The sequence below is a fragment of the Zootoca vivipara genome, chromosome Z2 (genome assembly GCF_965207765.1).
Source record: "Zootoca vivipara chromosome Z2, rZooViv2.hap1.1, whole genome shotgun sequence".
Taxonomy (NCBI): domain Eukaryota; kingdom Metazoa; phylum Chordata; class Lepidosauria; order Squamata; family Lacertidae; genus Zootoca; species Zootoca vivipara.
In genome coordinates, this window is record NC_142585.1 from 31,664,541 (window position 1) to 31,786,436 (window position 121,896).

The following is a 121,896-nucleotide window of genomic DNA, read 5'->3' on the forward strand; positions in this document are numbered from 1 at the left end:
GCACACACACAATGCAGGGCTCCTCTGAAAGCCTACAGGTAAAGCACCTTGTCCAAATCATCTAACAAAATTGCTTCAGGTTTTCTCCTTCCATTGAGAGGAAACAAGACAGAGTCCCAGGCCAGTAGATGATGCAAGTTGTGCTCCTAGTTCCCCTTGGCCCAGGAATGTGCCAGTGACTTTCCTACTCTTTGCACCCTATTGGATTGTGGGCCATGGCTGGGTTGTGGGCAATGGACACTTCTTCTGGGTAGAACAGATCCTCGGAACTCCACAGCTGGCTGGCTGGCTGGCTGGCTGGCTGCTACTACGGAGTCAAGGACAATGTTCTACATACATGAAGGCGGCAAATGTTAGATTTGTAAACCATGTGAGAGCCACCCATGAAATAATGTCAGAACTCCAGATAGTGCTATGGGGCCCTTCCCAGTGAAATCCATGGGCTTGCTTGTGACTGCATCATCTGGGACATGGCCCTCCCCATAGTGGCTCTGTCTGCCATCACACAATCATAGCAGGGGCTGGGCTGGCCCTGGGACCTCTACAGAAAAGAGCAAACTCACATGTGACACAGCAGGTGCCTTTTGCCTTTCTGTCACTGACACCTTTTTTTAGATAAGCAGGTCTCAATATGACACACAGTCTGGACTTGTTTTCACTACTTTTTCTTAAGCAGCATTCAGCAAGTAATTAGCAGATTGTTTTAAAAATAACCTCTCAGAACATTCACACCCAAGTACTGGAAATTTGGGTCAGTTCAGAGACTTGTACTTTGGTTAGAACACAGGAGAACATGTTTGGCTTTTCCCCGGCATGGAGGCCACAAAGGTGGCTCCTCACTCATGGGGCATCCTGTAAACCTCATTCACCAGCTTGCCCTTGGCTTGGGGCACTCATAAGAAGAGCCTGCTGGATCAGGCCAATTGCCTATCTAGTCCAGCATTCTGTTCTCACCGTGGCCAGCCAGATACCTGTGGGAAACCAGCAATCAGGACCTGGGCACAAGAGCACTCACCTGTCCTGTGGTTTAAGGCAACTGCTATTCAGAACCATTGCTGCCTGCTGCTTCCAACTGTGGAGAGCAGAGCATAGTCATCATGTCTAGCAGCCATAGACAGATCTCTCCTCTGTTTTCTGTTCTGCATGTAGTTTGATCTTGGTGGATAAGCAGAATTGCTGGGCAAGCTCTCCTTGGGGGTCCTTCCTTCCATCTCTGATTCTAGCACCAGCTGAAGTTCAGAGAAACCACTGAGTCTCTTGGGCTTGCCAAACAGAAGGTTGGTGGTTCGAATCCCTGTGACAGGGTGAGCTCCCATTGCTCTGTCCCAGCTTCTGTCAACCTAGCAGTTTGAAAGCACACCAGTGGAAGATAAATAGGTACCGCTGCGGCTGGAAGAGAAACAGTGTTTCCGTGCATTCTGACTTCTGTCACAGTGTTCCATTGCACCAGAAGCAGTTTTGTCATGCTGGCCACATGACCCGGAAAGCTGTCTGTGGACAAATTCTCTCAGCCTGAAGCGAGATGAGTGCCACACCCCAAAGTCACCTTTGACTGGACTTGACTATCCTTTTATCACCAATGTCCACACTCCCACTTTTCCCTCTTCTTCTTCCATCTTCTCCCTGCCTCTCTGCCTTGCACCTTGTTGGATGGATTTGGTTGAGTAGAGAAGATACAGTGGTACCTCGCTAGATGAATGCCTCACAAGACAAAAAAAACTCGCAAAACGAAAGTGTTTTGCGATTTCAATGGAGACTCGCAAGACGAAGTTTTCTATGGTGTGCTTCGCAAGATGAATTTTTTTCGTCCCATAGGGTGCCTCGCAAGTTTCGTCTTGCGAGGCACCCTATGGGAAACCACACTTCAATGTGTTCTTATGGGAGCCGCTTCGCAAAACGAATTTTTCGCTATACGAAGCGACTCGCAGGATGAATTAAATTCGTCTAGCAAGGCACCACTGTACTTTATTTATTAATTATCATTCCTCTTCTCACTTGTGTGAGAATGCAAATACCTATTTAAGCAGAGTAAAAATTGTAGGAATGGGTTTAGACACTAGGAGAGGTTATATTCCTTAGTTATTATCCTTCCTTGCTCATGTTTGTGAGATCAGCAGAATACCATCCTTTGCTGCTTAAACTTGGAAGCTAAAACAAGGTTGATTTAACCTTCTGCAAACAATAATCCAGGATGCTTTAAGACAGACTGGATTTTCCTGGTATTACCCCTTAAAAAAAATCTCACACACATTGTTTTGGGAATAAAAGTACAGTGGTGCCTCTGGTTAAGAACTCAATTCGTTCCGGAGGTCCGTTCTTAACCTGAAACTGTTCTTAACCTGAGGTACCACTTTAGCTAACGGGGCCTCCTGCTGCCGCCGGGCCACCGGAGCACGATTACTGTTCTCATCCTGAAGCAAATTTCTTAACCCAAGGTACTATTTCTGGGTTAGCGGATTCTGTAACCTGAAGCGTCTGTAACCTGAAACATCTGTAACCCAAGATACCACTGAAGTGTTAATTTACCTAATCTAGGTCTTGAAGCAATAATTACAGTAGTAGAATGAAGGAAAGTTTAAATCTACGATCTAAGTTACAAAAGTACAAGACAGAACCTTACAAAAGGACAATTTGAGTGGACACTTTGTGCTCTTACCACAGCAAAAAGACTGATCCTGATGAATTGGAAAAAGAAAAATGCGGCTCACTTCTACAATTGGATTGAAAACTTGTACAAACTTGCAACATACGAACAACTTGTGCATAAACGCAGACTTGCCATGGACAAATTCAATGATATTTGGAATCCATTCTCACAAATACTGTAATAGGTTAAGATCTGGTAAAGTACAATAAAAACTTTGTGAAATAAAAGAAAAAATGAAAAAACAAGATGAACGTTCAAAGATGATGTCAGAGCTGCAGAGCTTATACATCCATGTGTGGTCAGTTTGGAAGCATGATGAAGAAAGAGAGAGAGGGCAAGGAAGGAAGGAAGGCTGTAGTGTTACAACTTCTTGTCAAGGCAGACAAAGGAAGTGATCTCACAGAGTTCTCTCCAGCAGCTGTTTTTTTCTTCTTCAGGAAAGCTCTATGAGACTCTGCCCCTTCATGTGTGCATCTAGCAAAACATGAATTGCTGGTTTGACTGCAATAATGTCCCACAAAAGTCACCACCCATGCTCAGCTTATCTCTAGAAGCTATTAGGGCAAATTTGCATAGCCTTCTAGAACAATGAGGATATCCCATGTTGAATTAGGCAGACTTGGATTATCTTCTCCCTTTTTGTTTCCCTCTTGACCAAGCAATCACTCTCAGCCTCTTTAAGTAAAACAAGAAAACAAAAAGGTTCATCATATCAGTAAAGTCTTGCCAGAATTCAACATGAAAATCAGGCAAGCAATAATTCTTAAATTTTATAAAAGTCTGTAGTCCAGTTCAAAATGGCATGTGCAATCTGGAGGAGAGTTTACAGATATAATACTCCATTGCAGGTAAGGAAAAGAGTGAGTAATGACAGGTAGGAAGAGGTAGGGACTAGTCCATTGTCTGTTCCCACCACTAGGTTTGGGGGTATGACTATGATATAAAGGTCCTCTCTATACAGGTTCTGAAGCTCCATGGTGCCATTGCCCCTGTTTGTGACTAACAATCATGCATTCGTGATTTTGGCTGAACATCCTCCCACACACAAGGCGGCCTTTGCCCTTTCATCAAGGCTGCATCACTTGGGATACATTCTTCAGTGCAGTTCTCTGCTACACAAAGGCTCCTGGCTGGTCTGACATCTGATTTCGGCCACCCACGTGGCATTTCCTTCGCTTGCCTTCTTATTTGTATGGATTCCTTTTGAAAACAGCTTGAACTGCTTGCTCTCTCAGAGCCAGGTCACCCTGACAAATTTCTTCACATGTTCGTACATGTGGCCAAACAAGTAACTGTGTATAGAGGGGCTGTCGGAAAGAAGGGAGTCCAGAGACATTTCCATGACTGCTCCATTTCCCCACCAGCAGCCACAGTGATAAAGGTGCCTGGCATCATAGGCATGATTGTGTTGCTTAAACACCTGCCAGGAGTCTATGGAGGAATCTGGCACAATCTTAATCAGTTTTAGAGTTTTATACGTCAACTTGGTAGAAGTGCATAAAACAGTGATGGGCACCCTTTTGAGCTTGGTGTGTTGAAGTTCTCAAAAAAACCGAGCATAACTCGGGTGGTGTGTCACTTTGAGGGAAAAAACCATAATTTTGCGATATTTATAGTTTAAATAACAAAAATGTATAATTGTAATATATAACTGTATTTAATAAACCAAAAACTAATTATTTAACCAAACCAAAAAACCCTTATTTATCACAAAGTGCCCAGAGTTGTTGAGCTTTTGGGGGGGGAGCTGCTGACCATAGTTTTGGAGGGTTTTTTGGGGGGGTGCAAAAGTTGCTTTGGGGGGATGCCCCAAAGCTGCTGCGCTTTTGGGGGGGGGAAGAGAACAGAAATAAATGATGAATAATACATTCGCTGGAACTAACACGCAGCACCGACATAGTCTGCCAAAGCGCCAAAAACACAGCACAGAAAGGGTTAAAAAAACAAATCTCTGGCTACCAGCAGCAACAACAAAAGATCTGGGTTTTAACAGCGGAGTCAAGCTGTAGCCTGAGGAGGAGCGGGAGAACCAATGGGGGGGGAAACAACAACAGCGTGAATGGGCCAATGGGGCGCGTGCCAGTAGTGAGGGCTCTGCGTGTCACGTCTGACACGCATGCCATAGGTTCGCCATCACTGGCATAAAATTAAGCGTGGTAGGGAGAAAAGGTTTTAAATCTGTTTTCAGTCTATTGTTATTTTAACTTTTCAATAGTATGAAATTATTGTTCCTTTTTCTGTGATGATTTTATTGCTTTTGGAAACTGCTTTGGAGTGTGTATGTGTGTTATTTACGATCAAGTGGTGCATAGATTTTGTGAAATCAAATAAATAAACAATAAAGGAAAAGTCTTACTTCTAGAGGCAGTAATGTTTCTGAATACCAGTTCATAGAAACCACGGGGGAGGGGGAGTTCTCTTGTGCTTCATTCCTGCTTGTGTTTTTCCCTTTGGGGCATCCAGTTGGCCACTGTGAGACCAGGATGCTGGGCTAGATGCGTTATTGGCCTGATCCAGCAGGGCTCTTCTTAGGTACGTTACTCTTTTGCTTACCACTGTCTTTTCTGGTAAAATGAATGAAATGAAACTGCTGAAGGGGCAATTGTGCAAAAGTCAAAGCTTTAGATCAAGCAGTGACATATAATGGGAAGGGACCACAGGGGCACTTGCCCCAGGTGCAAAATTGTTAGGGGCACAAAATTTCAACACCTGGTGCTGCGTCAATACAGCTGCATGATTTCCATTGCTGGTCTCCGCTGAAAATGTCTTCTCCATGCAAATCAAGAAGTGATCTCTTCAGACCACGGAATGACTTCGTATCTCTGCAGCTACAACCTCCTGGGTAACATGGATGCCATTAGCAGTGCCGTCTTAAGCGCCCCTGGCGCCGTGGTGCGCCGGATCCTTCCGGCGCCCTCCCGCCCCGTTTCCCAGCGCGGTGGGTGGGTGGGCAGGCACAGTGCGGGTGCGTGGGCGCAGCTGCGCGGCTGACCGGCCGGCCAGCGGGTGGGCGCAGCTCGCGGCGCCCTCCTGGCGGGCCGGCGCCGTGGTGCCCTGCGCCACCCAGCCTGCACGTTGAATGTGTGTGCGTACTCCACCTGTTTCCCTCCCTCCCACCTACCCCATCCCTCCATGCAGCCCTGGACACTGGCAACCCACACTACACCACTGGAATCAAGTCTGATGGTTACCTACAGCTGACTGTGGCCCTTGCTTGCTGGCCAGCCCCACAGATCCCCTAGGAAGAGTATGGTTGTAAGGGAACAAGACAAAAGGCCAGTGGTTCTGAGGGGTCATTTTTCTTCCCAGCCAGTAAAGGAAATCATCCAAGCATTGAAGAAGCCAAAGACCTTTGGCACCTGGGTGTTTTATGGTGACCCATTTAATAAAGACACAAAAGCACAGCTCTGAAAGAGTGGTGAGGAGGCTGCCAACGTGTGCAATAACAGCAGCTTTGCACTGGCAGGAGTGCCGGGAGAGGGTTAGAATTTATATTGCAGGGGGGATTCAGGAAGCCATGTTCATAGCGAAGTGTGGTTCCACTGTTGTAATCTCTTTACAGCCAACTCCGGCTCTCTCACAGAGATGCAAAATCCTGCATTTTCTTTTGCCTGTGGTGGGGCCTGGCAAGGCCTCTGACATGCTGAGGGAGACCTCTGACTCACTGAGCATTGCCCCCTCCCACCACAAAAGAGCTGCATCAGCGCGGAGCTCATCTTCCTCCTGCCCATACGTGCATGCGCACGCGCGTGCAAACACACACAGCTGTAATTGCTTTTTGCTTCTGAATCGGGGGATGCGCTCATCGTCAAAGGCAGCTGCTGCCAAGGGCTTCATTAGCCAGTCTCCATAGTAACCAATCTACAGCTCAACTCAAGGAGACCCCCAGCTCTCCTTGCCTGGCTAGAAGTCAGATACCCAGCTCAATGTCCCCATTCAGAGGAGCAGATATTCCACAACTCGCAAGCACTGTGCTTAGTCAAAAGATCACACACTCTCCAGCTCCAGATTAACAGGACTGCAGGGACAGGAGCAGCACACCCTGATTTCACGATCTCCTCCTCATCAGCATGCTGTGGAAAGGTGGGGGTTTCCCCCTCCCTGCAGCTTTACACTTATGGGGTTTGACCAATTCCATCTCTCCACTACTATTTTCCCAAACGAAGTTCAACATTTCACTGGTTTGTGATTAGCAATGCCATGGGGGTAGGGATCGGTGATTAAAGCAGCATGGTTCATGGTATTTTATTTCCAGCCATTGAGACATTCTGGTGGGAAAGGGAACTGGCTCTGGACTAGAATACCCCTCCTAGCTAAGCTTTCCTTTCTGCCAGAGGGTCCCACCCAGGGCCTCACCCCAGCCCAATGTAAGGATCCAGTGACATCAATGGTAATGGACTGGTTGAAATCCATGGGTGTACCCAGTGCGGGGCAGGGGGGCAGCTGCCCCCCCGAAGCAGGGCCGGCGAAGCAGTCGTTGAGAGCCTGCAGCACCTCCAACTCCTTCTCGTTGCGCCTGCTCAGGTCATCGTTCAGCGACGACTCCAGGCTCTCAGTTGACGAGCCAAGCTGGCCCCATGACCAGACTGTGGGTGGAAGCCACTCGATACCAGTGAGCCGCTGCCACCTGTGGAGCGCGCAGCTGCCGTCGAGTAGCGCCCGCCGGCGAAGCCGGGCTCCTTGCAGTACGAGGGGCCGCTATAAAGTGTGCCCATGCCATAGCTCATCATGGTGGTGAAGGGGAGGACGCCGCTGCCGTCGGAGCAACACACCAGAGAGGCCGCTGTGGCAGAAGGGAGCGCCGTGGTTTTTATATACCGCACGCGGGCGGCCGCCGAGTATCCCAGGGCCGCCCCTTCTGCAAGCAGGGAAGGAGGGATGGAGAGAGGGAGGGAGGAAAAAAGAGATGGGGTGGTAGAGAAGGAGATGAAATGGCTTCTTCCCCCCTCCCCCCTTTCACACAAAAACCTATGCCCACATCCCACCCCCTCCTGCCAAAGGGAAACTCTGCAGAGCTTTTCAGTACGTACCGGGGCTCAAAGTCGTGCCCCACCTTACTAACCTGAGACACTTATAGAGAAGGGTTCCTCGTTTGAAAAGAGGTTCCGGGGCTCAAATTATGTGTCTTACACCTAACGTGAGATATATTGTTTTGGGGGGTGGGGCGGTATTGTTTAAGAGGTTCCGGAGCTTACGTCTTTCCTCACCTCGGCTCCATAGCCCCCCCCCCACGTTCCCACTTTATGGCCCCTCCCCTCCCATCTTGGCCCCGCCCTTGCCCCCCCCCAGTTTTGATCCTGGGTACGCCCCTGTTGAAATCCATTTTAAATCTGTCAAATAGGAGACAGAGCAAGCTTGTTTTCGCCTGATCTGGAGGGTAGGACCAAACCAATGGCTTCGCATTTCAAGAAAGGAGATTCTGAATAAACATCAGGATGAACTTTGTAATGGTAAGAACTGTTCAACAGTGGTATGGACTCCCTTGGAACGTTGTGGATTCTTGCTCCTTATAAGTTTTCAAGTAGAGTTTTTAAGCTGTTGATTATCATCTGAGGCCCTTTATCATGTGCCTCCTCTGTTATGGTACATATTTTTGTGTTTTTATATTGTAAGCCATCCTGTGGTCCTCAGATAGAATCATAGAGTTGGAAGAGACCACAAGGGCCATCCAGTCCAACTCCCTGCCAAGCAGGAAACTTAGGTAAAGGTAAACATAAAGGCCCCCTGACCATCAGGTCCAGTCATGTCCAACTCTGGGGTTGCGGCGCTCATCTCGCTCTATAGGCCGAGGGAGCCGGCGTTTGTCCGCAGACAGCTTCCGGGTCATGTGGCCAGCATGACAAAGCTGCTTCTGGCGAACCAGAGCAGCGCACGGAAACGCCGTTTACCTTCCCGCCGGAGCGGTCCCTATTTATCTACTTGCACTTTGATGTGCTTTCGAACTGCTAGGTTGGCAGGAGCTGGGACCGAGCAACGGGAGCTCACCCCGTTGCAGGGATTCGAACCGCCGACCTTCTGATCAGCAAGCCCTAGACTCTGTGGTTTAACCCACAGTGCCACCTGGGTCCTGCAGGAAACTTAGATCAACTTAAAGGATCACATGATTATCAGGCTTGAGGGCCAATGCTCAGCAGTGGTGGTAGCAGTGACCACAGCAGAATTCCCAGGCACACCTCCTGACTTGGCCTATCCTGGAGCAATGTTCCACTTTTGTATGTTTAGAGCTCATCCAGGCAATGTCAAAGAAAGCCCAAAGCATTATAACCCCTGCATTCGGTCCAGGGGAAGGAAGCAGTTGGCAGACATGAGCACCTTCATGATCACTAGCAATTCCCAAAAGCACACTAAGCAAAGCCTGTTACCCCATCAGCACTTTCAAGGAAGAGCTGCACACATGCACCAGGTGCAGTTTAGTTGGGGAAAGGCTCCTTTCAAGAAGGGATGGAGGGGGGAAATGAAAAAATGTTAATTTCACTTGAGTGGGCAGAAATTATTCCCCCCCCCCACAGTAGAGGTGCAGCTGCAGACTCTTGTAACTCTTGTCTTTACTGTGTTGCTGTGCAGATAAGCACATAGAGCTGGGTATGTAAAGGGCTCAAGTTATAGCATTTCCCTATAGGAGAATTTGTTGGAAACATTTAGAAAACTTTGCGGAGAGAAGCGTTCACCTGAAAGAAGTTGGACAACTTAAAAGATGTCTGGACTCAGAGAACTCTGAAAGTTGCAGGACTTTGAAAGCAGCTAGACTTAGCACATACCTTGTGGACTTTGGCACAACAAGGACTTTGAAAGCAAAGAACTCTCTCTGGGCTCAGAGAGTGGACAACTTTTAACTAATGTAATTACTGTGAGTGCATAGTGTGTTGTAGCATTTACTTGACAATCTCTGCTACACAGTTGTTTCTTGCCACCGCCAGAAGAGAAGCAAGGAGAAGTGGATGCTGCAGCTCCAGAATCCAGCGAGATCATGCAAGAGCCCCTCAAGATTGTAGTGATGCATCTTGACAATCTCCCACAGTTCTCACAATCTCATAGGGCTCTTGCAAGTTCTCTCCAGAACCTGGACGCCGCAGCTGTATGACCCCAGTAAGTGAGGATTTTGCAAAGGGGTAGGGATGCAGTGTGTGCATAGGGCAGGGCAGCACATTCTCATTTCACCTCAGGGGGTGAAATGGTAAGGGCAACCCCTGGAGAAACCCCTTCCACAGCATCCAGGGTCCTGCTGTGCCTAGAGGCAGTTGTGAGTAGTGATGTGAGGTGAGAATATTCTCTGCTAGAAAATTCTCCGGAGAATATTATCCACAAATTGTAAATTCTGTGTCGGCTACACTGCTGCTTTAAATGTACACACCTCATTAATCAAAAATATTCTAGAGAATATTCTCAATTAATGAGGTGTGTACATTGATATAAAGGAAAGTGAGTTAAGAGGAAAGGGTGGAGGAAGCAATATTAAAACAATCGGAAGTATTTTTAAAATTTCTTTTTAATATCTAAAGTTCTCTTTTTACTTTTGGATGTATGTTTTTCCCCCATATATATATGTTATGTATTAATTTGAGTATAAATTTGGAGATAATTATTTTTTCTTTATTGTTTCTTTGGAATGAATGCTGGTTTTGTCTTTTTCTTTTTCTTTTTTGCCCTCTTCTTTTGTTTCCTTTTCTCATTTATATTCTGTTACTTTATTTGTATTCGTTCTATTTTAAAGAATTGAAATAAAAAAATATTTTAAAATAATGAGGTGTGTACATTTAAAGACTATTCTCAAGAACTAAACATCACTAGTTGTGGGTCTCAATCTGGGCTCTCTCTGTCTTGGCACTTAAGAGACTGTTCCCCACGGAGGGATAAACTAAAGAAGGAACTACCTAATGCACAGTTGTGCCCAGCCTGGCTCCACAGTGGTTTCAGTAGGCACTGCTCTTCCTTTGCTGTCTCTGCTGTCTCCACACACTCTCCACCTTCCCTGGACTTGCACCTGAGCAAATGGCTGTGTTTGGTAAGACTCGAATCACACCAGTTTCCTTACCCCAGCAGTCAGAATCCCACCTTACTCCACAGCTGGAAGCAAAGGGAACTAGATTTTGTTCTCAAGGCTCTGGTACCCCCTCGTGGCCAAAGTGGAATATGAAATATCCCCATTTTAAAAAAAGCAAGAGAGTTGCGACGTTTTAACATTGATATTGCAGTGCTTCAAGAATGAGTTTCAAGAGCAGAAGAGTGACAACTGAAGGAACAAAAAGGAGGCTACACATTTTTCTGGAAAGGTCTACCTGAACAAGAATGTTAAATACATGGAGTAGGCCATCAGATATATGAAAAATTTATATCTGATAAACAAAAAGGTTTTGCAATAGAAACCTCTCGATTTGAATCAGAGTTAGTAAACTCTAAAAGAAAAACCCTTACAAATGTATACCAACTCCTCCTTGACTGGAGATCACTGCGGCCATGGTCAAGTGGTCACAAGACTTTGGGCATTCAATAACTATGTCCCAATGGGAAAATTTATGGGGAAATAATTGGAAATTTACATATTGTTCTGCCTTAAGAGAGAATTTTCTGAAAATGCAGCACCAATAGTACTTAACACCTTGGAAACTCTCGAAGATGTACAAAGGTGTCCCAAGCAATTGTTGGAGATGCAGAGACAAATCAGGTACTCTCTATCACATGTGGTGGCTAAGTAAGAAAATCCAGGTATTTTGGGAGAGCATCCATTCAAAATTACAAAAAAGAAGAAGATCTCTTATAACAGAAAACCAGAAGCTTATCTGCTGGGAATTACAGATTTGGATATCCCGCAAAAAACAAAGGTTATATTCTACAGTTCTTATTGCTGCAAAATGGAAGAGTGATGATATCCCCTCTATTCATGAATGGATTCAAAAATTGACAGAATATGCAGAGACCAACTAAGTTTGTCCTTGGTATGAGCTTTCATGTGCATGCACACTTCTTCTTCACACTTAGTTCGTCTCTAAGGTGCTACTGGAAGGAATTTTTTTAAAATTTTGTTTAAACTACGGCAGACCAACATAGCTACCTACCTGTAACTAGAATATGCAGTTAGATAGTTTATCAGAAAAAATAAAGAATAAACCAAAACAGGAATTTTTCTCAAAATGGGAGTTCTTCAAAGTATATTTGAAAAATACAGTAGTTTAAATTCTGTTGCAGCATTCAAGTAATTTCAGTAATAGCTTTAAGAAAGACATTAGATTTAAGATAAGGATTAGTCAAATTAGGATAAAAGTGTGTGTTGGCAACAAGCAATATATAATTAAAGTAAGGAACAGATGGAAGGTCGGGTCTATAGTTCAAAGACCAATTTTTGCTTTATTGTTTTGTAAATAATATTGTGTTCATTTTCATTTGTATTTCTGTTTTTCTTCTTCTTTTCTTTCTTCTTGGTGTATCAACAACAAAAAAATCAAATAATAATAAAAAATACATGGAGTAGGCTTTGCTATCAAAAACGATATTGTGAAGCTCTTGTCAGAAGTCCCTACCAGCATTAATGAGTGACTTTCAACCCTTTGAATAAAACTCGCCAAAAACCAACAGGCTACTATTCGAAGTGCTTATGCACTAAGAAAGAATGCCAATGAAGACATTAAAGAATTTTTTTTTTACTCTCAGCTGGATACCATCCTATCAGAGATGCCTGAGGATAAAATTATCCACCTGGGTGATTTTAATGCGAGAGTTGGGCGATATTTCAATCTGTGGCCTCGGACCATTGGGAAAGAAGGAACTGGCAACAGCAACCAGAACGGAATCTTACCTTTGACTAAATATGCAGCACACAATGTTGTTATTACCAACACACTCTTTCAGCAACAAAAATAAATGTAAATAAATGTAAAGTATCATGGAGGCACTCTCGGTCGAACCACTAGCACCTCTTAGACTATGTAATTGTCCAAACTGAAGATCACTGTGATGTGCTCCTTACCAGAGCTATGACGAGTGCCAACGACTTCTGGACAGATCACCAATTAATATGCTCCATGATGGCTATCAAGATTATACCTCAACGCAGGCTTCAAGGAATGAAACTAAGGGGCAAAATGAACACTCAAGCCCTTCAAGATCCTACTAAGTGGGATTGCTTCCAAATGACTCTTAAGGACCATCTGCTTTTGGAGTTCCCTGATAACATCAAGAAATACTAGACCAAGCTTAAAACATCCATTATTGCAGCCTGTGAACAAACTATTGGATACCAAACCAAGAAACACCAGGACTGGTTTGATAAGAATGACAATGAGATTGAACACATTATTGACAAGAAAAGGGAGGCCTTTCATATCTGGCAAAGAGATAGAAACCGTGCCACTGAGAAAAAAATCCTATGGCAATGCTAAGGCTGAGGTTCAAAGAAGAAGCAGAGAACTAAAGAACAGCTGGTGGATAAGAAAAGCTCAAGAGATCCAGCACTTAGCCAACACTCATGATCACAGAGTTTCTTTAAAGCCACAAATACCATCTATGAGCCAATAAATCATGGCATATGCCCCTATGCTCAGCAGACAGCACCACACTTCTAAAAGATAAAGAACCTATTGCATTGCACTGGAAAAGAACATTACCAGAATCTCCTTAACTGCAGCTCCCCCGTAGTTGCTGAGGTGCACTTACAAATTCCACAAAAACAAATTAGAGATCAGCTTGGCATCTCCAAATCTGGGAGAGTTGTGTACAGCTATTAACCAAATGAGAAAACAACAAAGCCAGAGGACCTGATGGGATACCTGCTGAAGTCTTCAAAGTGGGAAGAACTGAACTTACACAACTTCGCACTTCGCAAGCTCATCGAAAAAATGTGGGAGAGAGGAGATCCCAGCAGATTTTAGGGAAACGAAAATTAGCAATCTCTTTTTAAAAAGGTGATAGAACGGATTGCGGAAACTACTGAGGCATCTCTTTATTAGCTGCGGCCAGCAAAATTATTGCAAGGATCTTAGCAAACCGTCGCCTAACAATATCTGAGGCTACCCTTCCTGAATCCCAAAATGGTTTTCGGCCTTCTAGGGGGACAGTGGACATTATTTTCACTGCTCAACAACTTCAAGAAAAATGCAGAGAGCAAAACCAACCCCTATATATGGTGTTTGTTGACCAAAGGCCTTCGACACTGTAAATCGTAATGCTTTGTGGACTGTCCTTCTGAAAATTGGCTGTCCAGATAAATGTGTAAACATCATTTGGCTCCTCCATGATAATATGGCAGCAACAACCACAGATAACAATGGCTCTCAAAGTGAATCATTCACAGTGGAATCAGGTGTTAAACAAGAGTTGTGCTATTGCCCCAACTCTATTATTTTCATTGCCATGATCCTACACTTTGACGAAGGGAAACTGCCCACCGGAGTAGAAATCATACGGTATATTGAACAGATGGAAAGCTCTTTAATCTGATTGGCTGAAAGCAAAGAGTAAAGTTACTGTAACATCTGTTATAGAGCTTCAGTATGCTTGTGGCAACGTAGTGTGTGCACACTCAGAGGATGACCTCCAAACCATCTTAAATATCTTCACAGCTTATGAAAAGCTTGGCTCATCACTTAACATTCAAAAAACCAAAGTGCTACACCAACAAGCACAACACGACCCCTCTGCAGTGCCACAAATCCAACTCAATGATGTAATGTTGGAAAGTGTCGATCACTTCTCCTACCTGGGCACTTATCTTTCCACAAGGGCCAACATTGATGCCCAAATCCAGCACTGTCAGAGCTCTACAAGTGCAGCTTTCTCCCTATTGAAGTGCAGTGTTTAAGGACCAGGACATTCACAGGGAAAACAAAACGCTTGTTTACAAAGCTATTGTACTACCAACCTTACTGTATCCTTGTGAAATTTGGACCATTTATAAACGCCATCTCAAACTCCTTGAAAGATTCCATCAATGGTGTCTGTGAAAATTTTTACACATTAGTGGTACCTCGAGTTACAAACGCCTCAGGTTACAAATGCTTCAGGTTACAAACTCCACTAACCTGGAAGAGTTGAGAATGGAAATCGTGTGCTGGTGGCGCGGCAGCAGCAAGAGGTCCCATTAACAAAAGCATGCCACTTGTTAAAAAGTTTCAGGTTAAGAACGGACATCTGGAACGAATTAAGTTCATAACTAGAGGCACCACGGTAGTTGGGAAGACATGTGAACTAATGACAGTGTACTGGAAGAAGCAGAGATTACCAGTGTTGAAGCAATGATTCTTCAGTATCAACTTCATTGGACTTGTTAGGTTGTTTGGATGCCTGATGACCGTCTTCCAAAGCAACTACTCTATTCTTAAATATGAAAAGTGTAATGCTGGTGGTCAACAAAGACTCCCAAGGCAAATCTTTAAAAAATGTAGTATAAAGACCAGGGGTCCCCAAACTAAGGCCCAGGGGCTGGATGCGGCCCAATCACCTTCTAAATCCGGCCCATGGGTGGTCCTGAAATCCGAATTTTTTACATGAGTAGAATGTGTCCTTTTATTTAAAATGCATCTCTGGGTTATTTGTGGGGCATAGGAATTTGTTCATATTTTTCTTCAAAATATAGTCCGGCCCCCCACAAGGTCTGAGGGACAGTGGACCGGCCCCCTGCTGAAAAAGTTTGCTGACCCCTGATAAAGACCCTCAAGGCAAATCTAAAAAAAATGTAGTATAAACAGACAACTGGGAAACACTGGCCTGCGAGCGCTCCAATTGGAGAACAGCCTTTACCAAAGGTATCATGGACTGTGAAGATGCTCAAACTCAGGATGAAAGGGAGAAACTTGCTAAGAGGAAGGCACATTTGGCAAACCCTCACTATGATCAACTCCCACCCAGAAACCGATGTCCCCAATGTGGAAGGACGCGTCAATCCAGAAGTGGCCTAGTCACTTACGGACTCACTCTTAAGACAGTGTTCATGGAATCTTACTTGGTTATGAGTGATCACCAAAGAAGATGGCAACTAGCAACAAAATTTACACATGCTAACCTTTATGCAAGGTCAGGATGTTTCCTGGACCTTCGAGACACATTTGGAGATCAGACTTGTACCAAGATCAGTAGAGTTCATTGTGGAAGGTATCCGGTTGTACCTATGCAATAGTCTACACAGCAAGGACGTCCAACTCCCAATAGACTGTGATCTACTCACGGTATAGGTAAACTGGCAGTGATCAACCCAGTGTCGTTGGATGGTCCAAAGTTGTTCAGCTTTTTTTAGAGTTGTTGAGCTTTTTTGGGAAATGTGAAGTTGTTGAGCCTATTTTTCAGGAAGCCACAGTGGGTTTTTCTTTCCCCTTTTGGGGAGGGGGGGGGAGGAGATCACTGAGGGGCCAAATCTACCAGGATCTACCAGGAACACCCCGTCATCTATCAGTATATCACAATATACCAGTTGGACATGCTTGGTCTACAGCAATGAGCCACAGGACAAGTAGAGATTAAAACACACATCTATTAATACCTGCAGATAGCCAATTTCATCCCACCTCTCCACTTTCTTCCTGGGGCACCAGCGAGGCTAGGGTTGGGAGTTCTCCAGGGAAATGCTTAGAACTCCCCCTTATTCTCCCCCGAGCCTACATATCGGTAGTCAAACCTCTTTTTCACTTTAGGTTGAATGTCATAGTCCAACCTGCCCTCTTTCCTGTGTATGCAAGTTTTAATCTGTAGTATTATTTCTGGTCAACTGTTCCAACTCCCTGTTCTGTTATTTGGGACCTATCTATTTACAAAAAAGCCCATGATGCAGCCTTCATGGAATTATATGACTTCAGGACACAAGGGCAGGATGGCCAGGATGAATCATTTGCCTAGTCAGGAACCTCATACTAAGAAAGCTAGTGTGTAAGGAGAAGGGTTCGAGCCTCCTCCCTAAAAATGACTGCTACTTTTCAGTGTGCAAGGATTCTTCCTTCCTCTATGCTATTTTCTGAGTGTATAAAGTTCCTTTCAAGCAATTGACAAAAGAAAAGCTTCCACCTCTAAACAAGGGTAGTACTGTGTATAAGACACCCCAATGTATAAGATGGCCTCTATTTTTTTGAACCCCAAATTAAGAAATCACTATTTTAAACATCCATGCCAAAACCCAACCCGAGCCTGGACTTCCCGCACCAGAACTAGAACCTGAGCCGCCCGCGCCAGAGCCCGGACCCCTGTACATTCACCATCCATGTATAAGGACGACCCCCAATTTCTGACAAACATTTTTTAGGAAGAAACATTGTCTTATACTCTGAAAAATACAGTAATCTTGTTTTGCTGAGCTTAATTTTTCCAACATTGTCCAAGTCTGCTTGGAAAGGCTCCTGTGAAATCCAAGCTCAGAGATTTCACAGAACACATGCAGCAACTGCCTTATACTGAATCATGTTGGTCACATCCATCTCAGTATTGCCTACACTGACTGGCAGCAGCTCTCCAGAGTTTCAAGCAGGGAGTCTTTTCTAGCTGTATCTGGGCATTGAACCAGGATTCCTCTGCATGCATAGGTGCATTCACACTGGTTTTGTTTTGCTTCCTCCATATCCAATCCGTAGGTTTATTTGGCCTAGGGTGTTCAGTTGCATCTTAGGGAGAGTGCAAAGCTAAGTATTTCTCTGCTAGTTGAAAATGAGGCAACATTAACACAAAGACACACTTCTCCCTTCTCCCACAGGGCCAAAGGTACGTGATATCAGCCACTTAATGCCAGGATTTATCCTTCTTCACTACCCTTCCTGAACACTTGCGTTTACATGCTCCTGAAGATATATGTAATGGCCTTGATTCAGTTACCCTTAGCCACTTTTTTCATTCTGTTCCTAACCACCAAATCAGCTTCTATTGGTTACACCAAATCTGCCCTTAGGGCAGGCACAAACCAACCCTGTCCGCAGAGGTGTAACAGCACTTGGGTCTCACCCCCCACCCGGTCATGCTGCCCTCAAGAAACAACTAGCACAGACAGCCACATGCAAGATGTGTTTTATTCTCTGCGAAGGAACCCTGACCAAAACCAGACCCAGCCTCAGAAGGGCTTCAGACAGAAAGAAAAAGCTGGGGGTGACCAATTCTTATGTTCTTAATGCCAGGTGATAAGCTCCTTCAGATGGGACGAGGAAGGTTACTTTCAGGGTCTCTCTATTCCACAACGACAAAAAACAGAATGCCAGAATGGCCAGCTCATTCGTTATCTCAGTGTAGAGGTAACTGTATGAGGAGAAACAAACGTTCTGGGGCTGACACTGTGGGGCCAGTCAGGAAGAGGCCTCTGCACTCAATCCGAACATCAAAAACACGAATTATCTTTTCATTTCTTCAATAAACACATTCTGATATAACTGTGAACACCTTTTCATGTATTTAGATGTATAATTTCCTGTTTCTATAGAAACACTTGAAAGAACACAAACACCTAAGTCTTCAAACCCTCTTCCACTAACATGGGGTGTGTGCGTGTGTGTGTGGAATAATAATAATAATAATAATCACACAGTATGTAAGCCAGAACTGCAAACAAAAAAGTGGGTGACACAAACACCCCAAAATGCAAAGAGTGAACACCCAACACACTACTTCTGCTCTCTCCTGGTAAACAATTTGCCCTTTTTGTTCTTCTGGAGACTCAGGGCCAAAAAGAGTCCAAAATGACCATACAAGCAAGGAGGTTTACTCCCTCCCCCTTCTTCTTCTTCTTCCTCCTCCTCATCCTATGTGCGATTCAGCGTCTGGAAGATTCGGGAAATTTGTAACATGACTGGCCCAGTTTCTGGATCATTCATCCACTGAGTGCTGTTTAAAGGGTTTTCAAGCATGTCTTCAAAGGCTGCCAGAGAAAGGTAGAGATGTTCAATTTATAAGATACATTATAAACTTCATTTTATGCATTTCCCCATCTCAGTTACCAACCTGGACTGAGTCCAGTTAAGCAGCCCAAAACAAGCATCAACTGGAGAGACTGAAAATTCCTTTACAAAAAGTAACTGGCCCAGTAGGCCGAACTACTTCTGCAGTTTAATTGCTGCAGATTCCATTTTATTGCCGTCTTTAGATCCTTATCTGAAACGCAATACCATTTTTTGTAAGCCTCCTGAGATACTGCAGGATTTGGGGTTGCTTAACACAAAGATTCATACTAATCCAGCCCACACAGATTTCCCATGGCACAAGAGCACTCACCAAGTAGCGTTTTAGGATTTGTGAGTCCCAACTGTACCACTGGGTTTTCTAGGATGGCTTGGAAGAGGGGGCTGGCAGGATCTATCCCCTTGTCTAAGTCTTCTGGGGTAGGCTTCCGGTCTCCCAACAGCCACTCACACTACAGAGGAAGTCAGAAGGAAATACGTTAAGGCAGCAAATCCTTTTACTTCCCTTTCCCTGTAAACATGATTCACGCATGGCTCTGCTTTTTAATGCTTAGTTTGGAAATCTTAGTACAGTTTCTGTACAAAAACAAGGGTTACAATTCAGACACAGACAACATTTCTTAAGAGATTAACTGAAAGCAGCAGGAGAAGTTCACCCAGGAAGGAGACAATTTCTCCTGCTACACAGACCTGCATTTCAAGCATTTTCTAGAGAATCTGGTGCCAGATGAAGCAGAAGACCCACCCAGCCCAGCTTTCTGTCCTCACAGTGGCCAACCAGATGTCCTAAGGAAAAGCCCCCAGTGCAACAGCCTCACTCCTCGCTTGTAATACCTAGCAACTGCCGTTATTCAGAGGCTGAATGCCTCCACCAGTAGAGGCAGAACACTCTCCACCATTAACTTGTCTAATCCTCTTTTAAAATCAACCAAGTTCCAGGACAGCCACCCCTCCCACTCTGGATCTCACCTGCACTTTTATAGAGCATCCATCTTCTAACAACAGCCCTCCCCCTCCCAAGTGACCATTCATATATGATCAAGTTACATTTGTTTTCTGATGAAGGAAACAAGAGCACAGCAGACAAACACAAGCTCCAAGGAAGCCAATGGAGACTTCACACAGAAGCAGGCTACCTGCTCTAGCCCCTCTCCTCCACTCCCACTCCAGCCCAGCCCAGTATAAAGCTTGGCATTTGCCACCCACTGCAAAGTACAACTTCCAGGTGCTATCCCGCTTAACACTAGCTCCTCACATATGGCTTCCAACTCTCAAGCCCAAAGGAGTCCTAACAGGATGAGCTGAAATAAGCTGCAGCTTTATAAAAATCTCCACTAAGCAGGAATTACTGTATCTGATGGCAAGGATCAAGCCTTCAGGCATTGTGCCAATTCAATTGCACTGGGGTGGCCCAGGGTTTTTAAAGAGGGAGATTTACATGCATCTCCACCACATTCTCAAATGCAAGGATCCATTCTTGGTGCATGTAGGAAAAAGCTATGCCATCCGCTAAACGTTTCCCTCCAGAAGGGACCTTGAAAGAATTCACCCACATCATGAGGCTCATCACCCAAAGGCATCCACAAGGTGCATGTGATAGTTTGGGAGGCAAAAGAGAATAGGCAGAGCCCCCAGGCATGATGGGAGAGGTACTCACTGCTGCATTCTGCTGGTTGTTGTTCACTCGGAGGGCATCCACCACCTCTCTCTCATCAAAGCCCATCTCCATCAAGGCAATGACAGCCTGAAAGCAGAACCACATTGCTTATGTCAGGGACAAGGGCAAAGCCTCTCCAAACATACAAGGGCCAGGAGGTGATGGCCAGGTGATGGCAGAACAGGAGGAGAGAGGCCAAGTTTCTAGGAGCAAGGAGATTGTAAAACACAAGCCTGTCTGTAAAAGGGTATGCATTGATTTTGCTGAGCCCCACCTGTCACCACTTTCTGTGAAAGCAAAGAGATGCAAAAAATATATCACGGGCCAGATTGGGCCCTTTTGGTGTCAGTGCTGGAAAATTTGAAGTGGGTGTTTTGACAGCAGCAGCAGCAGTAGAGATGCCTGCAACAGCCCAGGGGACAAGGTGGGAAGCTGAACTATTTCTAAATGGTTACCATCCTACCCGAAGCATTTTTATCATATTTGCTTTTGGGGGAAAACAGATGGCAACAGTTTTTAGATTAAAAAAGCAGTTACCACAAAAATCCAATTCCCCCATTGTATAGAATCAAACGTCCCTTTTGGGAATTTGACACAATGTGGACTGAGAATTTATGGACCATTTCCAGTGGCATCAGCAGACTCTCAGGCCCAAATGCAAAAGAACACATGTGCACATACAGAAAGCATACCCGCGGATCAGGCCGGAACTCTCTTTTCCTGCGGATCTTCTTGAATATTTCTGTCAGCTCATCTTTTGGCTCTTCTCTCCCCACTTCTTGGTTGGGCCCCTCGAGCATCTGGGCAGGGGGGGCTGCCACTCCTTCCACTGAGGCATTTTCCAGAGAGAACTGACCTGGCAGGGGGGCATCAACGGTGGGGTCATCCGAGTGTTCAATCAGCCACTCCATGGCCTGAGTCACAGACATGCTGGGTGAAAAAGTTGACATGTAAGGAAGCAGCACCAACATTGAGGCAGAAACAAACTGGGGTGGGGGGTGGGGTTTGCCCTTTGCCGCTTCTCAGTGTACTTTGGCTCCTGCCACTTTTGCCAGCGGCCCTGCAAACCACAGTGACTACCAGCCACACTTTTGTACTTCAGTGGAACGGACTCCCTTGCAAAGTGGCGAGCTCTCCTTCACTGGAGGTTTTTAATCAGAGGTTGGGTGGCCACCTGTCAGGGATGCTTTTAGCTGAGCTTCCTGCGCTACAGGGGGTTGGGCTGAATGACCCACAGGGTCCCTTCCAACTCTACAGTTCTATTATTCTATGAGACAAGAAAGCCTGGGAGAGAAAGAGCATTATGCGTGTGCACCAGAAGCAAGCTGGAGGAAATGAAGGATAGCTGAAAGTCTGTGGAACTGCCTGGAACCTGGGTGTTTGCTGGGGACCTTTAGCAAGCCGTAGAGGGGCAGGAACTATGGCAAGTGCTCACAGAACTCAACGCCAACGCCAACTGGATAATTCAACCTGGAAACTCCAGCATTCACTATTCACCACCAGTTCCCTCAAGACCAGGAGAAAGCTACAACTTCTGTATATTCTGTGTATTCACAAAACTGAAGAGACTTGCTCCTGTCACTTGAAAACAGGCAGCCAACCATCTCTTCACGCTCACTTGCAGTTCTGTCTTCCAGCAGCAACCCTCCGCCATTCCCCTGGCTCATGAAAATGCCAATGAAACTGTTCTCTGGAGCAGCAACCTATAATATGCTTGGGGAATATGTTGGAAAGGGAACAGGGAGAGAAATCACATAGTGGCTCTCCCTGGAATTTTTTTTTTAAAATAAGCATACCTATACATAGCATTCCCAACTAGCAATGCAATCATGGGAGAAGGAGCCTCTCTAATTCAGATTCATTTATTGGTATCAAGTCATCAGACCACCACAAAGCAAACGCTTAATAAAGTGAACAGGTCATCCTCAGAAGCGAAGCACAAGTTCAATATAAAGGGTTATAGCTCCTGTTGTCATGTTGATTAATTTCAATGAGTCTGCTGTGGATATGGACAAGCTGGAAGGTGTGCAGAGGAGGGCAACCAAAATAATCAAAGGTCTGGAAACCAAGTCTTGAGGGAATTGAGTATGTTTAGCCTGGAGAAGAGGACAATGAGAGGAGATATGATAGCTATCTTCAAATATCTCAAAGGCTGTCCCATGGAAGATGGGGCAAGCTTGCTTTCTCCTGCTTTGGAGAGTAGGTTCCGAACAAATGGATTCAAGTTACAGGTAGGTAGCAGTGTTGGTCTGTCCTAGTCAAAACAAAATAAAAAATATCCTTCCAGTAGCACATTAGAGACCAACTAAGTTTGTTCTTGGTATGAGCTTTCGTGTGCATGCACACTTCTTCAGATACCTGAAGTGTATCTTAGTTGGTCTCTAAGGTGCTACTGGAAGGATTTTTTAAATAATGGATTCAAGTTACAAGAAAGGGTATTCCAACTAAACACCGGGATGAACTTTTCTGATAGTAAGAACTGTTCAACAGTGGAATTGACTCCTTTGGAAGGTGGTGGACTCTCCTTCCTTGGAGGTTTTTAAGCAGAGGTTGGATGGTCATCTACCATCAGTGCTTTAGTTGAGATTCCTGCATTGCAGGGGGTTGGACTAGATGGCCCTCAGGGTTGCTTCCAGCTCTACGATTCTATGAGTCTACAGTCTTCTGGGGGGGGGGAGAACCCCATCCCAAGGGGAGGCTCAATTGCCAGGGACACCTACTGGTTCAAGCGAAGGGCTTTGACCGCTCTGCTTTCTGGGAAGCCCATTTCTGTCAGTTGGCGCAAGGCAATCTCATCCACTCGGTCGTCCTCATCTTCATCCAACATGGCTAGGGACAAGAATGACAAGGTCAGTTCACACCTCAGGTCTACCAGTGCTGGGGAAAAGCAGATCTATGTGTCCTTGGGGCATCTTTCTCTATGAACGAAAGCAGGGGGGCACCTGCTCCCCACCACGCTTAAACATCCCCAGACCTTCCCAATCTCCAAAATAGTGCTTGCAGTCCATGGCAGGAGCCATGTCAGCCCCGCTGTATGACCAGTGAACCAAACACACCTCAGGATATAAATCCTAGGAAGAAGGTCAGAAAACTCCCCCTCGTACCATTTGCTTTCTTAAAGAGCTCAACTGCATCTGGGTTCAAAGCTAGCAGCTTCTGGGCAACTTCTATGAGAGAGACCAAGATCTTCCGAAGCTCCGTCTGGAACTGAAAGAGGGAAGGCAGTCAAGGCATTTTGTAGGTCACTTGTCAGGCATGCACCTTCTGCCCTTGTTCCTGTGCCAGGAGCGAGGGAGGGCTAAGAGCACTGAGGAGAACGAAGGGGGTGGGGAAGGTTTGGGGGATTTCTTAAACACCATTTTTCACCATAAGGTTTATAGGTGGGTTGCAATAAAATAACAATACAATGTTCAAATCAGAGGAACACTGTAGGGCTCAAGTGTCAAAGGCCCGGGGAAAGAGATGCATCTTAAGAACAGAATCATATTACGCTAATACTAGAAAAGCACCATCCATTAAATCCTGCAAAAAGTCAATCAGATCACAACATCTTATTAACCTGATTGCTTTCCAACACACACAAGTTATTAGCTCCATCAAGAAAAGAAGATTGACAAATCACTGGCCTGGTTTGCTAGTGACATTCAACCATAGTTAAAAATAAATGATGGCTTAACATAGGGGTAGAGAATACCTTTTGGTCTGAGATTCAAAAGCAGCCAACCTTCCACGCATGACACTGACAGACATAGCTAGAATCCAGTGCTGTCTGGACTGAGTACCTTTTCTGCTGCCCTGACTCCGGCAAGATGGGAACCAGACTCAGCTTTGTTTATGCCCTGATGTGTCAATAGCAGGAGCAGTATAGGGGCCCAGTGAGGATTCATTAGTACAGAAGCATGCAACTAATTTGCAGTGAACCATCACTTATTTTTAATTATGGCTAAACATAACCATAATTTGTAAACTGGGCCCCTGAAGGGCAGGAGGGAACCGCTGTCCCTAGGTGTTCATAGTCAACAGAGTAAAGGTAAAGGACCCCTGGACAGTTAAGTACAGTCTAAATCGACTATGGTGTGTGGTGCTCATCTCTTTTTTAAAATAAATTTTTAAATTAGTTTTTCCATAACAAACATCATATAAAATAAACATAGATACAATATCACAATGTGGGATTTTTCCCATCCTGTGACTTCCCTCTACCCTCTCCATGGTTTCATTATTTGTGGTTATTTCAAGCATGTCCAAGTCATATTTTCCATCTTTATATATCTAATTCTTATCTATCATCATAATACTGCAAATGTTTTTCGAATTCTGATATATCAACTTGTACACAATGCATATATGCAATAAAAATTTCCCATTCATTGTTAAATTTGGTATTATCCTGATTTCTGAGTCTTCCTGTTAATTTTGCCATCTCTGTATATTCCATCAACTTAATTTGCAAATCTTTTTTCGTGAGAATTTTTTTCTCTTTCCAGCATTTGGCTATCAATATTCGGGCAGCCTTTATTGCATACATAAATAGAATTTTATACTTTTTGGGTATTTCCCTTGCTGTTATTCTTAATAAAAAGGCTTCTGGCTTTTTAACAAAAGTTATTTTAAGCATTTTTTCAATTCATTATATACCATTTCCCAAAAATTCTTCATAACTTTGCATTGCTACCACACATGATAAAATGTACCATCTACCTCTTTACATTTCCAACATTTCTTTTCTTCTGATTTGTACATTTGCGATAATTTTACTGGCATTAAATACAACCTATACATCATTTTCATATAATTTTCTTTTAACAATGTACAAGCCGTAAATTTCAAATAATTTCCCCACAATTTTTCCCAATCTGACATTTGGATATTATGTCTCATGTCTTTGGCCCACTTTATCATTACACATTTGACGTCTTTATCCTTAGTTTCCCATTCCAACAAGCAATATATTATTGACAATTCTCTATTATCACATTCATTTTTATCACTGATATTCTTCCTATCAATGACATATTTATTCTTCTCCAAATATCTAAATTCCTCTTTATCTCCTTCCATGTTTTTTCATAGTTATCTTTATTTATATTTATATTTATAGTTGTTAGCCAAATTCCTAAATAATTCACTCTTTTATGAATATTTATACCTGTCTTCCCTTCTATCTTCATTTTATCTTGTCCTGAGAGACATTTTTAACTATAAGTTTCGTTTTTGCTTTATTTAATTTAAAACCTCATACCAGGCCTCCCCCCCTCCAATACAGTAGTACCTCTGGTTACAAACTTAATTCGTTCCGGAGGTCCGCTCTTAACCTGAGGTACCACTTTAGCTAAAGCGGCCTCCCGCTGCCACGCAATTTCTGTTCTCATCCTGAGGTATACCTTTCATTCTATTAGCTAAAATATTTGCAAACAATTTAGTCAGAATTTAATAATGAAATTGGTCTATAATTTTTCATTTCTTGAAGATCTGTCCCTTGCTTTGGAATTAAGGTAATAAGGGCCTCTTTCAGTGTCTTTGATTTTCCCCCGTCCCTTAAAATTCCATTCATTACTTTTTGTAATGGTTAAATTAAATAATTTCGTAGCTTTTTATAATATTTTGCCGTTAGCCCATCTGGGCCCGGTGATTTACCTATCTTTGCTTGTTTAATAACATCCAAAATCTCTGTTGTGGTAATTGGTGCATTTAATATATTTAATTTTACATTTGGAATTATTGGCAATTTCTTTTGCCTAATATATTTCTCAAGTTCCACTTTCTTTTCCAGTCCAGTTTGGTATAGATCTGTAAAATATTTAACAAAAGCTTTCCTAATCTCTTTCAGGTTACTGTTTTCCCTTCTATTTTAATTTTATTAATTAAATTGTTGGCTTTCCTTTTATTTATTTGCCATGCTAGAAGCTTTCCTGGTTCATTTGCATATTCAAAAAAATTCTGCCTCATTGTTTTGATCTTCCACTCTATTTCTTGGTTAATCGCCATTGAATACTGAATTTGTAATATTTTAATTGCTTGTTTTCTAATTTATTTCCCTGGTTTTTCAGTAGCATTTTTCTTCTGTTCTCTAATTTTCTTTAGATATGCATTTTGACTTTAAAAAACCCTCTAACGACTGCTTTAGTGGCTTCCCAAACTATTGTTGTTTTTGTACCTTCATCAGAATTTAACTCAAAATAATCTTTTACAACTTTTTCAGCCTTTACAATTATTTCTGGGTTATCTAGGCGATCTTCATTTAATCTCCATCTAAATGATGTATTTTATGCCCCTTTATCTCTATGATTATAGAGGGAGCCGGTGTTCATCCACAGACAGCTTTCCGGGTCATGTGACAAGACTAAACCTCTCCCGGCATACGAAACACTGTGACGAGTGCCAGAGTGCACGGAAATGGCGTATACCTTCCCACCACAGTGGTACCTACTGATCTAATTGTGCTGGTATGCCTTCAAACTGCTAAGTTGGCAGGAGCTGGGACAGAGCAACAGGATCTCACCCCATCATGCTGCCAACCTTACGATCAGCAAGCCCAAGTGGCTCAGTGGTATAGACCAGGGACGGCCAACAGGTTGATCGTGATCGACTGGGCGCTCCTGGGGAGGCTGCAGTCGATCACTGGCTCCTTTTCCATTGCTTTGGAATGCTGCTCCGTGGAACGAAGAGCAGAGTTTCTGCCTTGAGATGTTTCTTTTTTTAAAAATGCTTTAAAAGTTAGACCCTAACCCCTTTAAAATGTGGCATTTTCCCTCCCTAAAAAAAGCTCAACAACTTTGACCTGAACCCCTAAAAAACGGCAGATTTTAAACTTAAAAGTAGATCACAGTGTCTCGGGAGTTGGCCACCCCTGGTATAGACCACAGCACCACCTGCATCCCTAGCCAGCAGAATAGTGACTACTAGAGATCGCTGAGCAGAGCTGATGGGCCCCAGACTGTAGCAGCCCAGAAGAGAAGCAGAGTACTCACATCCCTCATACTGTGGTGAGCCACACTGCGGTCCACACTGTGGGACGGGAGGCTGGTGGTTGCCTTCAGAATTGCCTCCTTGTCAGGTGCCTTCTGTTCCTGTTTCCGCTAAAAGAAAAGTGAAATATGCTGTCTGCATAGTGCAACAATCTCCTTCAAAGAAGCAGGCATCAATGAAACAAGAACCAGCTCCTCCAGAAAGAAAATGCCCATTCCTCTTATAATGAGGGTTTCATTTCTTGAGGAGCCTTTCTAGTTCCTTTAGGGAACCACCCTCCCACTCTCTGCCAATGGTGTCCACCAGGTTGGGGGGGGGGGACGCAACAGCCTCCCTTTTCCAACCACTCTACATTCTGCGCATTTTCTTGGCCAGCTAGTCATGCCTCTTGCCTTGCAGTTCTTTCCATCTCCTCTACAAAAATGTTGGAGAAAAAATATCCCCTGGCCCTTTAAAAAAAATGCCTTATGAGATGTGTGCAGTGATAACTGCTCTCTTGGGGACATGCAGACACCCTGCTTATCAATTGAGGATAGGAAGGCTGCCAGCAAGCAGCTAAAAATAGAACCTAGGAGATCTTGAATGATCAGCACACACCGCCCAAAATAGGCTACAGGGACACAGAGCTCAAAGGCAGCTGGGGTGGGCGGGGGGGGGGAGAGCAGCTGCTTCCCACCTGCTGCCCAGATCTGCCTTTGCCTCCCAACATGCACACACTCAGACAGACACACAGCCCTAATACCTAAACCTCACCCTGGGAGATCTGCTCCACACTGGCTTTGGATAGCTCCCATGCTGGCTGTTTTTTCACAGAGAGACTCACAGGGTAAACACAGGCAGACTGTGCCTTAAAGGATGTAAAGAAAGAAGCAGAAATACTCCTCCTCCGAGTTATACTAAAGCTAACAAGATGCACTCTCTCCTGAAATCCAAGCCAGATGAGCCACAGGTATCTTTCTACAACTTGTCAAGCCAAAGACCAGAAGCAGCTACCCCACAAGGCCCCTGGACTCACTTTTTCCTCTGCAGAAATGTCCACCATTTTTGGAGGGGCAGGTGGAGCTCTTTTCTTGACCAGCACTAAAACATCTGGAGAGAGAGAGAAGAATTGTCTGGAGTCAGAGGACAAGCCTTCCTTGCACATTTCCTGCAAAGGGGGTATGGGAAGATAAAGTCTTCTGTGTTATGTCCTCACCAGTAGAAGATGAGTCCACAGGGAGAAATAAAATACAGGCAGCCCCTATTTACATGGGTGTTTTGAGGCATAGCACACGTCAGTGAAATCATGTATAATTGAAACCCATTGAAAAAGCCTGAAAACACCCTGTTCCCCCTTTTAGTGATGTTTCAGTGATTTCTTCATGATGTTTCCAGGTCACTTCTGGCTTCGGCATGATATGACTTTAATACTATTTCTAAGGACAGCACATGGCAGTACATAATATAGTCACATTCCCCTCAGCGTCCTGAGTGCTTAAGAAGCTGAAAGTTGTCCTCCAGACAGCAATTCAGGTGGGCACAACCAGTTAAATACTTCTGCCCATTGCTTAAGACTAATTGCAGTCTGGGTATCTGGATACTTCCTGGGGTGTTATCACTTACCTTGGTCTTGAATATTTTCCTCCAGGACCGTTTTTGTGTCGGTCAGCACCTTTTCTGAAGCTGCATGTATCAATTTATGGTGTGTTATACATTTTGGATCCTCCAGGCTGCCGGGTGCACACTGAGGCGGGAAAGTAAAAAGAAGCAGAAGCTGAATCAAACTACTAAACTGGCGGTGGGGGTGGGGTGTATGCCCACGCAAGCCTTTTCCACCCAGGCCAAACGCTTCCAAGGTACATCGCAGCAGCAAAAAAACAAAATGAAACAAAACCCAGACCCTATGTTCTGCAAACTGCAAAATCACAAACTGTCAGAAAAACCCTGGGAGAGAAGGAAGTGAACGCAAGGTATGGAAGGCTGGAACTCCGCAGCTGAGCACCAGCTTCGCCTGCAGAAGGCCTTGCGGAGGCGGGGACACAGCAGCACCCCTAACTCCCAGCCCCAGAGGGCCAAGGGTCGGATCCGGCAGCTTCTCGAGGAAACAACTACGACTGCAAGCGGGGAGGAAGGCTTTTCTACCAGCCGCCACTTCAACGCTGGCCCTGCAAGGCCTCACCCAACCCCACGCTCCCCGCTGATGAACCCAGCAGGCTCCGGGCAGCTCCGAGCACATGAGGGCCCCTGGCCAGGCCCATCATTCAGCGCCCCCTCCTCTCCCATGTCTGCTCCCCTCCGCTCACGCGCTTGAGGCAGCGCTCTTTGAGTCGCTCCACGGCCGCGTCCTCGGGCACCTCCTCCAGCCACTCGGTGCCATCCAGGGCGCAGACGCGGACCCGCAGCACCTTCGCCGCGAAGATCTTGTCCTCCTGCACGAACATCGCCGCATCGCCGCCGGGAAGCCGCCCAGGGAGAACGCAAGGATGCGAGCGAACGGCCGGCCAGGAAAGGAGACCGGAAGTGGGCGGGGAGAAGGGAGAGGAGGGGGCAGGAAGCCCGTCGCCTGTGGGATACCGGGAGCTGCAGTCGCAGCAGCCGCTGCCGCGGAACTTCTAGACGCTCTTCCATAGAGATAGGAACGTGGTAGAGTGGATCATTGCCTGGTTGACAGGGGCAACCTCAGGGGCCGTTTCCAACCCGCCCACCCCGGTAGCTTCGCCCCGAGTGGACTCCCGCGGAACTCCATGGGGAAAGAGCAAACTTTCCGGCTCTTGGCTCCTTTCAGGCGCAGTTTTCAAACATGAGATAACAGCTCTCATATTATGCAGATGACCAAAAAATAGCTTTAGCATATGTAATGAGACAGGAATCCAATATCTCTATTCAGTTACTAAACTGAAAACTATGGAGAGACCTGGTCTGAATAGAGATATTGGATTCTTGTCTCATTACATATGCTAAAGCTATTTTTTGGTCATCTGCATGCTATCCCTTGCTTTTTCCTGTAGGACTAATTGCAGTCGTTAACAGTCACCAACAGGTTTATCATACCCATTGAGTCAATCACCTATAACCTACCTATAGCCATTCATGTACACATGTATGAACAATTACATATATGTGTGTGTGTGTGTGTGTAAAACCTTAAAATTTACAACACACCCTTCTGAGTAACACCCCTCCCCACCCTCTGACTATACATAAGGGTCTGGTGACTTCTGTTTCAGTGTATCTGAAGAAGTGTGCATGCACACGAAAGCTTACCCAGAACAAACTTGTTGTTGTTGTTTAGTCGTTTAGTCGTGTCCGACTCTTCGTGACCCCATGGACCATAGCACGCCAGGCACTCCTGTCTTGCACTGCCTCTCGCAGTTTGGTCAAACTCATGTTCGTAGCTTCGAGAACACTGTCCAACCATCTTGTCCTCTGACGTCCCCTTCTCCTAGTGCCCTCAATCTTTCCCAACATCAAGGTCTTTTCCAAGGATTCTTCTCTTCTCATGAGGTGGCCAAAGTATTGGAGCCTCAGCTTCACGATCTGTCCTTCCAGGGAGCACTCAGGGCTGATTTCCTTAAGAATGGATAGGTTTGAACAAACTTAGTTGGTCTCTAAGGTGCTACTGGACGATTTTTTAATTTTACATGGTGGGACTCAGAGGTTGAAAAGTTGCTTGCAGCTTAAAGTGGAGGGAAGAGACCTACAACCTCGCAGTGTAGGCCAAGGTTTCTGTTCCCACATTGCAGGTGTGGGATCGGACGGTGAAAACAGCTTACACAGCATTGCAGTGTAGTTCAGAGAGAAAGAAGGGGGCTGTACCTAGACAAACCCATACAGTTCCCTGAGAAAGGCTTTGCTGGTTTTACATTACAGCAGATAATTCAAGTCTTAGTAGTTTGTTAAGGGTTTCCGCTGCCTGCAATAGCATCCCTGCATCAGAGACATCTGAGAAAGTGGCATGGAATGGGTGCTGTCTCCCCCACTTTTACTATTACATTATATTCAGTGGTATTTTTCTAGAAAAAGAGGTGCCAGAAGTCACTATGTATGCTTCCCTTGTTTTCTTATAATGGCAATAGCATCCAACTGAGAGGTGGCAGAACTGAGTTCCAGGGAGTTCTGGTTGAAAAAAAGCCCCGATTATATTATGTATTTTATGTTTTATATGTAAAATGCCCAGTGGTCTCTTGATTTTATTATTAGTAGTAGCAGCAGTAGTAATAAATTGTACAGGGTAGAGATGGGGGCATAGCTGTCAAGTTCTCCCTTTTTTAAAGGGAAATTCCCTTATGCTGAATATGCTTCCTCGCGAGAAAAGGGAAAACTTGACAGCTATGGGTGGGAGCTGGGTGAAGTTGGTTTTGCAACCACATCCCCTAAAGCTCAAGGTATTTTTCTGCCTCTGGTGTGTGTGTGTGTGTATGACACAGAACACCAGCCACTCCCCAAAATACAGAATTCCCATTTTCTGCTCCAGAGTTTTGCATGTGCCCTGCACATATCTACCCAGCTTCATTCCAGAGTAAGCCCAGTGAGGTTGACTCCCAGGCAGTGTTCGAAATTAGCCAGGCTCCAGTCGCATTTTGCACCTGTATTTTGACCACTTGCGACCAAGTGAAGATGCCTGGGTGCCAGGATGACTCTCAATATCTCCACCATCAGGGATCATTGGACCTGGATTATTTTCACACACTAATATCCCATCCTGTAGAATTCTTTCAGTTATATTTCATCTGTGTAATTGGAATGATTTTCTGGAACCAAATTGCTTTTTCTTTGCTGCCTGAGCAGAAGCAGTCACCATTAAGAAAAAGAGGTTGGAATAGGCCAATATATAAAGGAACTGTCCCTGAATGAAGTGAATTTTCATCTTTAAGTTCTCAAAGCTTTTAACCTAGCTCAAGGTTGTCATTGAAACTAGCCAGATGTTTAACTGAGAATCAATCAAAGTCAGTCCACCATTTGAAAAATAAGACTTTAGTCTGAGCCATCTTGCCCAAAAATGGCAACTAGACATTCCGTTTTGGTGACTACAACCTTGGTTTAAGCAGTCATTTGACACCTAGCTGTGAGTTTCTAATACTGCTCCCTGGTGTGTCCAAGGTTGGGTCCCACTTGTGTCATAGTCTCAATTCTTGCCCAGAAACAGAAAACATTTCAAAGACGTTTTTTCACAATAGGTTTTGACAATTTGATTTAAAAGGCACAGCAAGGCAAAGGCAAATCCATCCTTTGTGATGGATTAGTGATGCTCTAGAAATGACAAAGCCCCACAAGAGGGCAGAGGAGGGCTGGAAGCACCTGGCAGAGAAGATTGAATCATCTCCACCACATAGAATCACAGAACTTTATAGTGTTGGAAGGGACCCCAAGGGTCATGTAGTCCAACTCCTTGCAATGAGGGGGTCTTGGGGGTAGCAGCTGCTTAGAACATCTGCTGTGATTGATGGATTCCCATTAGCAACGATACTTAACTAAAAAGTGCAACACACACGTATTTTATTGCATTTTACCTATTTACTTCAAATTTAAAAAAATGAATTTCATTCAAACTTTACTTCCCTTGCAATGCAAGGTACAGGGTGGGCACAAACAAAGAGACACACAACTCCAAGGCAGAAAGAAAATAAGAAGCCAGGTGAATACACTTTGGACTCCCCTGACATCAATTCTGACTACCAGCCCCTGACCAGGACCTCCCCTCTTCCCCAGCCAAATAAAACTCCTTTCCCAGACTGATGAAAGCAAAGGGAAATTAGCAGCCGTGGGAGAAACCCAGACACTTCTACTTTGATTCCTGGCACCCTGCTTTGGAGGTCTGAATTGAAATCTTTGTTTCCAGATTGAGAAGCGCCAGCTCAAGGCAGCACCTGGGGCCTGACTCCCAAGGGGGCCTCATCTTGGGATTCTTACGGCCTCCCCTTTCCCCACAGGAAGTTTCCGGGCAGCAGGAGGGGGTAACAAATTATGCTGCAGATGGTTTGAAAAGGGGCTCCAGTTCTACCACTTTCCTTCATTGGAAACTGTTGGATGGGTCATGCATGTGGTGTTGCTGTTTTCACCTGAGCTGCAATGTGGCTGCTAAACAGTGTTGTGTGACCTCAACATTGCAACACTTCTTTCCCCATACTGTTTCTAGGGTGAGGTTTTTTTTCCTCAATTCTTGCCCAGAAACAGTCTAGCCACCCTTGCACTGAGCTCTGAATGATCTTGAGGATTGTGATAATTGACTCTTTTTTGTCCTTTCCAAAGATTCATTATATCCTATTGCTATGCCGCTTATTCCCTGATGGTTTCCTTAATAGGGTGGCTAGCGTCACTTGATTTCCAGTCTTTTACAGACCTGCTCACTTTGCTTAACTGTGTGCCCTAACTGGGTAAAGTTGGGTTTAAATGCTTACAGTCTATGTATGCAAAATACCTGAAGAAAGCATTACTGTCCTAGTACAGAAGTTGTATAAACAGATGGTTTGCCTCTGGAAGGAACATAGAATAATAGAATCACAGACCTGTAGGGCTAGAAGAGATCCTGATGGCTATTTAGTCCAGTGTTCCCCAATCTTTTTCTGACCGTGGGCCCCTTCTGACCTGGTTTCCTTCCTGTGGCTTGGCTAAAGGGGGCAGGGGGGAGCGGCTGCCCCCCCAATAAATAAAAAATCAATACAAATCTGAGGTTCTGCCCCCCCCTAACAAAAACCTGTCCCCCTAACAAAAATCCTGGCTACGCCCATGCCTCCTTCCATCGTACTGGTGGAATGTTAGCTATTTAAATGTTTTGTTTGTAAATAGAACATGTTATATTTATATTTTTTATAATTTATACAAAATACAATTACATAAAATGATAGAAACAAAATGAAACATTGTTGAAGGAGAAAAACGTAGAATCATCTTTCTAGTGCAACCCCTTGCAATGTAGGAAACTCTGCTATAGTATCCATGACAGATGGCCATCCAAGCTCTGCTTAGAAACCACCAAGGAAGTTGAGTCCAGAACCTCCTGAGGGAGATCCATCTTCCATGTATTAAAATAGTAAACAACACTTACAGTAAATGACCCTAGTAATTTGACACAGTGGAAACTACAGATACAGTCCAAAAGGCACACAGGCAGTTCTTTATATATGTGAGAATTTTAAAAAGAAAGTGGTCCTCACTGACCTGGTCACCCAGAGAAGCCCTGACTGCCTAGATAAAACACTGTAGCCCCACACACCCTTACCTGGGAGTAAGGCCTATTGAACTCAGTCCGGCTTTCTTTTGAGTAGACTTATTTACTAGATGTAAGTCAGAAGCACCAGACAACCCCACTCAGCTAGGCACTGGGGTGGATTTCACCGGGTGCCTTGCAGAGCCAGGCCATAGCTGCCAAGTTTTCCCTTTTCTCGCGAGGAAGCCTATTCAGCATAAGGGAAAATCCCTTTTAAAAAGGGATAACTTGGCAGCTATGTGCCAGGCCGATGGGCCCTGCATCCCATGGCAACATCTGAAGGCCCTGATCCACTAGGTGCTGGGGTGGATTGCACCCTGCACCTTGCAGAGTCAGGCCCAAGCTGTCACCAGGTCCAGCACTGGAGGCACCAACAAGCAGCTCCGGCTTGCCCAGCCCTATCAATTGCTATCAAAAGCACAACTTCAGGCAATACCAATGAGACGGAAACATGGAAGGTGCCTAAAGAAGCCAGGGTGGCTATCTAAAGAACTTTTAACTGAGTTAAGATTTAAAAGGGATATGTGCAAAAAATGGAAAAGGGGGGAAATCACCAGAGAGGAATTCAAACATATAGCCAGCACGTATAGAGACAAAGTCAGAAAAGCTAAAGCACAGAATGAACTCAGGCTCGCCAGAGAGGTTAAAAGCAACAAAAAGAGCTTTTATGGGTATGTCCGTAGCAAAAGGAAGAACAAGGAAACAGTGGGGTCACTTAGAGGAGAAGATGGTGAAATGCGAACAGGGGACATAGAAAGGGCAGAACTCCTCAATGCCTTCTTTGCCTCAGTCTTCTCCAAAAAAGAAAACAATGCCCGACCTGAAGAATATGGAGCAGATGATTCAGCAGGGGAAACACAGCCCAGAATAAGTAAGGAGGTAGTACAAGAATACTTGGCTAGTTTAGATGTATTCAAGTCTCCAGGGCCAGATGAACTACATCCAAGAGTATTAAAAGAACTGGCAGAGGTGATTTCAGAACCACTGGCAATAATCTTTGAAAATTCCTGGAGAACAGGCAAAGTTCCAGCAGACTGGAGGAGGGCAAATGTTGTCCCTATTTTCAAAAAGAGGAAAAGAGAGGACCCAAACAATTACCGCCCAGTCAGCCTGACATCAATACCAGGAAAGATTCTAGAGCAGATCATTAAGCAAATGGTCTGTCAGCATGGGTTTCTGAAAAATAATTCATGTCAGACTAATCTGATCTCATTTTTTGACAGAATTACAAGCCTGGTAAGGGAACGCTGTGGATGTAGGCTATCTTGATTTCAGCAAGGCCTTTGACATGGTGCCCCATGATATTCTTGTAAAGAAGCTGGTAAAATGCGGGCTAGACAATGCTACCATTCAGTGGGTTTGTAACTGGCTGACTGACCGAACCCAAAGGGTGCTCATCAATGGTTCCTCCTCATCCTGGAGAGTACTGACTAGTGGGGTGCCACAGGGTTCTGTCTTGGGCCCAGTCTTATTCAACATCTTTATCAATGACTTGGATGATGGGCTTGAGGGCATCCTGAGCAAGTTTGCAAATGACAACAAATTGGCAGGGGTGGCTAATACCCCAGAGGACAGGATCACTCTTCAAAATGACCTTAACAGATTAGACAACTGGGCCAAACCAAACAAGATGAATTTTAACAAGGAGAAATGTAAAGTACTTGTTGTTGTTTAGTCGTGTCTGACTCTTTGTGACCCTCCTAGATCCTTTTCACATGTACTGCTCTCAAGCCAGGTGTCTCCCATCCTGTATTTGTGCCTTTCATTTTTTTGCCCAAGTGTAAAGTACTACACTTGGGCAAAAAAATGAAAGGCACAAATACAGGATGGGAGACACCTGGCTTGAGAGCAGTACATGTGAAAAGAATCTAGGAGTCTTGGTAGACCACAAACTTGACATGAGTCAGCAGTGTGATGCAGCAGCTCAAAAAGCCAATGCAAATCTGGGCTGCATCCATAGGAGTATAGCATCTAGATCAAGGGAAGTAATAGTACCACTGTATTCTGCTCTGGTCAGACCTCACCTGGAGTACTGTGTCCAGTTCTGGGCACCACAGTTCAAGAAGGATACTGACAAGCTGGAACGTGTCCAGAAGAGGGCAACCAAAATGGTCAAAGGCCTGGAAACGATGCCTTATGAAGAACGGCTTAGGGAGCTGGGTATGTTTAGCCTGGAGAAGAGAAGGTTAAGGGGTGATATGATAGCCATGTTCAAATATATAAAAGGATGTCATATAGAGGAGGATGAAAGATTGTTTTCTGCTGCTCCAGAGAAGCGGACACGGAGCAATGGGTTCAAACTACAAGAAACAAGATTCCACCTAAACATTAGGAAGAACTTCCTGACAGTAAGAGCTGTTCGGCAGTGGAATTTGATACCAAGGAGTGTGGTGGAGTCTCCTTCTTTGGAGGTCTTTAAGCAGAGGCTTGACAGGCATATGTCAAGAATGCTTTGATGGCGTTTCCTGCTTGGCAGGGGGTTGGACTGGATGGCCCTTGTGGTCTCTTCCAACTCTATGATTCTATGATTGCTGCCTCACCACCGCACTCACCTGACCTGGGGACTCTGGTTCGCAGGCTCTACTGGTCAAAATGGGAGGCTCAGCCAGAAACAAACCAGGACTGCTCCAAGAAAACCATGTGGCAAAAAGGAGCATTAGGACCTGGTTGGCCACCCCCTTACCCACTTGTGATTAGCCAAGCAGATAGCCAGTCAATCAGGATTGTTTTAAAAAATGATTTCCCTTTACTTCTCACTTCCCTCTGTGGCCCCCTAGCCTCATGCTGTGCCCCACCCCCCATATTCGCGATTTTCACCTATAGCCCCCTTGGAATATCCTGGGGGCTCCAAGTATGGTCCCAAGTTGGGAAACACTGATTTAGTCTAACCCCCTGCAATGCAGGAATCGTGGCTAAAGCATCCTTGACAGGTAGCCACCCAATCTCTGATTAAAAACTTCCAGTGAACGAGAGACCACCACCTTCCTAGAGAGTCTGTTTCCACTGGGATAACTTAGTTTGTAGAGCAGGCATCCCCAAACTGCGGCCCTCCAGATGTTTTGGCCTACAACTCCCATGATCCCTAGCTAACAGGACCAGTGGTCAGGGATGATGGGGATTGTAGTCCAAAACATCTGGAGGGCCGAAGTTTGGGGATGCCTGTTGTAGAGCATGAGACTCTTAGAATCTGAGGGTGATGGGTTTGAGCCCCACATCGGGCAAAAGATCCTTGCATTGCAGGGTGTTGTACTAGACGACCCTCGTGGTTCCCACCCCTGAACAGAATTCCATACCCAGTCTGCATTTGTAAGAATCATTCATTTAGTATGGAAGCACCTGTACTTTGGAACTCCCTGTCTCTTAATTTCAAACAGGTGCCTTCACAGTATTCCTTTTGGTGACTGCTAAAAGCATTCCTATTTTGATAAGCCTGTCCAAATGCTTAGAAAGCTGATGTGAATTTTAATCTGCTTTTCTATTTTAACTTTTGTATATTTTAAAGTATTGTTGTATTTTTTCCTGGATTTTAATGTTTTATCTTTTTGGTAACTGCTTTTTGTTTTGTTTAAAGCAATCAAGTGGCATAAAATTAAATAAATAGATAAATGCTGTGGGCTCAGTCCCTCTGAGCTGGACTGGGAAGGGACCTGCAACAAAAAGGGTGCAGTGTATCCTCATCCCCTGAGAAGCGCTCAGCTCTTGCACAGCACCCCAGGCTCTTATGGCCTTCCCCCATGTTGCTAGCACATTGTGTAAGGATCTCAAACAGGAATTTCAGCCCATCCTCAATGCCTCCTTTTTTCCATTGCATGTCTTGCGGCTCACTTCGGCATGTGGATACTTTCCTCTTCAACCTGGTGCTCTATTCCTCTTGGCCTTCAACCACCTGAGCTGGCTATTAGAGGGGAATGTATTTTGCACTGCCTCTTCTCCCTCTTTATGGAACAGAATCTCAGAGTCCCTGCATGGATGGACTAACTCTCAAAGTATTTTAAAACAGCTTAATAGACTGTGCTGATCCTGCCCAGATCCCATTTTCAGCAACCGAACCCCACAAAGGACAGATCTTGCTTTCCCCAATGCCACGAGGAGGCAGGGAGCTTTCTGAGGTGGCTTGCATTTCACTTAAGAACCTAGAAAGAGACTGTGCATTATGGCATGTTTTATTGGGGGGGGGGGCTCTTCCCCATTTTGCTGTAGCACAAAGCCATAAAGATGAAGGCCGACAGAACCCGTCTGAACTGGCATCGCAGGCTCGTAAATGAGTCTCATATTTATAGCGCTACGGCAGAGAGGAAATGACTATTGAGCAACTGATTTAGCCATTCAAATTCTTTGTAGTGCTTTAGATTAATAAAATGAATTTAATAACGAATCAAGATGCTTTATATGACATGGGAATCACAGCTCCTGTACTTCCATTGCTGAAAAATGGGAAGTGGGAAGAGAAAGAGGTGATATAAGCTATGGTCAAAATGACAAAAAAAAAAAAAGCCCTACCAGTTCCAGTTATATATAGTGCTCTATGGGCTTTCTTTCTTTTTTTTAACCCAATAAACATAATTAAGTCTTCTGCCCATTTGAGATGATTTGGTGGGAACCTATGTAATTTTTTGGTTAAAAACCACCTCATCCTTAGCAGCTTAAACAAGCAATTAAATGCAAAATAAATTCTACTGTCAGTGCACTTAAAATCAGATCAAGGATCATTTGCTACTACCAATGAATCAGTTATTCATTTCCAGCCTGCAAACAGTCTACTCCGTTCCTCTCCTCTCCACCACTATATTTCTAAATGCTGCAGCAAACAGTTAACCCTTGCATAGCAGCAAGTAGCTTAAAATGTTCTCAGTGCAGTTAGGAGTCATAGAATCAGAACTACATGGGTATAGTGTTGAAAGTGATTCAAAGAGCCATCTAGTCCAACCCCCTGCAATGCAGGAATCACAGCTAAATCAGCCGGACTGCTGGGGTTCCTCTAGCTGAGCATGTGCCCTTGCTACTCTGTGACTGTGGCTTCTAGTCTGAGAAGCTAGCCTGGTCTTATGGTGTAAAAGGTAAAGGTACCCCTGACTGTAAGGTCCAGCCGTGGATGCGCTCATCTCACTCTATAGGCCGAGGGAGCCGGCGTTTGTCCACAGACAGCTTCCGGGTCATGTGGCCAGCATGACTAAGCCGCTTCTGGCGAACCAGAGCAGTGCACGGAAATGCCGTTTACCTTCCCGCCAGAGCAGTACCTATTTATCTACTTGCACTTGGACATGCTTTCGAACTGCTAGGTTGGCAGAAGCTGGGACCGAGCAACGGGAGCTCACCCCGTCGCGGGGATTCGAACCGCTGACCTTCTGATTGGCGAGCCCTAGGCTCTGTGGTTTAACCCACAGCGACACCCGCGTCCCTGGTCTTATGGTGTAGGTGTCCCTAAAAACAAAGGGAGAAAGGAAGGGAGAACTGAGTGAGGTGCAATGGGTGATTCTTGCAGAGAAGACCTTTTCATTGGTGAACCCCTCCCTCCAGTTATGGAAAGTTCTTCCCCAGGGAGAAACCTGAGAACTCCAAGGAAGAAATATGCCTAACAATTGCTACAGTTTGATACAATTTCCTTCATAAGTCATCTGCCTATGCTTAATTTATTCATGGGCATCATTTTAATGCAGCATCATACATATTCATGCCATTATTGATGGCTGTGCTAGAAAATGCTTGCACCATTTCAGAGAATTGTAAGGCCAGCTCCCAAGAAATAGTATTCTGGGCCTTCCCGGGGCTTTACTGACACTACAGACAATATTATTATTAACAATATTATTAACCCATCACATGAGCAGAGATGCTAGCTAAAGCCACAGTGGCTTAGCATTAGCATGCATTTGCTGCAAGCTCAGGGATGAAATAGGATGCTTCATGAAGTTGACAGGGAGATCTGTTTTGGAGTCAGTCCCTCTAGGTCTCACATGTAGCCACAACTTGATTTGTATTCTCAACTGCTGCAAATGGGTCTAACCGTGGCTTGTTCAACATACAGCCACCACCCGCCAAGGAGGGTGCCCAGGCAGCAGCAGAAGCAGCAAAGAATACATGAAATGACATGGCACTGGTAGCATTTCCCTCTTTTTACATGGTGAAATGAATGCTGTTGGGATAGAGCACACAGCTTCTATTAAATCAGAAAAACTCTCCAACACAGGGCACACTTTCTTCCAGACATCACAGCTGAGCACAATTTATGAAGCTACTTTGCCTCCACAGGATAGGCCCTGCCTGCCACTTCACTATGAAACACAGTCATCAGTCTAAAATCTCTTATACCTTTTATGTAAAGATGAAAATCTCTTATACAGTACCTTATATGTAGAGGAAAAGGTGCTGGTACTTACCATTTTGTTACAGTAAGTGCCAGACTTTTAACCAATGCTTTTCTTCTAGGAAAAAAGGTCCTGGTACTGCATACCCTTGAGTACCCCCAGAAAAAAGCACTGTCTATTCCTACAAAGGTCTTCCATCTGAGTTTACCGGTACAGTGTAACATAAAAGATGTCTCTTGCTTCCCTGTCAACTACCACACATAGAAAGGTGGCCAATACAGGGTCAGTCCATTGACCCGTCTTGCCCACCTGCATGGACTGGCAGTTCTCCAGGGCTTCAGGCAGGATTTCAGCCCTACCTGGAGGAGATGCTACCTTCCGCAGACCACACTCTATTACTAACCAAAGCAGAGATACTTCCTGTCACCCTCCGCAGGGCCTTCCTTAAGCCCCCACATTCACAGGGGCGAACAAGGCAAAGGAGGGAAACTCAGCAACAGCAGGAGCATGGCTGGTGCTCTGATGACCCCCCATGGAAGCTGGGAAGCTGCTTCACAGAGCAGCGCAGTCATCAGCAGTCGCCAGGCAGGGGCATGTTTTGCAGTGCAAAAGGCAGGCGGCCTCAACTCTTCCAGGCTGCCCAAAGGGCCGGTCATCCATTCACCCGTTTGTTTGGCTGCGTGGGGGTGAGAGGGGCGGTGAATGGGGTGGGGCAGGCAGAAGCCGGGCCAGCCCCAACGAATCCGCCCAGCCTACTTCGCAGGGGCTGTTGTGGGGATTATAACTACGGGGAGGAGGGCAGCGAGTCCACGTGCAGCGCCCTGAACTCCCTCAAGGGGCTGAAGCACCATCGCCGTCGGGGCCTCCCCGCCTCCAGGCATTACAGTATCGGGATCCTCCCGCCTCACACTCTCAGGAGAGGGAGGGAGGGACGGGCGTCGGCGGCACCACGACTAAGCTGACTCTCGTCCGCTCTGTCTTCTTGCCTTCCTTCCTTAGAACCAGCGGCTAGGAAAGGGCCGCGCGGGCCGATGGCATCATCGCAGGGCGCCAATCCGCCGCGGCCTCCGAGGCGGAAGTGCGAGCCGAGAAGCGGTTACCTAGCAACGGAGAGGAAAGTCCGAGGCCTGCTGGGCCTTTGGAGTACATTTATGACATGCGTTACACTGGCTTTCATATTGCTTTAAAGTTTAAACCAATCGTGGTTCTTCTCCCCCCCCCCCCCCCGATAAAGAAAGGAATACTTAGGAACTTTGATTTGTTTAAGATGCTGAGGATGGTTAGGAGGTTCTACAGCTACAATTCACGGTTCCTTGCGAAAAGGGATTGATTGCTTAAACCACTCTGCAATTTTCAGCTCTGGGAGGGAGGAATTGGGGGCGATATCATAACTCCCGAACTACAGTCCCCAGGAATCTTTGTTTGGGAGGGAGCCATGGCTCTTTAAAGTGGTCTCATAACGCTTTCAGTGTATAGTGTGAATGTGGCCTTGATTTGTTTTTTCCTGCCTGGTAAGGAAAAGTTGGAAGAGTGGAAGGCAGGATGGGGTCTCTGGGCCTCCAGTGGTTGTGGGAGACTGACCACTCCCCTCGCCCCTTCCCCCTAGCCACACTAGCCAGTGCTCATGGCGGCTACAAAGGTCAGCCACATCTGGAGGCTCGCAGGTGCTCCTCACTCTTGTCATAAAGTCCACCTCCCTTTTTTTCAGGGGGCCCCAACTGAGTCCATCAACAACAATTCCCACACTGGGCAAATTCATTAACTGTAGTAAAAGAAGGAATTTTCTTTAGGATTGGGAAGTCAACCATTTGGTTATGCTGTTCACTGTTGCACTGTGTTTTTATTTCAATTCCCTGCATAAATTTTACCCAACACCTTCAGCCCTTCATTAGTACGGTTCATTAGTACCACCTCTAGAGAGCTGCTTCCCAAACGACGACTTTTTTTATTACTTCCTGCATTCTACCAAATATGTCAGCAAACTTTAAATACCTCTCCTTCTCTCCCCTAGGATCTAGTTTATGGACTTTTCCATGAAGAAGAGGACCAGAAGTGAAGCAGAAGCCCTGCCTCTATTCCAGAACAGTTTTTACAATTAACAGAATATATGTATAGCCCAAGCTTACAGCACACAACTGATTCTGATTAAACATTAAGGAAGAACTTTCTGATGGTAAGAGCTCTTTGACAATGGAAAGGATTTCCTAGGAAGGGGGTAGACTCCCCTTCATTGGCAGTTTCTAAACAGAGGTTGGATGGCCATTTGTCAGGGGTGCTTTAGCTGTGATTCCTGCATTGCAGGGGGTTGCATTAGGCCAGGCATCCCCAAACTTGGCCCTCCTGATGTTTTGGGGCTACAACTCCCATCACCCCTAGCTAACAGGACCAGTGGTCAGGGATGATGGGAATTGTAGTCCCAAAACATCTGGAGGACTGAGTTTTGTGGTGCCTGCATTGGGTGATCCTTGAGGTCCCTTCCAACTCCACAGCTATGATTCTGTGAAAATGATGTGGGGAAGCATTAAGTCGTCACACTTGAGTGCCACCATTCTGTACACTGCTGTTGCAATTGCTGCAGATGAGATGGCAGGGTGAGAAGATGTGACCCCCAGTGTTAGGAAACCAAGAGGTTGAGTTTCCCTGTGACCCAGGGCTGGGGAATATCTATGGCAGCTCTACAAATGTTGATAGGCTCTTAGCTCCCCTCAGACCCTGCAGCCAGTATGCCGTTGGCAAGGGGTAATTTCTATCTGGAAATTTAACACTCTGTAAAAAGTATTATGTCAGATTTTCAGGAATATGATTTAAGGGACCCACACATTTTATATTTCACAGTTCTCCCAGGCAAATCCAGCAGTAAAGGAAATAAGATAAAGCTCCATGGCTTTGAGGAAGAGCTGCACTAGGCAGTGTTTCTAAGGTAGGAGCACTTATTTATTTAAGATAGTTCTCTCCGCTTCAACAGCAGCGAAAGGTACATCGAAAAATGCAGGTGAGTTAATTAAATAATAATAATAATAATAATAATAATAACCAAGATTGAGATTTCCCAGTCTACACATTTGGCATTAAACAGGATGAGTAACCAGCTCTATGATTCTACCAAACCAGCAGTTGTAGCTGCAATTGTTCAGCACCAATTGGGGGACAGTTCCACAGTCCCAAAAGAAAAAAAACGCAACCAAATATTAACACAGTTGGTTTTTTTAAAAAAATGCAAAAGTTGCCAATTGGGGTGTGGCGGCCAAAACAGCACCCACTTTCTCACGCTTGTTCTCATGCAGTTTTTCCAGCTTTGCATTTGCTCTGGTGCTGCCTCCTTCTGGAAAGGCTCCTCCACTCTAGGAACTGTGTCATGAAGCAGCAAATAATTCATTCCCATTTCTTATTCCTGCAACCGACCACCATCCATCCCCTACTGACAATACTGCAAGCCAAAGGCCTCATTTGGGAAATGGTATTGATAAGTAATCAGTGTGAAGTATGGGAGCATCTGGGCTTTGGCTTGCCTAAAACACTGATGCCTGCAAGAAAAGGGAAAGTCTGATTATAACAACTCATTTAGAATAAATCAGTTTGGAAATGGCTTCTATAACACAGTAGGAAGTTTTATGATTCTACATTACAATGGTTTAGGGGGCCCCTCCTATCCATAGGAAAGAAATTAAATGGCTGTGGTTTGGGAGCAATTGCTTTATATATATTTTAGATAACTAGCGGAAAATGCAACTTTGCAGCATTTTAATGGTCAATTTGCCTAGGTAAACAGGCAGTAAACTGACAGTTACTGCAGCTATCATGCTTGATGGTGAACACTGGCCTCAGAAACGGGCTGCAAAAGAAAAGCTCAAACCAGCCATGGATTCTTTAGGTGGCACTTTTACGTGGCTATAGTCTCTTGCACTAACACCTGTGATGAAAACATCCTTTCTTACTATGTTTTGATACAAAAGGGTACCTTAGCTCCAATTTAGGTCCTTAGTTGATGTAAGAGCTAACTGCTGCCCCCCCCCATACAGCTCATCTTTGCCCTGCTCTGTGATAATCATAGCTGGCATACATCAAATTGATAAGACTCCATATCAGTGATATCATCAGGACTGGATGCATGGGGCAGAACTCCAGGATTCAGAATATGAGCCACACACACACACACACCCCATCCCCAAATGCAGCAGGGATAGCATGCCATGTTTTGAAATAAGTATAGCAACACACACTGGGCTCCAGAGACCAAAGTTCTCAAATGGCCTGCACTAATATCCAGGGGCTCTCTCTAAGTTTCAGAAGGGGGCCTGGTCCAGGCCTTACTTGGAGAATCCAGGAACCGAATGCAGGGCCTTTTGCAAACAAAACAGATGCTCTACCTCTAAGCTTTTCCGGGGGTTGAGAACTGGCTGGCTGGCAGAGTTGTCACTCTTTGACTTATTACTTTACCATTTTTAAGTGGCAATGACAGAGACTAAACTCTGGGCCTTTTATAGGAAAAGCAGCTGCTCAAGTTAGGTCTGTCAGGGCCCCTTACTTGGCCCACAAAACCATGTTCCCCTGCCAGTAGTGCCCACCTGTCCTACCCCTAACATGTGTGGGCCAAGGGAAGATGTGGATTCCTGTCAAAAGTGGGGTTTGCTGGCATAAGCACTCAACTTTTCTTCAAGAAGCTTGATTTCAAGCCAGTTCCCCAGGTTGGAGATGGGACTGGCACACAGCACAGCCACCATCTGCCTGTGCCATGTGCCCCTTACCTGGCCTGCCCCACCTCCCACACCATACCGCCCCCTACCCTGAACCACTGTGATTGGGACCTCTCCTGCTCTCTCCAGCTCCTCTTTTCTGAGGCACATCCCATAAAAAGTTCAGATTTAGAAACATACAAGTTAAAAAGAGTTAATAACAATTTAAAACATTTTTGACAAATGGGGCAATAACAGAACCGAAACCAGCTAAATAATACCCCAACCTAAAGGTCTGTTCAGCCACCTCAGCTTTCAAAGCTGCAGTCAGTCAGCCCGGCCCTCCTAGGCAAGGTGGAAAAGACCTGCAAGGCAGGGAGCAGGTCCCCCAAGACTCACAACAGAGATGGTGTCTGAAAAGCTCAGCAGTCTCAGCTACACCAACACAACTGCTCTGTAGAATGGATCCCCCTTTATCCGAGCAAAATACTATTTCTTCATCCACTTGCCTTGCACTTTCACCGGTCTTAAAAGCAAAGAGCTCCAAAACAGGAATGTCATGGCCACCCCCAGAAGTGGTGAGGAATAACCCTTTTTTGAAGATTTAATTGTGCCCCAATTCTTACATATGAACACAACTCATTTCTCTGTCAATAAACAGCACATAACACAATTCAGAGGGCTTATACTCACAGGCACCGTACTGCAGTAAAATGTAGGGGACAGCGCCAGATTTATAGGAAACAAGGATCATTCTACGCCCCACCCTACCTCAGCCCCTTCTTACCCCCATTGCACTCCAGAAATTGTGGATAAGAGAGCAGGGCAGCAGAAACAAGAGGCAGATGGTTTTATTTACTTTATTATTTTGTAAATGTGAATTTTACAAAGCATTTCATCATTAATGATCACATTTTTCCATGGATTTTTCATTATATGAAAAGCGCTACAACCATACTTTGAACTCTTGGAAGGGGGCTTGTGAAGAAGAGACATATTGAAGCCCCTCCCCCACGTTACCCCCCCACCCCCGCCCAGCCACCTGACACTGTTCTGAATCTATAGTGTTAGCCATGGCTGTAACAGTCTCAAGCTGAGGGATGGCACATAAATAACAAAGAGAATAAACGAAACTTTGCGTGGCTGAAACAACTCCAAAGCACTTCAAAATCTCCCCTATTAGCGCTGGGATTTTAAACTTTTCATTTATTTTTAACAGTCATGAGTTACAGTACTACTGGGTACTCTTGATAAAGACTCCAAGAGCAACCCTTTTGCTCTCTCTTAAGACTTTTCTCTCAGGCAGCTGAAAAGGATCTGCACTCAATCTGAATCAAGTGCAATCCAAAGGTTCAAGTTAAAACATATTTATACATTTTCTTGCTTAGCCTATGACTTTATCATTTTTGAGTCTTAAAAATAGTATTGCAAGGTTGGGCTCCCTCCCCTCCACCTCAGACGTAAAAGTGCAAAAAGGACATTTGGAAGAAACAGAAGATTGTAAGTTCTTCAGCAAGGACAACACATGGGATCCCTCTTTCCCTCCTCTCATGCCAGCTTTGGCAGAGGCGCAGATTGCCTTGCTCCAAGGTGGGCACCCAGTGAATTGACCACAACCCTCTATGGGCAGCCACAGCAACATTGTAACAGTGACACTGAAAGTGCTTTGCACCCCTGGCCCTTTAAGACTGGTTAGGGATCCCTTAATGGCCACAGGAGAGAAGGTCAAAATGCACAGCACATATCACAGGCTGCATCATTTGGACAGCTGTGGAAACTCTGCGGCTCAGGGAAGCCAACATCACATCTTCTCAGGCAAAGATGATTACATGTAAAGCAGCCCGTCTCCCCATGGCACCTTTTCCATGGAGAGAGCCATGCCCAAATGTCTGTGCCCTTTTTAGAATTCCCCCTTCTCCTGCCCTGTTGGAGGAGGGTGGCACCAATTTGCTTTTCCTCTTTGCATTTAATGCTGCAAGGAAGAAGATGCAGGAAAGAGAAGTCACCAAGAGGTCCCAATTCCTCAGTGATGAGAAGTACCAGGAAAGGTTGCCACACCAGGTGAGAAAACTGTCACAACCTTTTATCCACCCTGGCAAATCAGCATCCTACAAAAAAAGCTAAACTTTCTGGCCAGGATGCTTTCCAGCCCTTAATTAAAATGAGAAAGAAGAATTTCTTCAATTAAGCAAAACAAATTTCCAAACTGGATTCCCAGGACAGGTAAGAAAAATGGGGAACAGCCAAACATCTCTGGCAACTTGAGGGTTGAATTAGTGGCCATTTCAGTTGGAGCAAGAAGAGAATAACTGTCAGGGAAGTCTCAAAGCAGACAAAAGGACAGGACTTATGGCTTAACATGGTCTCACCTTTGCAATGAGATCAGATTTCTGGAATCTTTTTTTTTTCCAAGTCTTGTTTTTGGCTCCAAATTTTGGTTTAGAGTAAAAATAAACCCTGGAATTGCACAATTCTGAGCAAGGGTTAGGTAAAGAAACCTTGGAGAAGCCAGGCTAATCTACAAAGCAACTGCAATCTGGGGGTGTTTCCATTGCAGAAAAGGAGGGGGTGGGAATGTTGGTTCGATTCCTATACTATGATGTGGCAACCATTAAGTTCACTCGGTTTTCTCTCTCTTTAAAAAGGTGCTTGATATAACTTTTAATATATATTTATATATATATATAATATACACATGTAATATTGCTAACAGTCAAGCATTAAGAATAGAGGTGCAGACATACCATAAATACTTCTGCTTCCTTTTTTTTTAAAGATCTAGAGGGATGCCGTTTCCATTTCACATTATGCATCATCACAGTCAGAAAGCAACTCCCAGACACTCTCGTGACATTTCTAGCATTATTGTAAACAAAGAGGGGGAAATCGGGGCAGGGGGCATTCCTTCTGATCTGGCATTTCCCCCCCTCTCTGTCCCCTCCGCATGGAAAACAAGTGATCCAAAAAGGGCTAAGGCACTCAGGAAATCCCGATCATTCTGGGCTTCATTCTCACTTTACATTCTTTTATTTTGCGACATTCTTCCTTCCCACCAGGGAGGAGACAATCACGATCCACAGATACATCTTGGAAATCTGCCCTTAAGCCTCCACATGCGGATCTAGTTTAGTGCAAATGCTCATCCTCATCAAGAAGACAAGGAAGGCCCCCCTCCCCAAAAACAAACCATTCACATTTTTTCAAGTTTACCTAAAGCGCTCTCTCTCTCTCTCTTTTACTAGAAAGTAAAAATAAACAAAGAAACCCCAAATAAAAATGTACATGAAATTGTGCTCGGTATAAAAATATATCTTAACTGTGCAATGCGACACTCTCTTCGGATTCTTTTCTAAGCCATTCAAGTATTTCCTTTATGTTCTGGTCATTTCATCATGGGGCCAGGGGCGGGTGGAAGAGCTCCTGGATGCACTTTGTACCACCATTATTTTGGGTAGGGTATCCAATTGGAAAAGGAAATGACCCAAGATAAGAAAGGCAGTAATCCTTTCAGTTTGATGCCATCATTTTTCATGGACCCAATCCCCTTTACCATTGACTCAGGGGAAGATACAGAAGGGGGGCACTGCCTAGAGAGCTGCCCCTACTCACTGGACCTTCTAGGGCAGAGCATTACTCGACTGCTCACTCTGATAACAAAGTTCTCATTCACCCGCAAATGCAGAATTAGGCCCTTGAAGGCGTAGAGTCAACTGCCAGGGCTTCATGCCAGATCCCAGATGAAGCCTTGCATTGCCTTCCCTTCCCTATGGCACACAGGGCAAGGGTACCAAGGACCTGTGGGAGTACCAGGCCAACTACTAGTTGCTTGAAACTGCATGAGGGGAGAGGACTGCTCCTGTACTCAGGCAGTGCTTGTGAGTTTCTTGTAAAAGGCATCTGGTTGAGCACTGTGAGGTTAGGATGGACTATATAGGCCACTGGCCTGATTGAGCAGCAGCTATAGAGGCATCCCAGACCAGAAAAAGCCTGAAGACAGTTGGCTCAGCCTCCTGGTGCTTCTCCTTCCCCTCCTCAAGGCCTCATCCATCCACTTCATCAGTGCTCAGCTGGTTTTAATCCTTTTGTGGGGTGGCACTGGTACAGATCAGGGACCACAGTTTTTTATTCAGGGACCAAAATGAAGTTTCAAATATTGGCCAAAGGCAAGGACTCCCTCCAAAGCCTCCATGGTCACATGGCAAAGGGAGGAACCACCAGGAATAGAGCAAACCCTGCAACACCTCATGCCATTGGCTCCAGCACAGAGCCGCACCTGGAGCTCAGAAAGTACCCATTGCAGAGCTCTCAGAAGCTCCCACTCTCCTGAGCTTTCTGCACCTGAAAAGCCCCCCAAACTCAGTCTGTCTCCCCTCCCCCCTCAAGAGCCTGCTCTTTGTGGTCCCTTCCCAGAAACCCACAGAGGGATCCTGCCTAGAAAAGCAGAGACAAACCCTTACAACAAGGAGGGGTTTGGGCTAACAAAAGAGGAGAGATCCCTAAGAAGCACAGCCTTCATGGTGAAGCATCTCCTCTCACATACCAGGTGGGGGCCTTCCAGTAACTCTTGTGTTTCGATCAAGGTGACTGAATCTTGGGATAAACCATTCTAGAACAGCTAAGGGAAGGGCAGCCAAGGACCCATTTTGGAGTTGGAAAAGGGGCAGATCCCAGAGCAAAAGCACCTTTCCATTATAGAACTGTGGAGAGGAAAGGTACCTCCAAGGGTAATCTAGGCAACCCCCTGCAATGGCCATCCAACCAGAGACTAGAGAAGGGGCCTCTTTGCCCTTCCATTTATGAAATAGCCCAGTCGGGCCACAGTAGCTTCCCCCTACTCTCTCCTCTGCCACGCCTGTCCGACATATATTAGGGGGAGGTGCGGGGAGGTGCTGAGTGCAGCAAAAATGAGACTGCTCTCCCCCTGCCACACATACCCAAAAAGCAAGCTAGGCTGCCTGCCTGATTCCCCAGCCCAGATCCCACCCCAACTTACTCTGTCTCTTGCACACATGCTGGTTCTCCTTTGGCCAAAGTTTGCTCTGCACCCAACACCTTTCAGATGTGAAAGTTGAGCTGCACCTCTCTAAGAAGCACCCTACCAGACAAAGCAGCTCAAGCCATCAGAACTGAAAAACTTGTTCTGCCTATATTACGTGAGCTTTCTCAAAAAAAGAAGAGTGGTATCAAATAGGAAAACACAGATCCTAAAAAGGAACAACGGAGTTTGGGGTGGGGTGGGGTAGGGTTGGACAGCCAGCATAGACAATCATTCTGGCCAACTGTGCCATAAAGCTCTCAAGTCAGTGTCCCCCTTCTCACCTCTCCCTCTGATCTCTTTTCTCTTCCCTGTCTGCTCCTTCAGAAATGCCTTCAGAAATGCCATGAACAGCAATTGCAGCCGCACTCTGCTCCAGTAGAGCCTTACCATATTCCACCTCCATCAATGCACCACTCAATGCTAACAATAACTCCCCTTCCCGGTCTCATGAGATGCATCAGGTTAGAGTGAGGCCTGAGTATTAGCCCCTTGGGAGGCACCTCTGCCCACCCCAAGCACTTTTTGCCTTTCGCTGTCTCTGCCAGCAAAATTTCAGTATTAAACAAAATGCAGCAGCTCAAAGATGCCCCTGTATCTAAGAGCAGGCCAAATAGTATCATGGGAGTCATTCTGGAATGTTTTGTGTAGCCACACACCCACACAAACATGATACTTCTCAGGATGAAATCTATGACACCCACAAATGGTGTCATGTACCCAACCTGATGCAAATCATTTCAGAAGCAGAAGGGTGTTGCTGTGCCAGAAGGAGCCCTGCGCTCACCTTCCAAAACAGAACAAAGAAACTCTGGGGGAAGCCCTTGCCTGAGGGGGACACAAAGGAAAGGGTGGTATCCTGGAACCACGACCAGGCAGGGGGCCACCATCAAGGGAAGAAAAGGGGCAATTAAGGCTTTCCATCTGGCAAATATCCTGAGCACTGGCCACCGGTGGAGTTTCCAGGCAAAAATGTCCCTTCGTCCCAACAGTGCCTGCACAGGATATATTCTTAGTGGATTGTGCCTGAAAAAAATCCTCCCTGTCCATAAGTCAAACAAAAGGTCCAAGCAATGGAACTGTGCAGCAACCAAACCAAAACCTCACCCTACAGAAGCCAACCCCAGCAAGGCCTCCTCCTCGTCATCCATCAGCTCCTTGCCCCCTCCCCTCATACTTCCCCACTCTGCACATGCCCCACCCCAAGGAGGAGGAAGAGGAAGAGGAGGGCTAAGGATGGTGGTGGAGGAGGAGGAGGATGAATGGGGGAGAGGAATATCGCTTAGCTCTTTTGAAATAAAATCCTACTGCCTTCTAGACAAACCTCGGGATTTTTGATTTTAAAGGAACCTGGGGTTTGTTTCATTTCCAATTTCCGTAAGTAGTTTGCCTTAGGCCTAGAGTTGCTTACAGTATAACGAATGTGATATTTCCTTCATCCATCTTAAAACACAAGCAGAATAAAAATCACATTTTTCTCAGGCAACAGTAGCAGTTCAGTAGGTAAATGGTTTGATCACATTTCTCTTTTTTCTGTATTAATAATGCATGCAAGCAGCTTTAGTATTAGAGATCCCTCGTTGGTCAAGCCCAGCATGATCCTGACTCTTTCACAAAGTCCCTCCTCCTCCTCCGTAGGGGCCTTCCGGTCGTCTTGCCGGAGTCTCCGGCCGGCTAGTGGACCCAGGTGGGCCCTGTTCGAAAGGCGGTGTGGTGCTGTGGCTCTCCAAAGCCATTGCTTCCGGGCCAGCAGACTCCTGGATGACAGAACTGGCCCCTTCCCCCTGCTCATTCGGCTCAAACAGCTGGCTGGATCTGTTGCTCTGATCCACAGTGACCGTGTTAGTTCTCAGTGCCACAATGGTTCCAGAATCCCCCCTCCGCTCCGCATAGATCCGCTGTTCAAACATCTGAGCAGCGGAAGGCTGGAATTCAGGGTCCAGGGAGATACTGCTGGTAGTGGAGCCCATGACAGAGCGATACATCTCCATACCCTCCGGCAACATGGATTTGATCTTTGGCAGCCACCGCTTCCGCACCCGGCGGGCATTAGTGCACATGTCGGCTGCAATGACGTTCATCTCACTCTCCTTGAAACTTGGGGCAAAATTCTGGCAATACACTGCAAAGACAAGGGAGTGTTTTAGCTGCAACAGAGGCAGAGTTTTAACATTTTTTTCCCGGCATCAGGAACAATGGCCATAAAATTACAGATAGCATAAAGGCGCCTTTACAAGATTTGTAACATCCAGCACAGATAAGGAAACAGTGCCGGAAGGTCCCATAGAAGTAGACTGTGAATTATTCACTATTTTAAGAAAGGAAGATTGAATGCTTCCAGATTTGCATTCAACAGCTTGAATCGCACCTCACCCAGCTGGTAAGAAACTGGCAAGCAAGCACAGAGAAGACCAAACCCAGCCTTTGCAGATGACAAACAACTTGTACTTATTGAGATACTGTCTGGCATTGCTCAGTTCAAGGCCTCCCTCTCCTCATCCCCCTCTCAGAGCAGATTCTCCCAGTCATGCAGCTGCCGGAGTCACCAACCCTAACCATACCCTGCTTTTTAGGCCTTGATTTCCCAAGTCCAGACCTTGAGAGAGCTTCCGAGGCCTTCAAGAGCTGCACAGAAGGACATAATCCCGTAGTGGTAGAAGTTTCATTTGGCAGAATTTCCCCTTCTTTTTAAAGAAGCCCAGGCAGGCTCCTCACCTTCCGAAGCAAAACTGCACACACTCTTTAGAGCAGTCCCTCTGCTTTGGCTCTGCATGCATCTGGTCTCATTTGTCCTTATCAGATTTATACTGCTGCATTTTAATTTGCTATTTAATTCTTGCAAGTTGCCTTGAGAATACAGTTGAAGTGCAAATTTCTCCCTCCCAGCACAACCCCCAAGTGATTTTCCGATTGGCCCCTTCTGGCTCATGACCTCTCAGCAGTTTTTTTTCAGCCAACATGGCTTGGCCTGGTTCTTCCAGTGTCCAAATTCCCTCACACTCCTCTCTGCCTGCCCTTTCAACCAGGGACATCATTCTAAGGAGGGTCCCCTTTTTGGGGCTTCTTTCCACATTGCTGTCATGAGACAATAAGCATTTCATGAAACAGGAGAAGCTCAACCAATTGGGGCTGCCACAAAATAGATTAGTAGAGAGAAAATCTGCTGTGGCCACAGATCAGTGATACAGGAAAGGATAATCCTGTCATGAAAACATGGGGAGGATGTGTGTGGCTGAGTTGTCATGATTGCTTTCCAGGGAAGAAAGGGGCACAGATGCCTAAGTCCCCCAACTGAACCCTCAGCCAGTTTCGAGATTCTAAAACCCATGGCACATATAAGCCCACCCACCACTGCACAGTGTTGCTCCTGTTCATTTACATTCAGTGGTTAACCCATGGCTGGTACCCAGCAATTGTCTGGCTGTGGGGTTCAAGATGGAAAAAAGAGGCACTCTGCCCAATAGAAGGAAGAAACCTAGTTTCATAAATCTACCAGCAAACCATGACTCAAAGATCTTCCCTCTCATGCACTGACTTAAAAACAAACTTTGTCAGCACTCACAAAAGGCAGTAAACATTCCCCCCTCTCTTCTCCCGCAACCGTATACTGTCTACAACATTACTGACTCACATTGAATAGAACTTCCCTGTAGAAAGGACTTTATGATCTGAAAACAGAGATAATGTATGTACCTTTGTAACCCAATAAAATATTTAATAAAAACAGTTTTTCAAAAGGCAGTAAACAGGGTTCTCATGCCAAAACACAGGATTTTAAAGCTTTGGTGTCTTTTTAGAAGGAGCATTTGAATCCAGACGCCTTGGAATAAGAGAGTAGCTCAGTCGGTAGAGCAAGAGTCTCTTAATCTATAATTGTAGATTATAGTATTGTAAAGGACCCATAGGTCTTCTAGTCCAACCTCCTGCAATGCAGGTGTCACAACTAAAGGAAGATGTAAAATAAGCCGAATAGCTCCCCATCTACCCTCAGAGGCTCCTTCTCCTCTTCCTCTCCACACTTACGTTTCACAGCATTAAGGACCCGGCTGTCCAGTGGCTTCCTGCTAGGATCACTTGTGGAAGACCGGATCCCAGTTCCGCAGCTGTTGGCCAGTGTGTTCCTGTCCCGGGAAGGAGTGGGAAGCAGAATTTCAAGAGCACATTCAAAGAAAACCCACAGCTGGGATCCAAAGCATGGGAAAGAGCCCATTTCAGGCAGCAGGCCTTGAGGGAGCTTCCATGGAGAAAGGGGGGGGAGAAGAGAGGAAGAAACAGAAGCCCAAAGAGCTACCCCACCCCCCGCCAACCCCACCCCAAAAAAAACCCATACAGGAGATAATACAAATCAATCAGTTGTGGCTTGTTGAGGCTCACTCTGCAAATCAGCAGAAATTAAGGAATCTTCACCATAGCCAGAGAACAAATTTTTTAAAAAGGTATTTCATGGTATTATAAATACTGAACACAATTCCAAATTACTTACCCCAAAAGTTTCAGCTTTTCATGAAAAAAAAGCACAACAGAGACGTCAACCTACATGTCTGTTTCTTTGACTAACCAAATCTACAGACCTACAGAGACATGCAGTTTCAAGAACTTCTGAAAAGCTATTTCTTTGTAGATGGTGCAAATACTAGTTGCTAAAAAGAGGCAAGAGAATTTTCACTTGCCAGTAGACACTTCAGCCCATTTAAAGGAATTCTTAAACATACATATTTATGCTCACACCAATTATTTGAAGAATCGTCTGCATCTCATTCTGCAATTCTAGGACAAGGGACAAAATCTGTTACCATGTGTCCAAATGTATTGACATGCATTGTCCAATTTAGGCTCTGTGATGTCTTATTACACCTACGAGCATTTGTGTACACTCCACCTCCTTCAAAGAACAGCAAAATGAAAATGGTCTGTCTGCCCTCGACCTGCGGATCCATATGCTGATGCTCTCAGATCTCCCCGCTCCCAGATCTCCCAGCATGGTTGTTAATCTTAATCTGGTTTCCGTTTGTGTTGCAGTGTAGTGTCCCCAGGGCAGGGTTTAGCCATTTGTGCTAATTGGTAAAGACAGACATGAAGGGTTCTAACCAGAGTAGGCCTACTGAAATGAACAAACTTAAGTTAGTCATGTCTGCTAACTTCAGTGGGTCTACTTTAAACAGGACTAGCACTGGACACAATCCCACGTCCTCACATTTTTGTTTTCTACTAGGAAACACCTGACCTCCATTGACAGACAAATTAAAAACACTTTTAATTCCCATTAAGCAAAATGCAATGGGTAATTTCCCTTCCTTCCATCACTTAAAGCTCCTGCTCCCTGCAAACTTGGCTCCATGGCAGCAGCTCAGAAGCCAGCTGGGTCAGGAGGAGCTAGGAGGACGGGTCCTTCCTTTGTGTCCTACCTGTCAAAGAACGTGGCCAGCAGGCGCCGCAGGAGAACTTTGTGCTTCACACCTGCACACAGGTGGCAATTCATCAGCTGCCCCCGAGTGATGTAAACACCAGAGCCTGGGTGGAGAGAGAGAGAATCATAAAATTGTAGAGTTGAAAGGGACCCCAAGGGTCATCATGTCCAACCTTCAGCAATGCAGGAGAGAGCAAGTAAGAGGTCCCGAAGTCACACCCCAGCTCTGCTCTGCAAGGTGTACAACAGGACACAAACACGCATGCAGTTAATATTGACTCAGATCATCTTGAAGCAGCAAAGATTTTGACATACCCCAGAGAAATGACCTGTGCAGCAGGAAAAGGAGTTCTCTGTGACCTGACCGTGGCAACCCAAGGGAGGGTCCTGAGATCCCTCAGGATCACTACCCCCAGCAAAAGATCCAGCCTTTTCACTCTTTACTGGAACAGCCAGCAATAAAGGCGCATTCTCTTCCTGCCAGGTGAGGGCGAACTGGCCTTCCCACCTCTACCCCCTGCCCACCTCTACCCCCTGCTCTCTCAGGGAGGCAACCTTCCTTCTTCCCCCACTGAAGGCCTGACAAGGGGAAAATGCTCTGGATTAGCTCTTTGGGGTCTCTTATCTAAAACTCCCTTCACAACACCTAAATACTAAGAAGTTGCTCAGGGAAGGTAGACACCAAGGTGGCTAGTCCATTTCATAAACAAAGCTTAGAAAAATGTAAGACCACATCACAGCTTTCACAGATACAATGAAAGGTAAATTAAATAAGAATCCAAGGAAGTTATATTAGTTCCCGGAAGTAAGGAGGAGGAAAATGAAGAGTGAAAGACAAGAAAGGTGAGGGAGGGACTCTACTTAAATAGTTATCACATTTACAATATTACTATAAATAACAATTTTATAAACAAAATAAATTTAGGTTAGATTAATTTTATAAGCAAAATTTTCTACATTTTGGTTTACTGCAATTTATCTTTTCTAAATTTATTTTATTTTCATTTTTTTATTTAAAAAAAAACCACCAAATCATGCAGAAATTAAAAGATCCCTTGTTAATGAAACAAAGAATTGCAAGAGTTCTACATTTTTTAAGTCATGTTACTGCAACAAGTCCATAAACACAAAGGAAAACCTGCCCCTGTGGTCCTTACCTGCCACGAGTTCAAGTTTTTCTCCAGGATCTCCTTCTGAGTAGAGTTTTGGGTGGCAGCGATACCCAATCTGGCTGATAAGGCTGGCAGGGAGGGCGACCAAGTCCCGCCTGATGAGGACACAAGAGCGGCTCTCCAGGGGCACCGGCTCTGGCTTCTCTTGAGGCCCTTGGGGAGAAGGAGGGAGCAAAGAAAGAGCTGTTCAGGATTGCAAGGGAAAACCCCTTTTGGGGGTGTCCTGAGTGGTTGGGGATGCAGGAACCCCGCTTTCTCTTGGGCCGAGAAGCCTAGCAGAAGCAGCCACTGCAAATGACCCCTGCTCTGCAGAGGCAGCAGTAGGAAATGTGACTAGATCATGACAAGAGGGTTGGGAAGCATGCCCAATGGTTACAGCCAGGCCACTCTCAAAGGCAGAATTTATTGTTCATTTATAAGTAAAAATATTTATAACACCATTTTCTAAGGGACCGATAGGGTGGTGCATGGCACGCAACGGAACACAAAACACTAGCAAAACTTTATGAAACCCGCTTTGAGGATTTTTCTGACATCAAGCGGTATATAAAAGTTATGAAATGAACAAATAAGTAACACTGCACAAAATAAACTTTAAGATGGCTGGCTGATGAATGTTTTAAAGAAGTGCGTAATATGTAGGCCTCTGAATGCCAGTGGCTGGGAACTGCTAGTGGGGAGAGCTGTTGCTGCTGGCAGCAGGTCTTGCCCACAGGTTCCTTCCCACTAAGCTACCTGTTGGGGGGCTGGTCTAGGTGCTCCAGGTGGGCTGTTGTTTCCCTGGCATACGACTCACATCAAGGAATCAGTCTCTGAGTGAACCAGATTGGCTGCACTCTCTCAGGGTTTTAGGTTTTGAGTGAGCTTTGAAGGATGGATTTCAGTTTCTCCCTGGGAAAGGAGTCCTCCTTTGGACAAGATGACCCTGGAGAGTCACCTGCTCCTCAGCACCAAAAGTATCTATACAGACAGGGAAAGTTTTAGCCCTCCAGAAATGACTGGTCAAATCAGCACATTGACATTTTGGACACTCCCAGCCTTTTCAAACACCTGCAAAGTGAGGTCCCCCTACCCCCGAGCTAACATACTTTGGGCACATGAGATGCTGCCAGCCAAGCACCCTGTCAGCTACCCACAAAATTTAGCTGATCAATGGATATAGAACCTAGTTGTGCTCCGACTACAAAATCCTGCTGGCTTGCCTAGAAATGTGTCTCTCCAGTGGCGAGGGGCATCCAGTGTCTCTTGCCCTACAAGCTCTTTCATGACCCCAAGAGTACCACACTGACCGATAGTGGCCTGAACTGAAGAGTCACACTGTCACCCCTTCTTTGCTTTTGGAGCACAGCACCTCAACACAGCTCCAAAGCCAGCACCTCATTCCCAATCCTGCCTGAAGGCATCTTGCCTCCTTCTCCTGGGAAGGAGAGGAGACATCTGCCTGGGCTGGGCTTCCAGGCTACTTAAGCTACAGAAAATGAACCAAGAGAAAGAGCTCAACAATCTTGCTATGCTCAATATGCAACCCTTAAAAACTGTTGGCATCAAGGAAACTGATCCATAGCGTCATGCTGCATTGCCAGTTTCATTAAATGAGGAGGAAACTCTGAACATACAGACACACACACACCCCAAATAAGGCAACAGACACCATCAATAAGCCTGCAGAAATTAAGAGCTTGTTACTTTCCCCAAGGAACCTAAAGGACAACAATGGCACCTTAGGCAGATTCACACAAAGAGATCCAGTCCCTTCCCCCCAGAAAACATCTTCTTGAAAAATGAACTACTCCTTACTAGAAATGCCTTCCCTTTCAGCAAATTCACAGAGCCTGGAAACCTATATCTGGCAGGGGGGAAGGAAAGAAGACACCTCACTCCGAAATGGAAATAAGCTGCATTCAGCACGGTTCCCATTCAAGTTTTAAAAGTCTTAAATCAGTGCGAAGCTTCCTTATTCCAAGTGAGGCCATCAGTCTGCCCAGGTCGGTATTACCAACACAGACAGGCAGTGATGGCTGTGCGGGGTTTCCAGCAGGGGATTTACTCCCAGCCCTATCTGGAGATGCCAAAAGGGGATCAAACGTTGGATCTTCTGCTTGCAAATCAGGCACTCCACCTTCTGAGCTACTTTTCTAAAATGCAGGGAAACAAACACCTGCCTGACTGCAGATGCCTCTCATTTTACGGTAGCATGAGACTGAAAGTGGCGGAGGCTAAAGGGGGCTTTTACCTGCATAGCCGCCTGTGGACTTGATGTGCATCTGCCCATACTGCTCCTCTGCCATGGTGTCATAGGCTTCATCGTCGTCTTCATCCTCCTCGTTGTGGTAAGAGGTTGGGCTGTCGGTGGTGGGGAGGCTGTTGGCCCCAGGGCTCGTCCGTTCTCCCTGGCAGTACTGAGCCAGAGGGATGGTGGGGAGGAGGGTGGCAAGGCTGGGCACCCCGTAGTAGGAGACGCGTGACAATTTGAGCGGGGCGCTGGCAGAGGAGCTGCCCCCGGCCGCCTCCCGCAGGCTGCACTCCAAGGACCGCTTCCCAGGCTCCAAGGTCTCATGCTTGACGCGGGTGAGCAGTGGAAGGGGCACGGAAGGGGACACGGCGTAGGGCAGGGAAGGCGGCTGCAGGGGGTGGCAGGGGCTCTGGGGCCCTGAGCAGGGCTCCTCCGTCATGGCCGTCTGGGAGTCGCAGTGTGGGGAGCTTACTTTGAACATCAGGTCTGTCCCCTTCTCCACAATGTGCTGGATCTGGAGGAAGCCTGCTGTGTACATCACCACCAGCTGCTCGCTGGCGGCCATGGTCAGCTTGCCGGTGTAGCAGAAGGAGAGGATCTGCTGGAAGCAGGCGGGCGGCACGGAGCCCGGCAGCTCGAAGGCGCTCTTGCTGTTGCCACTGAAGAGGTCTCGGAAGTAGAGGCTGCTGGCTGCCAAGACAGCCCGGTGAGCCTTGAAGGCCTGGCCCTTGACCAGGATGGAGACATCGCAGTAGAGACCCAGGAGGCGCTGCTCATTCAGGGAGCCCAGGACGGTGCTCCCAAAGTTGGGGATTTCTATGTGCAGCATCTGCGACATGGCTCAGCAGCTGCCTCACGCTCTCAAGGCCAGGGCATCTGAGGGAGGGCACATCTGTAGGCGGGGCAAGGGGGTGGGTGGGAGGAGAGGAAACAGGCATGTGAAAAAGAGAAAGGGAGAGAGAGGATATCTGGCAGAAACACAAGAATCAGGAAGTACCAGGGAGAGGGATTCTGCCATTGTTTGGAAAACCCCCCTCCTGTGAAGAGCATCCCTAACAAGAGGAGGAAAAAACTCAATATAACAGGGTTCAAAAAACTACACCCCACCCACAGAGCCCTCAGTGTACCACCAGTGAAACACATGCAGTCCAGGGCAAGAGAAACACAGGCAAAGATGGCCACCCATTCCAGCTGGGGTGGGGGTGGGCGTTGAGAACTGCCTCCATTGACTCCACCAACCTGAATCCAGGCTAATGCTGCTGAAAGATTCTTCCCTTTTTCGGGGGTGGGGGTACACATGCCACAAAAGGTATGACCCTCCAAAACAAGGTATTGTGATGGGATTTCTAACACAGGCACTATCAGTGCAGGCAGCGCACGCTCCTGAAAAAGCTGACACAGCTGGAAACTTGGGAGAAAGGAGGGGGAAGAGAGAGAGATGGGTGGACGCTTCAGAAATGCAGCAACTTCTGCGCATAATTATTCCAAGTTTCCCTGCACATTGGAACTGCTGAGGAGCCAAGGAAGGGCTGGGCAGCTGTCTGTCCCCTCCGCCCCCACCATCATTCAAAGTGCTGGGTGCAGGGAATGGAGAAGGACTGGGGGCTGCCATCTACTGCAGCAGCCCAGGATACGGACAGGTCCCCCAGTTCCTGAAACTCTTCTCAACTGTTGGACTCCCAGAGGCATTCCTCTATGGCACCCCCTTTCTATATTTCGGGGGGGGGGAGAGGAGATGTTGACCTCCATGCAAAGGAGACACCTGCCTGGGCTCTCGCCTTTGCATCAAGAATGCAGCAAATCCCATGGATCTATTTTAGGATCCTCCGGGAACCATCATGTCATGGCAGTGATGCCTCCTCTCTCCCCCCACCCACATGCACCAAAACACAGGCAGCATGCGGAGAAACGCCAACAAATCCTCTTAAACCAGCAAAATCTATGTCTCTCTATAGCTGGTTGAGGGCAGGGAGAGAGAAACTCCCCATGACTTCAATGGCGACTCCCTTCATCTCCTTGGCAAAAAGGAACAATTAAGACCTCTCCTCCCCCCCACACACACAAACACACACACACACAGAGTCCACCCACTCCACACAGGAGGTCCCGATTCTGAGTTACTTCAACAGCACCTAGTTGAACTAGACTCCAAAAGATCTCTCCTCCCTGCAAACTGAGTGCTCCTAAAAAAGTGACCACACAATGGGTTGCTCTGTGTTCTCTCTCTCTCTCTCTCTCTCTCTCTCTCTCTCTCTCTCTCTCTCACACACACACACACACACACACACACTACCTCCAACACCCCCTGCAAAGCTGCCAGCTAGGAGAGCTCCATTCTGCATCTGCATCATATTGCCAAAGCATCCAGCGCAGGGATGTGCCCCCCTCATGTGAACATACCTTAAGTGGTGTGAAATCCACAGCACCTGCTTCTGGAAGGGTCTCCTCAACCCCTCTCTTCAGCATCCAACTCTCCAGTGCAGCAGCAAAGGCTGCTTGGAAGGGGGGGGGACACACAACGAGGAGGCGCCCCCTCCTGCCTCAGTCCTTCCCACCTCAGCCCCTCCCGCCTGTCCTCCTTCCTCCTTGCCTCTGCTGTGAGGAGTTTCAGCTTCAGACTAAGTCAAACCTCCTCAGCAGGAGCAGCAGGAGCAGCGCAAAGCAGCATCTCAATGAACAGGGCCGGATATGCAGCTTAACATTCAGGCCATTCTCTGCAATGAATAGAGCCCTTTGACGAGAGACCTGAAGCAAAGGCCAGTTTCAAACTGAAGCTCGGAAGAAAAGGAGGGGAGAGAGAGAGAGAAAGAAAAAGGGAGGAGAAGAAGGAGAAGGGGGGGGGAGAAGGATCAGTGCCAGAGGAATGCTCAGGGTGTTGGTACAAGACAGACTTTTGATGAGTCACTGCAATGCAAACAAAGATGGCAGAAATACTGTATGGGGTGCTGATGAAATGCTTAGTGGTGCCACAGCAACTGAGACAGGGCTCGGGATTTATGGCACAGTTTTGCATATGAATTAAGCTGCAAACCGCCTCCTCTCCCATCCAGCACATCCAGAGTGTCAAAGCATTTAAAGTATTCCAAACAGTCTGCAGAGCTGGCGCAGCAGAGGCTCTCCATTAACTCCTCAGGGTGGGAAGGAACAAAGGACAGGAGGAACCAGGGCAAAGGCAAAATACTCACCTTTTATTATCCTCCTTCTGCCTGATAAAGTCAATGGCCAGGGTGTCACAAAAGATAAGTTGGGGGGGGTGTACACACATACACACACACCCTTCACAAAACAGGCCTGCCCTGGAGCCTGCCTCAAAACCCTGAGCCTGACCCAGGGGCAATACCAGTGCTGGAGCTAGCTCTGAGCCCACCTTGCAGCATGGTCCCCACCCCATGCCCCTGTGTCATTTTCATTATGTGCTCTGGAATCTGCTTGCAATTGCCCAGCAGCTGCTGGAGGCAGCCTGGTCTATTACCATTGGAATCTCCTTGGGACAGAGACCCGTTTTCCTTCTACAGTGCAAGTTATTAAGACAAAGTGTTTCAGGCCAGTTGCCTTCCACTTTCTACCCCCGGGAGCTTTTATTCCCCACTCCACACACCGCACTCCTCTCTTTGCCTTTCAAGGGAGGGGCACCATTACTTGGACCTGAGCCCCTTCTTATAAGACACTCCCAACCAGAAAGACACATTCTCTGAAAGACTGCAAGTCCTCTAGAGGACTGGACGGTTTAGGTGGAAAAGAAATTCCAGGGAGGGGAGAGGGAAGCATCCTATCATATTCCCTCCCCCCTTCAAAGCCTCTCACAACACTTTTCCAGTGAAACAATTAGAAATTGGTGAGGGGGGCCCTCTGGGAGTCTACATTAAGGTTTCTCTTGGCCTCACTAGTCCAGCTACCACTGATGTCCCCTCCCCCCCGCAACACACACACACACACACACACACACACACACACACACATTTGCGGCAACCTGACCTGACCCTTGAGAACACCTTGGCTAGCAAGGGGCTAAAAGGGAACCTCCTGGCCTGGCTGGCTGAACTTGCAATGATGCATAAACTCCCAAATACAAACACGGCTTCTAATTCCTACAATATAATCTAAATCTGCTGTTTGTTGAAGGTTTTGGCGAAGGGCTGCTTAAAAATTGGTGGGAAGTATTAGCAAACCCTATATTTTATTTACCAACACGTATAAAAGGGACCCAGGTGGCGCTAAGGGACCCAGGTGGCGATGTGGGTTAATCCACAGAGTCTAGGGCTTGCTAATCAGAAGGTCGGCGGTTCGAATCCCTGCAGCGGGGTGAGCTCCCGTTGCTTGGTCCCAGCTCCTGCCAACCTAGCAGTTGGAAAGCACATCAAAGTGCAAGTAGATAAATAGGGACCGCTCCGGCGGGAAGGTAAACGGCGTTTCCGTGCGCTGCTCTGGTTCGTCAGAAGCAGCTTTGTCATGCTGGCCACATGACCCGGAAGCTGTCTGCGGACAAACGCCGGCTCCCTCGGCCTATAGAGCGAGATGAGCGCCGCAACCCGAGTCGGACACGACTGGACCTGATGGTCAGGGGCCCCTTTACCTTTTGCCTTTTATAAAAGGATTTACAGTATATACTGCCCGCTCAGAAATTATAAGGATCATCTTGAGAGTCTCTAGATCAGTGGTTCCCAATTACCAGTAGCTAAGCATTCAGGACCTTGTTTTTCAAAAGCCAATCTATGGATCCCCTACTTTTGAAAATGTTATCTGTGGTAGTTTTTGTTATGTGAATGGTGCTATCGTACCCTCCAACATGCCCCAGCACAAAACAAGTCTTCCAGGCCGCACTCCTGCACAAGTCACATGACCCATACAAGAACATGGCACATAAAAACACATATTTTGGGGCACCGCAATTTTGCATGCTTTTGGACACCATGCTCTCATGCAAGCACGGGCCCCCCAAATATCTCTCTCTCTCTCTCTCTCTCTCTCTCTCTCTCTCACACACACACACACACACACACACACACATATATTCTTAAGGTGAGCCTCCCCACATAAATACCACTTTTTAAAAATGTAACCCACCTTGCCACAAAGGGTAGGTAACAAATAGAAGAAAAACAAATCAATCATGAATTTGGGACTTGCTTCTTTCAAAGGTCTGTGTTTGCTTATATTACTCAGCAACCACAGAAGCAGGAAATTACTCCTTTTTCCTTTCCTTGAAAGAAAGGGATGCTAAAAATCTTCACAAAAAATGCCATTTCTCTCTCCAGTTAATTCATCAGCGCACAGAAATGCCATTTACCTTCCCGCTGGAGCGGTATCTACTTGCAATTTGACGTGCTTTCGAACTGCTAGGTTGGCAGAAGCTGGGGCCGAGCAACGGGAGCTCACCCAGCGTGGGGATTCGAACTGCCGACCTTCTGGTCGGCAAGCCCTAGGCTCTGTGGTTTAGACCACAACCCCATCTGAATTCTAGTTATTCCTTAAAAAGAGACCTAAAGGGCTCAGAAGGGGGAGAGACCTGGAGCCTGATCTGTCTCCTTATCACAAGTGGAGCAATAGGCACCAGACAGATCCAGCCTCAGTGGTCGTGGCACTAGGAAATTTCAGACTTAGAACTTAATGGCCTTGAGATGGGTGGCTCTTGAGATGGCTTCAGTTGAGAAGCCTCCAGTTCATGTTGCCCTCTCCCACAACTGCCACCTCAGACTTCCGGACAGCTTCTGCACAAAATACAGAGTTGCATCCAACATTACACAGGCTCAGGGCACACCAAGCAAAATTAATTTCCATTATTTTTTGAATAAAAACTTGGTTAGATAGAACACACAGATATACCAACCCTAATTTTTTTAAAAAACCAAACACTCTTTGTGTATTGCAGTTTCACATTTTAAACTCACTTAAATTATAACACTAACATGACTACAGGAATGTGGGGTTTGCTTCAGCTGCCCTGATGCTAAAGCACATTTATCATTTTGCTGGAGAGAAGGATAAAGTTTTTTTTAACTAAAAAACAATTCCTGAGTAAAAAAACAGTTCTGTAGCCATGTACATATCTGGCCAGTTGGCTTCTAACTATATACCTCTGTCAGGCAACTCCTGCGGCCAAGTTGGTGCCAAACATATTGCTCTGCTTTCCTTTGCACCATATCAGTAAGGCCAAGAGAAGGGTCTTGTCTTCTGAGCAGCCCAGGACCTCCATACACACTGCCCAGGCTTGTGCCCTGATCACTTCGATGCTGCAAAACGCAGCAAAAACACAGGAAGCACCAGTTATGAGATATAAGCTCAATCTGATTGATGTAAGGTACGAGTACAATGGGTAGCTTTCGTCAGTGGGAGAGGTCATCATGTGTCACTTGTCAACTACTGCCCACCTAAAGCCAGGCAGTCCTCGGTCAATAAAGTGATGACCTGCCACTGTCCATCTGCTTCAGTGGGTGCTTGGAACTCAGACTATCAATCAAGAAACAGACCAAACTACTATACCAAGTAAAAAAAAAAAAGAATCAAATCCTTTTGCACCTAGCAAGCTGGTATGTCAAGACCATGTGTCCTCGCTTGTCCACTGAACCGCTGCAGGTCAATGACTCATGGAAGACTGTAATCTGAAAAAAATTCAAACACTGACTTGCCACTCTACAGGAGACCAGACTCGCTTCAAATGGCAGACTCCGAGAGAAGAACTACACCATTTTCTGGCAAGGAGGTCATCTGGAAGAACCATGTATTCATGGCGTAGGCTTCACAGTGGGGAACTCCCTTCTGTCTGCGACAGAACCAAATGAGGGCTCAGAACACTTACTTTCCCTCCACCTCTCAACCACTTTCGGTCCAGTTAACATATTGAGTGTCTATGTTCCCACTATGTGCCCTTACATACAAACCAAGGACCAGTTCTACAAGGAACTAGACCAGGCTGTCAAGAGGGTCCAAGACTGTGAAGACCTATTTCTGCTGGGAGGTTTCAATGCAAGAGTAGGGGGCGATCATCACACATGGGACAATGCATAGGCCTCTTTCAGGGGTCAGCAAACCTTTTCAGCAGGGGGCCAGTCCACTGTCCCTCAGAACTTGTGGGGGGTGGGCTATTTTTTTAAGGGGGGGTGAACGAATTCCTATGCTCCACAAATAAACAGAGATGCATTTTAAATGAAAACACACATTCTACTAATGTAAAAACATGCTGATTTCTGGACTGCCCCCAGGCCAGATTTAGAAGGCGATTGGGCCGGATCCGGTCCCCGGGCTTTAGTTTGCCTACCCATGGTCTCATTGGTACTGGCAGCATGAATGAGAACAAAGGCTGCTTGAACTGTGCTTGTATCAAAGCCTCTGTATCACAAACTTGTTCTTCTCTACCAAAATAAAATAGCAAATGTCCTGGAGGTATCACCAGATGAGCGGCACTGAACTGTGTTTGTGTCACACAAAGTTACCACAGTGCTGACTATGACACAGATCACTCCCTGGTGGCAGGCAAGATCCATCTCCAGCCAAAGAGGACCCATAGCACAAAGTGTGGTTTTGAATCAACAGTGCCAGAAAAATCATACTTTGTGAATGCTTCTCTGATTCTGCCGAACAAGTGTTGAAGTAAGGTGGAACCACATCAAAGAGGCAACCTACAACACAGCTATATCCTCCTTTGGCAAAAGAAAGCAACAGTTCCCAGATTGGTTTGAGGTTGGCATAAAGGACATGGAGCCTGTTATCACTGTAAAGCGCAAGGCTCTTCTGAACTACAAGCCCTGCAAAAAGACACCTGTTACACTGAGAAAGGCAAGGATTGATGCCCAGCACACTGCCAGATAATGTGCCAATAACTACTGGCTAAAGCTGTGTCACAGCATTCAACTCATTGCTGATCCTGGCAACACTTGCAAAATGCATGATGGCATGAAGAAAGCCTTTGGACCAACAATCAGGAAAACTGCACCACTAAAAACTTTGTCCAGGAGAGATCATCAGAGACTGCAGCAACCGGATGAAGTGGACAGAGCACTACCAAGAACTGTACTCATGGGAAAACATGCTTGAGGGCATCCTGATCAAGATTGCAGATGACACCAAATTGGGAGGGGTGGCTAATACCCCAGAGGACAGGATCACACTTCAAAATGACCTTAACAAATTAGAGAACTGGGCCAAAGCAAACAAGATGAATTTTAACAGAGAGAAATGTAAAGTACTACACGTGGGCAAAAAAAAAATGAAAGGCACACATACAGGATGGGTGACACCTGGCTTGAGAGCAGTACATGTGAAAAGGATCTAGGAGTCTTGGTAGACCACAAACTTGACATGAGTCAACAGTGCGATGCAGCAGCTAAAAAAGCCAATGCAATTCTGGGCTGCATCAATAGGAGTATAGCATCTAGATCAAGGGAAGTAATAGTACCACTGTATTCTGCTCTGGTCAGACCTCACCTGGAATACTATGTCCAGTTCTGGGCACCACATTTCAAGAAGGATACTGACAAGCTGGAACGTGCCCAGAGGAGGGCAACCAAAATGGTCAAAGGCCTGGAAACGATGCCTTATGAGGAATGGATTCAAACTACAAGAAAGAAGATTCCACCTAAACTTCCTGACAATAAGAGCTGTTCGACAGTGGAATTTGCTGCCAAGGAGTGTGGTGGAGTCTCCTTCTTTGGAGGTCTTTAAGCAGAGGCTTGACAGGCATATGTCAAGAATACTTTGATGGTGTTTCCTGCTTGGCAGGGGGTTGGACTGGATGGCCCTTGTGGTCTCTTCCAACTCTATGATTCTATGTTGCTCCCTCCCTTGACAAGCTGAAGAATACCACCAACTCTCAAGCATGTGGTAAGGCCCCAAGACAGGATGGAATCCTAACAGAAATGCTGAAAGCTGGCTTCAATTCCTCCCTCATGATGCACCTCCATGGCTTCATCTTGCAGTGCTGGGAACAAGGATCTATGCCACAAGACATGCATGACTTCAGCATTGTGACCCTCTACAAAAACAAAGGTGACCACTATGACTGTAACAACATGGAATCTCCCTACTGAGTACTGTGGGGAAAGCCTTCACCTCTGTAGTTCTCAACAGATTACAGTCACTCACCAACATGGTTTGTCTCAAGTCACAACATGGCTTTAGAGCTCATAACTCAACAGTCAACATGATTTTCTCAATGCATCAGCTGCAGGAGAAATGCTGGGAACAGAGACGCCTCTTGTACATCACCTTCATAGACCTGACAAAGGTCTTTGATCTCATCCGCCAAAACAGGCTCTTCACACTGCTCAACAAGATACGGTGCCCACCAAAACTTCACAAAATGATCATGTCTCCGCACCAAGACAAAAGTGCAGCAGGTGCTTATCAGAGAGATGTTTGCAGATGAAGCGACCTTTACAGCAGACTCCAAGGAAGCTCTACAGAGGCTAATCAACCATTTTGCCCAAGCCTGCAGGGAGGTCGGCCTTACCATCAGCCTGACAAAAAACAAAATCCTAGGTCAGGGCATTGCCAGCACCCCATGCATCAGCATTGGTGACCCAACGCTTAAGGTGATAGACAATTTTGTGCTTCTGGGCTCCACCATAACCAGCAACCTCTCCACTGATGCTCAGCTGGACAAGTCTATTGGCAAGGTAGCTCTGGCAATGGCTCACCTCTCCAAAAGGGTATCGGAAAATGTGAAGCTAATGACCAGTACCTGAATGAAGGTCTACCAGGCTTGTGTCTAGAGCATGCTGCTATATGGAAGTGAGTGGAGGGCAACAGCTGTCAGGAGTGATTCTTCAAAGCCTTCCACATGTACTGCATCAGGAAGATTTTGGGTATCACATGGCAGAACAGAGTCTCAAACAATGATATGCTCTCCTAAACTCACATTCCCAGCATGTTCACACTCCTGTCTCAGTGATGTCTACACTGGCTTGGTCATGTCCACAGAGTGGAAGATGGAAGGATCCCCAAGGACATGCTCTACAGGGAGCTGGCTACAGGGGCCAGGCCTGTTGCCAGACCAACTATGTGTTATATAGTAAAGGTAAAGGGACCCCTGACCATTAGCTCCAGTCGTGACCGACTCTGGGGTTGCGCGCTCATCTCGCATTATTGGCCGAGGGAGCCAGCGTATAGCTTCCCGGTTCCTATTTATCTACTTGCATTTTGATGTGCTTTCGAACTGCTAGGTTGGCAGGAGCTGAGACCAAGCAACGGGAGCTTACCCCGTCACAGGGATTCGAACCGCCAACCTTCTGATCAGCAAGCCCTAGGCTCAGTGGTTTAGCCCACAGCGCCACCTGGGTCCCATGTGTTATATAGATGTCTGCAAACAAGACATGATGGCTGGCGACATCAACCCTGCTGTGTGGTAATCCCTTGCAGATGACCACAGTGCCTGTAGACAGTTCGTGTATCCATAGCAGTGACCAGAGGAGGAATGATTGCTGGGAGTGGGCAAAGAGAAGAAACACCATGATACATCTCTAACAGTGATCTCTTAATACCTTCATCTCCCCTAGCTACAATAACACATGTATCTCCTGCATCGATCTCTACAGCCACAGCAGACACTGTAACTCTCCAATGGTTTCACTTTACCCCAAAGGCACATTCCTCCATTGTCTCCTGAGAAAACATAGATTTTAACAAAGACAGGCAGGCAGGCAGTGGAACCTCTACTCACATACAGAATCCATTCCGGAGATCCGTTCGTGAGTCGATCCAGGTTGCTGGTAGAAGCGCTGTTCTGCACATGCGCATTTGGCGGCATCACTGTTCTGTGCATGTGCAGACGGCGGAAGCCGCTTCTGCACGTGAGCAAATCGAGGCAAACCCGGTATTTACTTCTGGGTTTGCCACAGTCACGAGTTGAATTGTTCGCGAGTGGGGTGGAGGTAAGTCAAGGTTCTACTGTAGTATGAACTGAAGGATGCTGTGGTGATTGCAGCTCAGGGACTTTTAAACTGCAAGGAGCAGCAGGAGCAGCCCACCACATTGTGTATATGCCCTACCTTTAATTTTCAGGTAGGAGGGGAAATCCACAGAACCCCGCAGGTGGCACCTGTGTGCAAAAAGCCATTTTTTTCAGACCATCTTTCAGCACTTTTGAGCTGAAAGGGGGAAAGCCACACTGCTGGCTGTGAAGATGCACCACTTAGCACAGTGATGGCGAACCTATGACACGCGTGTCAGACATGACACGCAGAGCCCTCACTGCTGGCACGACAGCTTGTCTCCGCTAGAGCTTGTCTCCGCTGTTAAAACCCGGATCCTTTCTTGTTGTTGCTGCTGGTAGCCAGAGAGATTGGTTTTTAACCCTTTCTGTGCTGTTTTTTCTGCCGTTTTGGAAGACTATGATTGGGTGTAACAGAGTTCATTTTTTAACCCGTCTGTGCTGTGTTTTTGGCGCTTTGGCAGACTATGTTGGTGCTGCGTGTTAGTTCCATCGAAGGTATTATTCGTCATTTATTTCTGTTCTCTTTCCTCCCCAAAAAGCGCAGCAGCTTTGGGGCATCCCCCCCAAAAGCAAAGCAACTTTTGCACACACACCCCCCAAAAAACCCTCCAAAACTTTGGTCAGCAGCTCCCCCCAAAAAGCTCAACAACTCTGGGCACTTTGTAATAAATAAGGGGTTTTTGGTTTGGTTTGGTTAAATAATTAGTTTTTGGTTTATTAAATACAGTTATATATTACAATTATACATTTTTGTTATTTAAACTATAAATATCACAAAATTATGGTTTTTTTCTCGAAGTGCCACACCACCTGAGTTATGCTCGGTTTTTTGACAAATTTTGACACACCAAGCTCAAAAGGTTGCCCATCACTGACTTAGCACAATGCAGGATCCAGACCTGGGAGCCTGGCTTCCAACCACCTCCTGGGGAAACTATTGTGGCTGCGCCTAAAAGGTACATAACATTCTCTGGATGGGGTCCTATGCACTGCAATCCTGCACTCTGTTAAGAAGTTCTAGTTCTATTGAAATCAATGAGGTTTACAGGCACTGAAGGGCTGCTCTCCAAAAAGCTGACAAGTGGCCACTTTTCATCCACGGCAAGGAGTCACAGCTGAGTGGCACAGCAGCAGCTCTGTAGGCAGAAGACCTTGGTTTAAATCCCCCAAGGCAGGCACCTCCAGTTAAAAGGACCAGAGGGAGGAGTTGCTGGATGAGACCTTGAAAAGTTACTGACAGCCAGAGTAGACAACACTGGCTCCAACAGAGGACAAGGCTTTCAAAGGCTACTAGCTATTGTGCAAAGCGTCAAGTGGGCAATTTTATTGTTATTTATTAATTAAATTTGCATACTGCCCTTCATCTGAACATCAAAGGGTGGTTCAGCTAGGGTGCTGTTGCACACAGGTCCTACTTGTGGGCTTCCCACTATTCATCTGGTTCCCTCTGTAAGAACAGAATGCCTCTGGGAAGGTCTAGCTACAGGGCTCTTATGACTCTACATATAGAGAACTCTACAGAGACTCTATAGTCTCTCCCCACCCCACCGTCACTGCCATTAGCCCCAGACAGGTTTCGGAAAGATGTTATCAAGGAAAACATTAGAGGAAGAAGCCAGATCCAGATAGCTCAGTGACAGAGCACCTGCTTTGTATGCAGAAGGTCCCAGGTTGAAGCCCTACTGGCAGCATCTCCAGGTAAGGGCTGGGACTGCCTCATGTCTGAAACTGTGGAGAGCCACTGGTGCCAGTCAGTGCAGACAACACTGTGCTAGAGGGACTAACATTCCAACCTGGTATAAGGTGGCTTCCTAAGTAACCTGCTACCAACAGAGCAAGTTGCCAAAACATACAACAGCTCCTTCTCAAAAAGCAGCACACTGATTACAGCTTCCACAAGGAGAAAAGCAACGAAGGGCAGTGTTGCCTTCTAACCACCTTTCCCAACTAATATGCCTCCCAAACCAATATGCATTCAGAAGAAGGGATGGGGGTGGTCACAGTGCTGATACTGCCTAGGCAAGCCTTGGCATTTCAAGATTTCGGGTGAAGATGAAAAGAATGGGAAGTGGCATGCCGTACCAAAGGTCCCAGTTCAAAAAAAGGAACCCTGAAGAAGGAAGAGGCTGGATGCCCAAAGTCTACAGGCAACTACAACAAGGACAAGAGCAGCAGATGTGGAGCAGAACCAACGAGGCAGCATTTGCTGAGAAGCCCCCAGGCTCGCCAGCTGGCCTCAAACCTCCTCCCCAATGCACCAGGCCAGCAAAGCAGAAAGCAGAAGAGGAATATACCAATACCTCTTTGCATTTGCACCCTCTCTTTCCTCTAGCAGGCGGTTTCTTGCTTCAGCTCATTGCCTAGTATGGTGGGATGGGATGGACAGCCCTGAACTTTAGGTGGTTGTTTTCTCTCTCCCTTCAGCAAGTTACACTGTGAGTCAGCAGAAACCGACATGAGAGCACCAGGAATGCTGCCTAGTTCTGATGCAATGGGGACCGGGTTCCCCCCCTTTTTTACTGCAAGGGAAAGGGAAAAGGAAAAGGCAGAAGGCAGCTCACTTCTCCATCTGGCTGGCTGGCTGGCTGGCTGGCAGGCAGGCAAGTAGCTGGGGGACTCACTTTTGCAGGGGCTGCAGATGTGCTTCTCCGTCCTTCCCTCCTTGCCTCCCATGACACTGGACAGGAACCTGAGCATAGTGTCCCCTATTTCGAGTAGCAGCCAAAGGCTACAAGGCAGCCTTGGGCCAGATTCAGGTGGGATTCCCCCAGTCTCCCCCCTCCTGACCTTCACAGCACCACCCCCTTCAAAATTAAGGGTGGAGGCTAATTGGATGCCCCCCCCAGCCTCTGGACTCCCTCAGCAGCTCCTGGGCCTGCATGCAGCTGCCCCATGCAGTGAGCCACAGAACTGCAAAGACTGAGCCACTCACTCTGCCCCCCACACAATCTGGCTACTGGACCTTCATAGGCAGGAAGGGGTTGAAAAGGCTTGCTGTTTCAGCTGGACCTTGCTTCAGCCTTTGGTCCTACTGCAGCTGCTGCCCTCTGTTTGCTGCCCATGACCTCAACCCTGAAACTCTTTTCCTAGGCTGGTTTTCTGTGAGTCTAGGTTTTTGAAACAAGACATCGCTAGTCCCTATTGAAATATGCAAAAAGATTAATGACTGTGGGCTTCTCGTTCCCCAGTGTATGGGGTGTTAGGAGAGGGGTAATACCTCTGGTGGGGGACACATCGTGCTCCTTTTGGGGTAGTCTGTCCACCTTGGGGTCCCCACCCTACATTCAGCTCTCACCTGTGGCTCCTAGAAGCTGTCAGCATGCAACAGCAGCCACACCCCAGGAAACAGCTTCAACTGGCTAGCTAAACCAGGTGAGGGTAGCCAATGGTTCTCAAAACCTAAGTGAGTTAGGTACGTCGCCTGCATGTGAAGACAGGCTCCAGCAAATTGAGCAGAAGAAACTATTAGTGGGTCCAATGGTCAAGAAGGCGGTTTCTGCACATGCTGTAGAAGGAAGTAAGGGGCAGATGGAGCTCATCAACCTGTGAAGGAAACCAACTAGGAAAACTCTGATCCTAAACCTCTGCTGCCTTATTTGGGAGAAGAAAAGGCTAAGGAGTAAACCCTACACAAATCCAGAGTGGAGTCCCTAAGACGCTTGGAAGATGCCTTGAGTGTCTCCTGACAACTCCTGCAGGCAAGCTGATGCCAAACATATTGCTCTGCTTTTCTTTGAACCACATTAGCAAGGCTGGGGGGGGGGGGGTCTTGCCATATGGACAGCCTGGACCTCCATATACACTGATTACTCCCCTGCAAAGTCACTTCGGTGCTGCTAATGCAATGGTTTAACTTCACCCCTGAAGGCGCACTCTACTGTCTCTGGAGACAGATGGGTGCCAACAATAAGCTCGCTCACATACACACCCCACCAAAAATAAATAAATCAGTGGTCCTTCAGGTGCTTTGAGGTGGAGGCAGCCTGATGACTCCCTTCTTTGTTTGGTTCTGAAATTTCACATCAGCATGAAAAAAGACTCGGGGTAGTATGTTGCTGTAAGAGCTGAAACACATTCCCCATTCAGACCTTCCCAATCTGCCAGCCATGAAGCTGAAGAATAAGTGAAACTGTATTCAGATGCTCATCAAAGTCAGGAAAATGATATGCAAATAGTATTTATCACATGCAACTACAATGCTGAGATTGGCATATTTTCCATTTGCATTCATGAGCCATGTCTGTTCTTCAGGGAGACTGTGACACACGCACACATACATACACACCCACACACCAAACCCGCAGCCATCAAAGTACTCTGCCTGCTTCTGTAGCCAGCGAGGCCAGGCTCTACCCAGGAACAAGCCCTGCCTTCTGGGGGTGGGGGGCACATGTGTGCTGCTGTTCCACAGGGAAGAATCTGGGATTTCCCTTCACAATGCCACCTGTGGGACAAATATCAACAGGAGGAGGAGGAGGGCCCTACTTGGGAAGACGGTGCAACAAAAGCTGGACAGAGATGGCCCAAGCCAGTTTGAGGCCCTGGAACACAAAACAAAGCATGAAACAACACCGCCAAAATGGGGAAAATGTAACAATTAACAATTTGCCCCAAAGACATGGTAGCCCCAAAGAATAACCAGCCTTGGCTGAGGGGCTCCGACAAAAGCACATTTGAGAATCAAACAGAAACAGGCAAAGGAGAGACTAGACTTCAAAGAGCAAGATTTGAGCAACACAGTCAAAAAGCAGTGTAGGTCTCACTACCTCCAAGGCAAGCAGTGGGTCTCACTGCCTTGGGTCTCACTGGGGGCCACCATTCTGCATGCTGATGGGAAGGCACAAAGCAGGGATGCTACAATGGGCATTTCACTTGCACCAACAGAAAGCAAATTGGGTGCTTATCTCAACACAAATCTGGGGAAGAGCAACCATATGCCCACAAGGCTACCTCCCTTGCCATGAATCTTTACCTCTCTCAAAGGGAGCTAGAGCAAGAACCTCCACACAGGATCTTGTCCGGGGAAGAGGAGGTTGGATAGCAGATTTCTCCATACAGTACTCCCTCCTACACAGCAGGGCAGGGTGGGGGTCTCTAGTGCATGGGTAGGGAAACTAAGGCCCAAGGGCTGGATCCGGCCCAATCGCCTTCTAAATCTGGCCCGCGGACGGTCCAGGAATCAGCATGTTTTTACATGAGTAGAATGTGTCCTTTTATTTAAAATGCATCTCTGGGTTATTTATGGGGCCTGCCTGGTGTTTTTACATGAGTAGAATGTGTGCTTTTATTTAAAATGCATCTCTGGGTTATTTGTGGGGCATAAGAATTCGTTCAGTTTCCCCAAAAAATATAGTCCAGCCCCCACAAGGTCTGAGGGACAGCGGACTGGCCCCCTGCTGAAAAAGTTTGCTGACCCCTGCTCTAGTGCTTCCACATTTTCTAAAGAAAACTTTCATAAATAACTACTTTGTAAATCAATAAATGCAAGTGCCTGGCTCTGCCCCTTATCTGGGGGTGGGAGGAGCAGTAGGAGCAGCCCAACAGCAGAAGCATCTTATCGGTGCTCAACATAGGAGTATGGGACAGGAAAGTGCAGAAGGCCTCAAAAAGCATTTACTGTCACTTCCTCTGCTTGCTTCAGCAAGTACTTATTAGTGGGATGTGATAATCAAATATGGATTTGGACAACACCATAATTTAATGAGTATATAAAAATACAGGTATTTACTTTGGCATGAATTGATTTGAAAGGGCCAACTTGAAAGATTTGGGGAGGGGGGTGGAGAGCGAAAGAAACTCAGCTGTTTTTCCTTAAAATTCAGCTGGGTCCTCCCTGGAGGAAACAGCAAGGTGGGATCCTGTCACTGCCAGTGTGCTGGCTCTGTAGAGTTCATCCTATCCAAGCTCTCCACCATCTCCAGTCCTACAAAGCCTCTTGGAAGGGCAGCACGGGTGGCGTTGTGGTCTAAACCACTGAGCCTCTTGGGCTTGCCAATCAGAAGGTCGGTGGTTCGAATCCCCACGACAGGGTGAGTTCCCGTTGCTCTGTCCCAGCTCCTGCCAACCTAGCAGTTCAAAAGCACACCAGTGCAAGTAGATAACTAGGTACTGCTGCAGTGAGAAGATAAACAGTGTTTCCATGCGCTCTGGTTTCCGTCACGGTGTTCCATTGCACCAGAAGCGGTTTAGTCATGCTGGCCACATGACCCGGAAAGCCGACTGTGGACAAACGCCGGCTCCCTCGGCCTGAAAGCGAGATGAATGTCGCAACCCCATAATCGCCTTTGACTGGACTTAACTGTCCAGGGGTCCTTTACCTTTACTCTTGCCTCTGATTCATCAACTGACTCACAATGGCCACCTGTCAGGGATGCTTTAGCTGAGATTCCTGCATTGCAAGGGGTTGGACTAGATGACCCTTGAGTTCCTTCCATTCCTACAATCCTGTTATTCTGTGATCTCCCAAGGGCTGAATCCATTTCATCTAGGTAGTTTCTAGCCATCCCTTCCTCTTGCCACAAAGGAAGCCCTGGGGTGGACAGGGCCCCCTTGAGCCATCAGAGGCAGTGGTTAAGGCCCCCCTGGCTGCACCCTTCAAAGAGGCAGAGAAAGAGTTTACAAGTTTAATATTCATAGCTTGGTTTATTTGCATATCGTGCCATAAATAGTAGACGATGAGGTGAAATACAAAGTGTTCCACTTGCATTTCTAATTGTGCTTAAAATCAGATGTAATCCTTTCTCTCTTGGAGATTTACATTTGCTGTATTGCCATTCAGGTCTGGTATTGCAAAAACTGTCCGGGAAACAACAATAAGGTTGGAACCCACCCTACACCCAGGAGAGGAACTGAGGTTCAGGACAGGTGGAAGGGAGAAGGGCCCCTCCCCAGAGGTTGCTCTGTTCTATGGGTTGGAATAGATGACTAGATGAGTGGGACTAGATGGCCCTTTGGGTCCCTTCCAACCCTACAATTCTATGCTGTCCTTGGGGTCCCACCTCCCTGTGCAATTTGGGTCCCGAAGGCAGCTAGCAAGCACAACATTTCAGATAAAATCACATTAAAATAATAAACTACACAGAAGGCAGCAGGAAAAACCAAATGTGTGTTATTTAAAGCTGGGTCCCCACCCACACACTCAATGTGGTACCTGTGGGCAGCCCCACAGCACCCACCCACCTCCCCTGGCCTTCCAATTTGTTATTTTACTTTTAAAATTGAGATATTTTGACTTTCTCTCTGCCTGTGTTTTTTTCCAGGGGGTTCTAAGCATTGCTACTTTCCCACTCTTTGCTGAAGGCCAAGGGAGAGAACAAGTCACAGATGACAGCCACCCCTGGGGAGGCCAAGGAAGACACAGCTGGTGGTTGAGAAGGACTCAGCAGGCTGGATGAGGGAAGGGAGGGGGCAGAAGTTCCCAGGTTCAGCCCCAAATACCACCTCTAGGTGGGGCTGGGAAGGCCCTTGTTTCTACTTCAAGTCTTAGAGAGCTGCCACTACAGTGTGGGAACTCCCAACTCTCACAGGGCTGATGGGAGTGACCAAAGGCTTGACTCAGCCTCCTCCTCCTCTTGCAACCTCTTTCAGAAGTCTCCTTAAGACTTGGATGCTCATTGCAATATCTATCCCCCTGCCCCAAGAATCATTAGCCTTCTGGCTAAGCTGGTTAAGACTCTCCCTGGGAGTAATTAGTTCCCTTTCACATGTAAGGATGGTTAAGTATTATAGGGCTGGCTGGAGGAGACCTCCCAGTGCAGCGTGGAACAGCAGCTGCTCACATTTTTGCCTGTTCACAGAGTTCTGGTTTGAAAAGGGGGACATTTTGCAGGAGACCACCACCTCTGTCCATCACCGGCCCCCACATGGCAGCCACTTCTTCCTTAGGAAATTCCCCACCCCCAGCAAGTGAACTCCATCTTCCTCTTTTCCCTCTTATTTCCCTTGGGGAAATGGAGCGACTGTAGGTTTATAAAACATCTTCACAACAAAAATGTTAATGAAGCTGTGTGCAATTAAGACAAAATATAAAAGATTACAAACTCAGCAAAATAAAGGCAATAGATTGACTTATACAATTATACCATAACTATTCCATCAAATGACTGGGTCCTATTTCAAGGAATACTTCCTTAAGCAAAAGTGACTAAATATCAAGACACTTGCATGATTCCAGAAGGCTGGAGCCACAACACTAAAAGCCCAGTTTCTAGTGCAAACTAAACATACTCCTCACACATGGCACCCTCAGCAGGGCCACAACCTAAGGAGCCCAGTAGCCAGGCAGAGGTGTAGGGGACCAGCCTGATTAATGCCTTTTAATGTGCCCCTTTAACTCACGTGCTCCTTTAACTGATGTGCATTGATTAAGCCCATTCACACATCCAAAGAAGGAACAGGTGGGGTAGGATGATGGGCAATGCCTCTCCGCAGCTATGGTAGCTTAGAGAAAAATATAACACCCCCCCATACACACACACTTTCTTCCGTTAATCCTGCCAGCACCCAGAGAGAAATGAAAGCAAACTGTTCAGAATTCGCCATTTGTTGCCTTGCAGTTTTGCACCATTCAGATGTTCTTTGGCTTTGTGCCCAGACCTAATTTTAAACCCATTTACTAGAAATCCCACAAATTAAAGGAAATGTGGATAATGTTGTAAGAATCCTCTGGGCCAAATAAAAGCTAAACGTTGCCTGCCTTCCTGGTGCATCGGAGTAAGACCCTGAACCACAAAAGCCAGATTTCCCCAAAGCTCTTTTGCAACAGTGAGAGGATCTTGTTTTGTTAAATGTTGCTCTGATTCATGACAGAAGTACAAGGAAGGAGGGCAGGCGAGACAAGGCAGCAGCCACCCAGGCTGGGAGAGCCTGTAAGCCAAAGGCTGGAAGGAGCAACTAGGAAGAGGCTGAACCAGGGAGGCAAGCAGGTGGAAGAAAGCAAGAGGATGCAGCAGAGGGTGGGGAGAGAGAGGGAGAGGGGCAACACACACACACACACACACACACACACACACACAGGACCACCCTCCACCCACCACAAAAGAAGCTGTAATGCCCATGTTCCATTTTCCTTCCAATGGAAGGGGCACTTAGAACTCCCAGCTGGTGAGGGCCAGCTCTGCCCCACACCATGGCATACAGACAAGTCCCCAGCCCTGCGTTCGCAGAACACATAGTGCTTTACACCTTAAGCTGCTTCCACCCTTGCACCTCCACCCCAGTGCCACATTTCTTCATAGAATCATAGAACTGGAAGAGCCCCCAAGGGTCATCTGGTTCAACCCCCAGCAACAAAAGTATCATAAAGAAAGCATCCCTGACAGCTGGCCATCCAACCTCTTATCAGAGCAAAACCTGAAGTTCCCCAAGGAGGGAACTCTGGAGGAGGTTGCTTTGGACAAGGCAAGGTGGGAAAGGGACAGTCCAAACTCAAGACCTGGGACTATGGCACCGAGGACTGCACCTGCTGCCCTTCCCCAGAAGCGGGTGGCTAAGGGTATACCTCCCATAATGATGGAAACTTGATTGGCAGTTATCAACCCAGACACAAAGAGACCTTTCTAAAAAGTAGGGGGAGCTCTTCTCTACTCCCACAACCACGAGGTGCTGCTGCTCCTGCTGCACACCAGACACCTCAACGTACAACCTTCTTGTGTCCACACAGCCCAAGGATTCCACATCCACACTGCCTTCCTGAACCCTTTGAAATCTTGCAGGAGGAAGAAGTGCAAGACCCCACCCCCACCCCCCTTAGATGATCACCCCACGACAAAGAACTCATTAGGGGTTGATTCACTCCTCAAGTATGTCAACAAATTCAGAGGTTTTCTGGAACAAGAAGCCTTGGGGAGCAGCCCTCTGTGTGACCCTGTCCACCTTGCCTTATAGGGGGTCCCATATGTGGAGTGGAAGAATGGAGAGGAAACGGAGGCAGCCTCGGCTCTTCTGTAAACTATAAGCAAAGCAACGGAGCTGCAGCCCAGCAAGCAAACTAACTTGTGGCTTCACTCCAGGTCCACAAGCAGACATAGGGCAAAAACCTCCTAAAAGCTTGCTACACACAAAGGTGTCTACAGTGCAGATATTTTCCTAGCCTCCCTGGTGCAAAATACCACCATCCTCGGATCTGGGCACTCATTCATTTTGCAGCACCTACGACTCCACCTACGACTTACGATCAACTATCGTCCTGACATTATACTGTATTTCATGTATGCTTCCTTTAAAAAAGAAAGAAAGAAAGAAAGAAAATAAATATGCAGAAGCTGGAAGCGTTTCCAAGGTTTGCAAATAAGCCCAGCATTTTGGGAAGCTTCCCTGGATCAATATGCTTTTCTCTGCTTGCCTGTGAAAATATTCAAATGCTCAGCCTATGAAGCCAAGTCCTTTTCCTATACTTTGCCTTCCTTCTCAGGCAGAAGAGGAGCGGCTGCATAAACCACCAGGTGACCTGAACCTGGACCTGACTCAGAGACCAATTCTGCAGCTGTTTTGTCCATCTGCTGAGGGATAGGAAACAGCTTCCTCAGCCATTCTCCCCTTTCTCAACTACTGCCCCCCACCAGTGCCTATGGGGGGGGAAACTCCTATGTGTGGAGCAGCTGGGGATGAAGACCCAGAGAAGAGGACAGAACAAAACTGAGTGGGCCCATTAGTCCTCTGCAGCACTCCAGGAACCAGTAAAATGCTCCCCACTTGTGCAAGTGTCAAAGCAAGGGCAAAAGGGCCCAGGCACATTCATCAGCAAACATCCCCTTCCTTAGCTCAGTTTCCTGGACAAAGAGCATTAGGCAAGCTCTTGGAGCAGTGGTGTCCAAACTTTTTTCAAAGAGGGCCAGATTTGATGAAGGGTCGTGGGGGCCTACCAAAGGGCTGACCAAAGTTGTTGTTGACCTTTCTTAGGATTGAAGTTTTTGACCTTTTGGGGTTTTTGGTTTTTTTTTAGGACTGAAGTTGTTGAGATTTTTTAAGGGTTGGAGTTGTTGAGCTTCTTTTAGGATTGAGATTGTTAAGGTTTTTTTAAGGATTGTTACCCCAGGGAATAAACTGCCACAGGGGCCAGATTAAACCAACCAGCGGGCCGGATTAGGCCCCCGAAATGGACTTTGGACATGCCTGAGGATCAGCATACCAGTAACCACTAGCCCCGCTCCCGGCAATTGGTATTCAGAGGCATCCTGCCATGATGGTCCAGTTGCTGGAAATCACAAGTATGGAGAGTTGCTTCTGTGGAGCTCAGGTCCTGTTCATGAATTGGGATTTCCTCCTGCCTTTCCATTTGCAGCTACCAGATTAGGATGGATTGCTGGGCAATGGGGAGGAGGCATCTAGCTCATCAGGGAAAATAGCAAAACAGTGCTTTACACAAGTCCAGGGTTGCATCAATGGAGTAAATGCACTGACCCCACAGAGCCCTTCCCAGCTGAAAGAATGAGAATCACAAGAGAGAATTTCAGCCAGGTCTTGTCAGTGAGAGCGCTCTGAAAAATGCACATTCTGCACAGCTGAAGTTACAACCTTCAAAATTGGGAAATACAGGGAATTTTGCAGTCAAGCTCAAATAAGACTGTGCTCTCCCTTGCTGTTTTCTCCTCCTCCTCTTTTTATTTTATTTTTAACCACAAAGTTCTTCTCTCAGTGTTTGCTCACTTCTTAAAAAACAAACAGTTGTCGAAACAGCTTTCAAGCTCACTCGCCACATTAGTTAAATAGCAAGCATGGCACTGCTCAGCATCATGTCCCTCTTGGCATGGGTGATTCCCCACAAAGAACACCATCCAAAGAGAGCCAGGAGATGCCTAAGAACCAGAGTCCCTTGCGCCAAGTGGCATCCTTGGGCAGCAGTTGAGTTCCCTGCCCCTATTAATCCCCAAACCTCCCTGCATGCCCCTCAGAATGACTAAGCAGCAGAACAGCAAACTGTCCAAAAGGGCAAGTTGAACCACTCTTGCTGGCTCTAACTTGATGATTTATGGCCCCTATTAATGTTCTAGCTTCTTAATTGGGTCTCCGAGAACCATTATATTCTCTGCAGAAACAGACTTAACTGAGAAACCCTTAACAAAACATTTTGCCATCAGCTGCATTACATAAATGGCTGCTACACCAAAAAACAAGATAATATTAAATTAAAACTAAAACAGCACCAATCCACCCCTCCCACTACAATGGACCAAAGGGCCTGTGCTATCATGCAACTAAGGCGGGACACACTTGCCTCTTTCACAACTAAGGAAAAATGAAAGACTGCTCACCTATAACCAGTAATATTCAAGGGGTCATCTGCACATCCCCCACCTGCAAAGCTACATTCAAACATCCAGGGTTTTCATGGGGGAAACTGGTGCCCTGTAATATTTAATTACTTTCATGTCAGCATAGATGTCTAATGGCTCAGAAGTTACTGCATCCATAAAATATACAGTCTCATTTTTTCTTGCTCCAAAAACCTGATAGGATTAATATAGTTAGCATGAGATATTAGTCATAAAGTCAGATGTAAGTGGTGGTAAAATTAGCTGCCGAAATGGTCTGCTTATGGAAATCATTTCTTCTGTGCATTGTGCCCTGCTCCTTTTACATTTTAGAAAGGGGGAAGAATAAAGGGAATGGACTGGAAATTAGAATAGTTGGTTTCTGCATTTGAGGCTTTTCTACAAATGGGTTTGTTTCATCTTTTTCCGGCAAGAGGGAGAAAGGCAATAAGTGCTTTTAAGCTCTGCTATATATTGAATAGCCTGGAGTACAATTGGGGTGTGTTTTTATAGCAGTTAGGATTTGTGTAGATTTATTTGCTCCAAAGAATAGCGGGTGCAGCAGGGGGTGGGGGTAGCAATCTTCAGGTGGCATGTCCACACTACAACCTGAAGTAACTCTCTGCAGCATCCATCCCAGTGGAACCCCCTGACCCCAAAGCAAACAGAGGTGGAAACTGTGACCAAAGCACCAAGATGAAGAGGAGGAGGTAAGGAGGTAACTTTGGTACTTAGCACCAGCAGTGGCAGGACCCAGAGCCTCACGCCCTTTAGAACAATCTGTTCCACAGCAAGACATCAGACTCTGGGCTAGATGGTCTTTGGTTTGATCCAGCTGCAGGGCTCTTCTTCATTTAGGAGCATTGGAAGCTGCCTTCTTCCGAGTCAGATTCATTGGTCCATCTAGCTCAGTAGTGTTAACAATGACTGGCAGGAACAACTTTCCAGGTTTTCAGGCAGAGAACATTCCCACCTAGATATATTGGCTGTTGAACCTAGGGCTTTTGCATGCCAATCTATTAATTCACAATTTGATTTATTTATTTTGAAGGGGAGACAGCAAGAGCAAACGAGGGGGGGTACCCCACAGATCCATCCTGCAGCTAGGCAGAAGTCGGACACTTATTTTATGCAAGAATAGCCTGAGCCAAGCGTCATTATAATTCATTTTCAGAACACCTTTTATTATATTCACTCACAAATTAAACGAAGTTGGAATAATCATGCCTCTGCTTTGAATTTACATAACCAATTGAGATTCTTGGCTGTTACTCTCATGCTGAGAGAGGAAGAAAAAAATATTTAAATTGTATCACTGTAGATGTGAAAAGGATTAACTCTTCCCTAGTTTAGGGATCAAAGATGCATTTATTGCAAGGGCAGTAAACTAACTCTGCCAATTCTGCAGGGCTGCCTCCCCCATTGAATCACAGACCGAAAGTTGGAAGGGACCAGTAAGGCCATCTATCTGGAAAGAGGCAAGAATGACCTGGGCCACTGAGGGGGAGGCAGATTGCAGCCCCTTCAGGAAGCCCCACAGTCCAAGTAGAGTATTACCTGGAGGGAGCAGGGCAGGGGGGTCAGAGAGACAAGTGACCACAGCCCTGGGAGCAGGAGGGAGAAGCAAAGGGCTTGTCAAGAACCCTGACAAAGCCTGAACAATCAGTTGTCATTTCTCCAGAGTGCCAGGAAAAGTCTGGAAAGTTTAGTCAAAACATTCTCCACAGTAATTTGCACTATAAAAGAAAACATTTATGTAAGGAGAAAACTGAGCGAGAAAAATATCCCTTCTTGTGACTGTGTTTGAATTAAAACCTCTCGCTACTCTAATTCACGATGCCACACAAACATCTTATAAGGAATAGGATATCTTCAGAGCCATTTGTTTAGCAGATTCCATTCTATGGGCACATGGGGGAAAGGAGAGGGAGAAGGGGGAGCACTAATTAGTGCATTAATAAGAACAAGTATTGTGGGAGGAAAAAGGATCGTGTTGGTGATGGCCCAGGCTTTCATTCAAGTTCAGAAATATCAGAGGAAGTCATGGGGAGACAAGTCTGCCATTTATGACAGTTTCCATCTTTCTCTCACAAAACAGAGACCTATTTTGGACACCATTCCCAGGAGGCCCCTTGAGCCCCCTACATCTGACACACATAGTCCACTGCCCCCGTTTTGTCTGAAATGGCCCTCAGCCAGCCTTGGCATTTCTCTGAGCTGTGCTATTGTAGGATCTGGGAAAACAAAGCTTGAAGCAAAAGAAGCGTCAGCATCGGCCTTGGGCCTCCTACACTGGGGAAGCTGTCATGCTGACTTGATGCATGTGCCACTGTTTTAAATGCACAATATATATGCACAATATATACACACAGAAGCAAAAAAAAAGGTTTAGACTGTTTTTATATATGCAACTTTTCAACTGTTTCCTAAAAGCTTTTGCTATGTTGCACATCTCTTCATGATGCATTTTCCACCTGGCCTGGGAGGGTGGGGTCCCAACTGACTCCTGCTGCTAAAGCTGAGGCTGCTGAACAGACTCTTGGGCCGTGGTGTTGTTGTTGTTGTTTTGGGGGGCTTGTTGTAGGGTGTATGTGCATTATTCCAGCTCACATGGAATGCCAAACTCAGAAAAGACAATTTCCTGCAGGGTCATTGTGCCATTCTGTTGGAGAAAACAGCAAAAAGTCTTGTTGCATCATCTGCTGGCATGTCAGACAAACGAGGCTTGCTGATTCCACCACAGATTTTGGAGTCCCCTGTGTCTACGGTAGTGGCCCCTTCCCCAAATTATGTATGGGACTTTGTGAGATAGTAATATCTGCTTCAAGAGATGTTTGAGCAATAACCACTAAATGGCTGCACAGTTGTCATGGGATCTTCACCAATGCAAAGAACAGATGGATCAGTTTGTTTCCTTCACTATTTGAGAAAGAGGGGATTTATAAAATCAGGAGAAGCAAAGGCTGTGGCCAAATTCACTGGCATTCTTGGATTGCTGTTTCAGATGTTGTCATTCTACATCCATAAAACAGTTTTGGGAATGTCTCCCTGCACGTGGCTGGCAGTTGGAGACACAAATTTTGGGGGTAAGTGGGATAACAATTTAAATGCTGTTCATAAAAATAAAGGAACTCAAACATCCAAGCAAGTTATTCAAAGGCAATCCCAAGAGTCCAAGATGTCAATCAGCTCTGGAAGGCAATACATTTCAGGCAAAAATGCAACTTCCAAAGACAAACCAGCAGTGTGTGGAGGGGGGAATCTTCTTTCTTGCTGGCAGCTTATGCCTCCCCCTTGCAGCTCCCAATTGCTCACTCTGGGAGTTGTTGGACCTGTTGCTTAGACAGAGGCACTTGGTGTGTCTTCCCACTGGCCCTGCAGAAGGGAGAGCTGCTAATGAGATTGGGGCAAAGTGTAAGGCAGAGAGGAAAGGAGCAGGCCTGAGAGCCAGTACTGCCACCTGTAAGAGCAGGACTGAGTGGGAGGTGGCAGGCAGGTGTCCCTTGAGGACCAACAGGACTCAGGGCTTGTTGCCTTGAAGTCCCCCACTCCCCAAATGTGTGTGTCTGTGTTCCCATTTCAGGATAACTGGCTCAGCAGGGAGTTGGTGCAGAATAAAAATTGTGCAGTTAAGATGAGAAGGGGAGTAAGAGAAGATTGTCCAAGATGCTTGAGCAGCTTCAGAAGACAGAAATGCAGGCAGCATTAACATTTTAATTGTTATGCATCTTTTTAATCTTCCTTCACACTAATGATTTTACAGCCTTCAAAAAAAAACAACAACAGGAAAACTGCTGAGAACAAAAGAACTCCTCCAACATTTAACAGAATTTAAGTCCATAATGAGAACTGAAACAAGCCTAGTAATCTATGGTGCAATAAAAACAGAAAACATTTCTGCAAGCATCAGGAAATTCAAATTTAGGGTTGCAACCTTAACTCTGCCCTCTTGCAGAGATGCATTAAAACCGGGCATCAAAGTGCTTCCAGATATGAAGATTCTGTAAAAGGCAACACTTCAGAAGATCAAGTATGCTGTAAGTGGAGGACTATGTCCAAGTGGGGGTGGGGTAGGGCCCAGGATCAATTCCCATTCAACTATGGAGCTCACTGGGTGATTTCAAGGCCAGTCATTGCCTCTCAGGCTGGCCTACCCCTACAAGCTTGCTGGGAAGGAAAATATGGGGAGAAACCCTGCACTCTTTGTAGACATGCAAACATGGCAGGTAGGCAGAGGAATTCACTGATAACAAGGGGTTGAAGCAGCTGCCAGGCAGATGACTCCTCTGTCCGCCTAGGGATATTTGGGAAGGCATCATATTGGGGGCACTGCTGGTGAACAGGTGGGCAGGAGGATAAAAATATCCTCCAATCCCCAGCTTTTCCCCCCTTGCTTTTCTTTCTTTCTTTCTTTCTTTCGTAACCAGGTACAGGGCTACCGTTAAAGCATGTCATGATCCTGGGTGTCAACCAGGCAGACCGTGAAGCAAAACAGTGGCTGAATCTTTGCAAAGCTCACAAAGCAGATTCCCCGCTATGATCCCTGGAAGAGTTTCATGTTATTTTGGTGCGGCAGGTTTTGAGAACACAAAACCAGGCCCAAAGAGCCTTGAGTGATTTCACTGGCTACTGTGAGTCCCAGAAACCACACCACTCTCTCCTATCCCCGCCAACACAAAAGGGTTTGTGTTCTTTTTCAGTCCTTTTCACAGGCACCAAGCAAGAAGTAATCCAGCCTTCTTTCTTAAGAAAGCATAAAGAGGGGATCCCAGTATCTCTGTGCCCAGAGCAAATAGACTATGCCTGTGAGTATGTGCAGAGTGCTAAATGCAGCCACTGCAAAGCTTCCATTCTGCAGGTTGCAGCTCCCATCCCTTGCCCTGAAAAAGTCCATTTAGACTTTCCTTGGAGCAAACTGTCCCTGAAATCCCTGGAGATCTGGCCTCTGCCCCAGTGTTAGAAACTCAGATATATAAACTAGGCGCCAAACAACTCCTTAAACCAGGGTTAAAGGTAAAGGACCCCTGACCATTAGGTCCAGTCGTGACCGACTCTGGGGTTGCGCGCTCATCTCGCATTACTGGCCGAGGGAGCCGGCGTATAGTTTCCAGATCATGTGGCCAGCATGACAAAGCCGTTTCTGGCAAACCAGAGCAGCACATGGAAACGCCGTTTACCTTCCCGCTATAGCAGTTCCTATTTATCTACTTGCATTTTGATGTGCTTTCGAACTGCTAGGTTGGCAGGAGCTGGGACCAAGCAACAGGAGCTCACCCCACCACAGGGATTCGAACCGCTGACCTTCTGATCAGCAAGCCCTAGGCTCAGTGGTTTAACCCACAGAGCCACCTGGGTCCCTTAAACCAGGGTTACAGACACCAAAACAGAATGTCTAGTTGCCATGTTGGGGCCAGACGGCTTGAAACTTGTATTTTCAATACGACTTTTGTTCCTGAAATACATTCTGATTGTGCAGATAAAATATCACTGATAGAATTCTACAGGATTAGTTGTTAATGTGTGAAAACAGGCAAGATTGAAGGATCCCCAGCCATGCACCTCCAGATGGTGGGGATGTAAGCCACCTGGAGCCTGGGCATCTTCACTTGGTCACCTGGCACCTGGTGAATTTTGAACACTGCTCTGCCCTCCTCGATGACTCTCTTCAGGAGGCAGAGGAGGAGGAGGAAGATGAAGAGGAGGAGGAGGAGCCTGCCTCTCTTCTCAATTCATGGGGCTCTTGACAGGTGGGACAGGATGAAATTTTTAGAAGATTTCATTCTGTGACCCAAGAGCAGAGTAAATTAATTATTACCGGTATTATTATTATTAAATAAATAAATAAATAAATAATAGCAAGACTAATAATACTGGAAGAGTATTATTTATGCATTATATTGAAAAGCTTCAAACCCTTTGGATGAAGCAGAAAATATGCATGAATAAATAAAGGCAGGCTGACCTAGAAAAGGCACTGCTCAGATTTCTCCCTCCTTCAGAAATTTCTCTTCCATGGCAGACTTAAATGGCTGAAGCAAATGTGTGCATTGAAAAAGTGGGGGGGGGGGCTTGATAAGGATCTGTGAGCTTCCAGGACTTATGGGTTGAGACCAGGGAGATAAGAAACACAAGAGTAATTGCTTCACTGTTTGGAGATGGACCTTTCAGGCTCCCCCTGAATGCCAAAGGCAGCTGCTCCTAGCCCTGTAGCAACTTGGATCACAGCTGTACTAAGCCTCAGGATCATGTTTTATATGGGCAGCTCTTACTTCCATCCCACTTTGCAGGTAGTGAGCCATGTTCAAGAGGTGAAAGGTCACTTGTTTGTGGCCTTGGCAAGGAAGGCCTGGTCCCAACTTTGGGCCAAATCACAGGTCCAAACAAACATCAGGGAACAACAGTTCCAAGAGTGGAGGCAGTTTCCTCCCTGACAAGCAAGCTGGGTCATGGAACAAAACATTACACATGATTTACCGTATTTACTCAAATGTAGTGCACACTTTTTTTGGCCAAACTATATCTTGAAAATTAGGGTCCACATTAGGTTTGATGGCGCATTTACATTCACCACAAATACTTTTTTGGTTTTAAGGTTTTGAAAATGGAAGTACATTGTGCATTAGATTTGCATAAATACAGTACAGTAATCACTATGAAGAATCTTCCCAAGATATGTATTTTTGTGACTTCCCTTTGAAAAATTAAACAAGAAGAAGAAGAAGAAGAAGAAGAAGAAGAAGAAGAAGAAGAAGAAGAAGAAGAAGAAGAAGAAGAAGAAGATAGCCTTGGCTAATGAATCACAGTACCCAGCAAATGAGCACTGGCAAGTGACACAGTGAAATATGCCTGCAGCAAGGGAGAAACATATTTTGCAAATGATCTCACTGGAAAGAAAAACCTGGGCTGGCCTTGGATTTGCTACAAAAAAATTGGCACAGAGATTATCAAAAGCCTTGTCACTGGGATGTAATGGCAGGTCAGATGGGGAAGGAAAGGACCCTGGGAGGTTTGTGCTCTCTTGTTAGCTGGCTGAACAATCACTCTCCTGATTACTAATCATGTTTTAATTTTCACATTTGAAATTGCTACATTCAAGTCCTGTTAGCCAAGCCCCACTAAAACAGGAGATAAACCGGGCTGTCAAGATCGAACCCCACAGAAAGAAGAGTCAACTCACAACAAGGAAAATGTTAAGCCAGCAATTTGCACAAGACGCTCTTAGCTGGCCTCAGAGTTTAAGAGAGGAATTAGCAAAAATGTACAATTCTCTCTGCAGCCATCTGCTGTTGCATAGAACTTAAACAAGGCAAGGGAGGAAGTAATAACAAGAGGTACAAGCCACTGGTTGGAGGGAAGAGCACAGCTCTTCATTTCCTTCACTGCCTCCCATCGCTGCCTCCTTTTACTCCCCATATTTGGTGGTGTCTGTCAGCACCAAGTGCTGCTTAGGGCTGCCCTTGATGACTGCAGTCACAACAGGAGCAGACCTGAGCCACTAGATCTTGACTGAGTGTAGCACCAGAACGTGAATGATGCTCCTTCTAGCACCTCCACATTTCTACCACTAGATAAGTCGGGTGAATCATACAGTGGTACCTCGGGTTACAAACGCTTCAGGTTACAGACTCTGGTAACCCGGAAGTAGTACATTGGGTAAGAACTTTGCTTCAGGATGAGAAGACAAATCGTGCAGTGGCGGCGCGGCAGCAGCAGGAGGCTCCATTAGCTAAAGTGGTACCTCAGGTTAAGAACAGTTTCAGGTTAAGAGCAGACCTCCAGAACGAATTAAGGATCACGTCTGCTACTGGGCCCCATTAAGGCCTCCAAAATCAACCTGGAGAGGACTGCTATTTAAGGTTAGGGTAGGAGAGTCAGGGCACACAGCAGGGGTTCTGAAGCTACACCCAACCATTGTGGAGGCTGAGCACCTGCTAAAAATGGTGCAGGTCTTTGCTCTTTAACTTCATCTGGATTCTGATGACTGTGGGTTAAGGAACAAATGAGTGAACAAATGCACCAGGGTGGGATCTCTTCCAGTAGCACCACCAGCACCACCCTTGCCCTGTTGCACAAGTATCATTTTCATTACATCTGAAACTGTGAGCAATACCCCAAAGCTACCCCGCCAACCTTTTTTTTAAAAGAAAAAACAATTTTATTGGTTTCTAAACAAATACAAAAACCATTAAATGCTTTTCCAGCAGTACAACTTCATTTTCCCCAGAGACTACACAACAGCTGGAGCCTAACCCTTTAGAAGCAAAGCCCACAGAATGAAGAAGCATATTTGGATGGCAAGCTTGGACACAAATCTAAAGCCAAAAGCCCAGGAAAACATCACATCCAAACAGCCCCCAGTGAAGAAATAACTACCTTCTCTTTCCTTCAGAGCTAGGAGCAAATATTTCTATATGACTATGTTGAAAGTAATAAAAGTGAGAGTTGTCATGCTTAGGAAAACTCTCCTCACTCTACACTTTACAAACATTACTACAATTTGGCACAATTTCTGCTTTAAAAGCCTTTAAAGTGAAATTTGAAGTGTACCTTTATTTGAAGCTTTGCGTAACACTTCATGACCCTAATGGAGACCTAAGTCCATAAAAACTATAAACTTGTGCCAGAAAACTCCACGTTGTTCCTGAAACCAACAATTCAGGGCTCAGGAGTGTCTCCTCTGTACAGGTTGAGGCCAGGTATGTTTGTTAAGGACTTTTGGAAATTGGTAAAATCACCCTATAAACACAAACTGTGAATGCTGCGGAAATCACAAGAGTCAGGGCCCAGAAACTGCATGACAGGAAAATATTTCGCTCAGGCAGCAGAATACTAATTCATAGGAGCAGCTTTGACAGGAAGAGAACAGCCATAAATTCCACTCTGTTTACCAAATTCAACTTCAACTGCTCTTTAATATTTCAGTTAGCAAAAGGTAAGAGCGTGTACCAGCTCATCAATTCCTCATGTCACAAGACCAACCCTGGGCATGCAGCCAGGGCATCAATCCGCACAGCCCTGCAAAATGCCTCCCAAAGAAGAGGAAACACACAAGTCAGTCTCCCAATTAACGGAGCAGCATGTAATGGATCCACGTCATTTTTAAGTGCTTCTGTACTTTGCTGCCGCAGCACAGACACTCACGTACTGGAGTTCAGTGCCCCCCCTCCTCTTCACAGAAGCTGAACCATTTGGAGGAGTCCTGGGGCACCAAATGCATTTTTAACCACAGCATGTTCAGGAACACACCAGCACTGGGAAAGGCACTTATCTGGTTTGGAATCCCAGAACACACACACACATACATCTGCTGTGGTCAGGAATTATGTTCTTGAACTGGGACAATACACAACACTATCAAATTCTAACAGCTCTCCTCCTGCCCTTCCTAAACAAACTTCTACTTATGTGCCTCGCCATCTTCTCAGACGATGCACCACTGCTCCAAAACTAAAATCAGATACTCATTAAAACAAAACAGTCGCAAGAAATTCTGAGAAGTCATTTTCCCATGAGGCATCTACACTGACCATAGGGGAACAGAATCACACCTGCTGGCCAGTCTGGCCCCCCACAGGCAAATTTTGTGGAAGCCACTTCCATCCAAGGGTGTAAAGAGAATTGGAGAGAAAGACTAAGAAATGAAAAAAACAACATATTTCTACTCTAATTGTCAAATTATTTTCAATAAAGAAACCAATCTTTTAAAACTGTGCAACATAGGCAAATTCTTCCAGAACACCAAGGTTACTTTTCTTGAAAAGCACCAGTGTCTGTCTACCAGTTGCCCCATCTCTCTAGTCCACCTCCAACAACACACTAGTTTCTTACACTGAGAATCCTTCTATCTGCACATCTTTGGAACCAAGACAGACCCCTCCGCAAAGTCCTCAAATGTCTTGCAGAAGCAAAGTCCCAAAGGCTCCTGTGCCCTTGAGGGTGCATTTGCCAGGTGTGTCCTGGCAACACCTGTCAAAATCCTCCTCCTTCTCTAAAAGCATTTAAAGTGCAAGGTCCATCAAAATGCTGAGGTAAGAAATATCCAAGCAGCTCACCTCAGTGGAGGAGGGGGAAGTGTGTGTGTGAAAGAGAGAGAGAGAGAGAGAGAGAGAGAGAGAGAGAGAGAGAGAGAGAGAGAGAGAGAGAGCCTTCTTCTTCCCCAAAAGCAAATACACAAGTTCCTCTGGCTCTTTCTAGCCTTTGGAAACTTACACCATCCTGCCCTGCAAAGTGACAGCCAATAAGTCATTTTGCTCGCTGACCATCTCTTGCATCCATTACCCAGCTGCTCTGTTAATTTGATTAACACACTGAGCTAATTGTATTCAAAGCAGAATCTACCAGACATAACCCTCCAAAGAATTCTTACGGGGGGGGGGGGGCAGGTGAAGAGAAGCAGAAGAATACTCTTGAACCAATGAGGACCATTTCTCTCACCCCAGAAAGGGATGCAACAGGTATGGAGGGCTGCTCCTTCTGCCTGCGTCCCCCTTCTTCCAGCAGAGAAGGATTGAGGGATGGTCTTCAAGAGGAACACTTACCAGCTGTGGGCTGTCTGGGGCCGCCTGTCTTTTCAGGGGCCCTGAGACAGGGGGTGCCGCTCCCCGTCCCAAATCTTGACACTGAACTGGCAAGGAGGTGCTCAGCTGGCAGAGCAGGCAGGTGCAGAGGCGTCAGGGAAAGGAGTCCTAAATTGCCCCCCCAATCCCCCTACAAAAAGAGAATGGAATTTGCGGTGCCTCTCTTCAAAGAGCAGGTGTGAAGGGGCGCAAAAGCAGGGGCGAGATAGGAGGCGACTGTCGGGGAAGGGGGAAGCAGGTGCCGCTGCGCTCCAACTCCCAGCAGCCCCCGCGGCCAGGGGAGAGGGGGCGGGAGAAGCAGCACCTGGACAACCAGCAACCAGGTGTCCCCACCCCGCACCCCAGGCTACGCCCTCTCTGTAAAGGGGCAGGAAAGCCCCCAACCTCCAAGGTTTCCCACGCGAGCAGCAGCCTGGCTCCCAGCAGATACAGTCGTCCTGGACCACTTTGCGAAAAGGACAACCCGTGCTCGAGTTTGGGTCCCCCCCCCCTTCCAGATTTCCCTTCATATGGGGGAATGCGAAGAGGAAATCAGCAGTGTCGCTGAGGAGACTCCAAAAGACAGTATTTCTACTATCCTGTTCTGTTCTAGGGGGTGGGGAAGACTCGGGTGACATAAGAGGGAGAAGGGAACGCAGGGCAGTGCAGGGGAGGTTGGCAGCTGACGCCCTCTCCCCACTCGGTGCGCGAGAGCAAGCGGGGTTGAGGGGGGGAGAGACCCCCTTTCCCCCTCCCTCCTGGGGAAAGGTAAGACTGGAGTCGGACGGCTTACCTGTGGGGCCGGCGGCGGGGCCCTCCTCCCCCTCCTCCTCCCTTCTTCCCCGGCGGCAGCTCCTCCCGGCTGGAAGCAGGAAGTGATCGTGGAGGAGGAGGGTGGGAGGCAAGCGCGCGCGGGGGGGGAGCCTAGCCCTCTACCCACTTAGCCCCACAACACTAACGGGGGGTGGGAAGCAGCGCTCTCTCTCTCACACTCACTCACTCACTCACACACACACACCAGTGTTAGTTACTGGGGGTGAGGGGGGGCTCGCGAGGGGAAAGGGAGCCTCCCCGACCCGGTCATAGAAGAGAAATGGGTTTCAAAACTGCCTGAACAGAGAGGGGTGAGGGGGATATCCTGGCTAGAAAGACCTCAAGGAGTTACTAACCTAAGATGAAGAAGAATATTCACCCATAATATGCACTACTCAGAGTAGAGCCACTGAGTGTGATGGATGTGCCTCAACTTAGATGTATTGCTTTCAATGGTAATATTTATTATATTATTATTTATTTATACCCCACCCATCTGGCTGGGTTTCCCCAGCCACTCTGGGCAGCTTCCAACCGAATATTAAAAACAATACAGCATCAAACATTAAAAACTTCCCTAAACAGGGCCGCCTTCAGTTGTCTTTTAAAAGTAAAATAGCTGCTTATTGCCTTGACATCTGATAGGAGGGCATTCCACAGGGCAGGCGCCACTACCAAGAAGGCCCTCTGTCTGGTTCCCTGTAACCTCACTTCTCGCAGTGAGGGAACTGCCAGAAGGCCCTCAGTGCTAGACCTCAGTGTCCAGGCTGGACGATGGGGGTGGAGACACTTTGGGGGGGGGTATAAAATTATAGTTTGCAGAAAACTCCCTCAAGCAGATCCCAGATGAATTAAGAGCCACATTTCCATGCAGGGTACAACTTTTAAAACCAAACTTAACAGTCGCTTTATCTTCATCATCTTAAAACCTTATGACCCTCTAGAAATTAATAATGTGAGTTATTTAATCCACTCTCTCTGCCTAACTTACCTCACAGGGTTATTGTGAGGATAAAATGGAGGGGGGGGGAGTGTATAGGCACCATTGAGCATCTTTATTAATTAATTAAATTATTTATATACTGATGTGTCATGGAAATATATGGATTTACAACAATATAAAACCATACAGTAAAATAATAATAATAATAAAAGCAGAAGAATTTCCTTGTAGAAAAGAAGGTGGTATAGAAAAGCAATAAATAAATAACTACCATCACCACTCCGTCAAAGAGAAGTGCTTACTTGGCATAAAAAAGATAGCAAGATTTGCACCTTGAGGAGGGGGGTGGATCCCATGACCACCACCCATCTTTTGCTTCCAAATCAGAGGAGGAGGAAGCAGCAATTGTAAGCCCCCCCCCAAAAAAAAGTGTTTTGCCCTTTTTCTGCTTCTGGGTAGTCCCCTGCCCCATCCCAGCAGCCTCCAGGGGTGGTCACTTGGGCATAGGGCCAGAAATGAGAAAAGTAGACATGCACACGGTAATTTACTGTATTTTTCTGTGTACAGTGGTACCTCGGGTTACAAACACTTTGGGTTACAGACTCTGCTAACTTGGAAGTAGTACCTCGGGTTAAGAACAGAAATTGTGTGGCGGCAGCAGGAGGCCCCATTAGCTAAAGTGGTACCTCAGGTTAAGAACAGTTTCAGGTTAAGAACGGACCTCCGGAACTAATTAAGTTAATAACCAGAGGTACCACTATATAAGACTAGGTTTTTGTTTTTTTTACAAAAAAAAAACAGGTTTAAAATTGGGACCGTTTTATACACAGGTAGTGCTAAGAGGTGTTTTCTTAATTTGGAGTCCCCAAAAATGGGGCGTCTTATGCACAGAAAAATACGGTACATGGCTTGATACAAATTCAGAAATAATTACGTTACGATCAGATAAATGTTGGTAATGTGGTAATGTTGGTAATAAAGCAGACTATATACACATTTTTTGAATTATTCTCAAATAAAAATACTCCAAAAATCTGTTCAGGCTAATAATATATCTGATATGTTAGGATATCATAAACCCTTAGAACCTAAAATATTTCTGATTGGTTATCTAAAATATGTTATTTCAGAAAGTGATGAAGAAATAGTGTTTAACCTTTTAACTACTGCTAAGAACATAATAGCTAAAAATGGGGAGGGCCACTCCTACTATGTCTGAGTGGACTGAAAAAACTTGGTTCATATGACTGAGCTAATTTATTAAAAAAAAGGGGGGGGATACATGCAAACCAGCCTAACAGGTTCATAGGGAAATAGCCATTTTTTGTAATGTTTTAGAACAGTAAGTTCAAGCATCATGTACATCTTATGCTGCTTTTAGCCTTCCATTACAGGATTTATTTATGCTCCTTATCTTTGGTTTATTTTATTAATTAAATTAAATTAAAAAGAAGATGTAGAATCAAAATGACTGAGATGTAAATAGAAAGGCAATGAACTGTGTGGCCCACTAACTCAGCCTGGTGCTGCTAACGATGGAAGAGCTACAGTTCTAATGACAATGAAATGTGGGGCATGAATCTAGAGCTGGTTTTGCTTCAAGAGCTGTACAAATCAGCCCCTCTGAAAGGTCTTCCTCAGGAAAGGATGCCTCCAAGCACCTCTTCCCTCAATTTCCACAGTGTAGACATTTCTGCATTTCAAGCTACTTGCCATGCCATTAAAAAATAATGTGATGCTTCAAAAATTGCTAAAGGATGAGGAATTTCATTAACACCCAGCATTTAGAGAAACAGCGTGGAGTCACAATAATATACTGCAAAAATTATATTTTTAAAAGATTTTGTATTTACATGTAGAGAGAGCATGCCCTAGATTCACATTGACATGGTACTTAAATGTATGGCACTTTCCATGTGCAGGGGGGCCATTTTAATTATAAACACAGCAACATTTGGGTCCTGGTGGATCCAGGCCAGATCTCCAGATGCAGTTGGATTCCTATTTGGTCCTCCAATGATAAGATTGTTTGCTGCCTTGTCCTGGAGCTTCTTCAGATTCTTAAGTTCTTTATATGTACTTAAAGGTAAAGGGACCCCTGACCATTAGGTCCAGTCGTGACCGACTCTGGGGTTGCGCGCTCATCTCGCATTATTGGCCGAGGGAGCCGGCGTATAGCTTCCAGGTCATGTGGCCAGCATGACAAAGCCGCTTCTGGCAAACCAGAGCAGCACATGGAAACGCCGTTTACCTTCCCACTGTAGCGGTTCCTATTTATCTACTTGCATTTTTACGTGCTTTCGAACTGCTAGGTTGGCAGGAGCTGGGACCAAGCAACGGGAGCTCACCCCGTCACAGGGATACGAACCGCAGACCTTCTGATCAGCAAGCCCTAGGCTCAGTGGTTTAACCCACAGCGCCACCTGGCCTCCAATCTGTAATCAAGCACCCTGACACATCCCAAAACATTTGATGCAATGGGTGCCAAAAAATGAAGAAAACAACACTTGAGGTGGACTCCCAGTCAACAGCAGGAGTCATACATGGAGTGCAAATATAGCATTCAAAAAATGGGGAAGGAGAAAAGGCGCCATTACTGGGTGGGGAGGGGCAAAGTAGACAATTAAGAAGTAGGCCTCGGCCATTGAAGCCAACTGGAGCCAAAGACTGCTGTGCTATGCTCTCTTCTCAGTAGAAAGACAGTCCTCTGAGGACAGCTCTCAGCTCTGCATGGTCACAGGAAGATAGAGTCACAGACCATCTACACACACACAGCATATGGCCTTATTACAAGGTTATCATATTACTTTAAAACACCAGAATGTTAACCAGAGCATCAGCCCTCAACTACAAAAAGCGAAGCCAAAAACTCTCTCTCTCCTCCTCCTTGTAGATTTCCCCTATAGCAATCAATATACATTGGACTTTGCAATGCCAATTGGGTTTGTTCTTTTTAACAGAATGTTTGATTGTATCTCAGAGTGACATCATTGCTGGTGCAGGGATTGATTCCTCGCCCCCACCTGAATATTCACACACCATTTCAGCCAGAAGCAGCATTAATATTCCAAGGAGGAAGGGATGAAATGTACACTCTAGTTTAATGAATGACTGTAAATATATATCTGATTGATGGCATGACAGGAAATATTTCAGAATGCATCCATATTTCAAGTCTGATGCTATTATTACAAACAAAAGGGGGGAAGCAGAGGTAGGCAGGTAGTCTATGTCACAAAAAGAACAAACAAAATTAAGGAAGGAAGAAAAGGAAAAGGCGGAAATCTAATTGAGGGAGGGAGCCAAAGCTTTTGCATTCCTTATTGGCTCAGGTATAGATATTGGTACTAATACTGAAAGAGCAAATCCTTCCCCTCCCCCCACCTCATTAACTTGCACCCAAAGTATGATGCCCAACTTCAACAAGCTACTTTAGGTATCTGGGTTTTCCAGCTCTTGCCCCAAAGTTTGATAATGGTCTTTCATCCTGCTGAAAGAAGTGTGCTTCCAAGAATGGTGTTAGAATGCCCCCCAAGCAAATCTAGTCCACCCCCCCTTGGCATCCCTGATGAATGGCCATGTAACCTCTGCTAAAGAAATTTTCAACAAAAAACAGTCCACCACCTTCCACTTTCACTTTTTTCACTATCAAACAGCTCCTGTCATTAGAAAGAACATCTCAAAATCCTTCAAATAATTGATGCTGTCTGTCTATTATCTGGCCTTGGGGCAAAAGCAGCAGTGGCCCTTCCAGTGTAGCCTTCACCCGAGGTCTGGTACTCAAAGGTAGACTATGCCACAACATGGAGGTTCCCCACCCCAAACCCAAAACTACAACTAATGGCAAAAATCCATGTAGGATAGGTCTACTTCGAGGTGGGTTAGGGCTGATGGGAGTTGTAGTCTAAAATTATCAGAGGGCACTGGGTTGTAGATTAACCCAATACAGTCAAAGTGAAGGGAGCACAGTCTCTCAGCCTAGGCTTTTACTGTCAGGGCATGTCAGTCTTCCCTAGTAAGCATACCACCTAACCCCACCTAGCTGTTTAAAGCCATATCTCCCTGGCTAGAGGGAGAGGGAGGGCCTGGGGGCATCCTGGCTTATGCTAAATCACCCCCACTGCCCAGGAGAGGGCAGGCAAAATGTTTGGCTGGGCATAATCCACAGGTCCTGAGGCCAAACAACAGCAATAAGGGAGCCAGGAACGAAGAGGCACTCTAAACTGGGCAAAGAGCAGCCCCAGCCACCCAGCACAGAGCCTGGCACTGCTCCAGGAGAGCTGAACAACGGCCGCCTCCACCGCCAACAGAGTCTGCTCCTACTGCTGCTACTGCTGCATCTCCAGCCTCACTGCAGCAAACGCTGTACAAACATTCTGAGCTGGTGCCAGCCCCCTCCTTGCCCCCACAGATCATGTGCTGCCAGCAGAACAGGAGAGCCTCAAGGTCATCAAAACATCAACACCAAACTGGAAAAGGGCCCAGAGTGCAGCACCAGAAAACTTAGAAGCCGCCTTGGAAGGCGGGATATAAATAGATGCAATGAATAAAGCAAATCATCTTTTTGCCTGCTGGCCTCTGGAATAAAGCCCAGAAGAGTCACCTCGCACAGACCTATCAACTCTGTGCAATGAAAAATTATCATAATTTATTATTTATATGCCACCTCTTACGCGCTGCATTGTGGAACATCTTTAGTAAAAGGTTAATAATAATAATAATAATAATAATAATAATAATAATAATAATAATTTATTTCTTCCCCGCCTATCTGGCTGGGTTTCCCCAGCCACTCTGGGCAGCTTCCAACAGAAGGTTAAAAATACATTAAAACATCAGTCGTTAAAAACTTCCCTAAACAGGGCTGCCTTCAGATGTCTTCTAAATGTCATATAGTTGTTTATTTCTTTGACATCTGATGGGAGGGCATTCCACAGGGCGGGCACCACTACCGAGAAGCCCCTCTGCCTGGTTCCCTATAACTTCGCTTCTTGCAGTGAAGGAACCACCAGAAGGCCCTCAGTGCTGGACCTCAGTGTCCAGGTTGGACGATGGGTGTGGAGACGCTCCTTCAGGTATACTGGACCGAGGCTGTTTAGGGCTTTAAAGATCAGCACCAACACTTTGAATTGTGCTCGGAAAGGAACTGGGAGCCAATGCAGATCTCTCAGACCGGCATTATATGGTCTTGGTGGCCACTCCCAGTCACCAGTCTAGCTGCTGCATTATGGATTAATTGCAGTTTCCGAGTCACCTTCAAGGGTAGCCCCACATAGAGCAGTAGTCCAAGCGGGAGATAACTAGACCATGCACTGGTGAGGCAGTCTGTGAGCAGGTAGAGTGTCACCCTGCGTACCAGATGGAGCTGGTAGACCGCTGCCCTGGACACAGAATTGACCTGTGCCTCCATGGACAGCTGTGAGTCCAAAATTACTCCCAGACTGCACATCTGCTCCTTCAGGACCAGGGAGTCCCCCACACCCACCCACACCCTGTCCCCCAAAACAGTACTTCTGTCTTGTCAGAATTCAACCTCAACCCGTTAGCCGCCATCCATTCTCCAGCCGCCTCCAGACACTCACAGAGGACCTTCACTGCCTCCACTGATTCCAATTTGAAAGAGAGGTAGAGCTGGGTATCATCCGCATACTGATGAACACCCAGTCCAAACCCCGATGATCTCTCCCAGCGGCTTCATGTACATGTTAAAAAGCATGGGGGAGAGGACAGAACCCTGAGGCACCCCACAAGTGAGACTCCAGGGGTCTGAACACTCATCCCCCACCACCACTTTCTGGACATGGCCCAGGAGGAAGGAGCGGAACCACTGTGTAACAGTGCCCCCAGCTCTGCTAGACGGTCCAGAAGGATGTTATGGTTGATGGTATCAAAGGCCGCTGAGACATCCAGCAGAACTAGGAAATAGCTTTCACCTTTGTCCCTAGCCCGCCGGAGATCATCAACCAGTGCGACCAAGGCAGTTTCAGTCCCATGATGAGGCCTGAATCCCGACTAGATAGGATCCAAATGGTCTGCATCCTCCAGGCATGCTTGAAGTTGTTCAGCAACCACCCACTCAATCACCTTGCCCAAGAATGGAAGATTTGAGACTGGGCAATAGTTGGCCATATTGGCCGAGTCTAAATATGTTTTTTTAAGAAGCGGTTTAATGACCGCCTCTTTCAGTGGGTCTGCAAAGGCTCCCTCACAGACGGAAGCATTCACCACCCCACAGAGCCCATTGCCCAGCCCTTCCCGTCTTGCTTTTATTAGCCAGGATGGAGTAAACCCTTCACAAATCTGAAGTGGAGTCCCTAAGGTGGCCAGATGGTGCCTTGTATGCCTCCTTTAGGCAACTCCTGCTTGGCATGGGAGGAGGAGGGAGAATACCTCCTTCCCAGATCCAAGTTCAGCAGCCAACCAATGCTGTGAGAGGAACTGACCCCAAAGGGAATTTTCCTTAGCCTATAACAATGTGGGGATCCTGTGGCCACACCCTTCTAAGCAGGATGAGTTTATAGCACAGGTTTTGCTCTCCAGTGCTGAGTTTATCCTTAACGCTTCAAGACTCATTTTGTATATTTGATGTGTTTAATGTTTACTGCCAGCTGCCCAGAGAATGTTTGGGGGTTGGGTAGCCTAAAAATATACTCTAAATATATATATATGTATTTCAGCTGTTGCATCTGTGTAGCTAATCTGGCTACTGCAGAAATTGAGGGAGAACTAGTCACAGGTTGGAAAGAATAAGGCTAAGCCATTAAAAAGGCAAATTCCGAAGGAGGAGGCCTAAATTGAACAAGGGAGAGAAAGTGGGGGTACAGGAGAGATGAGGAACATCTGTAGCCCTGCAGGTGTTACTGGACTCCAACTCCCAGGAGTCTGCTGGGCTGCCAATGGTCAGAGATGATGAGGATAGGAGTTGGAATCCAATGGCTTTGAGAGTCCTGCCCCTTCTCCAGCTCAAAAGGAAACAGGCAGGGAGGAGGGTAGGATAATGTCTCCTAGAGCATAATCCAGATTGCCCTCCTAGCTATTAACAGGGCCTTACTTGTTTAAAGTAAACCAATTGGTTAGGAATTTGTGCAGACACACAAAAACCCAAAACCAAACACTCATCCATGTGGCCCCTTTTATCTGGCCTCTCTCAAGATTTCAGGGAACACATTTCTAGGAAAAGAAAATCAGTGCTCAGTTTCTTTCTGACCCCACCTGGCCTTAATTTGTTTCTTCTTGGACATCACAGCATAGTATGGCATTTGCATAACTTGAATTATGGTGCTGCAGCTACAGCATAGAAAGGGCAAAGCAGCAGGGTGGGGGTGAAGGGCATGGATGTGTCACAGGACGGGGACTGGGGCCAAGGAAAGGCCTCAGGAGATGGCTGGAGTCCAGTCTCTGTGTTAGACACTTTAATGAGCCGCTCCTTATTACAAAGTGTTCTGATTCACAACAACAGAAATAACCTCTTAATAAAAGGGATTCCAGAAAACTGTGCTGGAGGGAAACCAGCATCCAAAGTGCAAAAGTTTACTCTCCTCCCTCAGCCATGACCTCAAGACCCCCAGCAGCTATATTCCCTATAACAGGCATCCCACACCACAGAAAAGTGGTGTTACAATGGTCCTGGGCCTGCAAGATCTACCGATACAAACAACATCCCCCTCCTCCTAAAAAAAAATAAAAATCCTTATTTGTAGCCTGGATTAAAACTGCCACGTAACTATATATCAAAGTAGACCCCAGACACGGAAGAAAACAAAGAGAAATTAATTCAAAGCAATATGATTTGTGGCTATTATTGAACAATAATTTTGCCATAGGTTGTTTTCTGTGCAGAATCTTTTGCTCTGGTGCGAAAGAAAAGAGAGAGAGAGAGAGAGAGAGAGAGAGAGAGAAAGCAAAGTCACAGGGTTAGCACACGAAGAAATGAAAGGAGATCTTTATTCTCCTTCCCACTCACACCCTGTCCAAGAACTACAGAAACTCTTTGACCAAGCAAAAGACAGAAGCAAAACACTTCAGAACAGACAAAAGGAAGGACTTCTTCACATGACACACAGTTAAACTCTGGAACTCGCTCCCACAGTAGGCAGTGACAGCCACCAAGCGCAGGTGCTGAAAGAGATGGAAAAGGCCCAGGATTCCGGGAACTGAAACCCAGTGACAAATCACATCCCAGGAGGTGGAACATCTCTCTCTCACTTTCCCTTTCCAAAATAAAATGGGCTCCATGTTCTTGGCCCACCCAGATGCCCCAGGGAGCTGGCAAACCAGTATTTGGAATCTGCCATCCCTGCCTGGCATCCTGCTGCACATAAATGACTTTCAGTCAGCAACACTGGCAGACCCACCACTAGGAAAAGCCTGCCCATTTGAAACTATGACTGGAAGCAAAGACTAGCCCAAAGTATGACCAAAGTCCAATGCATGGGCAGCAGGAAGTTGAGCTGGAAATGAAACTCCTCACCACCACCCCAAAAAAAACAACAACTCACAAGGCAGAGATTCCTTCCACAACTCTCTCCTCCAAGAGAAGCCCATGTTCCCAGAGGCTCTTCCCCCTTTTTGCTGCTTAAATGGAATACCAAGCAAAATCTCTCTTCCTTCTCCTTCTCCTTCTCCCTCTCCAGAGCTGCAGAAGTTTCTTCTGGTCTTTTCCAGGACTCTGAGTCAGTGGATCACTCTGCAAATGCAAAACTAGTTCCTGCTGCAGAATTGAGGCACACACAGCCCAACACTGGCACACACACACACTTTAGAGTGCTTCCCATACTTTATACCAAGAACCCTGTGAGGTAGCTAAGTACTACACCCGTGTTGTAGAGGGGCCGAGGCTAGCCTAAGGCTGCTTGGCAACCCATGGCAGAGACAAGAGCTGAACCTGGGAGACCCTTGTTGGCATCTCCACCGTTCAGCTACCTTGGCTACACTAGCCCTGTCCATCTCCAGCTTTAATCTGGAAATCATTGTAACACTGAAAGGAACTGGGGGTGGCTAATGTGAGAGGAAATCTCAGAATGAGGGGCAAGAATGCATCAATCCACATGCTCTTAGCTTTGTGGAATTCTCTTCCTCTGGAAGGGAAGCAGGACCCAACACCATTCAGTTTCCAATGTTTGTCAAAAATATTTTTCCCACCAAGCTTTCCCAAATTGGTCACTTATATTTTTGTGCCTTTTAATTCTTGTTGGCTTCACAGTTTTCATTGTTTTGAGATTTGTATTATGTTTCATTTTCTAATTTTGTACACCAGTGATTATAAATTCTGAAATAAAATAGATAAATGATAGTGCTGAAACAAACATTTCCTCAGAGTTCTGTATTTTGCATCCCTCAGCCAAGATACAGGGATGGGAGTACACAACTGTCTGTGTACAGGTTATGTTTTTTCAATAGTCTGAGCAAAAGAACAGCCCACAACTCTGCAGTGGAATGGCAACAGGCCGTTGAGGGGGCCGCCCCAAGAATGGCACTGGGGGCAGCAAGCACACAACACATCCCTCCCTCCAAGAGCAAACTCAGGAAAGACTGGAGAAAGAACAGCCACTGAGCAACAGGAAGAAAGAGCCCCCAAAAGTTTGCAGAAGTACATCAAATACTTTTAAAGAAAGAATGAGGATTCAGCATACTTAGTGGCCACCTAATTTTGAGTGCTAGTTGGAAAAGAAAACAAGGGGAGGATGGAACGGAGTACCCTGGAGGTTATCTTGGCTGGTCCCTGTTAAGAGGCTGGAATGGATTGCAACAATTTGTTGCAGGGCCACTTGTATACCATTAGATTCCAAAAGAGATGGCTTTTGGATGGCTCTAAAAGAGATTAGACAAATTCATTAAGCAGAATGCTACTAGCCATGATGGCTATACTCTGCCTCCACAGTTGGGGGCAGCAACACTTCCAAATACCGTTTTCTGGAAACCACAGGAGGGGAGAGGGCTCTTGTGCTTGAATCCTGCTTGTGGGCTTCCCAATGAGGCATCTGGCTGGCCACTGTGAGGACAGGACGCTGGACTAGATGGGCCATTGGCCACATATGGCAGGTGCTTATGTTAAAAAATGAAGCAGATAAAAATGGATTTGTTTTCCACATATTACCAACCAAAGGCAATGAAGAATTAGAAATGAATTTCCAAGTCAACTTCCAATCCTTACTTCTAAGGGAGTACCCATTAATTTATAAACCTCAGCAGCAGGACTAAGTGAGGGAGAAGAGGACGCATTCACACATACAAGACCTAACCCAAGTTAGAGTCCAACATGCCTCCTTGACCGACATGCACTGGTTTTTATTTATTCACATATCCACAAAGACCATGAAGCACCAGCCCAGCCCCCCCACCAGCAGCATGGTGACATGGATGCCATAGATGAGCAGTTCGTTGAAGAGGCTAAAGTCCACACGCCTCCTTCCCAGCAACAGCAGGATGATGGAGAGTTTGTACTGGAAACGGAGAAAGACCCGGATGCTGAGGTACTGGAGGCAAAACAAGACAGACAGCACCACCCACAGGATGGAGGTAAACAGGCTGCAGCTGAAGTACAGCAAGAAACGGATGAAGCCGTACATCCACCGGGACTTCAGGTAGATGTCAAAGTTGTTGTACTTGGTGCGCACCAAGTGGGTGGTCCTGACCGGCCCACAGGCAGAGTGCAGGCATGTTGTGTGGGGGCCATGGAAAGAGCGAACCCGCCGCGGGATGGGGATGACAGGCATCAGGCACCACCCCACCTTCTACAGAGCCAGAGAGCAGGGATTGCATGGGAGGACCCAGGCAGCATCCGTGAAGGTGGAGATGGAGGGGAAGACCGGCGACCCAGGAGCACAAGCACTTGCTGGGATGGAGGCTGCCTGCAGGAAGGAACAGAAGGAGAGTCAGGTTGAGAAAAAACCTGAGAGGGCGGGGAGGGCTGGAAGACTGGCTCCAAAACCAGGGCCCATCTGCACCCATGCTGGCCAAAGGCTGCTTCCCAGACAGCAGCCAAAAGCAGTCACCCAGAGCCACCTGTCACACAGTGGAAACTATAGCTTGCTCCCACAAGAGGCCAACCTGGATGAATTATAAAGAGAAGACAAAGTCATGAAGGAGGAAAAGGGTATCAATGGCTACTGTTCACAATGGCAATGTTCTCCCTTTGCTGTCAGAGGCAGTATGCCTCTGAGTACCAGTTGCTGGGAATTGCAAGTGGGGAGAGTGCTGTTGCATTCAGGTTCTGCTTGCAGGTTTCTCTTTGGGGCATCTGGTTGGCTACTATGAGAATATGATGCTGGGTTAGATGGACCACCTCTGGTCTGATTGTGCAGGCCGCTGTTATATGTAAAGTCAAGCCTGGCCTGGCCCATGAATGCTCCAAAACATTTCCAGATTGTAAACTGGTCAACTCACTCTAAGATTTTCCTAGCCATTCGCCAAGCCTGGAAAATTACCAATGGAACAAGTGCAAGAGAACAACTATTGGAGGGAAGTCTATGGAGATCTTAATACATTAGGAAGAGGACCACAGGTGAACAGCTTATGCAAAATTCTCACACCATATAAGTAGGTTAAAAACTGACGGATGGTGAATCCCAAACCATTGGCTGAGCTGCTGGAAAGTAAAATAAAATAAAATTCAGCAACTAGACTAGAATGTCATCAATAAAATGCCAAAAAACAATTTAGCTTTGGTAAAGAAGTAGGTTGGTTTGGATGACGAAAAGCCTGGTCAAGAACCCAGATGTTTTCTTCCATAATAGGAGAATTTTAAAAGGCCATTTTACATATGGCATGTTGTCACAGGCACAAGGAAAAGCCCACATACAATACACCATCATGTATGTAAAATGTACATTCATTTGCATCTGAAAGGACCCTTTCAGAGGCTACCTATAACATTTCCCCTGCATCTGTCATGTTTTAAACACACAGTACTTCAAGCTACGAGGCTTCTTATGAGAGGGGTTTTTTTAAGCCCATGGCTTCACTGCTACACCAGAGGATGTTTGAGGGCTTGATTTTCTGATCAATCAATCCTGCCTAACACCCCTGCAATGAATCCCACCCACTAGAAGATCTCCAGAGAGCTGATGAGAGCACAGGGGATTCATCAGACACGTTTATTACTCATTATCTACACTGCAGCAATGAGTCCAGACCACAGTCAACTTGCCATACACAGTTCCATTCTGACAACAGTACCCCCAAGGAAAGTACCTGAAAAACATTAACTATGAGACAAATTTGCCCAGACAAACACACAATGTGTTGCTAAACTCTATGATGCAACAGCAATTTGTATTCTTAAACTACTTTGCCTCCACAGCATAGCCCCTACCAGCCACTTACAATATGGAACACAGTCATCAATTTAAAATCTCTGCTTATACCTTATATGTGGAGATGAACAAGATGTGGATTTGGGGAGCTTATCATCATCATGCTCGATGACCTCTCATGAAGGTCACTAACCCTCTTTTGCCACTTGCGCACTACAGCTTCAGATCAAGAATCCAGCTCAGATTTCCCACTCATGCAAGCTGTGATTTATTCCGCACAAGTAAATCACCGGAAGCAAATATGACCCCTACTCAAGAGGCATGTCTGCAAATAAACAATGAATGCACAAATGAGTGAATCTTGTCTGCATCTTATTTCTCACTAGGCAACTTTTCTGCCATGATGTAGCAATCTCTTTTACTCAGATGTAGGTTTGTTGATAAGCAGTGCTTTTCACCTAGAGAAAAATTGCTGGTACTCACTATGAAATTGTTACAGTAAACTTTTAACCAATGCTTTTCTTCTAGGGGAAAAAGGTGCCGGTACTGCATACCCCTGAGTACCCCCAGAAAAAAAGCACCGTCTATTCCTACAAAGGTCTTCCATCTGAATTTACCAGTACAGTATAACATAAAAGATGTCTCTTGCTTCCCTGTCAACTATCACACATAGAAAGGTGGCCAATAAAGGGTCAGACCATTGACCCGTCTTGCCCACCTGCATCGACTGGCAGCAGTTCTCCAGGGCTTCAGGCAGGATTCCAGCCCTACATGGAGGAGATGCTACCTTCCGCAGACCACGCTCTACACTAACCAAAGCAGAGATCCTTCCTGCCACCCTCTGCAGGGCCTTCCTTAAGCCCCACTTTCACAGGGGTGAACAAGGCAAAGGAGGGACTCTCAACAGCAGGAGCATGGCTGGTGCTCTGGTGACCCCATGGAAGCTGGGAAGCTGCCCCACAGAGCAGCGCAGTCATCAGCAGTCGCCAGGCAGGAGCATGTTTTGCAGTGCAAAAGGCAGGCGGCCTCAACTCTTCCAGGCTGCCCAAAGGGCCGGTCATCCATTCACCCGTTTGTTTGGCTGCGTGGGGGTGAGAGGGGCGGTGAATAGGGTGGGGCAGGCAGAAGCCGGGCCAGCCCCAACGAATCCGCCCAGCCTACTTCGCAGGGCTGCTGTGGGGATTATAACTACGGGGAGGAGGGCAGCGAGTCCACGTGCAGCGCCCTGAACTCCCTCAAGGGGCTGAAGCACCATCGCCGTCGGGACTTCCAGAAGCCCTTTGCCCTTCCCAACCCTTCCAGGCATTATCGGGGCTCTCTCGCCTCACACTCACCCGCGGGGCATTCCGTGGACTCACCGGGGGCCAGCGGAGGCGGAGGAGACTATCCATGGCTAGGGAGGGACTGGAGGGAGGGAAGGAGGGACGGACGGCGGCGGCACCACGACTGATCTGTCTCTCTTGTCCCCTCAGCTTTTCTGCCTTCCTTCCTTTGGCCCAGCGGCGAGGAAAGAGCCGCGCGGGCCGATGGCATCATCGCAAGGCGCCAATCCGCCGCGGCCTCCAAGGCGGAAGTGCGAACCGGGAAGCCGTTACCTAGCAACTGAGAGGAAAGTCCGAGGCCTGCTGGGCCCTTGGGGTACATTTAATGACATGCATCAAAGTGGCGTCATATTGCTTTAAGGCAATCGTGGCTCTGCACCTCCTTCCCAAATAATAAAAGAATACTGGGAAATGTAGTTTGTGTAAGGTACTGGAGATGGGTACGAGGCTCTACTGTTACAATTCCCGGAGTTACTTGCGAAAAAGGATTGATTGCTAAACCACTCTGCAAACTGCGGCTCACAGATGCCAGGGTTCTTGGAGCGGGGGGCGGGGGGGGAGAGAGCCAGGGCTCTTTAAAGTGGTCTCATAGCGCTTTCGGTTCATAGTGTGAACATACAATTGATTTACTTTCTCCTGCCTGGAAAGGGAAAGCTGGAAAAATGAAAGGCAGGATGGGGTCTCTAGCCCTCAAGCGGTTGTGCTGTTGGGAGCCACAGGGGTAAGCAATATCTGGAGTGGCACAGGTGCTTCTCACCCTTGAAAGCTCTCCTTTTTTCGATTTTTACCACTAATCCCATCGACAACAACTCCCACATTGGGAAAATTCACTGCCCTGTTGATTGTTTAACTGTAGTAAAAGAAGCCCTTTTCTTTAGGATTGGGAAATCAACCATTATTTTGTTACGCTGTTAACTGCGGCATTGGATTTTTATTTCAATCTCCCACATATATTTTACCCCACACCTTCAGCCTGCAAAGGCAGCTAACACAAATGAATAAAAACAATATGGGATAAAATCAGCTGTTGATGATATGTGGCTTCCCACACTACCCGGGATATTTTGCTTGTCTTGCAAATTTCCTGGGAACCACCCTAAGCCTGGCAAAATCACTTGAGGAAGGTACAGAGCAGGGCACTCAGGAGATAGGGGGTGCTCTGGCATAGGCATGTGTGTCCTGGCAAGCGTGCCAAGGGCTATCAGGCATCCCCAAACTTCAGCCCTCCATATGTTTTGGACTACAATTCCCATCTTCCCTGACCACTGGTCCTGTTAGCTAGGGATCATGGGAGTTGTAGGCCAAAACATCTGGAGGGCCGCAGTTTGGGGATGCCTGGGCTAGATTTTTTGGCCCCCAGGCCTGAGATTCCCCACCCCTGCTAGAGAAGTTAGTTTACCATTGAGTTTAATACATATGTATTAATATGGAGCTGTACATATATACATAATGAAATAATTGAGACCAGGGCTGGCCCATGCCCCGTCTAATAATAAATTGTCATGGTGGGCAAACACCCACTTCTGGAGCCAGTCATCTGTACATAGCTGCCAAGTTATCCCTTTTTTAAAGGGATTTTCCCTTATGCTGAATAGGCTTCCTCGCGAGAAAAGGGAAAACTTGGCAGCTATGCATCTGTATCAATGAAATTTTCTTTCCCTGCCATGAATGGATAACACACAACAACAACAACTGCTGCATTCTCACGGCATGAAATCACCACCAGGGAGGTTTTGGCCTGCATTCATGTTTGTAAAAAAAATGAAATGAAGGCTGTGATTAGCCTAAATAGTTACCTGCAATTGCTTTCATATGTTCAATGAACCTCTTCAAGCAGTACCCACCACACTGCAAAAAAAGAATTGTAGATTATATATGGAATTACCTTTACTGAAGCTAATGCTGAATTTATATAAGCAGAGGTGCTGTGCTTTTTGCTACCTGTGACAAGGGAGCTGCGGTGCCCCCAGGGGTCCTTGTGGCTCTACTAATTTTAGTAGTGACAAAACTCACCTTCTTGTTGATTGTATGTGTAAGCATTGACAAGGAGGAAGAGGTGAGGCTCACTGCAATAAGTATAACCCATCAGTCCAAATCAGTCACTGGCAAGGGACAGGGTGTTTGATGGTCACCTGGGAAGACAAACACACACATTTGTTTGTCACTTGTTGCCATATAAATGCTAACTTGTACTTCTTTTTCAAACTTTTAATAAATTGTATGCATTCCTAAAGATTTATAGCAACACTGAAGAGCTCCAAATATTATTTTCAATATATTTGTCACTTTGTCACTAGAACAACACCAAGGTGGCAAAAACCTGGTCTTCAAAATAAATTATAAATATATGCATCTTAAAAGCGTTTATTTTGGTCATTAATAGTTGATAGGGGACCCTCCTGTGCAGATTTAAAAGTTAAATTATGCAAAATCAAAATTAAACCTTATAATAGTTTATCAAACATGCATTAAACTGTCATGTTCAAATAAATCCTCTCAATTAAATCACTTCAGATTGTGATTGCATTTACTAATTTAATCAACAGTAAGAATAAACTGGATCACCAGGAGTGATGAATTACAAGAGGGTTAAACACTAAGAGGCAGAAGGGAAAGAGCAGGTGGGAACAACTTGCAGTGAGAAACGCTGGACAGCATAATGTGCAAACCTTTCCAAAAGGTGGCAGCTTAGCAGCAACAAAATCCAGCTGGAACAAAATTCCCAGCTAGAATATTCATAAGAGCAGCATTGCTTAGCAAAGCAACCACAGAATAGCAGGAAAGGGACTTCTGGACACCTGAGCCCAAGCTAGGGTGAGCCCAAGCTAGGAGCCCAAGCTAGGAGAGGAAAGAGTGAACTTCTGATAACTTAAGATTTTGTCACCAGTTATGCCAACTCTACATCTTCAAAACAGGAGCTCTAAATTTAATTAGGAGAGTAGTACTTGAGAAGGGAGCATTTAACCCTTCCATCACTGCCATGGGCCTCAGGAAAAGACAAACATCTCATGCACACCTATTTGCCACTTGGATGGGGAGTTTAGAGACGATGAATCCCCAGGGACAACCATCAGTCTCAATTATGTTTATGTGGTTTCCCGCTCCCATTATTCTCACAACAGCCCTGTGAAGTAGGCTAGGCCAGGAGACGATCAGTCCTGCTCCAGTTGGTACAACGTGTGGGGAGGCACCAAGCCAAATTACAAAACAACTGTCTAACCTGTAAAAAAACAGAATAAGGCACAAGCAATCTCAGTCCGAAATATGATCCTGGAGCAGCAGCAGAAGACAGCAGTCCAGACACAGAGGGGATCTATTCTGAGCAAAGTCCAACAAAAGGCCCTCTTCCACCTACAGGGAGCTAGAAACTAATGGTGTTCTAGCAACTGGGGTGCTCAAAATAAGGACTAATATAACCTGGCCTTCCACACCCACACCTGCTCGCAGCAGCTGGTGTTCTGAGAGCCCTTACTGTTCAGGACCCCTTTATTCCTGAATAGCATATGACTCGGGACCCTCAGCTATGCACTTCATTGGACCTTGGGTTTTAGTTGCCTATGCTCCCTTATGGGACAAAGCAAAACTATTTTCAAAACGGTTTTTAAAGTCAGTGGCAGACCTACATTTTTGGGATCCTGAAGCTTGAACTGTAATGGGAGGGGCCCTTTGCAACCAGTAACAAGGTCTGGGTAACCACTGTTATCTTCTTTATTGGGGTTGTTCTACGACAGATCACTTTTTAAAAAGAAAAAGTACTATATGTCCATTAAGAAAAAAATGCTGTGATTTACTGGATTATGTCACATGTCAAAGTCACCTGATGTGAATAAAAAATTCCTAGTCTTATTGTTCTTAGGCATTTGACTCAAATTGGGTCTACTAGACCCAATTTTTTAAAGGAATGTGGACTAAGGGATTAGGGGCCCGGAAGCTTAAGCTTCATTAGTTTCGTAGTATATCTTCCCCTGTTTAAAGTAAGGCCCATTCTTTGTGCCAATCCCCATAAAATCTTCCCTGGAGTTCTTTCGGAGGAATTCTTTATTGGGAGTGCTTCTGATGTTTGGCCATTAGGCGGAGCCCTTAGCAAGAAGATAGCTCCCTCCAATAGGGTTGATAAAAGGAAAAGAATTAAATTTGCTCCTAAAAGGTGGGGATGGGATCTACCCTCGCATTGTTTTTAAATGGAGTGAGGTCATTCTTACAACTTGTAATTACTCAAGCGATGAACACCTCAAAGTGCAGAGAAAGAGGAAACAAAAATGATCAAGAAGCTAGGGAGCAATACCCTAATGGGTCTTTTTATTTTAAAAAAAATATATGCTTAAGTGGGGACAAAATCGAAGTGTATGAATGACAAGGACAGAGAAGTTTTTCTCCTCTCATAACACTGAAAGTCTGTGGATATCCAATGAAGCTTAATGTTGGAAAATTTAGGACGGGGGGGGGGAGTCATTCACGCAGCACATAATTAAACTGTGGAACTTGCTCCCACGGGAGTCAGTGATGACCATGAGCCTTGATGGCTTTAAAAGAGGATTAGACAAATTCATAGAGGAAAAAGAGCTGTCAATGGCTACTAATGACAATGGCTATGATCTGCCTCCACTGTACTGTTTCTGAATTTTCAGTTGCTGGAAGCCATTGAGGGGTGCACACTTGTGCTCAGGTCCTGCTGGTGGGTTTCCAACTGAGGGCATATGAGTAACCTATGTGAGAAGTGGATATTCAGCTAGATGAGCTATTTGCCTGATCCCGTAGGGCTCTTACTGTGTTCTTATGTGTGACTTGGTTGGCGGAAGACTTCTTCCTGGTGATTGTGCCATGTGGTGATTGGAGCCTTCCCTGTGTGGCCTTGTTGGTGGTACACAATGTCCTTCCTCTCTGTTAGGTGGCACCAGTGTGGCCAGGGACCCTGAGGAAATTGCTATTGTTTATTCCCCTCTCTTTCTACATTTGCCTGATGAGATGGAGATCATGAAAGCATAAGACACAGTGATGGATTTGTGAGACACTTTTGTAGTCTTTGCACAACTATTCCTGTGCTTTCTGCTTTGCTCCTGAGAGCACTAAGGACTGTGAAGATGCCACAACGAGGCAAGAGAGGCACCAGTGCCATAACACACCCTTATCCCAACAGTTGCCCAGCTCAAAATGAGAAATAACAATTCTCTTTTAATAGAATTTCTTCAGAAAGTAAGATCAATTACCAGCTATAATAATGCTCCCAATGTTTTTAATCAAAGCTTTTAATTAAAACTACAAGAGTGACTGCTTCAGCAACCAAACCCCTCACCTTCCCCAGGGGACTATGTGACTCTTTGGGGTAATTTACACAGGCCAGCTCAGTTAAAGGAGTTATAATACTAGAAAACAGGTTAAAACTCGCATCAAATTTCCAAGCATCTGGACAGACTTATCTAAACAGGAATGTTTTTAGCAGATGACAAAAAGAGTACAGCAAAAGCACCTGCTTTGGCAAGGGGTTCCAAAGTGTATGTGCAGCTACACTAAACGATGGGAGAAGGAAAGGGGTTGTGCCAGGGGCTTGAAGGGTCCTTTTCTGCACTAGTACAGGAAGCCTCCAAGAAGTGTGTTTTTAAAGCTTTACAGACAGAGGCACATATCTGAGCTCAGTCCGGATGTGGACTCCCATTTTAAAGGGAAAGGACCTCTCCAAATAAAAGGATGGCTGTGATTCTGAGAATCAGTCCCTGTCCATATTGCAGGTGTTTCCCCACCAGACATTAAGAAATCAGAAAAAATAAAACTGGATTTCCAAGGAGAGACATCTGCCAAGTGGCCTTGGTGCCTCCGTGCCCCTCTTTTAGTCTTGTTTGGCATACAATATGCCCGCAGGGCAGGGGGGGGGCCACCCTCCCTTTCTTAAGAAGATCAGGCGTCTTTATGTAACCCATTTTTCCTTAACACTAAGTTAAGTCCTTTGTCAGGATTACAGGCTTCAGAAACATCTGTGTGGGCTTGGGGACCACATATATGTCCAGAGAATGGCAGGAAAGAATAGCAAATATTAACCTTCTAAGTGAGACATTTTTAAAAACAACAACAACATCCAAGCTAGAAGATCCAAATGTATTATTGGGATGTAGCTAGTAATGGTTAGAGCATTGGACTAAGACCTGGAAGAAACCAAGGTTCAAATCCCCCCCCCACACACACACAGCCACAAAGCTCACTGCCTCTCAGCCTAACCTACTTCACAGGGTTGTCATAGGAATTAAATGTGGAGAAAAGTAGAACCATGTATGCCACCTTGTGCTTCTCAGAGGAAAAGGTGAGGTCATAGGGTCATAGAACTGTAGGGTTGGAATAAGATGGAATGATCTTTAAAGGTTTGCTTATTAATATCCTGCAGAAATGCTCAAAACACATTGCCTCCATCAGAGTGATATAAGAAACTGAAGTTCCATGAAATAAATGCATGTACATAAGTGCATTAATACCCACCCACAAGTACAGAAACATAAACCCACATGTGAGTTCACAAACAAAAAAGTGGCCTTTAAGTCAATGTGCTAGCTGTCAAATGGGCTAACCACTGGAGGCGCTATGCCAAGTGCCCTAAACCATTGGTTTTCAGCCAGTAAGCCATGGCATCATCACCTTGCCGACAAAGGTCCGTATAGTTAAAGCTATGGTTTTCCCAGTAGTGATGTATGGAAGTGAGAGCTGGACCATAAAGAAGGCTGAAGAATTGATGCTTTTGAATTATGGTGCTGGAAGAGACTCTTGAGAGTCCCATGGACTGCAAGAAGATCAAACCTATCCATTCTGAAGGAAATCAGCCCTGAATGCTCCCTGGAAGGACAGATAGTGAAGCTGAGGCTCCAATACTTTGGCCACCTCATGAGAAGAGAAGAATCCTTGGAAAAGACCCTGATGTTGGGAAAGATGGAGGGCACTAGGAGAAGGGGACGACAGAGGACAAGATGGTTGGACAGTGTTCTCGAAGCTACGAACATGAGTTTGACCAAACTGCGGGAGGCAGTGCAAGACAGGAGTGCCTGGCGTGCTATGGTCCATGGGGTCACGAAGAGTCGGACACGACTAAACGACTAAACAACAACAAGCCATGGCACCCTGGGATGACTTGAGGAGCATTAGGGGGGGGTTGTCCTTTCATTAACTTGCAGCCAATATCTTACCAAAATAAAACAGCAGCAAAGTTCCTTATTTTTACACAGAGGTATTGAGAAATGCAAGAAAATAGCAAAGGAGCTTGATGGTGTGTGTGCCTTGATGTATGTGTGCTCTGGAAGGAAGGATTTACAAATAACCCTGAAAGTGAGGAGTGTCTTCTGTGTTTCTCTCTCCTTCTACCATCAACACTCCACACACACACCCCTCTTCTTCTCTTCCTCTCCCCACAGGCAACCCAACTCTTTCCTAACAGTCACCCAGCTTTATGGGGACAGGGAGAATGTGTGTGTCCTGTGTTGTGTGTTTCTTGCTTTCCTTCACCACAGAAACAAAACATTTCTGCTTCTGATCTTCATCTTGTTTTGCCCTCTCTATCCCCACCCCACCATGTGCACGTTAATTTTGGGGAAGGTAGGCTGGGGCTGCCATGTGGAATTTGTCAGCTCAGCCTTGCAGAGCATGGTGTTGCGTGGGTTCCCATCAGCACATGCACTCCCACTTGCACTAGCACCAAAAATTATGCTGAAAGGGGGCAAGGCAGAATGGGGAAATCCCCACTTAGCTCATCCTGTAACAGAACGCCAGTGTAAGCGGCTTTCACAAAAGAACCGCAGAAAGAATGTGGTTGGTCAAGGGAGTTGTGGACTCAAAAAGGTTGTAAACCACTGCCCCAAACTGATCATATCTGTTGATAATTAGAAGTGCATGCCTTCAAAAAATAATCAATATACAAACCTTGCTCTGTGTTTTGTGAATGTAAATGTCAAAATTATGAATGAAATAGTATATTTATGAATGGAGCTCATCAACCAAAAGTCACAATATTGTACATAGGGTGAACTGTGGCGGCTCAGGCAATGGTGTTTGACCCATCTTTAACCCTCCATCATGTTCCTGACCTGCTGGCATGTAGCCAGGATCTTCCTTGGGAAATGTCAAATTCCAGACAGGTTGCACAGTTCTTAGAAGTTCTTTATACTTTTAGCAAGTTTCATCTCTCCCCAGTGAGTTGTGGTAGAATGTGGGTGCATTTTGGGACCATGGCCTTTGGCATGACAGCTCTCCCACTGGATACCATCTGGATTCCATCCCTCCTATTTGCACTGGGCTTGTGTCCCGGTCCCTCTCTTCCCACAGCCTTCACTGAAAAGTGTTTCCCTGGCAATCCTCCTGCCTCTTACAAGCTAAGGAAACAAGGGCCACCTTCTATGAACGCTTGCTCCCTTAGCAATGTCAGTGTGGCCAATTCAATGATAGTGCAGGGGAAAGAATGGTCCCCTTGCTTCCTGAAGCATCCCTGTCACTTCATAGCAATCGATTGCAGGCAACAGGTGTGGCTATATTGGAGATAGTAAAGAGGATGGAAACAGAGCCTGCCCCCTTGCTTTGGATGCCAGATCTGAGGAGCCCCACTCAGTACTGGTGTGACTGGGCAGACACAGGACAGAGATAGAGCCCAGAACTTCCCTTTGGGTTTGAACCCCTGTGCAATGAACATAATCAGTCGGCAAATTGGCCTGGTGCCGGTTAAATCGTCAGACCCCAGTGGACTTTGCAAAACGGGGAAGCTGTCGCCCCTTCATGGTTGCCAGATTTTTGGGGGGGGGAAATAAGGCGGGGAGCTTTGAGGGATCCCCACACACCACAGAAGACGCAGGAGCCTGTTAAAGGGATTGCTAGATGGTCAGAGAAAAGACAGAGTCAATGCAACCAATAATACCAGAGCAATAGCAGCCAGTAGACTTTGATCCATTTATTACAGTTGCAACTTGGTCCTTACAGAATAATCTGCAGAGAACCCTGAACAAAAGCGTGTTTGACATTTTATACTTTTTGTTTTTGGGAGGGCCTCCTGGCAGAGTTACCACCCAAATCATCACAGAACATCAGGCAAATATAATGGGAGTGGGAGGTGGGTGCATCAAGCCGCTATCAGTGGTGGCAGCCAGCAAAGATGCACATCGCACTGTGGCTTCTGTTGCTTTCCTGCTGACTGAGAAAAGATGCTCTGCCTCAGTGCCAGGGAAAGGTAGTGCCATGGTGCCTTGCAGTGAGGGCAATCAGCTGTCCTGTTTCCTCTCAGCATGAGGGGAAGGAAGATCAGTGTCGTTATCGGCTGAGATCATCATGAGTTATTGGTGGTGCCTTGAAATTGGCTGCCCTGCTATCCTTTGCGTGAGGAGCCATATATTGCTGCATATTGCCGGGTCAAAATCGTCAGCGCAGTGTGATTTCAAAACGGATTTTGGCAAAATATATTGAAAAATCACACAGCACTAAATCAGACAATAAAATTTGTGATATTACCCCCGGGTGTGTTCCATGGACCCCAAGGGGTCCTCGGGCCCCTTATTGGGAACCACTGGTCTAAAGTATAGACCAGAGCTTTCCAAACTTTCCACATTGGTTTTTAGACATGCATCATTTTGCAACACAGTAATTCAGTTTTTTGAATTACAGTAATTTGCAACACAGTAATTCAGTTTTTTGAATTACAGAAAACTGTAATTCACAGTGTAAAACACAGTGTACAACTGTACAACTACAAAACACAGGTGGTGCTGTGGGTTAAACCACTGAGCCTAGGGCTTGCTGATCAGAAGGTTGGCAGTTCGAATCCCTGCAACGGGGTGAGCTCCTGTTGCTCGGTCCCAGCTCCTGCCCACCTAGCAGTTCGAAAGCACATCAAAGTGCAAGTAGATAAATAGGGACCGCTCCGGTGGGAAGGTAAACGGCATTTCCGTGCACTGCTCTGGTTTGCCAGAAGCAGCTTTGTCATGCTGGCCACAGGACCCGGAAGCTGTCTGCCTCGGCCTATAGAGCGAGATGAGCGCCGCAACCCCAGAGTCGGACACTACTGGACCTGATGGTCAAGGGCCCCTTTACCTTTAATTCAGTTTTACTAGCAAACTGGAGGTTAAACTAACCCCTTTCGAGCCCTGGGTGGAACGTGGGGAGTGTTTACACAACACACCTACGCATTGCAGCCAAAACACTAATGTCTCGTGACACACAGTTTGGAAAGCTCTGGCATAGACTATTATAGTTTGAATGGATATCAGCGTGGCTACAGTGCAAGGTGGTGATAGGTTTTGTGTGTGATGTATATGCAGGGGTGAATTTAGCTATATGCATCTCAATATATGTGTGTGCATGTAGTGATATTTGCACAAGGTGATTTTTTTAAAAAACGAGGATGTTTGAGTCCCCTCATTCATCCACCTCAGAACACAGGTCAGCAGTGGTGGTGGTGTTTTGCACCCATACAAATTTTATGCAGATCTCTGCCCCTTATTTTTCACCCTATTTTTGGCACCCTATGTGAGAATGAGAGGGAGCACCATTCTCTCTCCAACCTCCTCCTGCTTGGATTAAGCTGTGTGTGTAGACAGCCTCTGTCGCCTGCTCCTGCCTGTTTCCCCACCCAAGGAATCCATATAGACTCCCAAGCCCAACCTCGGAGATTCCGCTTCAGAGGAGGCCATTAGCGTAATGATGGGAGGTCACAAAGTTCAGTCCAAAATGTCAATTTTCATTTGGCAAAATGGCCCTGTGTGAGGAGCGGGCAAGCTTCCATCCTCCCTCTGGAAGGATCCTTCTGGCTCCTTCAGTCATTGCTCCCGGTGGGCCCTGCCTTGCCCAGCTGATTTGAGGTGCCAATAGCTTTGGGAGCCAATGCAATTATCAATAAGGGTCACAATTGTTTGCTTCCTAGATGGCCTTTCCCTCCTGAACGGCCATTATGGGGCTGTGGGTCTTTATGAGTTTATTGACAAGCCACACACCTCATTCATTTCACACCAGAATAATGTTGGTCGGCCATCCTCCATGCCCGCATCTGCCTCAGCACCAGAGGCCTGCTGTAGGTACTCTGCACATGATCCATAGCCATGATCCCACAGTCATGCCAGCTTCCCCTAGGGCTGGTATGGATATGAATGGAGCCCCACTGCAGGCTGCCCAACTCTGGTTTCGGGCTTGTCCTTGCAATGCTTAGTGATCAGATTGCTTGGCCTTGATTATCTTTTCCCAAAGAGTGAGTATTGATTCCTTTTATTCTGATTTACGGCCTATTCCTGCCCCAAGAATTGAGGGAGGAGGCTCTGCAGGAGAGACCCAAGCAGTTGTGATTATTTGGCTGTGCAGAGTCACAAGCTGCTGCCAAAGGGGTGTTTAATTAAGTGGTTTAATTAGACTCTGGCAGTTTTAATTACCTTTTGTGATTATGGAATCTACTAAGGACACCACACATTCTGCAAGGGAATTACCAGTATATGGGAGCAAGAGGAGGCACCACACAAACAGCCCAGTGAAATGGGAATCCTTTCGCTCTGGACCAGAAAGCAGGAGAAGGGTCACCAGTGCATGGGGAGAATGCGGGTTTTATGTGGGGTGAAGGGAAGCACTGAATTTGCCACAGCCCTGTAAAGGGCAGGGGAGTGGATGACACACTGGGCCATGTGCTTCATGGGCAAGTAGTAGGAGAAGCCACGACCTGCCTTACTGCTAAGATTGGGGTGGGGGTCAGGAACTGACAAGTGAGTCTAAGGAAATCTCATCTATATTAAGGACCATTACGGTAAATGGGCAAGCCAATGCAAAGTGGAACTGAGCAGGAAGAGCAAACATGTTTTCTCTGCATTATGGAGTCATATAATTTCTGGCATCATGATGCCAGCTCATGGGGCCTTATGGCCATGCCTAGGAATGGAAAGCGGGTGTGGTTGTGTTTATGTCAAAGGAGAGGGTGTCAGCCTCGCCAGCCAAATAAAGGGGGAGCGGGAGAGAGATGAATAACCTTGGCTCACGATCTAGGGCTCCCCAGAAAGTAAGGCCAAATGACTGTTCAGGCACCTTAAGAGGGAAACCTTTGGTGCTTGGTCTTAGCACTACTTTCGGAGGGGCTCAGATTTAGATCTCGCCACCATTTTTACACAGACGCCCTCTGACACATGCAACAAACAGCACACAATCCCAGTGACCAAACAAATGTAAATCTAGATTTTGACACCCAAATGAGTGAAAGTGCCAATAATCGATCCAGCTTGCACAACACAGATCATCTGTTAAAAGCCTCCTTGTAAATCTCTGCATGAATTCACACTGTGGCAAAGTTAGCTCATGTGTGTTGCAGCAACAAAGGGACCTCCAGCTGACAATTGTTTTGACAGGACATACCATATTTTTCCGTCTATAAGACGCCCCCATGTATAAGAAGCCCCCTATTTTGGGGCACTCTGATTTAAGAAAATGGGGGGAGATGCCCCCCCCCGGTGTATAAGACGCTCCCCCAAATTTAGGGCATTATTTTTTAGGAGGAAAACCTAGTCTTATACAGTACACAGAAAAATAAGGTAAATATAAAAAGCACTGCTACTAACAGTAATTCCACATTTTAAGGAACATAGTCATGGTTTCCTTTTGGGACAACTTGGGGCTAGCTTCAGACTTGTTAAGCAAACTATGAAAGGGTAGAAATGAGTCATAGAATCATAGAATTGTAGAGTTGGTAGGGAACCCAAGTGAATCTAGTCCAACCCCCTGCAATGCAGGAATCTCAACTAAAGCATCCATAACCTCTGTTCATAAACCTACACCGAAGGAGCACCTGCAACCTCCCAAGGGAGTCTGTTCTACCATTGAACAGCTCTTACTGTCAACCAGAGTGCTCTCTGTTGTTGCATCCATGAAATCTGTCTCAGGCTAAGCTCTGGGTGTCTCACCTACCCCTGCCCATGGCTACTTGATGTCAGCCCACATATATTCCGGTAGTAAAAGGAGGCATCATTATTATTATTATTATTATTATTATTATTATTATTATTATTGGTTTTCTTGTATTTGAGGGAATCCTGCAGCAAACCAGATAGAGAATCATTAAGGGCAACGCCCCCCCCCCAAGTGATTTGACACTTTCCCCATGTCAGGAGGTCAGAAGAAGGGCCTGTAAATGAGCCATTGGGAGCTGCTCCTCTCTCTCCACCACTTTGTAATTATGTAAATATGTATATATGACAGCCCTGCCATTAATCCTTCTCACCCAGAAGAGGCAGTGGAATGAGATTTTGTAAATATTATGTGCATTAATCTGGCTAGCTATCATGGATTAATGGGCACAGGTGGTGGTGATGGTGATGATGATGATGGGATGCTCCTCAGAACAGCCTTCTCCCAGACCCCTTTCTTGCAAAAGGTCTCCAAAGGCTGGGCGCCATCCACAGGGGGGGGGGATTCCAGACTCTCGCTATTTTGGGGAGATTCAGTCACATCCAGCAAATTCAGGCTACGCAATTATAGCCAATTGGGAGGCTCCACTATAAGGCCTTTTGCTCCACAAGGAATTGGGCTGCCCCTCCCTGGTGGTCTGGGAAGGGACAAAATCATGATGGAAGGGAAGAAGAAAGTATATGGTGTGGGGAGAGGTAGTTCCCCCCCCCCTTTTATAACACTAATACTCAACAGGGTTGTCCAATGAAGCTGAATGTCAGACAGAAATGTTGGACAGAAATGCTAGACAGAAAATATAATAATAATAAT

The 121,896-nt window shown here is 46.2% G+C and overlaps 3 protein-coding genes across 9 annotated transcripts; all 3 read right to left on the reverse strand.

Moving 5' to 3' along the window:
- Positions 1 to 17,601: 17,601 nt before the first annotated feature.
- UBAC1 (UBA domain containing 1) lies at positions 17,602 to 29,629 on the reverse strand. Of its 2 annotated transcripts, none has more exons than XM_035113191.3 (10): positions 29,458 to 29,629; positions 28,727 to 28,847; positions 28,140 to 28,213; positions 27,127 to 27,234; positions 23,260 to 23,362; positions 22,876 to 22,984; positions 20,848 to 21,085; positions 20,156 to 20,242; positions 18,812 to 18,950; positions 17,602 to 18,458 (listed from the first exon to the last, which is right to left on the reverse strand). In XM_035113191.3, exons 1-10 carry the CDS (start codon positions 29,542 to 29,544, stop codon positions 18,343 to 18,345), a joined length of 1,182 nt encoding a protein of 393 aa, XP_034969082.1. In that variant the 5' UTR covers positions 29,545 to 29,629; the 3' UTR covers positions 17,602 to 18,342. The 2 variants fall into 2 exon arrangements, with proteins under 2 accessions (XP_034969082.1, XP_034969081.1); XM_035113190.3 differs by having other exon boundaries at positions 29,407 to 29,629.
- An 18,336-nt stretch (positions 29,630 to 47,965) lies between these two features.
- On the reverse strand, positions 47,966 to 108,379 carry NACC2 (NACC family member 2). 6 transcript variants are annotated; one of them, XM_035113185.3, is made up of 6 exons: positions 108,238 to 108,379; positions 59,136 to 60,027; positions 56,888 to 57,055; positions 55,729 to 55,834; positions 54,347 to 54,444; positions 47,966 to 52,445 (listed from the first exon to the last, which is right to left on the reverse strand). In XM_035113185.3, exons 2-6 carry the CDS (start codon positions 59,971 to 59,973, stop codon positions 51,934 to 51,936), a joined length of 1,722 nt encoding a protein of 573 aa, XP_034969076.1. In that variant the 5' UTR covers positions 59,974 to 60,027; positions 108,238 to 108,379; the 3' UTR covers positions 47,966 to 51,933. The 6 variants fall into 6 exon arrangements, with proteins under 6 accessions (XP_034969076.1, XP_034969074.1, XP_034969077.1 ...); XM_035113183.3 differs by having other exon boundaries at positions 108,214 to 108,379; XM_035113186.3 differs by lacking the exon at positions 108,238 to 108,379 and adding an exon at positions 93,663 to 93,781.
- On the reverse strand, positions 104,872 to 105,475 carry TMEM250 (transmembrane protein 250). The gene has a single exon (XM_088664712.1). It carries the CDS (start codon positions 105,338 to 105,340, stop codon positions 104,921 to 104,923), a length of 420 nt encoding a protein of 139 aa, XP_088520838.1. The 5' UTR covers positions 105,341 to 105,475; the 3' UTR covers positions 104,872 to 104,920.
- Positions 108,380 to 121,896: the final 13,517 nt, after the last annotated feature.

What these genes read in the sequence shown, in the direction of transcription:
- UBAC1 (XM_035113190.3), bottom strand. Translation starts at nt 29,544, where the DNA reads ATGTTCGTGCAGGAGGACAAGATCTTCGCGGCGAAGGTGCTGCGGGTC. An exon ending in AAGAGCGCTGCCTCAAGCGC is followed by an intron (nt 28,848 to 29,406) that starts GTGAGCGGAGGG and finishes TTCCCGCCTCAG; the next exon opens with TGTGCACCCGGCAGCCTGGA. An exon ending in GCTCTTTAAGAAAGCAAATG is followed by an intron (nt 22,985 to 23,259) that starts GTACGAGGGGGA and finishes TCTTGTCCCTAG; the next exon opens with CCATGTTGGATGAAGATGAG.
- NACC2 (XM_035113185.3), bottom strand. Translation starts at nt 59,973, where the DNA reads ATGTCGCAGATGCTGCACATAGAAATCCCCAACTTTGGGAGCACCGTC. An exon ending in GTCCACAGGCGGCTATGCAG is followed by an intron (nt 57,056 to 59,135) that starts GTAAAAGCCCCC and finishes CTTCTCCCCAAG; the next exon opens with GGCCTCAAGAGAAGCCAGAG. An exon ending in GGTCCTTAATGCTGTGAAAC is followed by an intron (nt 52,446 to 54,346) that starts GTAAGTGTGGAG and finishes TTGTCTTTGCAG; the next exon opens with TGTATTGCCAGAATTTTGCC.
- TMEM250 (XM_088664712.1), bottom strand. Translation starts at nt 105,340, where the DNA reads ATGCCTGTCATCCCCATCCCGCGGCGGGTTCGCTCTTTCCATGGCCCC.